The sequence below is a fragment of the Psittacula echo genome (assembly GCF_963264785.1).
Source record: "Psittacula echo genome assembly, chromosome: 2".
Classification (NCBI taxonomy): domain Eukaryota; kingdom Metazoa; phylum Chordata; class Aves; order Psittaciformes; family Psittacidae; genus Psittacula; species Psittacula echo.
In genome coordinates, this window is record NC_137737.1 from 36,540,730 (window position 1) to 36,684,908 (window position 144,179).

At 39.3% G+C, this 144,179-nt stretch overlaps 5 protein-coding genes across 7 annotated transcripts; all 5 read right to left on the reverse strand.

Moving 5' to 3' along the window:
• Nucleotides 1–775: 775 nt before the first annotated feature.
• CLDN12 (claudin 12) lies at nt 776–9,801 on the reverse strand. Of its 3 annotated transcripts, none has more exons than XM_080611569.1 (3): nt 9,602–9,801; nt 3,851–3,918; nt 776–1,822 (listed from the first exon to the last, which is right to left on the reverse strand). In XM_080611569.1, the coding sequence occupies exon 3, from the start codon at nt 1,798–1,800 to the stop codon at nt 1,063–1,065; it is 738 nt and encodes a 245-aa protein (XP_080467695.1). In that variant the 5' UTR covers nt 1,801–1,822; nt 3,851–3,918; nt 9,602–9,801; the 3' UTR covers nt 776–1,062. The 3 variants fall into 3 exon arrangements, with proteins under 3 accessions (XP_080467695.1, XP_080467693.1, XP_080467694.1); XM_080611567.1 differs by lacking the exon at nt 9,602–9,801 and adding an exon at nt 6,930–7,003; XM_080611568.1 differs by lacking the exon at nt 9,602–9,801 and adding an exon at nt 6,428–6,909 and having other exon boundaries at nt 3,851–4,596.
• GTPBP10 (GTP binding protein 10) lies at nt 8,638–20,399 on the reverse strand (the record flags this gene model as incomplete). Its single annotated transcript, XM_080611566.1, has 10 exons — nt 20,173–20,399; nt 19,449–19,642; nt 19,281–19,372; nt 18,046–18,190; nt 15,346–15,419; nt 14,313–14,365; nt 11,243–11,350; nt 10,657–10,734; nt 9,602–9,725; nt 8,638–8,855 (listed from the first exon to the last, which is right to left on the reverse strand). Exons 1-10 carry the CDS (start codon nt 20,203–20,205, stop codon nt 8,638–8,640), a joined length of 1,119 nt encoding a protein of 372 aa, XP_080467692.1. The 5' UTR covers nt 20,206–20,399.
• A 16,351-nt stretch (nt 20,400–36,750) lies between these two features.
• Nucleotides 36,751–65,311, reverse strand: CFAP69 (cilia and flagella associated protein 69; the record flags this gene model as incomplete). The annotated part of the gene is made up of 23 exons (XM_080611565.1): nt 36,751–36,885; nt 38,604–38,708; nt 40,368–40,454; nt 41,420–41,614; nt 42,575–42,651; nt 44,866–45,003; nt 45,614–45,806; nt 46,756–46,837; nt 47,929–48,047; nt 48,516–48,634; nt 50,748–50,912; nt 51,782–51,998; nt 52,462–52,583; nt 52,666–52,714; nt 55,185–55,308; nt 56,327–56,504; nt 56,629–56,778; nt 58,658–58,756; nt 60,200–60,276; nt 62,224–62,333; nt 63,389–63,454; nt 64,802–64,864; nt 65,141–65,311. The coding sequence occupies 23 exons, from the start codon at nt 65,309–65,311 to the stop codon at nt 36,751–36,753; spliced, it is 2,841 nt and encodes a 946-aa protein (XP_080467691.1).
• An 8,012-nt stretch (nt 65,312–73,323) lies between these two features.
• STEAP2 (STEAP2 metalloreductase) lies at nt 73,324–84,472 on the reverse strand (the record flags this gene model as incomplete). Its single annotated transcript, XM_080639628.1, has 4 exons — nt 83,942–84,472; nt 81,874–82,401; nt 80,073–80,237; nt 73,324–73,608 (listed from the first exon to the last, which is right to left on the reverse strand). The coding sequence occupies exons 1-4, from the start codon at nt 84,431–84,433 to the stop codon at nt 73,324–73,326; spliced, it is 1,470 nt and encodes a 489-aa protein (XP_080495754.1). The 5' UTR covers nt 84,434–84,472.
• A 19,956-nt stretch (nt 84,473–104,428) lies between these two features.
• STEAP1 (STEAP family member 1) lies at nt 104,429–110,477 on the reverse strand (the record flags this gene model as incomplete). The annotated part of the gene is made up of 4 exons (XM_080609579.1): nt 110,092–110,477; nt 108,097–108,609; nt 106,474–106,638; nt 104,429–104,686 (listed from the first exon to the last, which is right to left on the reverse strand). The coding sequence occupies exons 1-4, from the start codon at nt 110,182–110,184 to the stop codon at nt 104,429–104,431; spliced, it is 1,029 nt and encodes a 342-aa protein (XP_080465705.1). The 5' UTR covers nt 110,185–110,477.
• Between the last annotated feature and the right edge of the window lie 33,702 nt (nt 110,478–144,179).

Below are 144,179 nucleotides of genomic sequence, written 5' to 3' on the forward strand. Positions count from 1 at the left end.
ATTAAAAAAAAATAATTCTAGATTTAAAAATCTCTCCCCAGGGTTATAATCCCCCTCCTAGAGAGATGTTGTTACAGCTTGTGTACAGTGTTCCAAAAGAATCTTTCATAGCCTTCAGAATTCTTCATGGTTTTCCTAATCCATTTTGCAGTAAGTGACATTTCTCTCCAGAACTAATACTTTAAAGCCTACTTGAAAATCCATCTTTAAGATGACCTTCAAATAAAATATTCAAGCTTCTAAACACAATTTTTAAAATACAGGTGGTTTTTGTTTTAATCACAAAATAGATCCAGTGAATTTGCTAACTCAGTAAAAACGACTAGAAATAAAAATCACAAAAAAGTTTCTAGCCTCCAGCAATTCACAAAAATGCTTTACAGTACAGAACAACATTATTACTTAAAATCAGTTTTTTGCCTTCTGATAGCTACTTCGAAAATAACGGGTAATTTGACACTAATTCCATTACAGAAGTTTGTAAGCAGGTAGCTTTTTGCGTCTGCAGTGGAAAACAGACTGCTACAGAATTGGATTAGTCTGCCAAATACCCTTTTCATACACTACATCTTAAAATACGTGTGTCTAGATGAACATGAAAATCTGAACTCCTTGCACCCAATTCCACTGCCTGCAATTGGATAATGCAGGGGTGCAAGGGTCCACCTATGTAGCTCTTATAATGGGACCAGAATCTAATAGTAGCTTATCAAATAGCAAAGAGGTTCAAACCTGCTCTGACCTCAGTAATCAGAAAGATGAACGGGTGCTATGGTTAGTGTAATGTCCCAGGAGTAGCAGCAATTTTGTCTGTAGTGAGCTCAGAGTAAAAAAAAAAAATACAAAAACAAAAAAAACCCAACAAAACAAAACAAAACAAAACAAAAAAGTTGGTCAGGAAGTAACACACGAGAACAGCAAGAGGCTTGCTAAACTCATGGCACCTTTGGAAATCTGACCTTACAAATGATTATGCTCAGCACAAGGCAGCAGAGAGAATCAAGCCTGCAATTTTCATGGTCTGAATGAGCACAAGAGCTTGGCTTCCAAGAGTTTGTCTTCTTAAGTTGCATGTGTCACAACAGGAACGTCAATTTCCATGGCAGAGAGGCGAGAGCGTGCAGAATACGGCTGGGAGGCATAGCTGTGCATGCTAGGGGCATGGGAATAGAGGGGCTGCCAAAAAGGAGAAGGTAGACTTTTACATGCACAGTACCACAGAAACAGCATAATGGAAGTGAAAAACAGACCACCAGCACTGGCAATGGCAATAAACACAGAGATGTCAAAGCTAAAGATAGGCTCGTATTTTCTGTTCAGATAGTTGTTATAAAAAATGACCCAGATTGATGGAGTGAGACAAATGGCACATGCAAGCAGGAACAAGAGGCCAGCCACGAGGTGGCAGCCTGCACTGTTCACAAGGCATTTGGCCAGTTTGACGTTTGGCACAGTCGATACAAAGGCTGTGTTACACATGCCAATCAAGCACAGAAACAGAGCCGAGACAGCAGTTAACATGCTCAGTGGAAGGGCAAACTGAAGAACACGCAAATCCAGTTGATCGACAGCAGTGTACCACTGTGGGTCATATATCACACAGTCTCTGCTCCCATCAAAGCGAGCGCACTTAATCCAAAGTCCAGTGTAAACTGTCACGTTCCTCTCATTCTTGTTGAATGTGCACAGTCTCATTTGCCTCCAGTTTGGAAGAAGAACTGCTGCAAGGAGTCCAGCTACTGAGGCGGTGCCGCTGAGGAAGGCCAGGACGGTCGCTGCATGCACATCCCGGCAGCCCATGCTTGCCCACAGAAGTCGTTTCCTGCAACGAAGAAGAGGGAAAAAAAAGTCAGTAGGTCAAAGTTTACAGACACAGGACTAACACTGACTCATCCCAGGTTAATAAACTTGTATGGCAGCTAGTAGGCAGTTAACTCTCTGGCATGTTCTTTGCCTTACACGCTTATGTGGAGGTAGCACTACCAAGTTCATGCTTTAACGAAACACCAGATTCTTTCACGGACTGTTAGGACTGCTCAGATGACAGACTCCTAAATTCACTGTGATCAAAATCCAAAAGGAGCACTTGAACATGTAATTCTACACAGCCTTTCATCTTGCGTCACTGTGCGGACTTCTACAGAGTTCAGGTAGAGAAAGTGAATCCCTGACTGTGATTTAAGTTCACCTCTCTTCAACTGGCAGCTCCCCCTTTAGCCCAGATATAATTTCAGAATAGGACTTCTAAGTCCTACATTAAAAAGGAATTGCTTAAACCCAACACAGTTAGACTGGACAAGGAATGGATATGTACACAGTTATACACATTATATACAGAGCAAATTGTTGATGAGAGCTGCAAAGTAGCAGAGAAGACCCTGCTGATTAACATACTATGACTTTTTCAAAAGCAATTAACAGTTCTTCCATACTACGTCTGCCTCTCAAAACCAGCTGTCCAAGGATGCAAGCAATTCTGGAAAGGAGATGGCTTTTCAAGGGTCACATTTTCCTCTTCAAAACAAGTGTTCAAGAATACTACTTCCTTTTCAATATAACCCCTATCTGTGTACCCAGTATAGTCTCTTACCTGGAGGGATATCAAGAAACAGTCTCAATGATAGATCTTTTAAAAAGACTCAATCTGAGTAATCCCCTCCTCTGGGTGCTTGAGATACTTTAAAGAAGCCTAATCCATAACAGGCACAGAGCATCAACCCCAGAATGTACTTGAAGCAAGACACTAAAAATTATAGTACCTAAAAATGAGAGTACCTTGAATATTTTCACTGAGTGCCGCTCGGTCATAAACTCCTACTGAAATTTCTTCAAAATCATTACAATGCATTGTGCTTATTTGTCTAAAGTCACAAAACAATTCTTTAGGTACCAGAAGCTCTACCTAACACGTACACAAATACCTGAACATCTGTATCTCAGAAAGGTTGCAGACATGGTTGCCACCATACAGAACTACAATCTGCTCCCTTACTCTCCTTCTACACCTGCAAACATCAAATGCCCAGGGAACTTCTCAGATGAGGAATTTCCAAGTATACTGGAAGCAGCTGGAATAAGCACAGGAGTGACCATTTCCAGAAACCCACGGTTTGTGCAAATTCATTTGCAAAGGTAGATTATGAAAATCCAGGTAGAGTTACTGCAGGGTGGGCATAAAGAGATGCGAGGTTCATCCACATTATCTAATACAAGAGGGTGGACAAAAAAAAGGGGGTATTTTCTTTCCTTCTACGACACCAAGGTACACTTATGGCAAGGACTATAGTGCCAGGACTTCAGACAGCATGGAGAAATTTGTATTTTTCCATTACCTCTGCTGTACCTGTTACCCAGACAGAAGACTTTAGTCTCTATTTCATCCTATGGTTGCCAAGCGTGTTTAGACCACCCTGCATACTTCATTTTTGGCAGACGCACCAGGAATGCAAGATTTTGGCTGGGCTTTGCTGGTTTTTTTTTTGGGTTTGGTTGGTTGAGGGTTTCTTTTTGTTGTTGTTGGTTGTTTTGTTTGTTTTTTGTTTTGTTGGGGGTTTTTTTGTGTTTTTTGTTTGTTTTGTTTTGTTTTTTTTTTTTAATAAAGTTAAAGAGTCCTTAGTGCTTCTCTTGGCTTAGGAAAGACATAGAAAATATCTCATTTTCCCATTAGAGGTATGAAGGGAAAGTGAATTTGTAGGTAAGTTATCCATGATCACTCCATCTGAGGGAATGCTGTTGCATGTTGCAAAGCTGCTAGCTTTATAGCTGTAATTACACCTTCAGTTACGGGTCCCTGATTGAGTCAGTAACAAAACAGATGTTGCCTTAATTAAGACTGGTCCAGTGTACTTACCAACAATGTGTTCAAATCAAGAGAAACCTTAGCAACTTCTAGAAGTAGGAAGAAAGGTGTTACTGGATCTAAGAAATAGAACAAGGAGAGTGTCAGCATCATATTAGTTTCATGCATTTGTTTCAAGCAACAGTGTTTACATTGTAATTCAGAAATAAGGAATCTCAGATATGCTCACATTAGGCTGACATCAGCACCTTTCTATGATTTCCTCTTATTTAAAAAACAAAGCTCAAACTACTTTTTTTTTTTTTCCCCCCTTTCCCCAGGAGCATGTTCTCTTTCTATCTACTCATCTCTGTTTCATGGAACAGATAAGAGGGGTGCAAACAGCTCCCTTTCTCAAGGGTATTCCAAGACACGAAGGTTTTCAGATTCTCCATTTTATGTTTCTAACAAAATAAACCCTCAAACACATCAAGTCACATAAAATTATTATTTCAGATGTTAGGTTCCAGGCTGCACTTAAAGGGCAGGGAGAAGGGGATGCAATTATATTTAATGAGAAAGAACAAAACACAGACTCTGAACTGTTTATATACTTGTGGTTCTCTATTCCTTCCGGCTTCTACACAAAGGAAGTACCGACGATGCCTTTTCAGTGCTGTCCAGCTTTCCCAGAGGAAGATAAAGGATCTTTTTTTTGTGGAGTCTTTACACCCATATGAGATCCACAACACTGAGTCCCAAGAGCAATTATGCAGGTCATAATGGGAAAATGGCTTTTCTGCTGGATGATGTCAGACCTACAAGGATGTCATTATGTGAGTCTGTTGTACTAACATGTACAAGGACACTGAATTTCTTTTAAATAACTTATATCAAACCCTGAAATAATCTAACATTTATATATGTGTAGTCTCCTGGAGTGCAACATCAAAGAATTTCTTTTATCAAACCATCTAGGCAAGAGAGAGACCTGACAGCACACACTCATGCAAGCCATATCTTTCATTAAATGAGAAAGTGAATTTCCAAGTCTGGAGTCCTCCAATATGAATGCTATCACATGTAAGACACAGAAATGCAGACAAAAATTAAGCATTTCCACTACCATCTTAATCTGCCAAGACTGCTATGAGTAAACACAGCAATCTGGGGACACTAACTATGCAAGGCTGCAGAGGTCAGCAGCAACACTCTCAACTGCATTTAGAGAAGTAGCAGAGCTGAGTTGCTTGTATTTTTTTAAGTTTGGGTCTCAAAAAAGTATTACTCCACAGCTCGGAGCAGCTCTTTTTATTCACTAGTATTTCTCAGTAATTTCAAGTGTTCTGTGCATTTAGTAGCAACCAAAGCTAAGATAAACATGCAGATCTCCCTCTGCAGGGTCACACCCCAAAAGACCAGCCAGTGCTCAGTAACAAGCATAATCAAGTAGAAAATTAGTACTGGCAAACAAACGTGTCAGAAATGGAGCCTTGCCCATCCCAAGAATCCCTCCCATTAAATGATGAAAACCTGTGGCCACCAGCTGTTGTAACAAACAGATACAGAGCAGGTATGGAATATTCTACAACATCTAACTCTGAAAGTCCTCCATTTCTATAGACATGGGAGTTTCTTTTATCTTCCTCTACCCGTTTAAGTCCATCTGACTTTATTCTCTATCACACACACACACAGTATGTTAGAGATTGGAAGGGACCTCAAAAGATCACCTAGTCCAATCCCCCTGCCAGAGCAGGAACACCTAAATAAGGTTACACAGGAATGTGTCCAGGCGGGTTTTGAATGTCTCCAGAGAAGGAGACTCCACAACCTCCCTGGGCAGCCTGTTCCAGTGTTCTGTCACCCTCACTGAGAAGAAGTTTCTTCTCAAGTTTAAGTGGAACCTCTTGTGTTCCAGTTTGTACCCATTACCCCTTGTCCTATCATTGTTTGCCACTGAGAAGAGCCTGGCTCCATCCTCGTGACACTCCCCCTTTATATATTTATATACACTAATAAGGTCACCCCTCAGTCTCCTCTTCTCCAAAGATCCATATCTTATTATAATTAATATCTAATTAATATCTAATCATTATCACTGATGGTATTGCACAGGTAAGGACCTCAGCTGCTTCTGAACCAGCTGTCCAAGGGAAGAAAGCACACTTTGGCTAGGGCAGATGAAACCCTGTCTTGTCTTGGATTCTAGACACAAGCTTTTTATATCCCAAGGATCTTACAGCTTTAATATTCAAGGCTTTCGTATCCTATCCACCAACGTTACCGATCCTCATACCACTTCAGGGACAGATTTTGCCACAGCTCCTATTTTAAATATCTACGCTGCTGTAACAAGAGATGCTTGCTGAAGCTGGTTAAAACCTGGTAGATTATTAACTGCTCACAAGCTAAAAAAATTAAGCAAAGAAGGAAAAAAAAAAAAAAAGGCCTTTACTAAAGACATAATTCAGTGATGAGTAAGGCCAGCTCTGCTCCCTTGCATAGCCCTAAGAAGACCACTGCTGTTCTGTAAAGCTCTGCAGGAGAGAGATCACAGCAAGAACAATCTATAAACAAACACATTCTCTACCTATCCACAACAGTGTTACCAGTTTAAAAAATCATCATGAATTTTATATAACTGACCGCCTGCAACTGGAGACCAACAGCTATCCTGTTTCAAGATAACTGGAAGTTAACTGGTACAGAATCAGTGCCACCAGTCATGTTTTCTTCTGGAAATCCATCATACAGCTCCAAGTCCAACAAAACTCCTATTAAATCCAGATGCACAGGATTAGAATTAGCATTCCTAGTTAACACATTAGCGTTTTCCAGCATGACTTGTAGCACGGGTTCCAGCTGATTTGGGAAAAACAGATGACGACAGCCAAGGCCGAAAACACACACCTCCCCCTCCGAGAGGTTCCGCCGCTTCCCTGCCTGCCCGGCAAAAGCCAACCACCACCAGGTCTCCGTGCTCCCGACCTGTCGCACTGCCAACCAGGACGAAACACTGAATACACCACCATCGCCGCCGCCGGCCTACCGACAGCGAAGCCCCGGCAACAGCTGCCTACCGGCCGGATCATCAGCCCCTTTACGGCCCGGCAGCCGCCGCCACCCCCATGCCCGCTCCGGCGCTTACCTTCCTGTCAGGGCACGGGGCCACACAGCGAAGGCACCATCGCCGCGACGCTGCCCGACCTGAGCCCGCCGGAGCAGCCTCTCCCCTCGGGAGGCCGCGGCGGACGGTGGGTTTAGTACAGCACCGCCGCAGCGCCAGCCTCTCCGACCGCACTGCAACTCCCAGCGTGCCCCGCTGGGCGGTAATCGGTGCGCGGGGCTACTCCTGCAGGAGGCGTGCTCCGCTCCCAGATGTTGCGGTGCGCACGGGGTCCGCGACTGGGGAAGGCGGTGCTGTAAACACGTTCCTTACGTACGGCGGCTGCGCGGTTAACGTTCGAGGAACCGGCGGCTGCTGCCCAAAGCAGCTGTGTATGCGGGAGGACGGCGGGGCACCGGCCTGGCCGTGGTGGATGCGGAGCGCCTGCGTTTGCTGCTTCTTTCCTTTACTTATTAAACTGCGTTTACCTTAACCCACAAATTACCGTACACCTTACCTATTTATTCATCACAACTCTTCATGCACAGCTTAAATAAAGCGAAGGTTGTTCTCATCACAATCCTTTCTCCCCCTCATTTATGTGTGAGATTAGGCCAGTGTTCAAGAAATCTGACAAAAAAACCCATGTTATTTTCAACAATGAAATAAATGGAGTACCAAAAATTGTCTGCAGCCCAGGCTTTACTCTGGTGAAAATATGCTAGCCCCACACACAGTAAAATGAGAGGAAAATAGGAATAAGAACCAGTACTAAATAATAGAACTGGATTATGATAAATCACACCTTCCTTCCTGGTGACTGCTTTAACAAAATTTAGAGAAGCAGGGTTTGGTAAGTGCACTCACAAAACCAAACCAAACCAAGTTGAGAAGCCGTTGATGCATTCAGTCTTACGTTGCTTTGCAACCAATTTAATATCACTGAAGTAGAAAACATCCCATACAATAAAGAACTTGTTTGGTTTCTTTTTTATTCTTTTTTTCCAAAAATAAAATGCGTGCCTGCTTGTTACACAAAAGCTGGAACATAAACTATGCCCCAGCTGTTGAAAAGCAGTTATCATTTCCTTCACTAAAAAGTAACATGTACCCACAACTCCATAAAAGGAAGAAATCCCAAATGAAAGCATGGCAATTTGGAATCAGGATTTATATCCTCAGGAGTACTACAGCAGGCACTGACAGCTGTGAAATAAAACCCCAACATTACACATCAGCTTTGTTTTTTTGTGCCTGTACAAGTCACTTCCTTGCTGCCATTTGTGTTTCCTTTAAATCTTTAAAAATAACACCCCCCCCCCCATCTGATGCCTGTTGAAGTAGCAGAACTGGTTCACATTAGAAGTACTACAACCTGGAAACGTGTTCCACCAGAAATTGCCCCTGGCGTTCCAAAACATGGAGTGGTTGAACTTGGTCCTTTGCTACCTCTGTGAGTTACATTCCTTCCATTCATCTCATTTGGCAAAAAACACCCCAGAGATCACCAGTTGTCAAGCAGTACTTTGAGTTACACGTACTTTGATCTTTACTCTGTTGAGTCGGTAGTCAAGGTAAATCACAAAACCCCATTTTTTTCCCCACTGTGCTCTACCCAAGTGCCAAAAGACATTGAGCCAATGCGGGGGAGCGAGCAGAGAAGCAGACAGTGGTGGCAAAGGGAACAAAAATTAAATGGGTTCATACATATAGGGAAAATACTAAAATGTGTTGGATCCAGCCACAAATACTATCTTCTATTCAGCTGTTCTTCTGAAGTCTGTAAAAGTAGTAGTTTCTTTTTCCGATATTCTTCATTCTCTTGCTCTGCTTCCTCACCTATGGACTTTCTTATACACGCTTTTAATTCCTCAATTCCTTCTCCAGTATGTGTAGATATAGGAATTATATCTTTGAATTCAAGTGTATTTGTGGGAATCATTTCTTCTTCTAGTAAGTGTAAGTAGTCTGAAAAATCATATCGGAGGAGTTAGTACAATCTCCAAACAGTGTATCACTACAAAGCCCATAGAAGTGCATTGCATTTACAAAATGAGCTTTAACAAATTTCAGTAAACATAATTGTAATTAATATAGAAGTTATTATTTGCTTCATCTTTAAAAAAAATAGCTAAAGCCTTAGAAGACAAGCACTAACACAACAGTTAAACCATACTTACGCTCTCATGAGAAGATTCTACACCTTCCTTTAAGGTGAGTACAAAGAAATACCAAGTTGCAGGATTTGGAAGATGGACGGTTTTAAGCTTTCCTGGTTCTTATACACTCAAGGGAAGAAAGGCACCCCAAGGTAATAGCAAAATTGAGGTAAACATATATAGGCCTGTCCAGTATTTTCACGTGTTTTGGCCAGAGCATTGTATATACATCAGTGTCCATAAGGGGACCTTCAACAGAGGTCTTCAATATATGGACCTTCAGCATACCTAGACTGGAAATTTACTCTTCCCTATCATAGTTAGGAAAGATCTTCTAGGATATCTCTATTTATTACAGTACTATCCCAACAGCAAAGGCAGCACTAAAAATGCATATAAACAGAGCTCTAAATGCAGGAAATGGTTTTAAAAACATATATTCAAATAATAAATTTAATAGCTGACTTCAGTTTCAAACAACTCCTTGCCAGTGAAGTTACCCCTGATGGAATTTTATTCTGACTTGTTGAACGCAGTCATTGGAAGTTAATTTACCTTGAGGATTCTGTAGTTGCTTCATCAGTTCATTCAAGTTATCCTTTGCACAAGGTAAATCCATCTTATTAATGGCAAGAAGTGCAGGCTTTGTTAGCAGTTCCTCTTTGTACAGTTCCAGTTCCTCGAAAGATAAGTAAATTTGCCTTAATAAGTATGTGTAGGTTAACAAGTGCTACTTCAATTTTATATCAGTCTTTCATGCCTAGGCAGCTGTGAAGGTACTCAAGGTGGACGTACTAAAGCAACCTGTCAGAAGAAAATAATATTCAGTGACTTCTTGTTCAAACACTGGTATTTCAGGTAAACAGGCTGGCTGATTCTGAAACAGCCTCCAATAAAAAGAATGAGGTTTGGGTTTGTTTTTCTGATAGCCAAAAACACAAAATCAATTTCAGAAAAAGTTCAGATCTATAAAACATGCAAGGAAATTCTTTGGAGAGTTTTCTGATTCTTAAGGACTTAAGTGGACTATGGTTAACATCAGAAATAAATGAGTATGCTGTGAGTAAACTAAAAATAAACAGCAATAGCTGAAATTCAGAAGATTCATCATCTTAAGTTGTGTAGCTAGAGAGAAAACAGCTGCTAAACCTGAAATTACATAAAATGCTTTATTTTAATCAGAAGCAATGGCAAGAGATGGAAATACTGAATATCTGCACAGCTGGGGCCTGATGTCTCATCTCCATTAGGCTGTGCAGCAAGGGCACCAAGGCAGGGATTTAACTATACCCATGTATTTCTATTTCCTAAAATGCATCCAGACTGGGGAACTGAACATGATGTGTCTTTTCACCTTGGCTGTAAGAAATATCCCATATGCTGCACGCATTAATGAAGGACCAGTTCTGTCCAACATAAAATAGGGCAGTTTCACCTTGACAGTTAAAAATAAAGATGTCATCATTTTGAAGAAGTCTAAGCTTGTTTGCTGGCCTTATATTATAAATCCAGAATACATGCTAACATTTTGAAAGTTCTTGATCAAAACTGAGCCTCTTTCTTGCCTCCACACGTAACCACAACTGTCAGCTAAGAAGATGAGAACTTACCTTTGTTAGAAGCAGTATAGTTTCAAAGGCTGTTCTGAACTGAGTCTTAACAGACAGCTGAAACCCAGAAATATCAACCTGAAAAAGTGACACAAAAACAAGCTTTGTGGTATGAAGTTATGCTACAGTATCAAGGTACTCTCCATCAACTAATTTGCAGTACAATGTCCATGTACATGCCCTCATTCTTGGGGAATAACAGAGGGCAACTATACACCAAAGTAACACTACAAACACTGGAAGCATGAACTAGTTGGTTTTGAGAAAAGGTTTGATTTTTAAACCTCTTCTTTATGGGATCTTACAGCAAAAAAAGAAGAATAATAAAAATCATCCCATGCTTTAATTATACTTGGAACAATTCACTGCTCTAAATTAACTGGCTAAATTCTAAATTGTATTTAAGGACTTAATTTACCATCAGTTGTTTGAGCATTCCATTCTGAAAACCGTACTGCAGCTACATTTATCATAAACATGCAAATTACAAACTACTTCCTAAATTCCAACTACACTGCAATAAACATGCATTTTATTTACTGCACTGCCTTTGATTTCAGTAAGATGTAAATTTTATTTCACTTACAACTAAGAGAAGCTGTTTGGTTCTTTCTACATGTTTGAGAAATTTGTGGCCCATCCCTCTGTTTGCATGTGCACCTTCAATCAGTCCTGGGAGATCAGCTACCAAGATCTAGGGAAACAAGTTTCAAACAAAATATATCCAAGACGCAAAAATGGTTATTTTAAACCATCAACATCTATTATCATTTTATATAAACAAAAGAAGCCAGACAAGGAATGTCAGGAATATCTTTTTTGAGAGACTCCTTTTACAAGTATGTGTATTCCTTGGAATTGGGATTGGATCAGTTCTCCAGCAGTTCCATTAGTATATCAGCTTCCAACCAAAGCCAGCAGAGACTGTCCAGATGGAAAGGTATTTTGACATTTTCTGTGCTGGTTGAGAGGGTTGTACACAGTTGTAAAGGAGAGCTGAGACAGACTGAAAAAAAGCAGTATACTAAAGCCCCAAATATCTACTCAGTAACTCACAGAAAGCTAAGACAGTGAAGCAAAGAAGAACAAAAGTAGAGTCATCAAATCTATCCAATACCCATTTAGACAGCCACTGGATTCAATTGAACAATACCGTAAGCCAGCAAACAAAATTTCCAGTGTGCTACCTATGGCAGAATGGTGTTTTCCTCTATGAGTGAGTTACACTCCCACTTGTGTTACACTAACTTTTAACTATTATGCATTTCCTAAATACTTGAAGCCTTCCTTCAGAATTTTCCATGAAAATGAGACATGAGATACAGCTGGATGAACTACAGGCTTGTAACTAGAAACAGGGAGAGAATAACTGGAGAGCTAGAACAGAAACATCCACTTCCTGGTGTGATGGGTTTGGGTGCTGTAGCCCCATCAAAAGCAGCTTTTCCCTCAACTTCAGTTCTCTTTCAAAGAATATTTTTTATGGAGCTCATAAAAAGCCCTTCATATTCTCTCAAAACAGCACTTGGTTCAGATATTCTGGTAGATGATGAAAATGGTTCTGCTAGTTTCCATGATCTGGTATTAAGATCTGAATCCAGACTCTTACTCAGATCCTCTGAGCTAACTTTGTGCCTCTCCAAGCAGCAATGACACACAGCACCAGGTAACTTGCATGTCATTTCTTCTTCAAAATGTACTAAGATAAAATAAGCAAATTGCTACCTATTTCCTTAAAAAACCCACCCATGTTCTGAATTAAAAGAAGGATATAATGAGCCATTCTCCCTTGAATGCTCCAGAACAGTCACCTCAATTACTGCTCTTAATTACGCTGTTTTGTTTTCAGCAGTTGCAATACTGAGAGCTGAAGTACTTCCTCTTACCCACAAATGTTCTCTGTAATCACAAATCACTAGTTCCCTTGAATTTAGAAAAGATTTTTTTTGTCCATATAGCTCCAATATAGCACCCACATTCTAGTATAAAAAGCATGAACTGCAGAAACAGCCAACAGTAAGGGTCATTCTGTAAGAGACAACAAACTGCAGGAAAGAAAGCCAGGAGTGCAAGTAATTCTGCTGGAGAAAGATAAACCAGTAAAGAGCAAGAGGTCCCGATTCATGGCAGGTAGGTAGTTTTTCAAAAAGAAAATAAACAATCCAGCTATTTGCAGCCAGGCTTTCTAGGACAAGCTACCCTAAACCAGCAGATAAAATGGACATACAAAAAATTTCCCTTAGATGTGTGCATCTCTGCAGGGAACCTGACAAACAAGACTTACTTCCTTTAATACACAGCTTTGTAAAAGGATGTTTAATGAAGGTTTCAAATATCAGCTACTGAACCCCCCTAACATTATTGCTTCTGAAAATGAAAAGAGGAGTTTTCTGTCTTCTAACATCTGAGAAGTATGTTTTTCTGGTTAACTCATCTGAAAACCTTTTATGCATTTGTCTTTAATCTTGCAAATGATATGTCCAGTACTGCATATATCATACCCTTCAAAGACAAAATAAAAGCACTTCAAAGAACATTCAAGCTTGAGGAATGAAAATGTTTGCTGTAACCTTAACGTGAACTTGTGGTCCAAAATCTATTAGTAAGAGTCTCATTTTGCACTGGTTTTCCCACAAGTGGATACTGTAGAAAGGATGCCAGGCACCACAGAGTTACCTGAAAAAGCTGGGTGGAATTTGGGTTCACAAAAATTAAAGTGGTTGGCAGTAGCTCCACCAGAGCTATAACAAAAGGAACTGGACCCAGCTACGTTACCTCTTAGGTTGTGTACTATTCTGGCTGTTCGGGCTGTCATCACTTCATATTATTTTATGTTTTTTATTAAAAACCAGAAAAATGGACAAATAACCCCCAAAATGCCCCATGCCCCTCCCCCCAAAAAAAAACCAAAAAACAAACCAAACAGACAAACAAAACCAAAAAATAAACCCCACAAACCAAACCAAAGAAACGAACAAACAAACCCAAAACAAAAACCAACACACCAAGCCCAGGAGAAACCAAAACCCAAATGGAAGTTAGATCAGCCAGCCTGGAAAGCCAAAACAGTAAGTTATGGTAACTGAGTTATATTTGCTAAATTCCCTGTCATTCACTACTGCAGATCTGCAGCTATTGGACAAATATGCCACTGTTTAAAATCCATTCTTAAAATTACTTATTCATTCCAGAGCTTTCTCTACAGCCAACTTGTGTAAAATCTGCCTCTTCTAAATAAAAATAACAGGTTAGTCTCAGAAACACTGACTTTTTTTAAAGTCCTGAACAAGAGTTAGAACATAGCAATCTCAGTTCCACATACAAGTTCACAACTCTAAGGTTATAAAAGCAGGATTAGAACCACAGAAAGGAGACAAGGGAAAATAAGAAGCCATTTTCCAAAGTGACCTGAAGTTAACTCAACCTCATATTACATATCAGCATTTGGCTTTAAAGCTCTCTTATTATTATTTCATAAAAATAGCACTTTCTCCACAACTCTCATTAAGTGCATGTAATTGCATTTTATATGCATATAGATACACATACGAAAAAAACCTACAGGCTTCCCTTTTCTTTCTGAAATTATGTTAAGCAACATAACTAAACATTATACACAACTTTAATGAACAACCAGAATGAAATTTCATACCAACCTGCTTATAATCCGCATACATGATCTTTCCTAGTTGAGGCTGTATTGTTGTAACTATGACAAGGGAAAAAGAGAAGGGGAAGAAAACGAAACTATTTTTTACATTTTAAAAGATGTTCATGTTACAAAACATTTAAATGTTGTGGGACTTATTTAAATTAAACAAATAGTAGCAGAAAATAACCAAGGCAAATGGAGTTTTAAAAATGACTGGAAAAGGAATAAAGAAAAGCAAACCAAGAGATAACAAAATTAAGACCACCCAAAAACCAGTGGCTAGCCAAGTCTTGGCACGCTTTCAGTTCTGCCTGTCATCCCAAAAAAGGGATGATGGAAGGAAGTCTCAGACACAAAAATTATTAACTAAACTATGGAAAAGCTTCCAAAGAGGAAAAAAAAAAAATTAACAAAAGGCAAAGTGAAACAGGACTCTTCAAGCTGAGTTAAAATATGAAAAGGCTGCACTGAATCAGGAGTGGTGCAAGATCAGTAGACATTATTTGTATTTGTACTCTTGCTTTTTAATTTAAAAATGATCAGACAACTAAACCTGATTTACTGATAGAAAAACAGCAAAAAGATTTCTGTCCATTTTTCAGTGAAGAGATTCAAAACCAAAATCTTACTTCGCTGGAAGAACAGGTGGTAGTGAATTCCAAACCATACAAGATGTTTGTGTAAAGAATTTGGTGGTGCATGTTTAGTAGACAAAGGACATTACACAGCATGGAGTCTCAGACACAATTAAATGGGCTGAGACTAAAATAAATGTTAAATAGACCCTGCATGAACTTCAGCATAGGCTGAAGCACTATGAGGGCATACACATAAAAACCTGAGGTTGTTAAAGGAACTGGACACTGAAACAGCAAGTCTCTTTTTGGAGTATTTCTCATAACTAAAAATGCGTAACATATTTAACAAGCAACATGGTTATCCCTTAGTCTTTATTATAAACCTGCAAACCAAGTCAGAGAAAAGACCTTTTGCTCTCATGAAATCTTACTGCTCTAAAAATAAGTGTGTGAACTTACATGCATAATTTGCAATCTCAGGTTTGGCATGAGAAACCTTACTTAACAAGGATGATTTCCCCGCATTTGGAAACCTACAAGGAAAATCAGGATTTATACACTGAATAAACAAATATGTGGTTCCTTTATATTTTATTACCAAATACACTATATTACCTTAGCCAAACTCAATGCTATCAACTAATTTTTGCAGACTCAGTTACTCTTAAAAAAAAAATAAATTAAAAAATCACACCCCAAAAAATCACCCTCCCCCCCAAAAGCCACCCACAAAAACTACCACCCACAAAAACCAGAACAAAACTGAGATCATTACTATTTTTTAAAAATCAAATCTGAGTATTTTTTCTAAATCCAATAATGCTTCCCATGGATGCAAGCAAGAGAGATATGCAAATACATGTGTAATCAGATGAAAACACAGCATAAACATCCAGGTCTACTTGAATTCAGTCTTCGCCTGCTATAGCTGATTTTGTAAAGTACATTTATATTCTAAGCACCTGCAGCAAATGCATCTTATCAGTTGGATTTAGTCTTTTGGTATACAAATCATAGTTAATTAAACAGTCTACAATTTAAGCACCAATGATATCTATGTCACAGTTTTGCCAATGTAGCAAAGCAGTTGTAAACTCTGCAAGAGGGAGGCTTCGTATACATATAGACTGAATGCACAGTTTATGTATGTTTTCAAGGCAACAGAGTTGTATGAGGGATCCTGAAATTAGGACTAACCAGCTTTGTTTCCAGGTAAGCAAAAAATAATACAGGTGAAGCCCTAGGAGCTGGTATGTGCAGATTTGATTGTTGGAATATTTTCTCTTTACAAAGGACAGCTATACAAAAACATTCTCTAAAGGGTATGGTAGCTTGTACAAAAGCTTCTTCACAGAATACATCTACCCATTTCTGTAAGGTTTTAACAGAAACCTAAGTTAAAACTAAAATTGTAAGATATGCTTATCCTAAAGATTAATCTTATTTTAAAGATTTAAGGATTGTAAAAGACACAATAGCCTTGATTCATGCCAAACTTGAAGCTTATGCTGACAACAAAGGATAGACTATAGTGCTTATTCATAGCATCTGTTCTATACAGAAGATCACACAAGACTTATGTTCTGGTCTAATTTACAGAGTTATTCAGCACCATGTTTCATTGCAACAGTGATCAAAGAAAACTTGTGTCCACAGGTAACTGAACATTGATCACAAGATAAAAAAGCATGCGCCACACAGAAAACCATATACTCTCCACTTGATTACACACAGAATCAAGACCTGTTAACAGGGACAACTAATAAGCACATGAGCAAATGGAAAACAAGACTAGCACTGCATTAAGTGGCACTATAAAGGGGTTGTGTAAAAGGCTTTCTTAAAAAAGAAAGACACATCATAACTCTTCTTGTCACATGAAAATTATCAAGAGTAGTTTTAATGTGCTCTGATGTTGAAAGGTATCTTAAAGACATTCCGGAAGGTTACTCTGGTCATATCCTCAAGTGACTATTTTGTTTCCACTAAGGCACAATATGCTCTTTGAAGTGTATGCTGTAACCTACACTACACATTACAACCTGTACCCAAACCTGATGGGTCTTTCCCATCAGTAATGTTTTTTACCTGATTTAATAGCAAACCACTTCCAAATCTCCTAAAGTAAAAATAACAAGCACAAAGAGATCAAAGTACAACCATTAACTATCGGAGGCTGATTCATACTCTCAACAAGAAAATATGCTCCTCTAATTAACTGTGATTTTTTTACCCATTTTAAAGGGATACTGTCAGCTAAAATACAAGCCAAAAGGCAAGATTAAAGTGCCAGTGCTGTAAAACTCCTGTATTTTCATATACTCTAAAACAAGAAAAAAAAAAATCTATTATGTAATGATGGATGACAACTTCACAATTATGTAACTTTAGATAAATCTGATATTAATAGAATTATTTCTAGTAAGAAAAAAAAAGCCATGCTGTCTTCAAGTCTCCCTTCTTTAACGGTATATACCAACTAGACTATTTCTACCTCAAACTCCTTGTTCTTTTACATCTCTGGTGGTTTTTATTAGTAAGTACCATGGGGCGGGTGGAGGCTGGCAGTAGTAGATGCTGAGTACAACTTAAATACAATACTTACAACACTACTTTTATAACTGCAGTTTGTTGAAAGCTTTCTCCAAACAAAAACATATTTATCTGCAATGTTATAAAGTAGTAACATTGAAATGCAAGTCCTACTGTTCTTGTTCTTACTTCCTTCCAAGCTGTTTATTTGGGAGAGTAGGGCACATCACCTTTGAAACTCTCTTTAAAACTACTACTGAAAGTATCCACTTATGCCAGTACCATCAAGTCAAAGATGCAATATGGATAGTGTTCTTGGCTCTGTTTTACACCTGCTACTTACTTCATAAATATTAGTTAATACTATTTTAATAATCACCATCATTGCCAAATTTGATTAATGATATATTACCCTGATTTCACGAAGCCCTTCACAAACAAAAGCATAACCAGTACTTTCCAAATTTTAAAATTAATTTTAATATGTTTAAGCTCTGATTCTTGCAAACTGCAAGTTATTTAAGTGGCAATGTCAATGTACAGTAGCACTCATCCTCCAAACCCTCAAATTCCTTTGAAATTTACTACTTTATTTTCTAGTATCAGTTCTCAAACTAAAGTACTTACCCAACTAAGCCAACATCTGCTATAAGTTTCAAATCAAGACGAACAATTCGCCTCTGACCTTTGCAAGGCACAAAGTTTGTGGCCAAAGAGCCTCCAAGACCTCCACGTGCTGCCAAGAATCTCTCTCCTGCTGCATTAAGCTCTCCTGAAAATAAGTTCACCAGTGAAAAAGCACAGCCCCCCGCAGTAGTTCAGTTTTGACTTTACACTTAAATCTATCTTCAACGAAGAGACAACTTTCTGTGCACTTCCTTGCAAGAGCTGTGCACTTAGGGTCATGGTATTTTTCTTTCTTTGGAAACAAATGAAATCAATCACACCCCAGTTTTGCCTTCTGTCATACAGTTAGTCACTTCAAGAAAAGTGCTAAGTACAGGCAGGCAAAGTATGGCAAAGATGGTAGTTCTGAAGCCTCCAATACTTGAATTCAAGAATGCGAGGAAAAATCTACATTGATAGAGATGAAGCTACAGAAAACTCTTCAGAGGTTCCATATTCTTTGATTAAGATGCAGGCTGTATATCTCCCTTAGGGTTAGAATAATTATAAGATAAAATGCAACATTTGAGTATATAATTCAGGGATACCTTCAGATGCTGACATGCCTACATCATAAACTTGTTCTTTTTTGTTCTTGACAAACATCAAATTTTGTTCCAAATCGAAATAATCTGTGACTTTAGTTTCAACAGTATGAGGACAAAAACTCTGAGAAACTGCAAAGAAAACACTGAGGTCTCTTCCAAGAGCACTGTATTGAGAGATCTTCCTAGTTACTATCAAGCACCACTCTAAAAGAGTGAAAAGCAGGTGTTACAGATAACCTGAAGAGTTGACTCCAATGATCATTATCTTTTAACAAGTGTCATAGTTCAGTAGTTATAGGGTCACTTACCTGAGTTCATGGACACCCAATTTAAGTAAGGTCATTAATGATTCTGTGGAGAATCAGTATGGCTTCCAGCCTTTAACACTTGTTTGCAAGAGCAATTTTCTTTCTGCTGCATATAGTGATACAAACTAACTCCTGCTAATTTCTGGAAGGGCTCTTTTCCAACGATTTCTACAGTGGGGTTTTTTGGGGTTTTTTTGTCAACTCTTTGTCTGAAAGAAAATACACTTGTATTTTGGGAGATGTGTAACCTTAAAGATCCTAGTGTCAGAAGTCTGCTAAATGCCATCAATAAACATGACAGTATCTACTGGATAAACGAAAACAGAGCAAAAGTTCTTACCAATCTGCTTGCCATCATCACAGAGAACTGAAATCCCCAGAGGCACATGAACTTCACAGTCTTCCCCTTTTTCACCTTTTAGTGCTTTAACACTGGGAGAAATTGAACCAGGCTTAGTAACTGCTTTCTGGAAAAAATGTATACAACTTCCATCGAACAGACCCTTACCTGCTGTTGGCTCCTGTTCCAGCTACAAATCGCTTCAGAGGGTATTTCTCCCTAACGCTCTTCAAGGTAATCCTTTCCCGGGCAACGAACCAGACATCACCACCTCTTCCTCCTTCCCCACCCAAGCGAGGATAACCCATGCCACCAGTTCCTCCTCTCACATAGAGCCGTAAATCATCGATGAAGTTGCCATACTAAAAAGACCAAGTTTTATATCAGTATTGAGTTCTGTTTACATTTTGTTGTTGTAGAAATGCGTGTAAAACTGCTTCAGTATAACTTCGGTGGCAATAATTAAAGCTCAGAAAGCAGACACGTTAACCCTCAGTAATGTCTTTTAATAACCGAACTGTTTGACGTATCTTCTCCGGCAGCGGTACCTCACGACCCTCCCGCCCGCCCTGCAGCGCCCTAGGCAGCGAGCACGGAGCCAAGTGTGGGACCCTGCCGGAACCTCACTCCTCCTCAGCACGGCACGTACAGGCCTCCCGCGAGGTGCTGTGCCCGCAAAACGCCGACCCGCGGGCTAGACTGGGGAAGGGAAATGAGCAATCGGCCGGGACGTGCCCACGGGGCGACACGCCAGCCCGCAGCGGACAGGCCGCGGGGCCCGCAGCTGGACCGCGGCTTCCCACCAGCCCTTCAAGCCACCCGAGCACTGCCTGCGCGGGGCTGCTCGCACGCAGGCCCCATCCCCACCGCTCCGCGGGCCGGCCGCACTGACCTTCCGCAACACCGCCGCCCCGCCCCGCACCATAGCCGGAGCTACCGCCTCAGCCCGGGCCCGACCAGCGGTGGGAGATCAGGGACACGCAGGGGCAGAAGCAGCGCACCCTGAAGCGCAGGGCGAGAGCAAACCCCAGCCCCAAGCTCCAGGGGGCGAGTCAAGAGGGAAAGCCCAGGGTCTTGGCTGCCAGGCGAGCAGCGCGTACGGAAACGAACAACCTCCCAACTCCCGTCCTGCCACAGGGGAGGCGGAGCCACCTCTCGCACGACTGCGCATGGGCGGTGCGGCTGCCGGTGGTTTGGAGCTGCTTGGTATGGTCCAGCCGAGGTCTGGAGTGGTTTCTGGACTGTGAAGGGCCAGGCTTAGTTTGGTGTAACAAGTGTGTTTCTCGTTGCTCGCTTCGGTCGTCCCTGCCCCACAGAGCATTTCAGGCCAAGAGGTCCCGAGGCGATTCTGGCCGAGGTGCGGACAGGGGTGCCAGAGGGAAAGGCAAGGCCCCAGCTGCAGGAGCTGTGTGTTTTCGGGCAAGATGAGCACCTTCAGTGTTTGCTGTTGGCTTTGCCCGTGCATCCGGCCCCATTGCAGCGTGTTGGTCATATTGCTGGTGTGCTCTCCCTCAAAAAACTCGACGTGGCATTCAAACAGTGCTAGTTTTCAGGATGAGGATGACCGGTTTATGGCTTTGATAAGGCTTATAGCACATGTCATAAATGGTGACAAATGAGAAATTAATTTATACATGATTGGGTTTAAACTTAAATGGGAGATTTAGGTTGCATATAAAGAAGAAATTCTTTACTGTGAGGGTAGTGAGGCACTGGAACAGGCTGGCTGAGGAAGCTGTGGCTGCTCCATCCCTGGCAGTGTTCAAGGCCAGGCAGGACAGAGCCTTGCGTGACATGGTCTAGTGTGAGGTGTCCCTGCCCATGGCAGGGGGGTTGGAACTAGATGATCTTAGGATCCTTTCCAACCCAAACAATTCTACAGTGCTGTGATTGCATGATTCTAAATCATGACATTAGTGAGGTCAGAAGGGTAAAATTGGTGAAAAAAACCCCTCAGTTCTTTAGCAAGTCTTTTATTTTGTGCATAAGTATTTTCCACACAGTATGCACATATTTTCAGTGATTTTTTTTTTTAAGTGCAAATCCTCATGAAGAAGTAAATACTGTGTGCCTTCTTACAGCCTTTGCACAAGGTCATACATTCTCAGTTGCAGCTACCTGAGGAGAATCAATACCATTTACAGTCATTTAATACTAAAAATAAGTTTAGCAGCAGATTTTATCTATAGCATAATAATAAAACCCCCACAACTGAGAAAACAGTGATGTGCCATCTACATGCTGAACAGCACAACAGAATGTTTAAGCATTATCCAGGCTATATCACAACATGGGAGTGATGAACAGTGCCATTCTAAGTATATAAATTTGGTTTTGTGAGGTTTTTGTTTCTTATTGTTTCGTGGCCTAGGACACCAGATTTGGAAAGTAGATTTACAAAATATATGCAAAATAGTGGTTACATAGTTAAATTCTTCTGTGTATTATTGTTTGGTCTTTGTTGTAATTTTGCTTCATTTTGTACACTGTAAAAGTTAGGCCAATACTTACATTTTAAAACCCCATCTATAACAGTTCTACATAGTCATTAGTTAATTACTTAGTTAATACCCTAATGGTTAATTAGGGTAAAGGAGCTTCAATTTGCTAGAATTTTAGACATAAATGAGGAAAAAATATTTTAAAAACAAATCAAGGAAGAATGAATAAAAAAGCAATATTCCTAATCCTGTGCATTTCAGGTCACCCTTGCTTCTCTCTCTGAATTAAAAAAGCAAACTGTTCATTTTGCAACTGGGATATTCAGAAGAAGGTAGAGAAGAAGCACAGCTGTCATTCAGAATGGTTATTCCTGATGGCTTTTGATGATCTTGATGAATGAATAAAATAGTAACATACTTAAATTGAATACAATTTTACAAGACAGTACAGTATGAAATGTGTGTGAGGGGGTTTGTCTTGAAGTGTCATATTCCATGGGAGTTTTTAGTAGTATTTTTAGGAAGACTTAGTCCTCCTTATGAATCTGTTCTTCCCACCCACATGTACAGAAAAAATACATTCAAAAGTATGTCACTCTGTTTACTATTACTGACCAGCTTTTTCTGCTGTTCCATTTTATTTTTGCCATCAATTATGTGTCCTGTTTCAGCTGAAAATACTTCCAGTTTCTTCTGACTGGCCATGCTTGTATCGTACTCATATGGAATTTTTAGATATTTTTCAGTGATACAAATGGGAGAGCAGAAGATGTGGCTATTGTCTAGAGAGCCTAAGTTAAATCACCTGAATTCAAAGTATGCCTTTCTTCACTGCCAGTTTCACCTGGTGGAGAAAGGTGAGATGGATCATGTGAATGGCAGAACAGAAATTCCTACAACAACAAAAAATGCAACACTGGTGTCATGCTTTCAGATAAAAGGGACTGCATCTGCATTCTGAAACAGGTGATAGGTAAAATCTAGCAGCAAGTGTTTTGAGGAGGCCTGTTAAGAATGTTATGACTGGATAATGGCAACCGGGGGTCTGGTGTTGTGCTTGAAGCATTTAACTGAAGGGTCTTCACTGAGAATCATGTTGGCTGAGATTCTTACCCTCTCACCGTGGTGATAAGAGGTGTCTCACCTCCCAGAGAACAAGCCATGTCACAAATGGCTCTTTCTTTCCCTGTCTTTCTCTACAAAGCCTTTGAAGTTAGGTGGGCTGAGCTTGAACTGTAATTGCTTATCTTTGAAAAGAGGAAAAGTGACCCCAAAGCCCGGTCTCAATCTTAGGAAAACTCAATCTGTCATTAATACCCTATAGAGAAAGCGTTTGATATGGTATTAACTGTGAAGGAATGAGAATGTGAGGGTTAGGAGAGAAATTGTCAAGCGAGATAGCCACAAATAGGGTTGAAAAGGAAGATGTCAGGCTTAAAGGATTGGGATTAGGATGGTTTTATTTGCTACTTTTTGTAGGAGTCTCGATAAAATCAGTAAGAACATACTGATGAAATCTGGTAGCAATATATATTTAGGAATCAGTATAAGTACAGAGGGTATCCCAGATGATATATTTCATTTCAAGTCGGGAAGTATTAATGCCATTGTTTAAAGCCCTGGTGAAATCTTATTTTTGTACTGTGAAAACTTCTAAGTAATTGTTCTGTATCTGAGCTAAGGTTGAGCAGCAAGAGAGGTAGAGGGAGGTTAGGCCCATCACTGGAGAGCTTGAGAGCCTTTTGTACAAACCAATTTTAGGATGGCTCAGCTTATTTACTTCAGTAAAACAAAAGCATGAGAGGAGATATGAGTGCTCTTAATTGATACACCAGGGAAGTAAACATGAAGGATGAAAACCATTTCATTTGCAGGCCTATATTGACACAAGAACAAACAGACATGTACTGTTCATTAATAAATATATCAGGAAATCAGAAGAATGTTTCAGTCACTACAGCAATCAAGTTCTGAAACAGCTTTTCCTCGGAATTGGTGGGAGGAAAATATACCTGGTTTTAATATGGCACTTGATAAATTTATGAGGCAATTGTATAACAGAGCTTTCTGTAGTGGCAGGGAACTAGGCCCTGTCATGCAGGAGGACCTTTCTGTTCCGTGTTACCATGCCAATTCATAGCACAAATAGCAGAACATTTTGTCCAAAGTTACGGTTCATAACAGACTTGTCAGTCTGGTTGTGCTGCTGTGACCTCAGTAAAGCATAAGATGTCAGCATTATATAGAACAGAAGAGCAAAAAGGGGATAAACAAAAGAACTTTTAAGTGAGATGGAGAAAGTGCAGGGAAGTTGCAGATGGCAAGAAGATCATAGGCAAAGTTCTGCATGGATCAAGTCATAGGTTCTGAGCTCTCCTTGGATACCCATACAAGTATACATCAAATTACCCTGTTTTCATGCTTTGTACCACTTTTAGGGTGTGTACTGTTTGAATTTCGTACTGTAGAATCATTACGACTGTTGAGAGCCGCTGGGTCTGTAGCTTATGGAATATGCAAAGCCTTATGTTCAGTGTGCAGAATTTCCTCAACACACAGCAGGAGGTCAGGTTCAACAACAGCTTAATGCGTAGATGGTCCAGAGTTGCCAGCAGAGCTACTAACTGATATTAATTCAACTCGTAATCAATCTGCAACTCAACCTCGAAGAAGAGAAATAAAGAAAAACTGGTCTCCTATGTATCTTGTGAACTGAAGGTGTTAAATGCATTGTCATAACACTAGATTAATTTAATCACTGAGGAAGCTTATGCCAACAGGCTCAAACCAGCACGTAAGTAAGTAACATTTCACTTGAAATGTGCCATTTTTTTTATTTTCTGGAACCTTTTATATGAGTAAGTACATGATCACACATACACAATGCAAAAACTTGCTGAAACTGAATCGTTTAAAACTCTGAGGATGTTTAGATGGTTTATTTTCTAAATACTTTGCTTCAGAAATGTGTCTGGCCACCTGAAGAGACTGACTGTTTTGCCAGGACAGCACGCTGATTCTGTCATCTTGTTCTTTTGCTCTGCGTTGGCAGCTTAATCAGCAGTGGGTGTGCTGTACTTGAACTTAAGTAACAGGGCTGCAAGCACTTCACTGTCAAGCCTGACCCAGAACATCACGATGTGATGCTTTACTTGAGATGCTGCTAATCAGTGATGCGGAGGGTGAGTCAATTCTTCATCTTCAGTGAATCCTGTTTACGCAAGAATGTGCAGATGTGTAGTCACAGAGATATCTATACTTCAGTTATACAAAAGGCTGATAGCATTTTAAAGATCTCTGGCTGAGTTCTATGCAGTCAATGCCCATCCTGACTTCCATGCTAAATAATGCTTCAGTTCCCACTCTTTCTGTTCTTAGTGTGTACTTCACATACTTGTGTGTGATTGCTTGAAAATCACAAGGGTACTGCTTCATCAAATCACAGTTTTACCACTCTGTCTCACTTCTCTTATGATACAACTCAGTAAATGCTGTGTTGTTATCAGCTCTGACAAGAAGCTGTAAAACCTCATCCTGCAACAGTTTTAAAGCTTCCAGCATATTTTTTCTTTTGAAATTCATATTTATGTGTGTTTTTCTCAGTCTAGAGAAGAAGCAACTTCGGTGGAGGTATTTTAAAAATAAGCTGAAATATTTCAGCAGCATGGCTTTGTTTTGAATTGGAGTTGAAATAATTAAAAAATGGAAGTCAGGTTTTTTGCCCTGCCTGTCTGAACATGTGCACAATGGCTTGTTGCAATGGTAGGAAGCTGGCACAAAGGTTTTTGTAATTGGAAGAAATAACTACACCAACAAATTCCAAGGTCCAGATTTCTACAACCCGCTGATGTATTACTTTCACGGTTTTATAAGAGGTTTAGCTAATGGCAAGGATATGGTCTTCAGTACAACGAAGTGCCACTAGATGGAGGCACCTCAACTGCAATAATAAAATAACTTGAAGAGCAACGGGTCAAAACTCATGCTATAGAAGAACTATTGATGTTGGAAGAATTTTGAGGGAAACATTTTATTTTGCCTAAGTTTGGTTATCAGTTAACTAAAAATCCCAGAAATAGCCACTTTTGTTTTTAATCTCATAAAACTTACTGTGTGAAAAGGCTGTGCTGAGGCTGTGGGTTGATACATGATGTACACTGCTGGATCTTTGGCGTTCTTTGTGAACCCCTGTAGAATGGAGAACAAAGTACATTTTTTCTCTAAATCCCATTTATATTTAGTCAATACCTGAGAAAAAAATCTGCTTTCTCAAGTATGTGGACAGGGTTTCTGTTTTGTTTTTCATCTACAACCCAAGCTTTTACATAGCTCTACAGTATGTTAGATTTTATGAAGATGGTCATAGATTGACTTTCCTTGACCCTGTTCTGAAATAGAAACTGTATTAACAGTACTTACCTAATAAACTTGATCAGTGCCTTCTTCATAGTGCTTCCATCTTACAAAATTAATCTAACATCCTGCAGGATTATTAGTTGCAAATAATTTTAATCTCTGACATATTAAATTCATGGATTCATCCTTGCTCCAAATGGCATCCTCCTATAGGTGAGCAACCTGGTCTAGTGGAAGGTGTCCCTGCCCGTGGCAGGGGCGTTGGAACTAGATGATTTTTAAGGTCCCTTCCAACCCAAACCATTCTGTGATTCTGTGATTCCTCAGTGCTTGACTGACAAAGATGCACAGTAGCATAAAGGAAAATGAAATCTGAAAGTCATCCTTCGGAACAGTTTTCAGTTTGGGAGGTGAAGTTTTAGATATTATCAAAGAATTTTCACAAAAATATATTCTGAAGAGAACATTGTTGCTGAAGCAGCGCTTAAAAAGGGAATTTTTCATTTGAAGGGATTTTCTTGAGAAAAATCTGTTCCTTTAGGGTTTTGATTTCTGTAGTTGTGTTCTGGGAATACCTCTTTTTAAGATTATAAATGGTGAATTTATTAACTAGATTAGGAAAAGCAAGAGGAGTGTGATAAAAATAAATCTGTCAGATGAAGAAAAGGGATTGAGGCAACCATCAGAGGCTGTTGGAGTGGAATGAAATCACTGTTTGCACCAGTGTCCTGTGCTACTACACCTACATCCTTTAACTGGGAATGAAGTGACAAGAGGAGTTGATGCAGTGACCAAGCAGCTGTGCAACTACCTTCTTCTTTACATGCCTTTAAATGCCTCTGCAATGTTGGCTGTTTCATTGTGAGATTGGTCATGCTAATAAATTCAATGGTGCATAAAGCAAACAAAAAGACGAGAAGCTTTTCTTAACTTGAAAACTTGCTGAAAGCTATTTTGATTAATGATATGAAGGAGCTTTCTTAAAGGTAGGTTCCTTGTCCAGCTTTCCTAGCACCTTAATCTCCTTGGTTGTGAAAGCTGCTTTAGAATTTCAAGGAGTAATTACATCTAGTACAGCGTTAACTCCGTTCAATGATAGAAGAGCTCAGAAATAAGCTATTCCAGTCTTCCAGATGTTTTCCTCTCTATAGCCATGTAGGTTCCAATCAGGCTTTTTTTTTAAAAAAAACAAGATTTTGAAACAGTGTGTGCATGGTTTAGCTGGAAAGGCTTCCAGAAGGTAGGCAGTAGTTCTGAATGTTGTTATTTCAAAGCAGGTTTTTATTTGCCTTTAGTACTGTACTGTATTCATGATAGAAGTTTTTGCATTTCCACTTGAAAGAACAGTCTGTTCCTGTCATGTTGTGCTCCACTAAAGCATGTTGTGAAACCCTAACAGCCCCCATTCCACTGCGTGTTTGTCAGATGTTGTCATCAGCCATGCCTTCCTTTAGAGACAGGAGGTTCTCTGGGACTGGGACTCTTACTGGCTTTATGTGCTTAAGTGCTTCAGGTAGACATCACCATTCTGGGTACATTGTGGGTTTTTTTAATATATGGTAGTGTACTGCACAGAAAAATAAATTGCAGTCCTCATTGTTGGGTGACACTTGAAGAAGGGAGCAGATGCAGTAAGGTCACATCAGCTCTCTCCTGCTGTAGAGCTATTATTTCAAGCAGCATCTCATACAGAAGAGCTACCTATGTTAAACTATGCGCCATACACAAACTATACACACTCTCTTGAAGAGAGCTGTTGGTTTTGTGCATAGGTTCGGTGGGGTTTGATTTCTACATGGACCCAGTGTTGCAGAGTTTTTCTGTTGTGTGCCGGATACAGCATTTAATTATACTTTGATCGGTAGCCTTTGGAAATTTCATGTCTTTTCTTTAAAGAGAAGGAGTGAAGCTGTGGGGGATCCCAAGTTGTGCCAGTGAACCTCTGATCAGCCTTTACAAAGTCATTATTTCTGTGAAGCGGTCACTAGACCAATGACATTCACTTATATATAAGTATCACTGTGGTACCACTGGCACTGGGTCACAGGAATTCTCAGCCTTCTTTTTGGCAGGAGCCATTTCCAGCCCACGATAGGTAAGGAGAAAGTAAACCAGCTTTCTTCCATAATATGCAATAGGAAAAGGGCTGGTAGATCCTTTACGCACTGGTTCTCAGGTTATGAACCTCTTCCGTTGCACAGTGGTAGGCTGCACTGAGGCACCAGCAAAGTGGAGGACTTGAGTGTTTTGGATACAATCCTTTAGTGCAGAAGTGGGCACAGAAATCCTGAAACATTTCTGAGGCATGGTCAATAGCATTGCCATCTTTATAACTGATTTTGTTGCATATTCCCAGCTGTAGGAATTTGTGACATAAAGAGGCAGGTACATATGTTTACATACGTGTTATAATGACATTGGACCACAGCAGGTTAGGAAGAAGCACAGAATTTCATTGTATTTGCAGAAATGCATAAATTTTAATAATTTTGGCTGCTGATGGTTTTACTGTGACAGCCTTTGAATACACTCTAATGCCTTTGAAGGTGAAAGACCGATGACCTTCCTCGAAAGCAATAGCTTCCCTGAAGAGAAACCCAACAAGCATGTATGCAGTGTAGAAGGAGTTCTCTCAAAAATAGCCTGCATTTCAATATATGGCCTGATTTTCCTTAGTGGTCTAAGAGGTGATTTGAAGTACATGTAGAGAAATCTAAGCTTTAATTATGTAATACAATGTAGCTGTAATAATCTTCATCCTTGGAGAATTCAATTTTGGGCAACCTGTCTTGAATTAGGCACAACAGATACCTAGAACAGGGTCCAGAAATCCAGCCCACTGAGTGTGGAGTTGCAAGGACTGAGGAAGAAGCAGAATTGCAAACTTTCTGAAAGAAGTTTGCCCTTAGGAGCAGACTGCGCTAGCAGCTCATCTTCCATCAAAGAATCTCAAGGCCTTCTACAAATTTTAATGCTCTGGTCTCTCTGACACTGTTATCTGTTAAAATGGTCTTTTTAACCTCATTTTACTAGCAGGATATAGAAGTTATTTTATATAGTGTACTGGGTCTGGCTGTGTTAAAATACAGACACATGAGAAGTACATACTAGCTGGAACAAGAATCTCCATCTCTTTACTTTTGGTCTTCAGTATCTAATGAGACATTATAACTGGTGTATCATAAGAACATGTATGGAAGAAATAATTAGAAAGCTAAGTCAGTTCCTTCATAAACTTCTGTCAGAGGAAGTGGAGCTCTTCTATATGTGAGTCTGGTTCCTTAGAACAGGAAATAACTGGCCAGAAACAAAACAAGAGAAAAGAAGTCTTTAGCCACTGGCACACAGCTGGGCTGCTGCTGGCTGGAATATGAGGGATGTGAACCCTGGTGCTGGTGCCAGCCTCTGGAGGTGATGTTGTCAAGTGCAAATAAAATGGCACTGAAAACCTCCTTGGCAATCAAGTTAGAGGAGAGTTTAAAAAATAATGTGAAATTGATCTCAAGTCAGGAGGTTTCTATGAGAAGGGACCTGGAACAGTGGGTGTACACGGTGCCTATGGATTCTGAGATGTACGTTCATTTTCCAGTATTTTGAAATGTTGTCTTTGATGGGTACATGTTCTGGTGCGCAGACAGGATTGTGGATGGAAACCCGGGTTTATAAAATGGGGAGAGCATTCATGTCACTGACTTGGAGAAAGATTTGCTCTCCCCTGTATTTTCCTCCCTCTGACAGCGCTCTGCCTCTCCGCTTACCACAGACACCCTCCCACCCAGCCAGAGGCAGTCTCTCAGGTCAGGCCCCAGCCCAGGCTCCGCTGACACTCGGTGCCTGCTGCAGAAAGAGGTGGGGCTGCCACAGCCACAGCTGCCTCCTGCCTTTCCCACTGACCTGAGTTCATGCTGCTGCTGCTGCTCTGCCAGCGGCTGAGGCTTCCCTGTGCAGTGTAATCCCTGCACCCTCGGAGCATTCAGCAGCTGCCGGGCACTTGCAGCCCTCTCATGATTTTCTCTTTTTTTCTCCAAGGGGCTGACTATCGTGGTTTCAAGGCTACTGTTTTCCGTCTCATCACAGGAACACAGTAAGTATAACTTCTACTGTGGTTCTTTAGTTATTGCCTTTGTGAAACTCATCTGACTTGTACTGCATAGTAGGAGTTACTAGTTCAAAGTCTCTGTGAGGCTTGTTATGGTCTCTGCTCCTGATTGAGGTATTCAAATGGACCTTTGGCATTTTAGTTTTTAGCTGGATTAAAACATCAAAACCTGAAACATGAAATCAAACCAGCTCAATATATTGGCAGCTTCCTGGCTGCCGTTTTCCTGCTTTGTAGGTAAATTGCTAGAGTGTCCTTCCTCTGCCTAGTGAAGTGGAAATGAGAAGCATTTCTGTCCCTGCTTGTTTGCTGGAGCAAGTTTTCTAACAACCCAGGGAATAGAAACTTCAATGCATTTCATAAGCTCTGGGGATGCTGAGGCAGGTGATCCTGCAGCCTGCTGAAGTGTAGCTAGCAAGTGAAGTTTTCGAAAGGAGTTAGGTTGGGGGGTATCCGTCTGTCTCATTTCCTAAAGTCCTGAAGGTGAGATAGAGAAGTAAATGAGTTTATGGACCTCAGATGGCTGCAGCACTATACTGGCATATTCAAACTGATGATCTAAGCTTAGGATTTTAAGGGAAGGAGTCTTGAGCTCAGGAAGCAGTTCTGATATAGGTTACAATCACTTCAAACTTTCAGCTTCAGATTTTCATGTTCTAAACAGCATTCACAATTTCTAGGTGTTAATCTAGCTCCAGCATTAGGGTTCCTTGAATGTATTTAATCTGTGATTTGGAAAGAAGTATTTTCCTGTATAAATGCATAAATCATCTCTTGGGGTATCCTTGAAAGTTGTGTGAGAATGAACTACATATGAGCAGAATCACTGTGATTTTATACTTTTTTTCAGGTATCTTATTGGACAATGGAATTTGTATGGAAACAAAGGTGGTATCTTCAGCTGGGCTGTATATTGATGCTGAATTTGGTTTACGCCAATCTAGACTATCAAAAAGAAATTCCTCCAAGCCTGGGTCAGATTGACCATGAGTGCTGGGAGGTCTCATCCCATGGGCTGGTGGAAATGAAGAAACTCAAGGTAGCAGATACGGTCATTGGTCTCTGGGACTTCATGATGTTCCTAAAGGAATCCCCTAAGCCCAAGCACAATGAACTCTTTAATGAGTTAGCCCAGAACTTCTGGGATATGTATGTAGACTGTGTGCTCTCAAGATCCCATGGAATGGGCAGAAGACAATTAGCTTCTCCCAAATACTCTTCCGCATACTCACATAGAACTTTAGAAGGTAACTATAGGATATAGTGTGTTAGTCTGTTACATGCTAACATTAAACTGAAACACTTCCATCTTTGTCCTTGAATGTTTAGATAACTCAATGTAGTCATTTCCAGTTTTCTGTCTCTACTTCTGTCAAAAGTCTTTGCATCTTTCAATGGTAGTTACTCTAACAGTACAGGAGCCAAAATTAGTTAGGGTACTAAATTTCTGTATTTAACAAAATGTAAAAATTGTCAGGTGTGCATGTGGTATTGTGTGGAAATGGATGCTGAATGCTGTCATTGTGTGAATATAAATGGCATTACAGTACTAAAAGTTTCCTGGTGTTTGAACTTTAGGCTCAACTATGGGGAATCATCCTTCTGTAAGAAGGGAAGCTCAAACACCTGACTGCTTGAACCCTGTTCTTCCCGTTAAAATTATTGATACATAATATGATCTCATGGTCATTGTGAATCATCAGTGACAAATTCTGGTCATCATGATCTGAGATGAGTATGAACTGAAATCACGTAGAGTTACTACGTGATTAGTTAGTAGGTCTTACTAACCAATCCTAGATCTGCTGGATCCCTTTGTCCTTTGCAGTGGACTTTCTTCAGATGTTTTAGGTTTCCAGACTGAACATAGAATCATAGAATGGTTTGGGTTGGAAAGGACCTTCAGATCACCTAGTTCCAACTCCCCTGCCATGGGCAGGGACTCCTCACACTAGACCATGTCACCTGATGCTCTGTCCAACCTGGCCTTGAACACTGCCAGGGATGGAGCATTTACGACTTCTTTGGGTAACCCATTCCAGTGCCTCACCACCCTTATAGTGAAGAACTTCTTTCTTATATCTAAGCTGAACTTCACCTGTGTGAGTTTGAACCCATTTCCCCTTGTCCTATCACTACTATCCCTGATGTGAAGAGTCCCCCTCTGGCATCCTTGTAGGCCCCCTTCAGATACCACGCAGCCTTCTCTTCTGCAGACTGAATAGCCCCAATTTTCTTAGCCTGTCTTGATACATGGAGATAATTTAATTCTAGCATTCCTAGAAATTTGCTTAGAAAATAATGACTTTTCTTTCATAATCTTGCAGGGTCTGCTTTCACCAACCCATTTTAGTCAAAATAAAGATACCTCAGCAAGGCAACATCAAAATGAAGGAGCACAAAAGCATGGCATGTACCCGAGATGCTTAGACAAGTCCACTGGCATGGTTCAACCTTCTTTTTTTCCTTTTCTTTGTATAAAGCACTTAATCACTGCTAAACTGATAAGCATGTGAACTCCCACATTGTCACTTTTGCTTTCCTGTCTTGCAGTCTGTCAAGGTTGCCTTTATCCCACTGCATGTCTGAATGCTTTTGTGTTTTGAGTTAAGACTGTTGTTGTCTCAGGTAAGCTTGTATGTCTGAACCAGTGTCGTATTTTTGAAGAGGCTCATCTTTTCCAGTAATTCTCTTTTTTTAAAGTTAATTTGGGTGGAAGCCCAATATATTTTTATACTTTAAGTAATGGAGAAAATGTCAACAAACATTTTATACAGTGTCTTGCACATAAAATTAACTTCAAGAACTGCAAAAAAGTGTGACATCAAGCTAAAGGGAAGGATTATGCTTATTGTAATGTCCTGTGCAGTCTTAACTTTGTAATTTATCACTGCTTAATCTAGGCTATGGATTAATTAAAGTATTTTTCTATGCAGCAAGGTCTGAATAGTAGTAATTTTCTTGTCTAATAACATGTTATTTGCAAAGCCATTGCTACATTACATTAAGAACAATATTTTACACAAGTCTGCTCTTTATCTACACATTTATACAGGTAAATAAAGTGATACAGTCCATCCCTGTCACAGCAGGCAACATCACAGTTAAGAAGAGACCCATGCATTCAGTGGTTTGAAAGAGAGATTAGGCTTGACTGTGTCTCCCTGTATAAGAAACAGTCCAGCATGGGTAAAATAATTCAGGGAGATTAACCATGGAGTTAATCCATTTGTCCTGAGCACAGAAAGCCTGAGAACAAATGGGAACACTCAGAGATGCAGACTGTGCTCTGCTTTACTCCTTGGGCAATGCAGCTTGTTCAGTTCCTGTTGTGTTCTAGCCTTTTATGAGATCCCAACTGGATTTAATTATTGTAGGAAACAGTACTTACACAGTAACAACATATAAACCTTCATAAGTAACAAGAAATCCATCCCAGGTATGCCTAGCTCATATATAGCTTGTACAATGTCCAACAAATCTCACTGATTTTGTAAACACTGATTTAGGTAAACACAGTATCGAACTGCATCTTGTAAATTCGATCCCCTACAGTATTCCGGAGAGGACACAAAAATAGTGAGAAATTGCTCTTACCCATGAATATCACTGTAAGTTCCTGATACAAAAAGTATTTTAAATACATCTTTTCTCTTGAGCAAATAGAAGGAGTCATGATACACCCAAACCTAGCAGTTTCAGGAACTGATAGATTGTGATGAGCAGCTATTTGAGAGCCATTGTCTAATATGTTTCAATAACACCCACTTTATAAAGCTGTGTACTGTGTTGCATTTCCATCAAATAAAGTGTTTTAACTGTCACAAATCAGATAAATAAATTCCCCTTTTTTCACACCTACAGATAAGTTTATTCATCACCAACAGAAGTGTAGAACTATAGTGACATTTTAAAGGTAATGTTTCCTATATTAGTGATCTTTTAGTTGAGTGCCAGACCAAGGTATCCTGTGCAGTTTTAACGGCTCCATCCTTCCTCAGATTGTAAGTCTTTGTTTTAATTAGTTTTCTATAGAATACAGAGGTGTTCAGCATCTACCATGGTTGGCTCCAGAATGCTTAACAATCTCTTGCTACGGACGCCCTGCAGTGTCTGCCAAGGGGGCAGGTGACTGAACAACAGGAACACAGCACCAGGAGCAGCAGCAGCAGCACAACAAATTCCAGGTGGACTCACTCTTTTGATTATGACAGAACCATGCTGCCAGCTGGCTGCCCCTAGGGTGTCTACAGAAGGGATTAACAGTGAATAGGGTGATCTCCGCCTCCACTAGTACTCTGCACTCCCTTGCTTTCCACCCCTGAGTAGGAACAGCAAGCCCAGTTTTCTTGGGTTCCTCTGCTGACAGCCAGACCACAGACCGTGGCTGGCTGGCAAAACCAGATGCTGTCTATGCCGCTGGGAAGGCTTGTGTTAGTATTCATTTATCAAGTGTGAATTTAAGCATTTCGTGAAATTCTGTCCCCTTCTTTCTCTAGTCCTTGATAGAGTTAACAAGAGCATTTGCTGGTACTTGCTTGCACTGTACTGTAGCAGAAGCACAATACAGTTGGAGGAGGAGTGCTGTGGGGTGCACTTTGTGCCTGATTTGAAGTTTTAACATAAGCATAAAAATAAACTGATTTCCAGTTAAAAGATCTCTTATATCTATACCTTGGCTATACCGTATTGCTGTAGCTTTTGTACAGAAATTGGAAGCATTTACAGGAGTCCTGTATGGTTTTTTGGAAGAAATGGGCCTTTGCTTTGCTGCCAGTAGTAATGAGTCACCCCCACATCCATGTATGTGCAAGGGTGTAAAAAAACCTCTAAATATCACAGTCTTTTTCTCCTAGGCAAATATGTATTGCTCAGTTTTAATTGTGAAAAGACAATGGAGTGCACTTTTGTGGCCCCAGTGTGTAGATATATTTTGCCATTCTCTAAAACAGTAATACAGCAGCACAGCTCCTGAAGAGCTGTTGGAGAAACATAAACTGAGCAAGACTACTTGACACAGAGGACTTTAGTTAGATAATCTCTATATACCTTAGCTTACCTTTCTTGCAGGCAGGCCAGAAATACACATGCAGAGTTATTTAATAAAACATACTTAAACATTATGCAGATAATTTGGGGGGAAAAAGGTCATCATGGAAACAGATTATACTTAGAAATTATCAGTTAGCAAAGGGCCAGCATAAAAATTAAATTAAAATAACATAGGTTAATGTGATTTCTCTAGCTTTAAGTACTAGATGACTATCTTACTCTACAATGTACTGTTTAACAGACCTGCCCATAAGAAAATGCTTCTGATCTTTGCAAACTGCACCTGTGGAGTGAGTAAGTACCATTTCATATGGCTGGTTTGGTTTATTTCATTATTTTATTCAGGTTCATCTTTCTATAGAATTTAAGTAGCGAATTTCGAAACAAAAATCACTGCCTTTATATTTAATGGCGGTACTGGTATGTCTTGTTACATGGACAAACAGATTTTCAAGAAACCCTTCATACACACACCCACCCCATGGCTCTTTCAGGAAGTGAAAAAGGGAGTTGGGTACTAAGTTCTACCCATTTAGCTCAAATTTGTTTTCATTTTTCAAGCTGGGATTTAACAAAGTGAAGGTTCATACTTTCATGAAACATTGCTTACAGGCAAAAATCACAGACTGTGCCAGAGCTTGTATGTCATGGAACCCCTTGCAATGTCACATATCACTGTCTAGCAACTGGTTTTAAAATGAGGTAATAGCCTCAGGGAATCTTCTCTATTGTAATATAGCGATTTTTGGCTTTGCCCAAGCTAGGAAAAGAGACAATAGCTTAGAAACTGAGTCATGTACAAAAAGGTCTGCTCTCAAGTTTGTGTTGGTATTCTAGAAGTGGAAGACAAAGAGTTCCTGTTGGATACAATAGGGGCAATAACCCAAGAAGTAATTAGAATAGTAAGATCAATTCAAGAGCTGTGAGAAATCCCTGAGGAGCAGGACACTTCAGCATGTCTCCAACAGGCTTGGAGAAACTTGGCACAAACAAGCTTTTTAGGGAGTCTTTAGATGGAAACTGAGAGAACATAAGTCAGAAGTCCTCATGCTAAAGAAGGCAGTTCAAGAAACAAAATGGACTGGGACAAAACTCACATGGGTATGGGATCCAGGAAAATGAGGAACTGAATGTGTTTATGTGAAAGGTCATTGCCCTGCTCGATGGAAGAGATACTTAAACTGCAATGTGTGGAATGAGTCAACAAGAGATGGAAAACTAAATAGTGGACCTACTGATAGTGGATCACGGTAACCTGACACTAACACACAACATTTTTAGACTCAGCCTACCTTAGTACCATACCGTACAGGGTACTTTATTAATAAATCATCCCCATGTTTATATTAGTTAAGGCAAAATACAGTCTTGCTCTCAAGATGCTCTATGCAATTCACCAAAGCATTACAAACAGATTTTATCTTGTATCTAAAATACACATACAGTTAACTATAATAAAAGCACTGTTCAGAACACTATCTATTCCACAGGTACCAAATCTTTCTAGACCAAGTCTAGTGTTTTAATGCTTTTGATCTTTCTTTAAGGCTTCTTCAGAAAGAGGCAGCTTTCTAAGAGCAAGTTCTGTGACATTCAGTGGCCTTCCAGTTAACTGAGGAGGTGTACTTTTGACAGTTACTAAGTGACCAGGTCCAATCTGAAAAACAAAATACATTACATGACAGTCACATTAGTATTTAAAATGAGAGTTAAATCATGAACTGTCTTTCAAAAACATTATTCATCTGGTGGAGATGCATGCTGAGGTTTCTGAGGTCTATTCAAGCTATCCCTTATGTGAAATTAACAAATTGTTCCCATCAGTACAAAGGAAAGGACAGAGTGGTTTTTCACCAGGTACCTTTATGTACTCTGCTGTTCTGCCTTCACGTCTGATCTTATGAAAAGGAAGAGCAAATCAAGCCTTTATTACAACAGAAGTTTGTTGTGCAGTGTTGTTTGGATTTGTATATAATATGAGCCAGTTTTTGTCCTCAGCATTTCATTATACATTAATACTTCAAAGAAAAAAAAGGAACAAGCCCTATTTCTCTCAGAATGCAATTGCTTATAACTACTCCTCCAGGAAAACTTGAAGACTGAAAGGGACATACTACTGTCTGTATTGGATAAGTATATTCAGTATAAGGAATACATATTTTTATATATATGTGTATATATATATAAATCCCAGAAACACCTCTATCTTCTAAGCATAACCTACTAAAACAAACAATGCAACTCTTCAAGTGCTTGTGGCTCACATGTTTTGATTAGTTGATCTTGACTGGTCTGCAACAACCATCTTGGCCTAATTTTTGTCTCTCCCTAGGAAGGGTATTTAGCAGACAGGAGGGAAGAAGATTGTTCCAAGAAAAAATTGCCAGCCATATCTGTTATTTTATTTCTTCTAAGCAATGTACCCAAGCAGATAATTTGATAAAAATCCTAGTCCAGCACTTTGAGACCATCCCCTGGCTTCCTATTAAGCACTTCCTTTCTTCATCACATCAAACATGATCTGCTTCTTTTCCTTTTCAGGATGCATTCACCTTAGTTGTCATTACAGAGAGCCAATTACAGTTGTCATGCCAGAGAGCCCATGATAGTGGAATCTCCTGCCTTTGTGCAAGTTTTAAATCAACACCTCATGTTTTTATTTCTTTGCTTCTCCTCTCATGTAAAAGTAACTTATAAGCAATCAAGAAGCTATCCCTCCCCTAAAATCCTCCTTAGCTGTGATGCTTACACAGAAATCATCCAGGTAACTCAAAAGCAGTTACTGACTGGAGTGGAGATTCTCCCACATCTTACCCCAGGTTGTCAAAAATCAACATCTAAATATGCTGTTACACCCAAATACGATCCTAACAATGGCTTTTATTTTCTTACACTTCAATGAACTGATAGAAATGAGGGGGAAAAAAATCTTTTCTGCAGATGCAAGGAGTTGGCTTAGCTGCAGGCAGTGAGGAACACGTTTACTGACAAACGACACCTCTACTGATGTATTAGAGATCGGGCAGATTTACCCAACAATTAATGAAGAAAGGCTTGACCTCAGCAAGGTTTTTGGGAAAGGCTGTCCCTCAAGAGGTACATGTCAAGCAGCATAGCACCATCTTCCCCAAACTTCTCATGAGGAATTTGTAGATCTGAATCTCATTCTGACCAACTACCTGTTGTCTGAGGATGTATCAGAAAGGGAAGTTGTGCTTTGCAGGAGGTACAGACCCTTTCTGACATATTTGGAGCTTGTCAGCATAAGCATTATTAAAGAAAGAGTAAGCCGCAGCACATATACAGACAAAACAAACCCCAAAGCACTTATACATCAATGAAAATAAAATAAAATAAAATTGGGGATTACTTAACTGTTGTACCGAGGCCTTTAATATCAGTAGAATAGACTGCTTCATTTTGAGTCTTCAGCTTAGGTCTGGAAGCCTCTATTGATTTTTCCTGAAGCCTTTTTGCTTTCTAAAGATAGTCAGAAAAACCATAAAATTGCTTTAATCCAAATGAATTGTGTCATTTGCATTTGTTAGAAAATATACAAATAAAACAACAAAATAAATGAGATGATAATTCTATTGGCCTTTAATTGTAGGTACCCTCCCTCTGGTTTGTGAATCTCTCTTGTACTGGGCACATGAAAACAGAATAAATGAACATGACTTTGCAAGTGTGAGAAAGGAATAATCACTTGCTGTGACCTCTGGGCTATAATCTTTCTAATGTAGCCATATGTGCTGTTAGCCTTCATCACCGCAAGAGCACGCTGTTGCCTCATGTTCAGCTTGTCATCGCATACCTAGTACACGTCCACATAGCCAGTTAGTTCCCAGGCTGTACCAGTGCATGACAACCATAATACATCCCAGTGCATGACTTCACATTTCTTTTCATAAACTTCATGAACTTTTGGTCAGCCCAGCCCTACAGCTTGTCAAGGTCCTTCTGAATAGCAGCCCTGCCTCCCAGCATATGGAATGCATCCTCCAGCTCAGAGCCCTGCATGAATGCCATGAGGATGCAAGCTGATCCAATATTCAAGTCATTAATGAAAATGCTAAATAGTATCGACAGTATAATTGACTCTCTGGAATATCACTCAAAACTGACTGCTAGTTAAACTTTAATTATTAACCACTGTTCTTTGAGCCCTTCAGTCCAGACAGTGTTTTATCCAATTTATAGTCCATGTGTATGCAGTCCATTCCTTATATCCCCATTTTGGCTAGAAGGAGGATACACAAGATTGAGCTGAAAGTCTTGCTAAAGCCAACAGAAGTAATATCCATCTTTTTCCTTCTCCAGAGCAAAACATTTTATCACAAAAGGCAACCATGTTGTCAAGGCGTGATTTTTCCCTGGTAAATCCATGACAGCCATTACTAATAACCTTCTTGTCCCTTGCATACCTAAATCAGCTTCCCAGGGACTCAGTCAGAACTAATCAGTTCTCCGAATCCTTTTTCTGGCCCTTTATAAATTTCTAATTCTAGCATAGATCTTTCTTTACTGCAGTCCGGGCAGGTGCTTGCACATGAAGAAAATTGTTCTCTTTTGCACTTGGAAATGAAGGAAAATTAAATTTAGCTGCCAAAGCATTTCTTTTAAGTCTGATTTAATTCATTCTCCAACTTAGTCTGATTGCCTAACAAGGGTTCTAATAGTTTTTATGTTCTTTTTGAAAAGAACAAATAGTGCTAAAAGAAACTCCTTTCATCATAAAGTATTTCCCGTCTTGAAAGATGTTTGCTGGACTAAGAATAGGGAATGAAGTATTAGAAAAATTAAAGAAAGGTAAGAATGACCACGGTTTTAGTTTCAACAGTTTCAGGACAAATATATGTACATATACACCCCCCACCCCCCACCCCCCCACAATTACAAGTGCATAAACAATGTTGATATCCCCTTTGTGATGGCAATCAGAAGAGCAGAAGAATCAAAGATTGCATAGCTTTGCCAGTACATCTTATGGTTCATTCTTCTATGTTTGTGTGAGTATAAAATTTACTCTAACTTCTACTTGAATATCCTCATAATTCATTAAGAAATGTGTCTGGAACTTCAAAATTATTATAACTATACTGTGAATGTATGTTTTGCTCCATCACTTATATTTCTTACCTTCAGTGCCTCATAGTTGGATGTCCGAGTCAAGAAATTTTCCCAAGATTTATTTAGCATTTCTCTCTGCTTATGGATAGCTTTGATCTGTAACATAAATGAGATTTACAAGATGCAACACAATCCCCTTCTCACAAGCTTTTCTGAATTCTTTGAGCTGTTTGAATATCATGTTCACCTATGCCCCTTTGGCTACCTTAGCTCATCCCTCTCGCCTGAGATTGGATGATAATGTTGTAGTAATGTACTTGTCCTTTGAAAACTTCACTTATGTACTGCCTTTATAAAAACAAAGGCTTACCTTCCCTGTGCAAACTAATTTCCCCTTTTCCAACAGAGATATTAGAAGAGCCCCCGCTCTTTCAGGAATACTTCCTGTATATTCTCACTTTCAAATGCTGAATAACAGAGATGGAATCACTTCTGGTGATGGAAGTGCAGACACCATAATGCATGACAATCCTCAAAAACATTAACATGAAATTTTAGACAACTGGACCAACTGAACTTACTTATCAGAAAGCAGGAGAGGATGAGCAAAAATGCCAAATGCTTGCCTTAAAACCAAACCTGGAAAATGTCTGTTCCTTCTCACACTTAGCATGCCAGGAAGTACAAAGGCCTGCTTTCTAAAGTAGTGAAACTCTGTGACTATTCAACCAAGGGATCACGTAACAAAGGCTTATGTTTCATTTTAAGAATCAGATGTGGTTGTAATAGATACTTTAAATCATTATCTGGTACAGATGAACACACGTGCAACTCTATAGTAGCATAATGGTCATTTCTCATCATACTGTTGCTGATGCATCACGGATGATACTGCTTCATTTTTTCATGTTATTCTCTAAATAGTGGCAAAATTATACAAATTGGGAGAACTGAGTTTAATCTAATTTAAAGTTAAAATTTTGCTGCTGAGACAGATTAAAATGTCTTCAATCAGTGTACAGATCTGGGATTTTACACAACATTGTGTAATAACAACATTTCATATAAATTGACAAAAAAGCTTACATGGCCTTTACTTGTTTAAATACTCCTTGTCTTACTTTTTTATATGTTTTTTGTTCTTCTTGTATTTCTTGTTGGTGTTGACTTTCAAGCACTTCAGTCTGCAAAGCGGCAACCATTCTTCCAATATCTTCTGATACGTCTGAAAGAACTTTCAAGGCTTCCTCATCTGATGCAATAGGCTTGAATTCTTCTTTTAGTTCTGCACAAATTTCACTCCAAACTTCTCCAACCTGTATGTGCAACGCACCACAGTAGTTGCTATTTATACCTTTTTTTTCAGTTCCAGTTAGACTTCAGTAATGCTACACCTAATTCATTTATGATAACCCTCCCTAAGCCTTCCCAAGCCCAAACTTGACTCCACAGAGGAGTAACAGGAATGCTGACAACTACAGAAACTCAGAAGAAATACATATAGCTACAAGATATCACATTACGAGAGTGAAGTATTTTGTCTTGCTGGCTAGTTCTTAAAATCTCAAATTACACACATGATCAGATCAAACTGCAATGTGAGACAGAAACCAAAGCTGGAATTATCAACTAAAGATTAAGTCTTGCTAGTTCCTGAACACTTCAAGATCTCACATACTTCATTTCTAAGGAGAAACTGGCATAAACTGAAGGATCTTTTGAACAGGATGGCTCCCACAAAGCTCATTATCCTGTTCTTTTTTCCTATAGGCACATCATTCTTAACTTTTGACAGTATGGATGGATACTGCATGTGGGGACAAAGATGGGAAAGTACAGAAAAACCTTTATGAGAATGTGTATTTAAAGTAATTTTTAATAGTAAGCCACCACTCCCCTAAACTGACTTTACTGACAAAGAGGCAGTCCTACTCTCCAGGCCTTCCCTAATTTCTTACTTCTATTCTGGTGCATTCCTGTTTCTTGAGTTGGTAAACAGTTAAATCTATTTTTCTCAGAGTTATTTTTAAGTAATGTTGGTTTCTAGTCTTATTTTCTATGCACTCACAAACATTTGTAACAGTACAGAGTCTGAGGAGTGCTGCAATGACGGAGGTAGGGTTGTTTCTTTGGATGGTAAATACTGGCTTACTATGAAACTATAGGCAACTTGTGACACAGCTTTTGAAGGGCTATTTGTTTGTTGTATCCTCACATATACTTGCTATTTTTGCAAACACAGACACAATAGTAAGATCTTCTAACACAATACTCACTTTGAAGTCAATATAATGCTGTATGATAGCAAGTGTGACACGGTCCTTAGCCGATAAGCCAGGTAAATTTTCAAAACCTAAAAGAAAATGGATCATGTCGGTGTTAACAGCATCCTGAAATTATCTTAAAATGTAACGTTCTAGTAAAAAAGACACCGTGTTATTTGTCATATAATCACATACAAAATCTTCATCACATATACCAGTCACTCTTAAAATCCTGAGCAGGCTTTTAGTGATAAACCCTCTGTTTTCTCCTTAATAAATTCTCTCTATACTAACTCTTTACTTATGAGTGGCTCCAGTAACCTTCCAATCGCTTGGAAAGCCAGGATTTGCTATGCTTTTGTGGAAAGGGTTTGATCTTTCCTTAAAGCAGACAGTTGAGTCCACAGGTCAGTTTCTAAAGAAGCAATTCAGCACAGTTTGCTTTAGCTGTGAAGCAGCCAAAAGGAGAATCATATTACAGGATGTCCAGTATTTTGTTTCAAAGCTGTGTAATGGGAGTGTCCTCCATCTCAAAGACTTGAGCCTTGAGCATAATCCTTGAGTATGAGTCCATCTTTTAAAAAACACATTTACAATATATGTAAAAGAATAAGGTAGAGGGGTATGGTTGTTGAGACTATATCTTTCTCTTTTTTTGCATGATGAATGTTAATTATATTTGATGGTAAAAAACCGAACCATATCTGTCAAATCTCATTCTAGACCCCATCATACCATCTGTGTGGTAACTGGGAATGTAGGATCTATCTATTAGACTATAATCACATCATTTTTGAAGTTAAGAAATATCATAAACACAGACCAATTCATGCTGTTTTTCCTGATCACCATGTTAAAGGCTGTTATGGAGCATCACTACAGTAAGAGGAAGATGCTTTGAAAAGACTATAAAAATATTTCCATTTCTTTTATTATCCACTCTCATGTCATTTCAGTACTTCACAGGAGACATACGACTAACACGAGGTATGTATGAACACAGGAGGAAGCTGTAAGAAAATCTCATGTCTTTTTGCTTTAATAAAGAATTTAGCTGTGATCCAACATTTAACATAATTAACATAATAAAAATTTGTAAGAACCTGGGTTACAACAGAGGAAGAACTAGCTATAGTTTATTAGAGAAACTAAGGATGTTTTCAACACAGTTGGCTCTCTAGGTTACCGAGGGAACTGGCTGAAGCAATCTCAGAACAATTACTGATCATCTTTGAATCTGTGGAGGATGGACAGGAAAAAACAAACATAATACCTATTTCTAAAAGAGGGGAAGGACAAGCCACAGAATATTAGGTCAGTTCAGTTCACAAAAAAAGACTGAAACAAATGATTAAGCAAATAGTGTTTATGCAGCTAAATGTAACAGTGAAAACATTTATATCCAACATGAATTAGTAAAAACTGAGATCTAGCTTTTTTCTATAGCCAGATAAGAGATCTTATGGATATGCAAGATTTTATTGTGTATCTTGACTTCAGGTTAGGTTTTTAGACAAGGGTGTAATGTGTATTATTCAGTGTACAAAGAGCACAGAATTAGTAGCGACTGTGGCATTTTGAATGAAAAGATTAAAATGCAAATTAATTTTGCCAATCCAAAAAATGATCTAAACCTACAAAATTTAATCCAGTAAGGACAAATAAAAAGTTCTAAATGTAAGAATAGTCATATGTGCAAATCCAGGATGGTAGTTGACTGTACAAGATCCTAAGTCAAATAAGCAAACAATATGCTACAATGAATACAGCATTGTTATATTAATGTCAGAATGTTTATTTAAAAGATGAGTAATGCAGCTCTATGTGGCAGTGAGGCTTCTGGATTACTGTGTTCAGTTTTGGGACACTAGAGATCAAAAGAATGTGAATCAATTGGAAAGACTCAAGAAAAAAACCCAAAACAGTGCAAAAAATTAGAGGTCATGCTAGAAAATGGGATCGGTGAGTAACATCTCAATCTAAGGAAATAAAATTAAATGTAAAAGTGTTATGTGAAAGAGATATTGTGTGTGGGAACGCAAATTACATAAAATTTCAAGCAAATTTTAGGTTTAATTCTAGGAAAACTCCTCCTAATGGTAGGGACAGCAAAGTACTGGGGAAGTCTTAAAATCCTCAAGAACTGGGACTTTTAAGAACAGGATGAGCAAACATCAATGGAGTGTTAATGATGCTTCTCCTAGTTTCCTTTGACTTTTTTTATAGTGACTTTATTGATTTCCAGTGAACAAATTCAATTTAATGACAAATATGACATTGAAAATGCAATTCACTTGTCTTACCTAGCTTGCACAATAATGAATAAAGTTTTGCCAGTATGTTTTCTGAAATTTCCATGATGGCAAAGCTGGGACAGTTGGCAGGCAAGGGAATGACCTCTTGCTGTTTCTGGAAGCTGCTAGTAATAGGTCTCTTCATGTCTAATAATTTCAAAACACAAAACCAGAGGAGAAGAATGAAGCTATTCCCAAAGCTATTAAAGAAAATGTTATCTATGTAATGAAGTATGAGGATCTTTTGCAGGCAGCTATGGACATACTCTTTTGTGTGATTTCTCCTCCAAAAGATAGTTCAATCTTACTTTGTGGGCACTATGTAAATAATTTTGATAGTCTGGACATGAATTTGAACATAATTTGGGAAATACGAATTAGCATGACTAAAGTTCTGCAAGAACATAGCACTGGCCTTACTTCTTTTTATAACATATAACAAAATACAATGCCTTTTGTGGAAAAAATTCAGTAGTTTAACTGCCCATTATTAGAAAAGCTGTTCGGGAGCTTTTCATGGCTCATGACAAAGCAACCGTGGTTCTGTTATTACCTGGTTCATTCCCAGCTGATGTAGAAAATGTCATCTAGTGGCCAGGCTCTAGGAGGTATTTTGTATTTGGGAAGAACTACAGCATAGAGCTATAAATATTATAATTTACTTTCATCAGAATTCGGACTACAAAATGAAATACCATCTTTGTTTTACTTCTTTCGTTGGAACTGCTCAGAGTTTCACATGCATCATAAAACTTACCAACAATCCTTCCATAGTGATCACGTTTGATTCCTAGATCCAACTCTTCCTGTCTCCATAATTGTATTAGAAGGCTAGCTGCTGTTTGATCTTTCTCCCCTCGCCAAGTACTGATGTGTGAAGTGGTTTTAGGGTTGTCACAAAATTCAACCAAGATTCCAAGGATTATATTGCACAGGTTCTTTTGCTTTACCTTGGTGAAGGGAAAAGGAAAAAAATGTTTTATACTGTTCAAAACACAGTGATGTCTACCTTCAAAAATAGAGAAATTGTATAATGTGATCAAGTAACTGCAAGCTTTTCATCACAGCTGTTTGCACAAAATTGCTGGATAAACTTGTAAATCTGTCAAGTTTCTGGAATCCTGCCATGTAAAGTTCCATAAATCAAAGAACATTAGGAGAATAATGTAGGATCATGTAAGATGTGCATACCTGTGTGTAAATGCCTCCAGGCTCTATTGCTGGAGAATTTACTACTACCAAGATTTATTTTTATAAGAAATAGACGCTGAAGGCAGTGGCTGAGCTGTACCACACGGCACCTGTTCTATTCTGTGGCCAGAACTTTTACCAGCAGCTGAGAGTAGGGAAGGGTCTACAGCCTTGCACTTCGAGGGTATCAGAGACAAGGCAGTACAGCTAGTGAGAATGAGGAGGGAATGAAACAAGGAAGGTGCATGCTGATTTTGTAAGAGGTGAAATGCCTGTGCTAGCATTATGTCCAAGACCTATACAGACAAGATACATGTACAAAGTAACCTTAAACATCAAAACTTTTAAAGCCTTCAAGTATATACTAACTCTGCTCTTACTAACTTCAATATGAAGTAAGAAGTGAGGTGCTTTTCGAAACAGAGATGTCATCCAAAGTAAGAGCATAGCTTTTCTTTTTAAAAAGAGTAAATTCTTGTTAAATTTAAAGCCTCCTCTGCCAAATTCTTATTTACTTGGAAAATCCATGCAATCATTTCTAGGGAGTTATCCTGGTGTATGATCACCTTCCTATCTCACAGAATTACATGTATTGATCTTTTTGTTAGTATTATAATCATCTTAGGAGATACTGTAACAAAATAATGCAACTTTCCATGTTGTTTTACTACTCTTCCATTCTGTAAAAACAATAATTAAAATACTTACTGCCAACAAATCCAGAAGGAGAAAAATGCCCTGTTTTTCAAGAAAATAATCCTCTGCAATGTAACATCCAAGGACACAGGACCTTAAACAGAAATAATTTCATTGTGTAGAAACATTTTTATACTTTAGAATATTTTACAAACATCAAATCTGCTTTACAGAATTGCACAAATTCATTTGCTATGCAATACGCTTCATATCTTCAGGGAGTCAAAAAATCATGTTTCACATGCCTTTTCATTTACACCATGTAACTAAACATACCCTACTTGACTGCTCTTTCTTCTCTTGCAGGTGGCACATCTTCCTTGTAGCAGACCAAGAAATTTGGCAGGCTGACAATGAATTGGATTAGAATATGGATTTGAACTAAAACTAACTCAGTAAAAGAGGCTAAAATTTAGCTAGATCATGTCCCTGATCTGGCTTACTGCAAGACTGTGTGAATTTTCTGCCAGCAGAATCAAGGGGCGAGACAAGCAAGACTGGTTTGTTTTTTTTTTTTTGGCAACAGTATTTGCTTCTCCCAGCTTAAAATGATCATAAAACCAGCATTCATGTTACTACTGCTTCATTCTCTTATTTCCTCAATTATGGTCATTAACAGAGAAACAAGAGATCTCCTGCATTGGTATTTTCTGCCAGGCAAACATACCTTTTGGCTTTCAATGTATTTATCAACCTCTGTCTTACAGCAAATTAACTTTTGGTTATCCTCCTGTGTATTGACATTCTCTGATAGCAACTTTTAAAATATTTCTAGCCCCATAGAGCAAGTTTACAACCACTTCTTATGCTTATGCAGTTTTTAGCTAATAATGGTCTATTCCTGCCTTCTGTTTACTTCTCTGAAGTTATTTACAGACTCCAACCATACACCTCTTTTAGAAAGCCTTAGGTGATTCCACATTTCAGGAGGTCACGCTGTGTGGGGAGTTAAGACTGCTGTGTAGGGAGTTAGGTTGTCATATTGATCCCCTGTTTAATAGAAGAGAATATATGCATAATATCCTCTTTTTTTTTTTTTTAATCATTTTTATTGAATGAAGGAATTTTATACTTTGCAAATAGAAGAAAAGCCTATATGTGCAGGGAAAACCCATAGTACTGCAGACCTAAAAATACATGACTTGTCATTTTTAAGAGTTACTGCTGCCAAAATACTTTACCAACCACAAGTAGTCGAGTGCACTTAAGAGGAGAAAATTGTGGCCTAATCCACTACATAATTTCTTTGGATCCATCTGAATGAATGGGATAAGTATATCCACTCCTTCATAGCTGAAGAGTTCCTGTTGAAACGTTAATTAAAGCAACATGTTTCTTAAATGATATTTACTAAATAGCTACATATAAGAAAATATAAAGGAAATTGAAAAAATGAAATATTTATATCATAATAAATTCACTGCACTTGCAAGAGCAAGATAAATCCCTTACAATATACATGAGAAAAAGAGATTTTCAGTTTTTCTGAACTGCTAATCTCATTTGTTAACACTTTCATATATTAATTTCCAAATTATGTAAATTAGCAATTAAATAGGTGAGACACTTCCTAGTGGATTTCTGAGTGATTTTGAATCTTAACTGTCACTGTCACAATACCCGATTATCAAACCTGACTGGTTAGCAATAAAGTGCCATTGACATCTGCTTTTGAATAATTAATAATAATAATAATAGAAACACTATACTTCAAATTAAAATATACCCTGCTTTAATATTTTCTTCACAGTGTGAGGCAGAAAGATACATACCTTTCTGAGGAGATCATTTTTACAGACAGCAGACAAAATAAATAATATATCAGCTTGGATTTCCAGTAGAACGGCATCTTCTTTCTCTTTAGATTTGTTTACTGCATACTTTAGGATGTCTGTAGGTGAATATATTTTATACATGTGAATGTCCTATACACAAGCTAGAATTCTACAACAGCTTCTGACAAGGAATTAAAAATCAAATTTACACCAAGGAATTTTTAAAGGAATCTACTTATGCGGTTCAGTTTTCTCTCCTGTGTTTTGTACTAGCTTACAGAAGTGCAGCACTCTGATGCTGTAGTTTCATGGGCTTTACTCTTGGTGACAGAGTAAATGATAGTAGACAATAGTAGCTTGCAGAGACTTCTTTGTGATGCCCCGTGTATTGTGCCATTGCAATGAGTTCAGGGAACTGAACTGGATTAGGTAACTTACAAAAAGGCGATGAACTTACTGATTTGCGCTACTGTACAGCCTCACTAACATTTGCACTAACAGTGGAAATGTGGGAGACCTAAAACACCACCACTGTTGAAAAAATCAGCCTTGGAACCACTATGTGAAAGAGGTCATTCAAACAAAGAAGTCCTCCAAATTAAGAAGAGTTACTTAAATCTAATACATAAGGAATAGAGTTAATTTTGCTTTCACTAAAATCTGTCTTCACTGGAGTTCAACTTTCAACTGAGGATATAAAATCTGTTATTTCTAGGCTTTCTATCAGAACATACTCCTTGAATTCCAAAGGATCTTACCTGTTTTGTTTCTTTCAATACAACTCTTTCAGAGTATTGGAAACTTACTTATTATTGTAAGAAGAGAACTTAAACCTGTTTGTATTGGAACTTAAAGCCAAATTTAACAATAGGTATGTGTTACTGAACAAGAAAATGGTCTAAATTTGAAGGAGCAATGGTTAAGCAGTTTTATTCTGCTTTTATTCACTCATAATGTTATTCATATAAAAGTATATTATTAATTTTCTTCTATTTAAAGAAGAGTTATGGAAAGTGACACCATTCCCTCAGCAATTTGCCAATGACACTAAGCTATGTGGGTTGATCAACATACTGGAGGGAAGGGATGGGATCCAGAGGGACCTTGACGTGATTTAGAGGTGGGACAATGCCGACCTTATGAAGCTCAACAAAGCAAAGTGCAAGGTCCTACATCTGGGTCGGGGCAATCCATGCACAGCTACAGGTTGGGCAGAGAAGAGATTCAGGGCAGCCCTGTGAAGAAGGACTTGGGGGTGTTGATCAATGGGAAAAGTAACATGAGCTGGGTTCAGTGTGCGCTCACAGCCCAGAAACAAACCATATCCTGGGCTGCATCAAAAGGAGCGTGACCAGCAGCTTGAGGGAGGTGATCCTGCCCTTCTGCTCTACTTGGAGTACTGTGTACAGTTCTGGTGTTCTCAATATAAGAAGGACATGGATCTGTTGGAGCAAGTCCAGAGGAGGGCCATGAGGATGATCAGGGGGCTGGAGCACCTCCCGTATGAAGACAGGCTGAGAAAGTTGGGACTGTTCAGCCTGGAGAAGAGACGTCTGCATGGAGACATCATAGCAGCCTTCCAGTATCTGAAGGGGGCCTACAAGGATGCCAGAGGGGGACTCTTCATTAGGGACTGTAGTGATAGGACAAGGGGCAACAGGTTCAAACTTAAACAGGGGCAGTTCAGGTTAGATATAAGAAGGAAGTTCTTTACTATGGAGGTGGTGAGGCACTGGAACAGGTTGCCCAATGAAGTGGTGAATACTCCATCCCTGGCAGTGTTCAAGGCCAGGCTGAACAGGGCCTTGGGCAACATGGTTTGGTGTGGGACATCCCTGCTCATGGAAGAGGGGTTGGAACTAGATGATCCTTTCCAATCCAAACCCGTCTATGATTCTAGGATTCTATAATAGACTTAGATAGAACAAGACTCATAGCTGGAGTTTCTAGGAACTATCACAATGAAAATAAGATGTAACAAATGTGGTATAATGAAGGGAGAAGGGGCAGCTTTCACTCTGAAATTAAGCACCTAGGTTTTTACAGCTGTCTGTTTTGTTTAATTCATTCAATTATGTGGGTTAAGGTGTAACAAAATTCAAAATCCAGTCAGAGATTTTTAAGTTTTTCAGCAGTCAGAGCAGTAACACATAAAACCAGAACCATGAACATTCTTAGCGTTAACAGAAATGTCCTAATATAAGTACAGCAATAAAAATTGTGCTTTACCCAGTAGCTGGCTAATTGCTCCCTGGTCACACAAATTAAGGTTCACAGCATCATCGTAAAGCGCCACAACAGATCTCAGCACTCTCAGGCTGTAGCGCATTTGTGCAAGTTTGTTGCCACGACCACTTGTTCCATGGAAACTGTTACCTTGACCAAAGAAAGCATCTGTGGAGCAATTGCAATACATACTTTGTTTTATTCTTTTGGCAGACAGTGTGTGTTCAGAAAAAATAATGTGCTCAGAAACAAAAACCCAACCCAAACCCCACCTTATTAGTGTAAGCTAAAACCAAACAAAACCCCTTCATGTTAGAAAGGCTTCTTGTTCAAAACTACCTAGTAATAAGCCTTTTTGTACAAAGCTACACTTCTTAAATTTGTAAGAAAAGTATGACTTGGATGAGCATTTAAAATTATTAGAATTTTTTTTAACCTTACTAGGTTAATGAGCAGTCTACAAAACTGAAAAAATCTTTTCTAGCATGACACACAATATCAACCTTTTGATGTCTCTTAGACCCAAATGAAAAATTCTTTCTAGAAAAACATATTACATTTTATAAAGGAAACTATCCATCCCCAGAAAACCAGGCAATGAAATTAGGTGCAGTTGGTTGTCTTTTTGTTTAGCCCATACTCTTAGCTGATGGCCCCAAGCCAGCTTTAGCCTGTGAACTATCTCACTTTGTACAGCTCTCCAATTTGAGTTAATGCGTCCTGCCTCATGGCAAGAACTACTGGTTGGACTTGTTGCCACAATAACTGTATCTGACGAGCTTAAAACACAGGCAGTAGAGATATGTGGCTGCCCACACGTGAAGGAATGCCAGTATGGTGGTACACAGGGAAGAGGGCACTGGCTCACCCTTTGTTTTTTTTTTTCTTAAGAAAGATTACTTTCCTAAGTGACCTATTGAAAAAGAATCATTCTGACTTCATGAGTTTTGCATTTTTCCTTCCTGTCAAAGAAAGTAAGCTCAGTTGAGTTTTGTTTTGAGGTTACTGTGGATGAAAAGTCATAAGCATGTACTTACCTTGGCCTATACACCATTCTAGAAACACAAGGAGAAGAGTATTCGCTTGGCAGGACAAATATTCATCTATTAACAAGGGAGCCACAGAAGCTAAAATAGCAATTGCATGAAGCTGTAATTCTTCATACTGAGCAGCAGACCATTCATAAAATCCAAGCTTTTGATTTGGTTTTACATAATAAAGCAAAGCTGGCATAACATCATTTTCACTGAGAAGCTGCAGAGTCAAGACAAAGAGAGACAGGTTACAGGTTTCACATGCAAGTAAGAACAATCTAAAGCAATGAGTCAACTTTATCATTGTTCACTAAGAAAATTATTTTTTATTGAGAAAGCATGTCATGAAGGCTACAAGTACAGACAAGCTCTGTTTATATTTGGTAGCATTCCCACAGACTGTGGTTTGTTAAACATGATTATGTTCTTCACATATATTTCAATAATGCTTGGCAGTCACTTGTCAGCTAATTTTCCTGGTCTAGGTTTGTAGCTTTTCTAAAATGAAAACTCTATGCTTCTTTCAAACAGCAAGACTTGTTCCAAAGCTGTGTATAAATACTTGACTTGGAGAACAGGAGATTTCAGTCTACTGCACTATAATATTCCTGTGATTATTTTGAATTCTATTTTTTTTTGTTGTTGTTTTTGCTTGCTATATCTTCTGTTCTGTTACAACTTACCTGCACAGCACGTGGGTCTTTAGATAAGACTCCTATTACGTGAAATAGCAATTTCTTCATCTCGAAGTCCTCATAACAGCGGATAAGTTTAAGACCTTTCACCAAGGGATTGGGAATTTTAACTATGAAGAAAATTGTAGATAGGTTACAAAAAACACGATTAAAAGTAAAAATAGTGTACTTATACAGTACAAAATCTCTTACCTTCAGTAAATGTTGCGAGTGCTATTAACAGCTTTGCAAATCCACTTTCCTATAGGTATTCAAAAAAAATACATTAATTAAATTCAATTGCAGTGAAATTAAGACTTATGATTTAATTTTAGGGTTTTTTTGTTTGTTTGTTTGTTTGTTTTTTTCCTTTTTCCCAGAACAGAGTTTAATATATCCTATAGCAGAATAAAGAGAATTTGATCAAGAAGATAAACCATTTGGACATTTTACAATACTAACTGCAGTCCTAAGGGTACAATTAGTGAAATTTTTGTCTCATTCAGTACAAGTCTGAACTTCAATCTATGGGGAAATCCCAAAAACGTTTATTCACTACTATATACCACGCAAGAAGACCATGTTCTCACTACTGTTAGAGTTGTGGTTTTCAAAACGTATTCATGCATGTGTAAGTTTGTACAAAAGGATCATCAGTACATACAATTTTGTGACTTCAGTTGTGCATGCACTTACATTCAACTGCAGTGCGTTTACAAGTAAGCACATGAAAACTGCATGTATGAACAACATGCACTTACAAATGTGACTTATAAGAAATTAAAAAAAATAACATCTTGGAATTCACAGCTCCTAGAAAGCTAACAGGACAATTATGTCAGATATAACTATGGATAGGGCCAAGGCCAATTAGTGTTTATGCAGCACAGTTTAGGCAACTGAGCTTTGTTTCTGAGGTGATTAGAAGCCATGGTTACTGGTACATTATTCTTCTTGAGCAACAGAATACATTAGCTTGGCCTCAGTACTCTGGCAAAGCCAACACAGAGCCTTCCACCAGCTCCCAAGAGGAGCAGAGCTCACAGAACACCCCACAGAATCAAGTGGTTCTACTAGTTTTGCAGCAGCTGGGCTCAGATTTGTTCAGCCTAGTTCTGGAGGTCAGCACACACACAATTTGAACAATCAGAAAATTTTAAAGAAAATATTGAAGTACACAACTATATTGCCTATTAGGTTTTGTCTCTGTGGTATCTGTATTATCTGTACAAAGCCATTGCAAAGTGGTTAAATAAAAAAACAACATCAGAACTTCTTAATGTTTTCTCCTTGCTGATTAATGCAGTACTAAATTGCAATGGAAACAGTAAGCAATCACCAAACAGACAGTTTTGTTCTAACACAGAGATAATAACTAATACCATTATAAGCTTTATTTTACATATAATTTTCAATTTACTTGTGGTGAGAAAATTATTTTCCTTTTCAAACGCTCACATTCCTGTGCTGATTTCTGAATTATGTGAAATGGAAGACTGATTTTCTCAAGTTGCTTAGATAAGAAGAAAAAAAGAGAACATTCTGCTGATAATTTCTCTGGTATTATCTACAAGGCAGGATTCAACAGTAATGTTAATGTTTCTGTCTACCTACTGCTTATACCCAGTACCTTGTAAAATCTCTAGGGAGGCTGAGAATACAGAATCTAAAGTACGATATTTTCATTTTTTCCTTGCATTGAAACTATTTTTCTTCCCTGTAGTATAAGGCATTAAAAATATGTGTCTTGGTTATTTATCTTGTAGGAAAAAGACATGTTTCTACAGCCAGATAAACAATTTGAATCTTTTAGACATCAAGTATGTTGCTGTGATGATATAACAGACATTCCATAATGGTTAGTAATAAAATGGAAAACTTGAATGAAAAATCTGTAATCTTCATTAGAGACAATAAAATCTATTTAGTAACACAGCCATTGGGAACCTTTGACTGAAGTTGAGGGATTAATTCCTTGAAAGCAATCCATTCCTAAATAGTGAAAAGATCTAGAGGAATTTGATTGCTTATTTATTCCATACATATGTCATACTGTCATTAAAATTCTAAATCTCAATTGTAAAACAAGAGAGTAGAAGAGTATTAACATCCATAAAAAGTTAACTTCTCTGTAGGCTCCTCTTAAATATTCTGGAATATTACAGAAGAACAAAGTCACCTACTTGTTAGGCAAGCAACCCTAGTGTATTCTGGACTACAATTATATGACATAGTCTTAAAAAGAATTTTTGTGCCTCTTATTAACTGGATCTAAGTTGTTATTTTCTCAACATCTTATTTAAAGCTTCTGAGCAAACCTTCTTGTTCCTGGTTATGAGGCACAGATACTTCAGCTGAATTTGAGCCATCTGAATATAGCCTGTACTCCTACATTTTCAAACAACAAATGAGATTTAATGCAAAACTCATTGTAACAGAATGGCACATCTGAGAAGCTGTACAAGAATACAAGAGTTAACGTTAAGTTTTGCACATAAATAATGTTAGTGTAATTTTCTAGGTATTAAATAAGGTTGCTGCTAGTACTCCAGGCCAGTGATCTGCAGATTTGAGGTCTCTCTGAGATAGAGGGAACGGCAGAAAGAAAAAGGGTAATCTGAGAAAGAGAAAAGCACTGGAGACAGAGTAGAACCCTAATGCGGAAAAATACTTGATTATATAATAGTAAAAGAGAAGTTATCAGTCTCTGGAATATATCTATAAATACTTACAATCATAGGTGCTGCAGGATTTTCAGCTAGTAACGTGGCAAACACCAAGAGGTCATTCCGTAGCTGACGATCACAATGCCGGAAACCATGCATAAGTAGGTCTTCAAATACTTCTTTCAAAGTACTTAAAAGAAAGTGAAATGCATTTTACCTTTTCTTTTCATATTCTATATTTAGACAGCTCTAGGTATATGAATTCTCATTCAGCATCATACTTGTCAAAGCCTTAGGGTTTAAGTGCAAGAGAAATAACTTAAAACATGATTATGAATGGATTCTTATGTATACCACTTGACATCCATTTTAAGCATATACACAAGATGCACGTATTATAAATTGCACACTATGCACACAGTAACACACTGTCTATGTTATAATTTACTCAAGCATGGAACTGGATGTTCTTGAATTATTATTGAGAAGAAATGGTCTAATCCTAAGTAGTTAAAATAGTGTAACTCACTAAGGGAAAGCCTGTTATTCATTCCAGCGGATTATCTAGAATTAAGCCTTGTATATCATAGCACAGAATTTTCTGCTAAGTTTATAACACAAGCATTTCTACAGTGCATGGCCTACTGAGTCTAATGTGTAAGTTTGAAAATGGTGCAATTAACTTTTTCATCACACAAAGCAATTGATAGGGCTCTACCTCCTACGCTATGCAGCAGAGCACCTTGATCTTCCTCTTGCCCTGTGGCAGAATCAAATGATAGTGGATTGCTGAGTTGATGAAATAAAGAGAGGCTTGACAATGAAATAGTTTTGATGTAGACTGTATGTGCTTTTAGCTGGACCCCAGCCACTGAGTTTGTAAACTACCTGGCAGGCTCCTCTTGGATCATACATCATTTTCTGGCATTTCACAGGCCACAGTGCTGTCTAACATGCTGAAATAGAAACAGGTACCTGAGGGGTCTAAATCATGGGCTGCTTGTCTATGAGGTCTGAATCAGCACTGCTTCCACTTCGGAGAATCAGACGTGTTAATACTGAAAACTTAATGAGGATTTAATGAGAGCCCTCCATTCTCTGTTTGTATTTTCTCTCGATTCATTTCAAACAAAATGCTACACAATAGCAAGGCTTTAGATGTCTCCAAAATCACAATATTAATTAATAAAATGCTTCCCTGTACTTACTGTACACATTCCAAGCTACTGAGCTGATTACAGACTTCTTCTTTTGAGGTATTTTCTACCAGGTTCCATAGGATTTCTGAGGAGAGGAACGCCAGCTGCCCTGAGTGATCATCACCATTTAGATACAAACAGAGTCTGCTGGCTGCTCGGGCCTTCAGCATAAGCCTGCAATTTGCTCCTAAAATTATGAAAATACAAATAAGTAATTCCCTGTAGATCAGTAAGTGTTTTAGGCATGTTCAGAGAACAAATGATCTAAGTTCAGAGGTAATGAGATTGCTGAAAGAACACTTTGTACTAACCAGAGCTGGACAGATGCTGGAGAGCTTTAAGTACCCACAACTTCTCAATAAGTTGACTTTCAACTACTGCTAGTGACAAAACGAGAGTTTCTGCTAATCCTCCTAATTCAGCCATCTGAATTTTATAGTTTGCACTTGTTGGCTGGCAACCTGCACATACAATAGCTTTAGTTAAAATGCAGAAAATATTCAAAAATTTGTTTACTTCATAAAACATTTGTCCTATTCATCCCTTCTCAAGAAAGGATTAATAACCAAGTATCATAGTTCCTTAGTCCTAAAATAATTTGAAAAAAACCCCAAACTAATAAACAATAAGAGCTGCTTTTCTTATATCTGCATATTAACAGTGCCTAAAGCATATCCAACACTCACCTTCAAAAAGACTAAAATGCTATACAAATAAATTAATTGTTTCCTAGAATTTACAGACTGAAAGAACAAGCAGGGTTATAGACAGGTAAAAAACCTTCTTTGGGTCATGCAATAAATTGTTGGTGCAGGACTTAATTCTCTTCTGTAGCCTATTCACTAGCTAATTAATGCTTTCTATAATTGTATTACTTATAATACGTGAATCCAACCTTTGATTTATAAGCTTGACTTTCTAATATGTACCTGATTTTACTTTTGTCATTGCATATACAAATCTATATTTCATTACTGAATTAGTAGGGAAGGAGAAGCACTGAGAAAAGAAATTTTGTGTATATATTCTAACTCATGAAAGTAAAGTTTCTTTTAGATTTCTAAAAATATACACATCAAATTATATGAAATGCAGGACTGATAAATGCAGATAATGCACATGATGAAACAAATTTTAAATAAGCATAAACTCTGATAGGCTGTAAGTTCATATTACTTTATAGGTAAAAGAACTCTGAAGATCAGACTCTGTCAAGATTTATATATATGCTTAGAGATGAAGATTTTCACTTAAAAAATTAGACTGAACTACATTCTTCATTTTTGTGATAACATCTTATTTCCTAAATCTGAAGGACAGTAACAAAATCTGTCAATAATTAACATTCACTTATCTCAATGGAAGTATTTACAAACATACAACCAACTGCACTCATAGCTGCTTTTAGGATTTGAGTCTTGTTTGTAAGGTAAACCCAGATTTATACACTTTCCTATTTCTAGTCTCCTATGAGGGCTGTTGCAGCTGCAGCTTCTTCAGGCCCCCTAATAAATTAAAGCTAGCAAGAGGGCACAGGAACTAGTGCCACACTGTAGGAGCACAGCAAGGGAGCATAGCATCCAACATACTCCTGCATGGGATCCTCACTGTGACAATGGTCATCTGCTATAAATCTAGTGCTGTCTTGCAGCATGTGATATTGTGGCCCTCCAGGAGGGGATCCATGACTAACTTTGCGTGATAACAGCCTCTGACACCATCACAAGGGTCAAAGGAATAAGCAGTAGGGGATTCTGATGGCAGTTTGCATGCCTATCCTTAGTACCATAGGGTCATGCTTGAGCTCATACGCAGGCATCATCAGCCTCTTTCTGCAGAGACAAGTCAAACATCTATTCAAAGCCTATATTCGAATGTGTCCATATAATATGAACTCAATCACATTTAGATGGACTCAGATCTATCCCTCAAAAGCAACACAAGTGAAACCAGAGCTGCTTCTCTCCAGCCTATGTACACAAAGTTGAAAATTACATTTCCCTTCTTATAATTCTGATGCCAATTATTATTTCTTCCTCCATTGTCCACATTTCAGAGAACATGTGAAAACTTCACGTTTTCTGGATACTATATATTCCTAATCCCCTAAGTGTAATAAATAATTCCTTGTACATTGATGAACTAATTTCAGATTTTGAGTATGCATTTCTATAAAAGTGCTAACTGCATGTTTGCCAGTGCTGTATATTTAATGCATGAGATACAGTAACTATAGTTACAAAGAAAAATGAATCCACAGTTAATTAAAAGAGCCATTTCAAAGTAGCTGGGATCACATACACTTCATTTCCTGTGGCACTTGAAAATACTGTGCTTTACCTGAAACTAGTTTTCTTGGTGGCTCCGTATTATAAAAGCTAATAACACACTTACAGATTTGTATTCTAACTTCAGAGCTTGGCACCCTCATCAAATAACCTGTCAGAAACAGAAAAAAAAAAAAAAGTAATTTACAAAGTTTATAATTGTTTTAGAAAGTAATCTTAACACTTCTATTTACAGTATTTAGTGTTTCTTTTGGTCATACCCCTACAAATCTGTCATTTTGTGCAAAGTTTGATTATAAAATACCCAAGGGACAGGAACTCCTACACCAAAGGGGACAAAGGGATCTTGGAGGAGTAGCATCAGGTTAATCAAAAAGTGACCTCCTCTGCTTTACGGCTACAGACCCTTATAAGAAACTGGATGTTATTCCAGAAGTTGTGGAATTCAGAAGAAAGCTACCACACTAGGCTGTTGTCATCATTACAGCGTCAGAAGCTCTTCTTCTAGCAGACATAATGTGACATAAAGGGAGCACAGAAAGAGATCCTTTTCCACAAGATACATAGAATTCCATTGAAAGCTACCAGCTATCCATGCCTAACATGGATAACACAAACAATCTTTTAGATTTGAGAGTCTTTTTGGACACTGTACCCTCAAGAAAACCTGAAACTATCTGAACTACCTGAAACAACCTTGTGAAACCAGGAGGCCATTCTGCTATCTACTTGGACCTGTGAAAATAGACTTCGAAAAATATTTTTTTTCTCCCCCATTTCAAGGATATATATATTTTATTTTCATGTCTGAAAGGCTGACTGTGCTACCTCGTTGCCATTTAAATCTTACCACTAAATGAGCTGATATCACTCCTGCTCAATTCTAAATCCTTTTTGACCCACAGCGCTTGCAGTATTTTCTTTGAAAATCATAAATATGACATGCAAAGTTGTAAAAAGATGGTACTGACAGGTCCAGTGACATTAAGACATGCCTTTCACACCTTTTCCTCAATAGCTCTCTTAAAATAGATTTCTGAAGAATATGACTCAGATGCAGCAGGAGGCTGAAGTCAAGAACTGCTACTCCTAGTAAGGCACGGTGCTAAATTGACTTCTGTTTTGCCTTTGTAGATGATAGGCCTTGGGCTTTTGGGTTTTGAGGGTTTGAGCTAGGAATCAGGTGTTACTGTTTCTCACTTGTTTCTTCCATTTGGTTTCAAAGAAGCAGGAAGGATACATATTCCCCTTATGCTAGGCTTCAGTGTTTGTAGTAATATACCAATTTCTTAGAGCAAAATGAAATAAAACATATTATAGACAGGTTTAATTCTTCAGATGGACTGATAAAGTTATCTCACATAGCTTCTGACACTGGCAAATAGGTAATACTGCTAGCTAATCTGCATTTTACCTGCACAGCAAAATAAGAATGGTTTCTAATACTAAAAAGCACAGAGGTCTGAATGGATAATTGAAATAAATTACTTACATTTACTATGGAAATTAAAGAAATTAAAATTGTGCTAAGAATACGGTTAATTTTATTATAGCATAATAATTATTTTGTTGTGGCATATCAGTTTACACTCACCCAGTTGTGCAATGAATTTTGAAACCACTGTGGAATAGGTTATTTCATCGGAAGATTTCTTTTTTTGAAACGGTAACCTGCAAAATGGAATTTAAAAATATTACAACTACGCTTAAAACACTATAGACGAACACTTTAATCAAGTCACCAGAATAGCTCAGTAGCTTTCCTTCTCCTCCTTGGCATTTTTTGCAAATAAAGGGCAGTTTTCCAAGGACAAATACATTCCTTGCAATGCTAATTCTACACTGAAAGTTCCAGTTCTAAAATCTGGCAATTACTAGTACACGTTCATGATACTATTTTCATAATTCATATTCGATGCAGTAAGAAATACTGAAAAAAAAACCCCACCCCAAAACCAAATGTCATTTAAATGTAGAAGATTAAATCCTGGAATCTATGCACTATCTAGGCTATTGCAGAGACAAACTAAGCATAGGTATGTGCAGAGGTAGAAGAAAAAGGATCCTATCCCTGAGCAAGATCTCTTGAAATGGATAAAAATAAAACTAATAAACTGACTCCAAATAGCCAAAAGACAAATTTATTTTTCAAAACACAATATTAAGAAATATTCAATAACATTTACAAAATACTTAGTTATGACATAAACATGTAAGTGTTAAAAATACTCTAAGAGTAAACATTACAATGTTATGTTAAGGTCTCTGCAGCTCATAGTGCAGAAGCAGCTTTCCGGTAGGCTTACCTCTGTAAACACAGCCAGAGAAAAAGCAAGCAGAAAGCAAATAATGGAATAAATGGAGGAGGGGGAAGAAACAGACATTGAAAAAGAAGTGGGAAGAAGACAGGTAAACAGAAGCCGTTATGAAAGAGTGGAAAATTTTACTACAGGAGTCCTACTATCTGAAAGAAAATTTGAAGTAATAGCCCCTTCCTCTAGTTATAGGCTTCTCTTTGCCATATGAAGTAGTAGTGAAAGTGGTGGAATTTCCACAGTACAGAAATTAAAGCAAAACCCAAGGGTGCAGTTTTCCACAATACATTCATCACAGACAGCACAATTATTGCTGAACTGCTTTAAGAAATGAAAAGTCTTACTCACAACTACATTTTATCAACTTTATACACTCATTCTCAGTTTTGTCATGCTTGTGCCAAACACGGAAGATGAAACTTCGTGATGCAGTTTCTCATTTTCCACTGTGTGGCAGCAAAAGAAAGCAGTACAACCGATGGTGCTCAGAGAACTAAAAGATTCAGCTGAGAAATTCTATCCTTATTAAGTCTTAACAGCTGAGAGGAAATTATGTAAAAACCTATTTGAATAGCTAGTTTACTATGCAACTCCTTTCTGTGATTTTTCTCTTCCTTTTTCTCTCCAATTTTAATTAAATACAGGAGTAACTGTAGTTACAAGCCTTCCATAAGTAACTATTAAATTACTGAGGAGGAAAAAACTACTGACAAGTGCAGGTAACACCTACAAATAAAGTACATCATGACAATGAAGATGCCTGAAAGTTCATGTAGTATGTTTTTAAAGTAATTACAAATCCCAAATGCTCCTATTTTGGTTCTTTCTCTTATGCAATGGCTTGTCGTTTTGTAAAGCCTTTAATACCTTCAGGTACTAAGCTGTCTTTGTGACACCTCATGTTCTAAAGACCTAAAGAGTTTGTTTCAAACTGCAAAGCATACTTCAGCAGGACTTAGCTGCTGAAATCTTCAGAGACCAGAAGTCCCAGAACAATTTACTCAGTCACCCTGGGCAATCTTGCTTCCAAGCAAGCTGGGGCCAATTAAAATATAGTTTTGAATGATGTAATAGGTGGTTCCACAGATACTGAACTGCTAAAATTGGTCCCTCCTTTATGCTAACAGAAACTGGATTTGAGAAAATCACAGTTCATAGAAAAGAAGGGTAATGTAACAGATGCCTTGCAGATACAGATGCGTTGTGAATGGTTGCTGTATGCATAACTCAGTTGCTTTAGAAAATGTATGAACATGTTAAGAAGCAATGTTTAAAACTCTAAAATGAGGGCTGAAGTACTTACCCACATAATTTAATAAGTTCACATAAAGGCTTGGTGAAAGCTTCTTGTTCATTCATTTTTTCTGCACACAGGTTAAGAATTTCCGTTATTTGTGCTAAATCTTTAAGGGGCTTTTAATTTAAAGTAAAGGAAATCAGGTTGTTTGCAGTGCTATGAATCAGAAGAAAAAGCTGAACACTGTATTCATCATACTTCAGAAACACAACCGAGAAAAAGCAAGGCCAATACATTCAAAGTTAGATGTAAAATAAAGCATATGACCCAACACTTAGGCTTTTTAAAGCAGCCTTACTTCTACAACTCTTGCAAAACTGATTTTGCTTTCTTATCAGCTGAACTCACTGGAATTTTGGTACTGAATATTTAAAAATACAGGATGAAAAATTTTTACATCACAGTATCAGATTTACCTATCTAAATTCTGAGACATCCTTGAGGTATTTAAATTCTTTCCTAATCTAGTCCCAGGTGACTAACTAAGGTTTGACAATCTGGACTCAAACACATACTGAGATTATCAAATTTAAGGTAGAGGTAGAGGCACAAGATCAAATCTGAACAGGTCACTGAGACCAAGAAATTACTACAAATCCACTGACTCATGGAAACTGCCTGTAAGTACTTAGACACAACTTGATTGTGAAGTAATGCGATAGTTTAAATCTCTGTGGCAATTAGCTGAATTGTATGAAATTAATTGCATTTTTCCATATGCCCATGCCCTCTCTAGTACTTCTGATTACTGGAAGACATTCAATTTGTACTCTAAATATGAAAAGAATTTCAGATAAAGTAGTCTGACTTTAATTTAAAAAGTCTCCTTCACTGGAAGTCATTGCTATTTTATCTGTTGCTTCTTAAGTAAGTGACAATTATTATGCTTGTCTAGGCTGAGTTGAAAGTACACTAATTACATTTTGAGCACTTTCAACCACTGTAAAGGTGAGATCCCTCTACTGAATTTTGTAGCAAATGAATCTAACATCCAAGAATCTTGCTAACCTGCCAGCCTTGGCTATGTGTACACAAGAAGGCCAATGATGAGAATGTGTGTGTTCTCCATGTGGAAGCACAGCACATGATAAAACACTTTGCTGAAAAGTCAAGAGTATTAACATACATAAAACACCATGAATTCAGAGTGCTACAATGCCAAAAAGGATACAAGCCCATTTTCAAAACACTTGGCTACCTTCTTGAGACTTTTCAGCTGCTCTTTTTCCAAACCTTTCTTAAGTAAAAGAATGGAAAACAGGTTTTAGTTGCAGTTTGCCTTAGCACATTAAATGATTATGTTTATCCCCTTTTAAGTTTAAATGAAAGTGGAAATCAGATTAAAAAAATCACAAGACACAAGGAAATTCTGAAAGTGCTTTGCAGCAGGATTAGCTCCTTGATCAAGCCTCATTTCTAAATACAGAGTCTACGCTCTTGTAAATGCAGAAACTTTTGAAAACCCTATCTTTAGCTGAAATGTGTGGGCTCTTTCTCTTAAATTCTTTGGGATTCTGTGAAAGACACCTAATAAAACCAAAGCTATGTCACACATGACACTGATGTGTAAAAATGCAGCTCTAAGTGGCTTAGAGTAGAGCTCTGACACCACTAGGAAATAGTCTGCAAATTCAAAGTTGAAAACAACTGAAGCAAGGATATGTCAGGGTGTGTCAGTGATACACAGCATTCATTCCAGCTCTTCTGAGCACCTCCACGCTGGGCAAAAGCACTGCACCTTGAGGCAGACCAGAAAGTTGTTTCAGGAATGTACAAGCCCAGAATCCTAAGGGCATTTTATCATATACTTTCTAAAGAAGCAGTAAACAACATCATCCAGCACATTTTTCTTCAGTCTCTCAGTTTATACCATCAGCTCTGTATACGGGGGGAGGGACGGGAGACACAAACTACTTCTCTGTGGACATCAACTTTAAATGTGGTATGTTTAATCAAGTGCTTGTTTTAAGAGTATAAATTATTAGGGGTTTAGACCAAAAGTAACTAATAGCTTAGTGAATTTAGTCTGCCAAATCTTCTTGTAGTCTGTGGAAGTCCATGAGATGCTAATCTGTGCACCTAAATGCTCATATCTGTTTTTCAACACTGAAATTTGTATATCTCTTCTTCCTTTAAAATCATCTCCCTGGAGATATGTCGGCAGTTAACTTGAGCAATTACATAAATTCCTGACATACTTTCAGTAACTGTACTCTGCATGCATTTCTGTTTCTCAGCTGTAGGTTTCAGCACTCTAAAACTCCAAGATAAGCTATGAATTTTGCCTGTTTGAGGCCCTACTGGGTTATATATGTAGAGATATATAGATAATCTTTATATATACAGAAAAAACATCACTGATACCATTCTTTATTACAGTGACCATCTTTAGAAGAAGTGTTCAAATGCCAGACCATTCAGCTTCACTCTCTGTGGCTCCAGTCACATCTGACTAGAGTCAGTCACATCTGGCTGCGGTGCCATCTGCTTTATTTGGGGTGGGTACTAAAGTAATGTATGAAACATTTTTCTAAGCCTCATTACTACCTGTGAACTGAAATAATTAAGTATTAGGCTTACTTACTGAGTTCGAATCTTCGAGTAGTTTAATGATGCGATTCAAATCCACTGATCTTAGCTGTGTATCCTGGAAAAGTCACACTTTTAACCTTTATTTTTTAATAGGCTGTGCTTTAAAAGTGCTTAAACCTTAAAATGTAAGAGTGCCGCTCTGAACCAACATGAATCTACCTACGGGCGGCTAAATCCAGGCTGTGTGCGGAGCACAACCCGGGGCTTGTTCTCAGCCCGACGTAGCGGCCAAACCAAACCAAGCCAGGCCAGGCCATAACAGCGCCTCGCGGCCGGCGGTGACAAGCAGGCTGAGGGACTGAAGGTGACTCCCGGCCGCGGGGGCACTCACCTGGATGGCGCCGAGGTCCGCGCCGGCGTCCAAGGCGTTCCTGTGCCGCTCCCTGGCGCCACAAGAGGGGCCAAGGGCCGGCGACAGCCCCGGGGAGCGGGCTGGGGAGCGGGCCGGGGAGAGAGAGGGCGCCCGTGAGGCGGGGGGCTCGGTCACGGCTAGGGTGGCCATGGTGCCGATATCACGCTGCCACCCGACCGCCCGCCGCGGCGGCAGCAGCGGTGCGGCCTCACGCCGTTGCCATGGGAGCGGGCGGTGCCACCTCCCTGCATCGGAGCCCAGGCCCGCTGCGGCCTTGCGTGTGCCCGGCGCCGCGGAGCTGCCGGGCTGCGGGGCGGCGGGCAGCATGTGGCCCGCTGTGCTTCGCGAGCCTCCCGCTTCTCCCCGGCCTGCAGCCCCCAGTCCTGCCCCTCCTGCCCTCATTCCGGTGCTCCATCTCTACGTCTCGCCAATAGTATACTCATCTGTTGTTACACCCTCCTCCACACTGCCAGCAATGCCATTTCGTGGCCTGTTACAAAGTGCTTGCACAGCGAGAAAATAATTTCCCAGTCCTGTGCAGAGCAGAGGCTGGGCTTTTCCCGCTTGCTGAGGAGCTGTAAGGGAGAGGCTGGTTGATCTGTAACTTCTGATCATGAATAAATGCACAGTGAGAGACCACCATAACAAACGCTGGTGCAGATGGGATAGCCCTGTCTCAGGTGGCCTGTGGGGAGCAAGGGGAGAGGAATCTTTTCTCTGCATAGACTGATACAAAACAGATGACTAATGCCTGGAAAGTAATAAAGGCAGGGACAGAAGCATCAGGGGATTTGGATATATTTTACTTGCTCACAGTTTTCACCCCTAGGTTTGCTACTGCATCTCTCAGCTAAAAACAACAGCTGCTCTTGTGAGGATACATGTACACCTGATGGTCACATTCTGAAATACCATCTCCAGGGAGCGTGGCTGAGCCCATCAACACCAAATTGGCTGGGGAACACCAGGCCCTGTGCTGGGTTAATGCCCAAAGAAGAGCTGGTCACCCAGAAGTGGCTGCAGCAAAAGGTGACACCTCACCATGTGCTTACTTCAGCTGCCCTTCGCAAAATGCCTCGGACAAGTTACACATATGCAGCTTTGGATATTCACAAATCCCAAGTCTTTGACTGATATCAACCCCAGTTTTCATTAACAAATAATTAACTCCTGTGATTCCAAAGAAACATTTAAATATGCAAAAAAATTTATTAAATCCTTAGGATAGCTGTTTGAATCTCCAGACAGCTTTTATGGGAAAAGAAGTAACTGGTAACAGAAACAAGAAAGAAACCTTTATGGCTCCAACTATAACCAACACAGTTTTTATTTTCATTCCTCCCAGCTTGAATGCTACACCCCCCCACACTTCATATATACCTTCTTCAGAAATAAGATGTGTATCATGTTTAGTACTCACATACGCTATACAGTTCTCCTTCCATCACAGGGAAAATGTACGAGAGCACACATACCCATCCATGCTCTACATTTTGTACAAGTTCATCCTGTATACAACTCCAGAATGGCAGCAAAAATATAGCCTACCATAGAATGGGACTCTAATATGGAAAATGCAGTGACCACTTTGACAGCCATAATGCATTGAGTTGTATTGGTAGGAACACAGGTCACACAATGGCAGGACATGTAGGACATGACATTACAGTGCATTCACCTAACATGCCAATGCCGCTGCCAGTGTGGTGTTTGATGCTTTTCAGCCATCCATGTAGACACATCTCTCCATTCCAGTAAGCATTTTACTAGCCCTTCCACATTCTACTTAAACATTTGTTTCTGTGAACATTCTCAGTCGCTGTCTTGTATCTGGGCCTACACTGAATGGAACAAGATTTTCTATTAGGCTTTTGATATGAATTGTAATGACAGTGCTTACAGGTCTGCAAGCATCACTGAACAAACTGGATTGTGGTCTTTTTTGCTTTGTGCCCAGATACTTACTGAAGTCATATATATTAAGAAAAAAAAACAAAACAAAATCCAAATGCTAAAATTTTCTTTTATTGTGGTTTAAGTGGTTTTAAGTTCTGTTGCTTGTGTTTTGAATGACAAATGTATAGACAACATAGCTAAATTGGGCAATCTAGTCTGTAAATTATAAGCTTAGGTCACATGCCATTTGTTGGCTGACTGTTCCAAAGATCATATTGCAAAGCTCCATTTGCTCACTGTGCACCTTCTTCATATATGAAGCTTTTAAAAGTGGGTTGAAAGCTACACTGTGCAAATTTGACTACAGGGATTCTGCTGCCCTTGGCAAATGGCAAATATCCAACCCCAAAAACCTGCAATCTACTGTGAAAATATTTACTTAACAGTTTTCAACCCCAAACAGGCTTATATTGTATTTTTATTGCATCTACCTCTTGTGTTGGTAACAAATAACATTCAGGACATCAAGGCTATAGTATCTTACTTCTGAGGGTATTAATTCACAAATATTAAATGCTAAGTCTCAGAAATGCTAAGGAAAGTGTTTACAAAGTAGACAATGTAGAGAGAATTTCTGTTTCGGCTGAGGACTAACTCGGTGTGAAGAGACATTTCAGCAAACTCTATTCCTGAGGTAAGGATAAAATTTCATAAAACTACAGGACTCTGTGTGTGTAACACAGCTGTACATTAGAAGGTGGCTCCGTATCTAAGTCTGCCATTAATCTCCTGCTGACTTTGCTGAGTGAATTATTTCCTTTAGTGTCTTACAAGTTAGGTTGCAAGCTTTTGAAGGACTGTTATTCAGTAGAGGATTCATCTTCCATGTGCTGCAGTGGGGGTCTTCAGCCCTAGTCAAGTGATGCCCTTTCCTTGGCTGTATGAACCTGTAACCTTCCAAAGTCATCTACAGTTTAACAATATGACACTGAGCTCTTTATAGTACAGAAATCAGAGTCTTTCTAAGAATCCATCTGTTGATTCCTTGTCTTCTTTTTCATTCTCATATCTTTTTTTGGTCAGTAGGAAATGGAAGAAGAAGGGGGAGGTGGGAGGGGCATGGGAACAGCAGAATGCAGAACTATCCTGCCAGACCTCTTGTGTTTGATATCCACAGAAAAAAGAAGACCTTTGAAGTGGCTGGCAGTGGACTCAACCTTAAACCTGTAAAGTTAACAGAGTTTCCAACATCTGGATTTACCAGCCTATACTATTAACAGGTCACTGAGTGGTATGGTTTTGAGGGGGGCTTTCATACTGATCTTTATTAATGTGAGGAAATGCAGTAAGTCACGGTAGACAGAACTTACAGTTTTATACAGTACAAGGTACAGCTGGACAAAGGTGTAAGTTTTGGGCTCCAGTTGCTAGCACGGCATCAACACTCAGTAAAACAAGCACTGTGATACACAGAAAATGGGTGAGATTTAAAAAAAAAAAAATAAAAAGAAGGGAAGAAAAGGCAGATTTCAAGGACCAAAACATTACTGTTATGTCAGGCATGGCACTAATAGACAGCAAATATTCTGAATTTTAAAAGTACCTGAATTCCATCTGGGAATCTGGGAAGGCTTTGTAACAATGTGAAAGCAATATGAATCCTGCCAGCTTCACTGACTCATGCATCTTGACTTGTCTGAACTCAGAACAGTTTATGCTGCTGACCTTTAGTTAAGCAGGATTTTACCTCTCATGTACTGTTTTCCTCTTTCTTATGTTGGCATAAGCCTCTCTGGAAAAAAGGGATATATTCCCAAATGAAGGATTGCCAAGTGGTTCACCTGTTTTTCTCATTTAAACAGTAGTGCTTTCTCACGTATTCAACCATACAGGAAAAGTATCTCCACTTGGCAAACTTACTTGTGCCTAGCAGTCTCACTTTTGCCAGACTTTTTGTTTGTTGAATGAGTGGGCTGAATATATTCTGACAGTAGTGTAGTGTTTACTCTCTGTTCTAAAAACATGGAGAATACCTCACAGTAGGATATGGGATATGGCTTTCCAGGGTGTCCATGTGAAATATCTGTTATCCAGTCATTGCAAAAGAAACAAATTGCCCTTCAGATTTTTTTTTTTAATGAACTCACATTCAAGTTCTACCTCTCAGAGAAAATGTTGATCACAGCACACATGCATTATAAAGAAACACAAGCTAAAATTTATTATGCATAAGCACAGAAGAAAAAGCCAAATACCTGACACTGATTTTTTATTGATTTTTGTGTAAAACACATTCTATGGAAAAATAGATAAGAGCATCACTAATAATTTATAATAGCCCTGTTCAGAGACAGCACAAATTGCCAAACACAGCTACAAAGAGAATATTGCACATGGGAGACATCCTATGCTCACTGCAAGACACTGCCAGCAAGGCATCAGAAACAATACATAATTATAGAGATCATTGTTCAAGTCAGTTCGATGTGCCACTTATTTCAAAGGCTGTAATCTAATTAATTCAAGCAGTATCATATAATGATACAATATCAGTACTGCAACATTAATCATTACATTGACGGAAAGTACTACAGGATGAACAACCAAGAAATCAAAAACTTGTGTTAGGAGATGCACTGTCTGAAAGGAACTATGAATATGCATTCACTACCACTGCATATATGAAAATACTATACTGAAAAACTTGACCTATCTAATCTTTATGCACCTGATAGATTTAACTTTCAGAGGAAACCTGCAGAGAGGAAAGCTGTTTCCTAACTATATTCATACGTGTGAAATTTTATAGCCACTTGGGAACTCACTGGCTCATATTAATAATTTCCCTTAGTGCTAGTTGGGCAGCATGTATAGCTAATAACATATAGACACAAACAGACAGACGCTATTTTATAGATAAGTAACACCAAATGAAAGTACAAATGTACTCGTTCTTGTTGGCACATCATATAACGGACAATGTTGGAACAAAAAGTTAGATGTGGCACCAATTCACAGTAATCATTACCACAAGCTACACAGGCAAAGAACTTGCAAAACAATTACAAAATAATTAATATCTAAATAATTCAAGCACATGGGTACTTAATTAACTTGTATATGGTTGCCACAGTTAAAAATTTCAAGGTAAAATTAAACACACATATGGAATCTGTAATAGAACTGTATTTTAGACAATGTAAGAAAGGATACATTAATATCCAGAGAAAAAATAACCTGTTGCTAAATATATACAGATCTCTATTTTCTAAGATTATGTATAGTTCTGTATTACATATTAAGCACTATTTTTTGTTTACTGAACTGTAATGAAATTAAGTTTATTTCATTATTCATTTTTCATTAGGCAGTAAGCAATTTATATAAAGCTACACAAAAATAGCAGTCTATTCCTCAAAATATGTATTTATTCTCCTAAGTAACTAAGAAGACATGTAAATTAATTTAGTTGTTTATATTCAGGCAATCAAAAATAAACTTTAAGCCTCAGGTCTTTTTCCAGTGAGAAGGCCGAATGCGAGTTCTATAGAAATAAATAAAGATTCCTTACGTGACTAAACATATGCATGATATGATACATAATGTGTAGTAAACTTGTGAGAGTAATTTTACTTTCAGACTTAACAGTGTCTTGTTAGAGTGACTTGATCCTTATAGACTACAAAATATTAAATCACAAGTCAACTTGTTATTCCAGTTAGCAGTAAATAGATGCCCTAGCAGGAAACCATGTCTTATTGTAGCACAAATATTTCACAAAATGTCTTTATATATTTGAGCTAAAAATATAATCTATTTATTAATACTTCAATATTTCGACCTTTCAAGTAACTTATAAAATCAAAACACATTTTTAATTTTCTACACACACGGTTTGGAAAAAAGGACCAACACATAATTATCCTTTCCAGACACCTTTGGCAGCTCAAAATTTAACAGTTTAAACACTCATGAAGAAACTTAATGATGAAATAACTTTTTGCATAGGCTAGAGGGCCAATACATTTCTGTATATACTGTCAGTGGTTGCATTACAGTACAATATATATTGGCTTTGACAGGAATTTTTAATTACTTAGTTCTGTGACATTATCGCTATTGCATCAAATCAATTAGGTAACTGTAGGGAACAGCGGTGTTTATTGCCTATTGTACAGAAGTGTAGAGTTACTACAAAATAATAGCAGCATATTTAATTTTAAAACGTCATCAGATTCTCAACAGCAATGGTTTCTGCCTTTAATTTGTTCAGTAGTATGAAATTCTGCTCGTAGTTATACCATCCCATTCTAGTGATTTTAATCAGGTTTTGGGCACAGGACTGGGCTAGATTGCAGCATGGTATTTATCCCATTTCAATTCTCCATGACTTTGTGTATTCTGAGATTTTTAAAATTAACCTTATTTAAAGAATTGAAGCACAAATGCATAAGCTATATGTGGTTTCCCTTTGCAATAATGGAATAGGAAACAGGTCAGGAAATTCAGTTACATATAATTCTGCAAGCCTTTCAAGAAATGTACAGCCTTCTGTATTGGAATGGCAAAATACAGGCAAAACAAGTTAGAAGTTTTAATTGTCTCTTGCCTCTTGATTTGCAGCAATTCCAGAATACACACAGACTTAATGTGTAAGTTTTGGGAATATGAATACTACAATGAAAATAAAATTTTTGTAGATTTTTTTGAATTCAGAACAGCATGATCTCTTTAGATTTAGGTTGGTGTAACCATGGACAAAGTTTGAATCTCGATTCTTGTTCTGTGGAGCTGTTGGTTTCATTACAGAGATAGTGAGATTTACAGGACTAGTGATTTTTAAGGAGAAATTCAAGTTTAAGTACTGTATATTTCTGATGTATCCTACTGATGACAAATTCTTGCAAAGTAATAAATAATACGTGAAGGTCCAGCTAAGAAAGTCAGAGATCATCAGAGATCCTAGACAGTGCAAATATAGATAAGAAAAATATCATTTCATACAAGTAAAAAAAAATAGGACCAAATCCACATTCTGATTCACTGAAATAGAGGTTTTGCTAATGAAGCAGAGGCAGCCTGAAAGCATTAGTTGAGTTTGGCTATTTTGTTAGAGGAGAGTAGAACCTGACAAAGCAGTAGTAATAAGTAATTGTGAACGTTCTTTTGAATCTCACAGGAAATGCATATGACAAATTTTAGAGATAAATTCGTTTTTAAGTATAAGAATAATAATTCGTTTCTCAAAAATTCAGGCATATCCCAGAGACACTTGTAAAAGTAAGGCTTTCATATAAAAATAGAAGATTGAATTTGCACAAAAAGATATTAAGAATTTGAGACAGACTCTGGGAAATTCATATGTAATAACTGAAACTGCAGTGTAAAAACATATAGAACATGAATATTGTGATACTTCCCTGTTGTACCAACATATTGGAAGTTTCACATTGAAAATGGATTTTTATTGTTGCAGATTTCTCAGCTTTCTTTTTAACATTTTAAAATATTTCCTGATATTTTGAAATAATTCTAAAATAAAAAAATTAGTTGCTTGCACACATACCTGCATGTCTTTCTATATAACACAATTTTGAATTTTCATTATATGATGTATGGAAATAAACAGATGCCAAAGGTCTAAAATCTATGCAATACTTTGGAAAAAACAATCCTGTTAGTACAATACTATTCACTTATAAGATGTACAATTACACCATAATTGAAAGTGGTTTTGCATATTCAACTTGTGAAATGGTGTAAAACCACACACAAATAGATATATACTGTACATGTGCAATACATCATTAAAAATTAATTTGTTTCAAAACCTGATTATTTCCTAAATTATTAACTTTATTAGTCTATATTCTGAACTCACTAACCCAGGAGTGTGATTTTAATAAAATAAACACTGCCCAGAAAATGTGGCATTAATAAATAGCGCTCTGACAAATATGCTCTAAGTCAAATATCTGGAAAGCATGGTTATAATAAAATACTGTTGTGATAAGACTGTGCAAAGGAATATTAAAAATTCTGATTTCATAATAATCTGGCCTCTGTAACTCAAAACAAAAACACTTTTGTAGTAATCTGAAGTAGTAGTCTTCTAGTTACAGATTTCTCATAATTTGGTTGAGAGCTTGTACTGTACACCAAGCAAGTCCACAATGACTTTACTCCTACTTTAACTCAACTCCTACAAATACAAGTTTATGACGAAAAAACCTCCAAACCCAAACATCTACAACAGTGCCAACACATCACATCACAGTTATCCTTTCTGGAGAGAGATGTGGAGCAGACCCACTTACTTCTTCTATAACATGGCTTTTCTCCCATCCTCTTCGAATTCTCCTCAGTTTCCTACTTACACAAGGCAAAAGTGAAATGATCTTACCTAGAATTACAACGGAAGGCAGAACAAGGGCAAGAACAAAATTTGGTGGTGTATAAAATCTGTAATATTCTCCTTCAAAAGCTCTTTTCCATCCGTAAATCAGTACATGGAAAGTACTTATGAGCAGAGCGACGTATCCAAGCGTAGACTTTGATAAAAAAGAAAACAGGGGAAAAAGAAGAGATAATGGTACTTGGTCCTGACAGCTCTAACCCATTATTTTAACCCTTATATTAGACATTGTGTTAAAATCTCTTACCTATACGCTATTTTAAATGGGTAGTGTTTGGTTTAAAGTTATCATTCTGAAAACTATGGGTTGAACTGAACACTGATTTACAATGTGTCTCTGCTAGCATTTGTAGGCCTTAATCAAAGTTGAAACGAATATGTTTGCCCAAATTCTAAGTAGTGAAAGTCAACCTCAGGATATGTATGTGAATAAGGAACAATGCCAGTGAAGTTACTGGAACTACAGTTTCCCATTTCTTAACTGTGAGGGTAGATCACTTCCAAGATTTGTGATTCTTGAACAATGCAATTCTCCTGAAGGAAATCTGAGCCTAACACTCCAGATTTTTATCACTGAGGGGTGCAGTTCGCTTCTTTCTAGCAATGGCCTACATCTATTTGCCTGAAGTTAACGTAAACTGTCCTCACCTCTTGCCATCAGCTGTTGCCTGGTTGATGGGAATACCTGGACTGCCCGACTTGGGCATATGGCACAACAAAATGATGCAGTTAGTTTGTCATAAACAGGTAGTGCCTGATGGAATGTGAATTAGAAGGTTCCCAGAGCACCTTACAGAGGACCTCTTATATAAATCCAGAGCATGCCACAGACGGCAGTGTTAATAGGGGTCATTTGCCATTTCTATGAATGTGCCCTTTTAAGAATCCTGTAGCTGTGCTGTTCTGCAGACTCAAGTTAAATGTATTAACCTTGACTTTTCCAAACCATGATAAAAAAACCAACAACAGACTACTATGCTTTGAATTCTGATAGTGATCAAATGAAGAAAACCTCTTTTTGGCCAAAACTGTGTAATGACTAACTTGGTTGGAAAGCACTTGTAGAAAATTACAGAAACAGAATGAATATTAAGAAAGGTAACTGGCTATCAAGGTTTGGTTTCATTCCAGCAGAGAGGCAAATTAAAATTCATCCTAAGGGTCTATTATAGTCAGTGAAAGAATTAATTCTTTCTACTTCAAGAAGAACCAGTTTCTAGGAAGAGACGAATGCCTGAGCTAATACTACTTGCAAAGATTCACGGATGTAATGGTACGAAAAAGAAAATACTTTTGTTGATTTTTAGAGGTTGGCACCATGTTTTGTTTTCAACTTGCCAATACTCATGCACTTTTTTGCCAATGCTTTCAAAGCTATGTTGTATGTCTTAAGTATGCTGCAACCTTTTTTTGAAAAGAAAAATCTGCTCCCAAAATGTCCTATAAGAAACAGAACAGACAACCACTTGTAGATATAAAAATTACATATGCAGTATCTATACAGAACTTATGCTAAGAAATTTGGATAGCAAACAACACTATAAAACCTGATGTTTGAATATGTTATTGCAGGTTTTTGCTGGTATTACTGTCCTGAATTCATTGTTGTTGTATCACTGCCAGCAGGGAAGAAGGCACAACTGAATCACATCCCTCCCTTCTTTGTCAGGCTTACTGGTGAGAACTATACCAATTCTTGAAAAAGAAACTGGACGTAAATGTTATACAGACTCTTCCCAAAATAATAAAAAAATGAAATAAAAAATGCTTGTTTAATTTCCATATGCAAACTACAGTTTTAAGACATCTATATAGTCTTTCCATCTAATGGTCAAAATGGAAGCTAAGAGTTACATCAGTACATTTTGAACTAACATTACAAGGAAAAGAAAAATATACAATGCACCCCTATTAAGTTCATTTTTTTCCTTGTGGAAGGTTGCCATATGCTCCTTTGAAGTGTTGATAGAGCACGTACTAGTATGTACTGGACCATTTGAACTGCTCATCTAAAAATATGACAACAAAGACATTCCTATAGGAGCTTCTGCCAGCTACTGATGGTATTTTCTTCTACCAGGCCGTTAACTGCTGTATTTCTGTGCTGTACCTTTTGACAGTAATAACACCGCTTAGCTAAAAAGAGGATGTCCTCCACACAACTTAGCATTCTGAAGTATTTCATTTGTTTAGTCAGGGCAGATCGGCACTAGAAAATTCCATTAAGAACATTTATCCCAGTGTGCAGCTACTGACAATGAGTTTTCCAGAAATACAAGCAATTCTGCTTTTGTTTGCTACTTACGTAAAATGCCACTGCAGAAGGCTGCATCAGTACAAAACTTTGTTATAAAGACTTGATTTTTCTGTACCTGCAAATGTTCAAACGCTACAGCAATGTCTGTACAGGGTGGCCAGGACCGGACACAGGATGCTGACTTATCTAAGAGCAGAGGACTTCTGAAAGCAGCTAGAAGGGATACTTTTCCTTCACTGGTAAATTTACATTGATGAGTGAGTAGCAATAGCAGTTTTAAGTCATGGGAACCCTCTGTCTAAGCTCTAGGAGTAATGCTGGGAAAAGGGGAAGAGCATCTTTGGTTGCTTTGATTCTCTATTTCCCATAATACTGTGTTTTCTGCAAGCTAATTAGATTAGCACGTTTCCTGTGTACTTCCCTATCTTTTAGCTTAAAAGTTAGAGAAAAACATAGAGGAAAAGATGCAGGAGGAAAATCCTAAAATGTTACCAAGAAGATGTACATATACAGAGACACAATCTGCTGTAGGACAAATCTGCTTCAGGAATTTCTACCTCAATGGTCGAGTAGTTCCAAGCAATTTATATATACAAAAAGTATTTTCTAAAGCCTACATTATGCAAGGTATACTTCAGATTCCTCCAGTAACAGGATATTGCTAAACTTACCAACAGGCTGCAGCAATTCTGACTGGAATTTTACCCATACAATTGCTAAATACTCAGGCCTCATCCTTCTTTACTCTTCGGGAAAAGTATCCTATTGTTGTGGGAGAACCAAGGCAGGACAGCCCTTCCTCCATGTGTGTGCACAAGAAAAGTTTTAATGATACTTTTAATTAATAAAGGAAAGTTTTAGTCTCCAAAGAACTGTAGGGTTGTGCTAGCAGACAAAAGGAATGTCTACAAAAACATCAGCTTCCTACTATGCAAATGGCAGATTTGCACTGATTTTTGCTAAGAAATCTAAAGCTTAGCTTTCAAAGCCAGTTTGCTCTGCCCATCGCCACTTTGAGTGATGTGCTTTGGCCTTGAACTGTTAGACTGGAAAACAAAAGCAGTGGTTAGTTATGCTTGCATTATATAATTACAGTTTAACTTCAACTTCCTTCAGAAGACTGAAGCACGGGGTGCAGCACTGCTTGCAACAATGTTCTCCATTTCCATGTAGTTCATGTGAACGTTCAAGGACTGCTTTTAATGAATGTCTTTTTCTGTTTGCAGTGTGTTAGTTTAGGCTTGTTATTCTGCTTGCTTTGACAAAATATGAACTCTTTTTTATTTCTTGCCCATGTCTACCTTTGTTCCTTATCCAAATATGTTTAGAAAAGAAAGAGTACTTCAGCGGTGTTTAAGAAAACTGATGCATTACTTTATCATCCCCAGCTTCTTCCCCACGTCTTTGTTCAGAAAGCTCCAATTGCAGGTCATGTTAAGATGCGTGAAAAGTTTCATGTGAAATTTATATCACGTAGGGTCACCTACTCAGCAAACTCTTCATCACTGTCTCATTCTGTGGCTTCTTCATTTGGATGTCACGAGTGTTTCTTTCTGAATTGTGATGAAGTAATTAGATACTCGTTTTGTACAGTGGTCAGCTCTGTACTCCAGCCACTCCAAGTTTTCTGCTGGTCTCTTAGCTCCTGGTAGGGCTGACACAGTAACTTTCTTTTGCATCACTATTCAACTTTCTCACATCTCCGTTTACATTCATACTCTGAGGGAATGAGTGGAGCCTACACTGCTTCTCCTCTCAAAGTCCTTTTCCCATAATTAAGGTATTTTTCGGCACTGACAACCGTGTTGTGAAACTAGGCTACGTAAGATGAAGGCATCTCCAAAACAATTGGGGATATCAAAGACACCAGTGGTTTTTGGGCAAAAACATTCACAGCTGGGGTTTCTTTATGGTATTAGGCAGACTGTGGTAGAGACCTGCTTGAACTACTGTAGGTAGGGGAGATGCTGCTCAGGGCTTGTACTACTGGAACAAGGCTAGAAAACTGTTTGTACTGTATGTGTTAATAATCTGTTAATCCTAAACTCAGATTTTCTTAGTAGGACTCAAGACTGAGTATGTTGTAGCAGTAAAACTCTTTAGAAGAGGTCAGACCCTTATTTTGATGAGACTGCATTTACCAAGATGAGCAAGAAATAGCATGTTGTTCTCAGTGGGAAGTGCTAAGGGGATAAACTGTCTTAAGTGGGCTGACTGTCTGATGCCTCATCTGTCAGACGCAAGGCAAGTTCAGCAATTACTCTAGCAAATCATCTGAGATTCAGGACTAAAGCTAGAGATACATTGTTCTTCCCAGCACTGAGATGGTGGACTAACAGTTCAATTGTTTGAAATGAAGGAAATTAAGTTAAAATTCACTTCATCATATTGCACTTCAGTAAAGAAAAATATAAAAGGCGTTAAGCATTATGATGTTTTATCTGTTCTTGCATACTGGGTACAATGAAGCTTGTGCAGAAATGGAGCCTCCTTTTACTTTAGTAAGGGATCACTGAAAGTCTGTTTTCTGACTGAATAAAGCAAGAGGACTTTTTTGAAGGGCAAGTAACTAAATAAAGAACAACGTACATCCTGAGAAGTAATTAATGACAAAGTAAAATATATTTGCTGGTCATTAACTGTTAGTAGTTCAGTATTTTTTGTGAGAAAAAATTGGAAATGATCATAATTAATTACCAATACCAGTTCTTTTCAGTATGTATCAACTGTAACCTCTAGAGCAAACAACTTGGTCCAAATCAAATTCCTGAAACAGATGATTGATTTAAGTTCATAACTATTTAAATTTGGAACTATTTTGACTTTGTTTACAGTGGAAATAACTGCAGTAAATCTGACACAATAAAAATGCCACTGTAGACACATCACGATGCGATTATTGTGTGGGTTTTGACTCAGACATGCAAGCTGGAAATTTGAAAATCTGAGTAAGGAAAAATAAGACACAACTGCTGGGTTTGTGGCTGGAAGTTATTATTGTTTAAAGGCATCACTTCACTCCCAAGTGAATACATGTTTTTGCTTTTGCACTGATTTACATCATCCAACAGCAGTACTATTGTTTCCTTCCACAGAGAACTTTGGATGGCAGGGATGTTGCAACAATAAAAAAATGGGTATTGACCCCCTCTGAAGGCTCAAAAACATGGGCATGAATAAACAGTTCTATCAGGGGAACTCCAATTTGAAAAATTTTTCAGCCAACTTTTTGTACACCTACTCAGAGTGTTCCACCAACAGAAACCCTAGGGGAAGGGAAGACATTACAGACAGAAGATTTCTGACAGGTACAGCCAAAGAAGCATTCCTCATCACTCCCTTTAAAATGTATATTATGAAGCACAACCCAAGTCCTGAACAGTTAAGTCAGTACTTGCATTCTGAAGGTTGGAATTTGTACAGTGACAGGTCTAAGAATTAGGTACTATTATTACAGTGACTGTGTTGAAAAAAAGTTAATCAGAAAAGAGACAGTTAAGATTAGAGTACTGTCTCCAAAGTCAGAGAACAAAACAACAAAACCCAAAACTGTGTGTATACACTTGCGAAATCTATCACAAGACTGAATTCTAATAAAATTATTTATCACAAGTCTGAATCCTAGTAAAATTTCTTATCATTGACTGCTACCTAAAACTAATGGCAATTTTGTTTGGAAGCAAACATTAGGCTGTTTTTTAAAGCCTGTATTTGTCAGTATTTTGGGCTGATCAGGTCTGCATGCTGTAGGTATTTATCTAAGGAAGGAGGGTGGCAGAAGACATGCCAAGACCTGGAAAAGCCTCTGTTTTAATAAACAAAGCTAGCAGGTATTTTCAGCTAATAGGAATAACACAGTTGAGAGCTGTATTAATTTGCACACAGTGGAAGGGAAGCAAAATTGAATGGCTGTCAGAGGCCTGTGCAATAAAAATCCTGCAGGACAAATTAAATCTTCAATTTTAACAGTTGTGTGCATCTACATATAGTAGCATCTCATCAAGATCATTGCCTTTAGTGAGTTTGGCCAAATTTATCTAATTTGAATTCATCAAGAAATTGTAACAAGGGAAAAGGAATAGATTAATGCTCATTTGGTCTTAGCTATGTGATTATTTAAGACCAAGAAGTGTGAAATGCAAATTCCCATTCTAATACTCATGAAATGCTTTATTACTTTCATGGTAATATATCTGCTGAGTAAGGATATGTTGTTTTTATTAACTTACCAGAGAGAAGGGAAAAATAAGCTCTCATCATGTTGCAAAGTGCTTTTGTTCATCATCATATCATCAAGGAATTCTTGTTAACAACAAAATCCCCTTATTTAAAAAGTAACCCACCTGAATGAAACTGAACTCCCTCCAGTTTAAGGCACTGTTTACTGAAGGGATGGAAGTTACTGCCAACAAAGCAAGCAATCCAAGACTCATTATTCCAAAGGAGATATACATTTCAATTCGCCACACTTCTTCCTCATTCCAAGAATTTTCAACATTTGCATGAACCTGATGAAAGAGCAGAAAGGAAGCACTTTATTCTAGAAAATATTAAAAATATCACAGAAGTTATTTTGCTGAGTAAAAGTCTACAGTCACAGGACAACTATAAAATGGGGTCAAATATTTTAGAGGTTTCCTCATGTCTTGGAGAAAAACAACTATTCCCTTGCCACCTGTATTGGCTCTTGTTAGATTAGATTAAGAATATGTTAAACATGGAAGCTTAAATGAGTTGTTAAAAGAAAATTTAACATTATATACTATTTATAACAAGTATGTTATAAAACCAGATAAATCTGTGTATTGCTATATGCTATAGAAAAGTAACTGTGTTCTTCAGACCCTGGAAACTTAAATTCTGTAACATAAATTGGGTGAACCAGCAATTTGTTTTTAGTTTGTAGCATTTAGAAATAGTTTAGCATCATTTCCTGGCTTTGCTTCAGCTCCCTACGCTAAGTCAAAGTTACCTTGCCTATTTCACTGCTGACATCAGATACATCCAAGATTGTTCTCACTGGAGAGCTTTAACAGAAAAAAAGAAATAACTCAGGTCCTTAACAATTGAGAGGCTTGGATATTTAACCAGCTTTCCACTTTCAGGTGAACTATTGTAATACGGCATGGCTTTAAAGAGGCTGACCAAGAGTATTAGAAAGTAAGAATTTTACAATATTATTAAACCCAAGATAATTTCTTAGTAAAAGTATCAGTGGGTCCTTTACTAATACTAAGTGTGAACAATTACAGTTTCTTGCTGCTTTTTAATAGTTTTGCTCTTCCTGCCTTTCTCTTCAGTTCAGTTTTTCATGATACCCCTTTTAGAATTTGTGGACCCAAACCCTGCTAATTTGTTCCATTTGATTTGATTTCCTTAGTTTGCTTTTCTATCGGTTCCATCACATCTCTATTTCCTGCAGATTTTATGTGCTGAATGACAATGTTGTTTTTCTGGCAATGCTGCTTTTCTGCTACTTTAGAAGTGACAATAAGCTACCTCAGTGACAAACAGGACATCAGACCCTTTTCTAAAGGATAACAGATTTATCAGAGATTGTTTCAGGGTTATGCAAGAGCAATTGCTCCTGAGAACTGTGAGTCAATCTCTATTGCCTGTAATAGATGATGTTCACATATTTTTTAATGAATATTTTTACCAGTGGTCCAAAAATGTTACAAAGTAACAGCATTTTTATTTTGTAAACACCAATGTATCTGTAAACATTATTACATTATCTACCCTTATACTTTTCACACTTGTAAATGCATTTATGATATACATACTTCCCCCATATGTTATGTATACCTAGAGAGAAATGTACCTCAGAAGTTTGCTGCTGTTGCTCTTATCCTGTCTATCCTACATTCTCCTTGTGTACATTACTATCAGGGGTTTAAGTAGGACACATCCTTGATTCCTGCTACCACACAAACTTGACTGTAACTTGATGCACGAGGTGAGCACAATGTGTAAGTTTCTTTTAGTCTCCTGTCTTATTTGACACTAGCTATGCATAAGATAACCCATAACATTCACCACTGAAAACAGTGGAACAGGTTAAGAAAACAAGCGTATTGTATTCATGAGCCATACGTATACAACCAAGGCATTTTTGGCTCACTGAACTAAAGTTTGTCTTACCTGTTGGTATGCCATATTGAGGAACAAGTATCGCTCCGATCTCCTCATAGGTAAGCAGAGGCTGTATGCCACATGCACTGTTGCAAAGAAAAAACTGAGCAGTCCAAGCTGCTTTCGACACTGGAGCCAGTTGTCCAGCCAAAGTGGAAATCGCCTATACTTAGTACCATAGTAAAGCTGATAAGCAGCTGCAATAAGTCCTGGTAAATACACTAGAGAAAGTAAAGTGATAGCAACAATTGGTAGAGTCTTGTTCACAATCTCAATGGGGATCTTGTAAAAGTCACTCTGCTGATTTTTCACGTATGGATGGATTACATCTCTGACGAAGGAATAGATGAAGAAAAATGTTGCCAGGCTAATGGCAATCAGTACAGGCCCCTTCCACAGTGTGAACAGTTGCAGAGGTAAGTTTTCAATCTCTCGTGAAGATGACAATGCCCCCAAATCAATAGGAATAAAACTGAGCTGGCGGGCAAGCTCAATAACTTGATGGCGAGCCTGAACATTGTTACTGCATATATAGACCTGTTGGGAAAGTCAAGTGAATCATCTGTAGTCAGAGAGAGACTCAAAGGGAAAAACCCACCCAAACCACAAAAAAAACCTTAAGGGCCTCCAGGTCAAGAGAACAGCACTACTGCTGAATTGTACGCTGCTGTCTCAGTTTGTATCACCAAGAGAGAATGAAACTACATACAAACCCAGCTAAAGTGAAACTATGCACACTAATTTAGCAACAAAGTAACCAAAATGAAATCGGCTTCTTCTTGACTGCAGGATGCCCTGATAATCAGTAAATTGAACCCCACTCCCCACTTCCCACAAGATGTCTACAGGACTGTACTGAACTTGAAACAATGGCTACAAGCATTTCAGAAGATCACGAGTATTTCAAAAACACCGGAATCTTGAATAATGACTCCAGAATAGCTGTCCTGTAAACAGAATGCAGAAAACTCTGTATTCTCTCCATGTATAACAATTTTAGCTTAATTTCATAGAAATGCACTGCTCCAAAGTAAAGGTCCTTTAAAATTTACAGTGGGGCATAGTTTGCCCAACACTGTTTGCTGACCATCTGCTTTAGAGCAAACGTGATCCCTTTTGACAGAATTACTTATAATGCAGTGCTATTCTGAAAGGGGACAAAAACAATATAATGAGGATATTTTTTAAATTATGCTAATTATGTATCAATTGCATTCCTTTTAAAATCTACCTGAAGTGCCAGAAAACTCAATTTAGCCCCCAGCAGTCATGTTATACCAGCCATTTCTCATGTGTTTCTCAGAGTCCAAAAAGCCATGAAGTGCTGGGTTCTTGCGTAGACTTAAATCCTTTCTATCACATCAGCAAAGCATGAAAAACATCAAGGTGCCTTTTCTATATGCAGGATGGATTTGGGGAACATACTGGGAAGGAATTTGAACATGATGTTCCCAAGTAGTCCTGGATCAAATGAATGATCACTTAGAAACATATGTGCCTCCTTCTGCTTCCCCATATTTATGATCTTGGGACATTCTAAAAGCTAGATAAATTCTTTCATTCACTTTGCCGTTACGCTGAGCAAGTGCATTTTTAGAACAGCTGACTCCCAAGCCCTTTGATCAGGACCTCAGATTTCTGGGCATCTCTTTCAATAGCTCATGCCATGTAAATCAATATTGAAATTAAAATACTCTGGGGAAGGCTGCTTCTATCGCTGTACAGAGCATAAGGACAAAAATTAATATATTTCCTACAGAAGACACTAAGACCCAACTCTTCTCCTCTGTCCATAGTCATCTGAAGGTCAACTACCTAGTTTAAGCTACTATCCACATTTCCTCTGCAATAAACAGGTATCCCAGGAAACAATTTGGACCACTTACTCTATGTATCTTACAGTGGAATGAACTAGACTCTGAAAGTTTTAGTAGCCAATAAAAGCTAAACTAAAGGCCCAGAATTTCAGGCATGCTATGTCAAGCAGGATGAAACCCATGAATTCTGGCTGCTTCCATTCAGTTCCTGTCATTTCCATCTTATAAAGAAGTTACATTAATACAAATATAACATTTACCTGTCTGCTGGCATCCTTTGGTCCTAACTGCAGTGACCAAGCTGAAACGACATTGAACCCTTTGACAACCAGGGAATCTGGGAAAAGTGATGCCAAATACTCTGCATTGGAGTCCGGATATTGATCTATTCTTGTATTATTGCTGACATCAATCAGAATTTTACCAGCGAGTAAATGTTTGAGGTCCCACAAAGAGGCGTAATGTTCTCTGTGTATGGCTACAAAAATGATGTTTGTTTTTGCTACTGCATCTTCATGGTGAGTGACATCAACCACATGGGGAAAGAACTCAGCAGCAAGTTTAGGATTTCTGCTTCCTACAACTATGTGGTACCCGCATCTGATAAGTCTAATTGTCAACGACTTCGCGAAGTCTCCGCTTCCAATGATGCCTATTGTGATCTTACGGGCATCCTTGATGCCATTGGCAACATTTGGTAGAAAAGTTTCATTGAGGTTCTTAGGACTTCCCATCATAGAGATTGATTCCATACTTCCAAGACACCACACTTACAATGATTTCTTCTGAGAAAAAAACAAACAAAACAAAACAAGCAACAAAAGGAAAAATTTAGCATAATACAATTTTATGAGACATCAGAATCCATAAACATCTCTGTGAGCAAAATCTGTGGTTCTAAGTTTCATGTTTTATTTTCTCCTTAATAAAGTATATGCAAATAAATTTTGTAAAAGGAGAAACATAAAATACTTCAGGCACTTCAATAATACAGAAGTAAATTACAATTTTTCCATCTTCTATTCCTATCTGCCACTGGAATACTGGATCACAAGATAACCCTGTGCTCCTGAAACTAATGGTCAATGGGATAATAAGATACATGTAAAGAATCCTGGATAATCATGAAAAATATTAGAAGATAGAGATAGCTGGCCTGTGGACACTGAGTTCAGGGAAGCTGAACTCCATTAAAATCTTATGCAGGTTATTATTGTGGTATCCTATATTGGCCAGGATGGAACGGATGCAAAAATCTCAAACCTGCAAATGTCATTGTACCACCATGACAGACATCCATCTGACATACCTGTCAGCCTAGGAGATGGGCTGCCCACAAGTATCCATTGGCAAAGACAACTTGCCAATTTCAATTGCCTTGAAATTTGTAAAGTCCTATTCATGAGATCACCAATGACACTGCTAGGTCAGACTTCTAGGTCTGGCTATGGATGCATAAGAATTAACTGTAGGTGCAAAGGTAAGGATTCAAAGCTGGAGGTCAAAAATGAAAATAGAATTTTCCAACTAAGCAGAGAAGATAAACCCGAAGACAAACACATGGGAAAGCATTCCGTGAAGAGCTAAAGGCAGGAAGAGAGAGAGATTTCACGCAATAATAAAAAAGAAGAGAGTTTTAGGACTGAAATTCAGTGCAGTAAGGGAGGCTTTGAAGAACAGATGCTAAGGCTCACAGAAAATTAAAAGAAATACTGCTATAGCTTTGGAGAGCAGAGTTCACAGAACTGCAGTATAGCTGTAACGAAGACAGACATAAAAACCCCAGCAAAACATTCCCCAGGAGGGAAGTTTTCACCTGAAACCACAGTTAAGACCTAAGTGGTTCTGCACTGTAGAACAGGAATGAGTTCTGAAAATGAAGGAAGCAATGAGGAATGGCAGGCTAAGAAGAAAAGAGAAATCATGAGGTTACTTTCTTGGGAGCTATTCCAGACCACATGCAAAAGAGGAGCTGAATGAACCTTTTCATAAGCCACCATGGATTAAGCATGAACAGGGGACTTTATGCAGCCATCAGCTAGGAATACAGAATGTGTGGTGAACAACCTTCCACAATTCAAAGTAGCTTTGCGTTTCAGAAGTTGGAGGAAGCTACTTAGAAGAACGGGCGCTTTTCATTTTACCTTTGACTAGAAAGGAAGAACTCACTGGAACTGGACTGAGACTCTACATATGGAAAGCAATAGTGACAGTGACCACAAAACCACTATTCTAAGAAAAGATTCTGACAGTGAATCTTTCTGGCAGAAGCAGACCACACAGATTTTCATGCATGCACTGAAAAAACATTGATTTCTTTCTTATCACGTGACCTGAAATGTATCTAACACATGACCAAACTACCAGTGTTTCCTGAACCATGATGAGTTCACATCTAGGAACATAATAAGAATAGCTGTATTTTGATCACATAAGAGATATACATCAACTAGATATGACAGAACACGCATGCTTCCACCACATGACTACAGAGGCCCACTTTAGCTCATGCCATGTGATGTGAAGGTGCGGCAAAACTTTGAGATAGAAAGGGAACCACCATGAAGAAATGGGCTACCAGTGCCCTTTAACCATACTGCAGTCTACTTCCAGTTTTTCTCCAAAAGATCCTTTGGAGAGTGGGCATCAAGATTTGAACATGTGGAATTGCTCTGGTGACTGGTTCTCACAGAACCAATCATGACAAAGTTTCTCACTGTGCATTCTAAGGAAAGTAGAGTGTGAGGAACAGAATAACAGACTTCATAAAAAAAACTCAGGGGATAGGCGGACATGACTTTGGCAAGTAATTTAAGAGATGGAAGGGATCAAAGAGCTGGCAGGTGCTGAAAGGGACTATATTAAATGCACAATAACAATTTCAGTATCACAGTATCACAGTATGCTAGAGGTTGGAAGGGACCTCAAAAGATCATCTAGTCCAATCCCCCTGCCAGAGCAGAAACACCTAGATGAGGTTACACAGGAATGTGTCCAGGCGGGTTTTGAATGTCTCCAGAGAAGGAGACTCCACAACCCCCTTGGGCAGCCTGTTCCAGTGTTCCGTCACCCTCAATGAGAAGAAGTTTCTTCTCAAGTTTAAGTGGAACCTCTTGTGTTCCAGTTTGTACCCATTACCCCTTGTCCTATCATTTAGAGGACAGAAAGCATATAAGACTGTTTTAACTGCATTGGAAGAGCTTTAATAACCTAAAAAAAAAAAAAACCACAAAAAAAATAAAAAAAAAATTAGAAGGTGGGTATGTGCATGGCTAAGTAACAGTATAAAGAGACAGTGGTATCATGTAGGGATAAAATCAGAACAGCAACAGAACAGAAATGAATTATAAATAGTGAATGACATGAAAGGCAACAAGTAAAGGTTCCATAATACAATAAAAGACAGGAGGCAAGGTTTATAACTTCACAGGAAAAGGAACAAATTATAGGTGACACAAAGTAGGACAAAGTGTTAAATGTCATCTTTATTTCAACCCTCAGCAGAAAGGTTAACTGTGAATAGATATTTACTGAAATTCCATTTACAGGGAGACAGAAGGTGAGGTCAAAGTGGGAAAAGGTAAGTTAAGAGTAAAGGTTAAAGGTAAGATAAATATTTTCAAGTCAGCAGATCCTTATGAAATGCTTAAATGCTTAAAATGACGATTGAAGTGACATCTTGAGAACTCAAGAGAGAGCAAGAGAGACAGACTAGCATGTACCTTGAAAAGAGGGGAGGGGAACTGAGGAAAGCAAAAAGTTGTTAGCCTAACTTCAGCCTCTGGAAAAAATTTGCATCAAGTTACTGAGCAAGCAATTTGTAAATAGATGAGAAGCAGATGATAAGAACTAGCTAAGGTGGGTTATTCAGTAGCAGACTGCAACAAACCCTTTTTTATTCTTTTACAAAATACCTGGCTTCACAGACGCAAAACAGAGTAGTAGTGACATAAATTTGACATCTGCCCTTAGATAAGCTAAGAAAACACTACAGAACTATGTCAGCCAGAAGGTGACACAGATGGGAAAACCAGCTCTTGGAAAAACAACTACTGGAGAAGAAGCCTGAACGCATGCAAACCCGGGCAGTCACTGAACCTGCGAGCACCCGCTCTGGCGTCAGTTTACGGGGCGCGGACTGAGGCGAGGCGCTGGCCGGGCGCAGGCCGGTCTCCCCCCGGCAGGCTGGCGGGTGGCAGCGCGGTGCGGGTGTCTATCCCTGAGGAACTCGACGGGGCCCAGGTCCTGGCCAGCATCTCCAGCTGCAATGACAACATCACCCATAACAAGAGCCGCGACCCCACCGCCCGGCCGCTCGCCGTCCCGCCTCCTCCGTAACCCCGGGCAGAGCCGGGGCAGCGCGGCCAGGCCCGGCCGCCGCGGGGCGGGGACAGCCCGGCTCCGCATCACCGCTACGCACCCGGCTGCCCCTCACGGCTGATGGGGGGCGGCCGCACCCAGCCCCGCTGCCCGACCCACTAGGGTCGGGGGCTGCCAACACCGCCAGGCCCGCCAGAGCCCGCTCGGAGACAGGGACAGCTGCGGCGGGAGTCCAACGCCACAGCGATGGGCAGCGGGGAAAACCTGCGGAGAGACGGTGCACACGGCCGGCCCGCGGGGGCGCCCAGCGGGGATGGAGCCCCTCCTGCCCCGGCCCCAGAGCCGCTCACCTCCACCCGCCCGCCTGGAGGACCAGCGCCGTCACTTCTCCGCCTCAGACTCCTGCCCGCAGTGGCTGGCTGGCTGGCGGGCGGGCGGGCGGGCAGGAAGGCGGTGCCTCTCCTACCGCTGCGACCCGCCCCCTGCGGCCGCTCCTACGCCGCTGCCAGGCAAGCACCAGCGCGCTGCCGCTGGGGCTTGAGGCGGCGGTGGGGTGGCGGTCCTGGGGGTCTGCTGCATGTGGGGAAAGAGGGAAGGCGCGGCCGGGCCCGCGCTGCCCTTGAGCTCGGCACCCAGTCACTGCCCTCCCGCCACAACTCCCTCAAGCCTGCGCAGCACCCCCAGATTCGGGGTCCCGCTGACCCAGCGTTGAGACCTCGTCTGTCCCCAGGCGAGCTCACGGCCTCGAGTGCAAAACGCAGCTCTCCTCCTGGGCCCCTGCCCTCATCGGCTGCTCCGGTCCAGGTGTGTTTTTCAGCGGGAGCTCTCCTCAGGCTGATTTTCCTTGTTCTGTCCTGGCAGAAGTGCGATGCTGGCCCGCAACCAGTACCCACTGCAGGGCCAGGGATGGGGAATCATAGTCATGGAATCACAGAATGGTTTGGATTGGAGGCGACCTTCAAAAGTTATCCAGTCCAACCCCTCTGCAATGTGCAGGGACATCTGTTGCCCAGAACCACATCCAGCCTGGCCTTGAATGCCTCCAGGGATGATGCATCCACCACCTCTCTAGGCCAGTGTTTCACCACTGTCAGCATAAAAAAGAAATTAATTCCTGGTGGGTATTGGATGTGCCTGCAGCCCAGGCTGGCTTGCTCTGGTGTAGGTAGCAATCAGGTGGCTCCCCGGTACTCTGTGTACTTGTTATACAAAATTGTCATTATAACAAGTGTTATACAAAATGAGAGAACATACAGGGTTCAGCCACAGAAACACAAAGCTAAAGTCCAAGATCTGAATTCTGTGTTGCTTGGCCAAGGAAATTTCCAGCTGAAGATGAATGGAGCGTTTTCCTGAAAAAGTGTAGCTTCTGATTTACCAAATAAATTCCATCTTTCCTTAAGCTGTGCTGTATATATAACAATTTGTAACCCTCATCCCTTTGTGTTTTACACATTTAAAACTGACCAACATGCATAATAATGTATGTCTCTCATGCTGCAGCAAAAAACTAATATGTGCACAGATGTTTGAAAGCAGCCTTATGATTGCAGTGATACACTGAACATACCTGTTTTGATCTTTTGTGTGTTCATGCTGGCTTGTTTCTGTAGTGCTTTAACTGAGGACTTCAGCAGAATAAAACATATAATTAATTCAAACATTTTTTTCAATACAAAATCATGAACAAGCGTACCATAGAATTTGAAAAGAGAGCTGAGCTGAGAAACTTTTCCTTTGTAGTTCAGAGGGCATTTCCCCCCAATTATTAAATAAGTCATTTTCCTGACATTGAAAACATGTATTTCTACAGTATTTTTAAATTTGGTAAACAGATGCGCAGAAAACCTGTTGACTGATTTCCCAAACTGCATTTTCACTCCCAGACAGTGAGAACAGGGTTGATACTCCATAGAAGCCAGTGGAAAGGTGAGTCCATTGACACACTACTTAGAACTGAATTGGCCCTTTCCATGGTGAGAACTATTTCAGCCCTCCAGTTCCTTGTTCTAATGTTCTTCTTTTCTTTGCTGTTGATTCAAAAACCATCATCCTAGTCTTGTTTTTCTGTAGTCAGTACAATTACAGTAATATGAACTCAAAAATTTTAGTCCAACCAACAAATGTATCAAAAGAAAAAAGCAGAATGTTCTTTTTTCTCTTATTTTTGGCTGATTCTCTTTACATACGACATTATACAACTCTTGTAGCCATAAAAGCTTTATATTAAAATAGGCATATTTAGTTATGAAACTAACTTATGCACCTCAAATGATAGTGCATCATGCATAATCAGAGTAGTCACAATCCTGTAATTCTTAATTTATTTGAATTATAGCCTTAATAAGACAGCTGTAAACCTGATTGTTTGTGATTGCTTTTTTGTGGGATTTTTTTACATTATTACTCCAGCATAAGGTCTTGATCAGAAGACTTAGACCTTTAGGAGATGATGCATTAGAAAATACGTGCGGACTTTTTAACAGGGAGATGGCTTTTTTCTCACACAGATAGTATACGGTTATTGACCCTTGAATTCTGTTACTTGTTTCTTGATTCTTGTGCAGCTGTTTACCATGTGAAACCATCACAGGTTCTTTCTTCTAGCCAGCGCTATGTAGGGTGTGCCAGCTCTGCCCCTGGTCCTTCATGTCTAACCCACTTGGTTTCCCACAGATGTCATTCAGTGTCATTTCTCACATACATTGTTCATTTCTTCTCCAGCTGTTTCTTCTCTCACTCTGTGCAAACCTACCTAGCTTTAGCCTTTGTGCATAGGGATAAATGAGGAAAGTTTCGAGTCATGATCATTCTAGCTCACATGGTATCCAGTTCACGCCCATAAATTCTAAGTGATGTCTTCAAAAGGAACACAAAGCCTGTCTTACCAGGTCAAGACGTTTTTATGTGTATTGCAGCGAGAAAGCAGACGCAGTAGGAGTGGATTGATCAGCTGCAGCAGATTGGTTTTGCAGCATGCCTTGGATGTGAGATCCAAGCTTAAACTACAGAATTGTTGACAAAGTGGTTTGGATTCCAGCTGCACAAGACGCGGTTTAAATCTTCAGACTCACATAGGAAATAACACACCAGTAGGGACACATTAATTAGCACATCTTCTGTGGGAGCCTTCCAGACTGCAGACACTGTGGGGTGAGGTTACAATCAAAATCAGCTTCAATTTATAGCTTAATTTTATGCTTTCCATGAGACTTTTAGTCCATCATTTGCAGTGAAACTGCCTGGGCAATGACCCAAGCGCATAATGAACCCCCCATTTCCTCAGCAGCCACCCAAATCCAGTGCAGAACACTGAATCCTGAGCCCGATGCACCAGGGCATTGCTTCTCTAGTGCGAGCAGTGTATTTTGTAGCTGGCAATCCTGATGCTCGCGTAGAAGGCGAGACGTCTGTTTGTAATACAGTACTTGAGTAGCTCACTTGAGGTAAGGAACATTGTAGGAAGGACCCCTTGGAATGCTCGAGAGAGGGCTTTGCTCTGGCTGCTGGAAACCCCTTGGCTCAAGTTCCTGCTGGGAAGGGATTGCAGTATGCACCTTCCACAGCTTGGCCAACTATGCTAAATGCAAAGTTCCCCAGCGTGGCTTCCCTTCCTCATATTTTACAGGTAACATGTAGGGTCCGTTTGAGAATCAAAAGGTCCTTTGTGGTGCTAAGAGGCATGGTTTAGTGGTGGACTTGGCCGTGCTGGGTTAACGGTTGGATCTGATAATCCTAAGGGTCTTTTCCAACCTAAACAATGCTATGATCCTATTTACCAGCCTGTTGAACAGACACCACTAACTTGATATCTAGTACCTTTAAACTTGAGCCTATGTTTTCCTTTGAACTTTTCTTTCTTTTTTTTTTTTTTTTTCTTTTTTGCAGTTTGAATATCCTCTTTTGAAACTGGGGCTGAAACAACTACAGCCTCCCTTCCACTGCTGTGTAACTGACCCATTCAAGCAGGAGAAATATGAAGAGTTCCCTGTTTTGCATGGCGTTTAGCATGACAGCAAGCATATGAACAAACATTTTGTATACTTAAACCTTCTGCAAACTTGGACCATGTCTCTTTAGTGAGAGGATAAAACCAGTACAGCTCTCTAAAATTATAGACAGAGATCTACGGGCAACATAATTCTCAGATATCCCGTTAAAGGGCTATCTTAAACAATCTGTTAAAGAAAGGATATTATTTTCTCTTAGCAGGTGTTTTTCTTTCTTTAGCAGAGTAATTTGCAAAAGTCTTTAGCAAAGGGCAGCATTATTATTTCTTCCTTTGAAGGATGGAACATAACAAAGGAGTTTCCAATTGGCAAATGGAAACAGATATTCTGGTTCTTCCTCTTGGCAAGGTGAAAGCAGAGCCCTGGGGATTTCCCTGTTGCAAGAGAGTGAAAACAAACACACAAAAATTTGCTTCCCATCAGGGCAACAAACCCAAATACAATTGTTTCTGGCATACTACCCTCAGCACAGCTAATTTCGTAACTTAGCAGAAAAATACAGTATTTCCCAGCCAGGAACATTCAGGCTAATTCTTTCTTATGGCAGCCTGCAATTACACTAAAAATAAAACTTATACCTCTTACCCATTCTTTATAAGGACAAAATGGATCTGAGACATTTAGAGAATTGAAATTTATTTTTACTTTGGGTTTTTTTTTTAAACAAATTATAGTTTTGTTCTTTGTTTCTTTCTGATTTTTTAATTAATCTGATATCATTGTTTACTTGAAAATATGTTGCTTTTTTAATAAAGACAATCTGAAAAAAAAAGCCCTCAAACCCACAAAAAAAGTAACCACTAACTAAACAAAGAACAAAAATGAATGGTAAATACCTCAACTAAAATCTCTTCCCTTCTTGTAGTCTTTGGATTTCATCTATTTGTGACGTTCCCTTTTTACTAACTGTCCAGGTATCACTACTTCTTTCAGACCTTGTACGATCTGAATTTCAGGAAAGAAAGGACAAACTGAAATAGATAAATAAAAGCATTTAGATATTCTTTTGAGGAGAAGTGAGAAGGAGAGGAGAGGGGAAGGGGGGGGGGGAAGGAGAGAGGGAGGGGGAGAAGGGAAGGATAGAAAAGGAGAGATGAAAGGAGAAAGGAGAGGAGAAAATAGGAAAGAAAAAATGAAAGGAAAAAAGGAAAAAAAAAGACAGAATGAAAGAAAAAAGGAAAGCCTTTATATAGAGCACATTTAATAAGCCATTACTGAGAAATCCTAGCAAGTCATGTGAAACAAGACAAGGTATCTCCTTCTTCCTAAGAACGATTACAAATTAAGGGCAATTCATCCAACATGGAGGACCTCCACAAAAAACCCCAAACCCCAAAGCAACCAAAAGTAGAGGAGATCCACGCTTACAACTCAATTTCTGTGGCAATCTAAGTAGTAAAACAGTGAGGATTGTTTCTGCTTTTATAATCTAGCAGATTAAATTTATTCACCAGAAGAAGCTGAAGGAAGGAAACCTCTCCTAGATTTTTCTGACTATGGTTTTCCATAGTTATTGTTGAAGGCCAGTTAAGAGGTTTTAGGACCTTTGTTCTTGGCTTTGTATGGAGGATGAGGTGATGTATGACCTTTCCATTTCTCCCTATAACTCTGAAACGTTTGCTTTGTGGTATAGATTATACAAGGTCAGAATTTTTCTTCATGGTTTGTGGCTGCTCAACTTAAAAGGCATCTACAAAGCGAGACACTAGCTTCTAAAAGTGTGATCTTATGCCTGCAAGAATTGTTGGATGCAAAACCAGGGGAAAATAGATTATTTTTGTAATGAAAACTAAATCCAGAGCAAAACTTTCAGTCAGTTGACCTATTGACAAAAAATAGACCTATGTCCTTCCTGGTGAAGAATGGATATTACAAAACTTAAAGACAATAATGCTTGCCTGAATACTAAAGTAGCTGAGGGAAGCATAGACTAGATTGTGGTTTGATCATCATTTGACAGCCTAAGACAGGTGTGTTCGTTTTACTAACAGGACTTTAGCTCTTTGAGTTCAAATTGCCTTCACAAAGCTGCAGGCTACAGTTTTTTCTTGAGAGGAGAAGCAAAATGTGTAATACATAGCATCATGGTTGTGAAAATGTAGAAATATATCATTTAACATGTAAAATATTTGTAACCTTTTTATTAGATGTTCATTGCCATAGGTTAGGTCTTCAGCTAGTTTATTCTGAACATTTTGTTTCACTGAATGGGACTGTGCCAGCTGTGTAAAATATTCCCTGACAAATAAAAATGAAACCGTGGTAATTCAAGATCAACTTAGCACGTAAGAGGAAAATCTGTATCTTTATAGAATAATGAAATACCAATTCTGTTCTCAGTTCTGTGAAGATTAATGTAGTTAATACTACAGAAATGAACTGAGGCCAGTGAGTTGCTACAAAGCCCGAGAGTTAAGCAGTTCTTTTCAAGATCAAGGCAATAGCTTTTTCTTCAGGATTTAAGTTGGCATTCCCAGCACATTTGTTTTCCAGTCATAGAACATGGAGGAGCATATCAGTCTGACAGATATTTCCTCTTGAAATATAGGAACACCCTACTTGGTTAGACCAATAGTCTATCTAACCAATTAGTATATTTTCAAGAGCAGCAAACCAAAATGCTGTTTAAGGAGAGTGTGCAAGCCTGGCTGCTGTACTTTGTCCTCTCCTCCCAAATCCATGTTTTTCTTAGTGATGTCATAGGGTACATGTCTGCAAGGTCCTTTTAGTGTTGTTTTAGGGGCTGTTGTTTCTGAATTTGTCTAACTCCCTTTTGAACATGCTCATACTGTTTGCCTCCCTAGCCCTCTGTGGCAGCAGGCTCCAGAGGTTCTCTGCCCACTGCATAAAGACACACTTTCTTAATTGGTTGTAAACTGATCTTCAACAAGTTTCATTGAATGCTCTCTAGTCCTGGTAATGCGCTGGGCACCATTCTGTGACTATCTGACTGCATCTAATAGAGGCAACAGATAGATGCGGTAGCTTTGTCACAGAGGCAAATGGGCACAACAGTTAGTACAGAAGGGCACAAGGAGGTCACTTCGTCCCCAGTCCTAGCAGTGTATGTACGCTCCCTATGATGTGGTTACGGCACACTACAGAGCTTGTTCCCTGGTAGCTGTTGAAGTTGCTATGTCAACTGTGTTAGAGGCTTCTACCCAGACAGACCTTCTGAGAGCAGATATAGCTCTGCAGGTCCCAGGTTGCAGGAAGTGCGTAGTGGTTCTCTGTGAAGCTGGTGTTGACAGTCATCTCTTCTGCAGGAGGTGTGTTGTTGTTGAGCTATGTTGCCAGGTCGGAGAGTTAAAAGACGAAGTAAGCATGCTGTGTAGCATTCATAAAGGTGAGCAAGAGATAGATAGGATACTCTCAGAGACCCTACAGTCTTACCCCACTATGGTAGAGATGCAGGTGGGGTCTGTGCCACGTCAGTCAGTAAGTCAAAAATCTGTAGGAGATGAACGCTGGAAACTGGTCACTCTCTGTAGCAGAAGAAAGGCTCCTGCTCCTCCTGAAGACTTGCAATTGAAGAACAGGTTTAGTGCCTTCCAGGCTGAAGCGGAACCAAGGAAGTGCCTGTTGGATATGACTGTAAGGTATCTTCTTGCACTCTTCCTGGGAAATTGACACACTTGAATACCTCTCTGAAGTGTTTATATATCAATGCATGTAGTATGGGAAACAAAGAGGAAGAATTAGAGATCAATGTGCAGCTGCTGGGCTTTGATCTCATTGCAGTTACATGGACATGGTGGGACAGGATGCATGACTGGCATGTTGTCATGAATGGATACAAGCTTTTTAGGAAAGACAGGCCACGAAGGTGAAGTGGAAGAGTTGACCTTCATGTGGACAGAACACCTAGAATGCCTGGAGTTCTGTCTTTGGGTGGATGATGTGACCGAGTCAAGAGCTTATGGGTCAGGATTAAAGGGCAGACCAGCAAGGGTGACACTATTGTGAATGTTTGCTATCAACCACCTGATCAGGAGGGTGAAGTAGATGAAGCCTTTTACAGACAGGTGAAAGCAGCCTTACCCCCCCCTTCCATCTTGTGAAGTTGTTTCAGGCTGTCAGTTTCCTCCTACTTCATTTACCCACCCTCACCTCATTCTAGTAGCTAAGTGTATTTCATTCCCTATTATGCTGTATTTTCCTCTTCCTCACCACTGCCATTCCCCACCATCAATTTTCCCTTATTCTTTTAGCAACTCAGTGTCAGAAACAAGTAAGAACTCTATTATATGGAACAGTTTTCAGAGAGGAACTTAGAATAACTTTAGCAAGCACAGGATGTTAAAACAGGGCTGAATGAAGTTGGGCCGTTGGTGAGGAGCAGATTCTGTGGCTCAGCTGCTGCGTTGTGATATGGTGTGCTCCAGTCCAGGCTCTGGTAATGAAATGGCAATAAAATTTAACGCTATTCCTTTGAAAAGGCTGTCTTGACGGAGGGTACACAGCAGAATAGAGTACATCCCAAACACTGGAGAAGGTGAACAATTTATTGGCAATTGTGTCAAGGAGAACACAGACCTGACGTATTTATGTGACTACAGGGGGCAAACCTGACTCTGAATAGAGATGTAAAAGTGCTGTTGGTTTCACTGGGAATTTTGCCTCTGCAAAAACTAAATGGTGAGGATTAAAAATTTGCAGTAGAATAGTGGTATCAGAACAAGGATAAACCTGAAGTTATTAGGAATTACTTTTCTGAGTATAGTCTCATGCACCATCTAAATCTGGTTTCAGACGGTTCCTTATCTTGCATAAGTAACATTTTAGAGTGGCTTATCTTCATTGTGTCTTACATAAACATTTTCCTTCATTTAGCACAACATATTGTACACTTTACCAGGAAGTAAAGCAGCCATGTCTGCTCCACTATAAGCACAATCTATTTGAACATAACTCGGTTTAGGTTTAGATTGTTAGGAAAAGTGGAGTAATATCTATGACTCATGTCTCCCCAGCTTCAGAAACAGTATGTTCTTCATTCATACTAAAATCGTAGGGCTACATCTCAGAGAATAATTCCACCAAGTCACAGAACCACTTATAACTTGCTGGTATTCATAAATATCAGTGGAATTTGAACAGATTTCCCCAGAAATGCCTCAAATGGTATTTCAGGGATAGAGAAATGGTTGCAACTTAATCGGTTCTGCAGGCCAAACTCGGCACACACCTGGGCTCTTTGTATTTGTTCAATTCCCCAGCTCGATGTGGATAACCCCCTCAAACCCTCTCTTTCAAGGATTCACTTTATATTTTTCACACTCTTTACAATCTGTCATTCACTTGTCCTTCATTTTACTTATCAACCCAGCGTTGCATTAATCTCATTCAGTATCCCCCACCTACTTATTTTTCCCCTTTTTCCACTGGGCTTCTTTACCCTTTCTCTTGTAAAAAAATCTGAGTGCTTGCAATGTCTCTTTTCCTCTTTGTCCAAGATCTCGAATTGTTCTCTTTCTTTATGATTCCATGTTAATCCCTCTTTGCATAGGTTCACAGACCCAGACTTCCTCTGCCCAGAATACCCCTTTGTCTTTCATTTTTGGGGAATAAATAATTTAGGATGTTCATATCCTTATAAATGTACTTAGTCAAATTAGAAGGCATAAGAGAAAGTTATCATCATTTCAATTATGAGTGCCGTCAATTGTAAAGAGTGCTGAACTGTTGCAGAGATGCTTAAGGTGCCTTGCAAGTGGCTTGTTTTTTTCCTATTCCAGCTTCTTGTTGGTGTTTTTTTTGTTGTTTGTTTTTTTTTTTTTTTGTTTTGGCTTTTTTGTTTGTTTGGTTGGTTGGTTTGTTTTGTTTTTAAGGATTTTAGGTTAGAATACATACAATATTTTTGAATGAATGAGATGCACTGTTCAAAAGTTATTCTTGTATATGCACAGGTACAGGTGGACAGGCAAGAGGAAAATGCCATTCAGTTTTACACATGAATCACAGGACTGGAAAAAATGGCAGAGTAAAAAATAGGGATGTGTTATGTGGCCATTCCTTAAATACAGCAGTAAGTAATTTTTCAGCATTTCAAGTAATGGAGACATTCACATGGAAAATTCTTTTTAAGTAGAGTACATCCAGCAAAACAGTGTAAGCATATATATGAAGACTGCACATAACTGCAAAGTACAAGATTGACTGTCCAGTTCAAAAAACAACACACTTGCCTCACTTCTTTTTTAATAATGAGCCTGAAAGATGAAATTTAAGGATCAGATACTTCCATCAGTAACAGTGGCAGTATTCTACCAGTCCCACAGGGACTAAACATTTTTATCCAAGGACATATTTATCTTGGTAATATACTTTTGAGGAAATATACATAAAAAGAAAAAACAAAGAAAGACAAACAAACTATAACTTCTGTTGCATCATCTTTACTGGTAGTAGCTGTGGTTCATAGAATTTGGTTTGCTGACTGGTTTTATATATTTTGATTTGAAAATCTCTCAAAACTTATTATGCATTCTTAATAAATTAGCCTCACCACCTCCATTCAAATGTTACATTCAAGCTACAGAAGAGTTCAGTGATGCAAAATTTGAACTCTGGTACAGCTGAATTTAATGAGATTCTTTTAAGGAGCCCAAGGTCTCACCAAAAGGAATTATTTTGCCATCAGCAGCTGTAACATGCTGATGGAGTCAAGGAATCCTGGCACTACTGAAAAAAATTAGTGGCAACAGTCAGCCATTGCCAGACACTTTGTCGTGGTTTAAGCCCAGGCCTTAAATTAGAACCACACAGTCTACTTCCGCCCCCCGGCCCCTTTCTTCCCCCCGCTCCTGGAGGGACGGGGAGGAGAATCAAAAGAATGCAACTCCCACGGGTTGAGATAAGAAAAGTTTAGTAACACAAATCACTACTGCTACCACCAATTATAATAATGATAAAGGAAACAACAAGGGAAGAGAATACAACACCTCACCACCTGCCAACCGGTACTAATACCTCGCCCCCCACCCAGCAGTGTGCCCGCTCTTCGGGGGTAACTCTCAGTTACATCCTGGGCATGACGTGCTGTGGTATGGAATACCTCTTTGGCTAGTTTGGGTCAGGTGTCCTGTCCCTGCTTCCTCCCAGCTTCCCTTCCTCCCTGGCGGAGCATGAGACTCACAAAGTCCTTGGTCAGACCAAACATCGGTGTTGTCAGCTCTGTTCCCAGGCCGAAAGTCAAAACCACAGCACTGCACCAGCTACTAAGAAGGAGAAAAAATGACTGCTACTGCTAAACCAGGACAGTATTCACCCCTTATTCTATACCATTCACGTCATGCTCAGATCACACATTTTCAATATACCATCACTCTCATCTCAGTGCACTCTTATCTTAGTGCACGGGCCAATCCCTATAAAGTTGCTGAGTCCATTCGGTCCATGATATCGGGCTCCATCTCCTGTAACAGTCTTTCAGAGCAGGAGAGGCTGTGTGCAGTGTTCACACTCGTGAATAACCTGGGCGATAGTGTCCATTGCTAAGTCCACCCCTCGGTCATGTGTCCATCTCTATGTTGCATCTCTGCCCTGATGGCCTGAAGTGTCACGGGCCCACTAGGCTCAAAATAATTCACCCCCCTCTTCAGCAGTTTCTGCAACTTGTCGCTGGGGACTCCACACAGCTGCCTTCCATCTCCTATGCTTCCAAAGCACTGGAGGGGCCCAGTGGACTAGATACTTGCCCATGCTGTCCTACACACCCTGACACTCATGGCTGTCCAACCTTGGGGAAAACCTCTCGGTCCCCCTGTATTGTCTAAACCCAGACAAGACCCAAACCTGACTCTGCTTAACTTTTGAGATCAGACAAAATGGCGGTGGGTAAGACACATTCCATATGTGTGCCAACATGGTGATCCCCATCACAATCAGCAGGCAGGTCCCAAGGGTACCCAAAGGCCATTCAAAACCTTCAGAACCCTCAAATGATGCTGCTCTATTTGTCATTGGGGCTGGTGTAGCTGCTGTGCTTGCCGGCTCTCTCACCACCAGCTTCTCTAAGTTCAGATCTTCCTTCTCTGCCTTGATGGGAAATGCTGCGTGGTCTCCTGTGCCCTCCACTTGCCCTGGGTGCCTGAGGCTGGACCCAGCTGAGGCTCCCAAAGATGGTATCTTGCTCTCCGCATCCTTTGGGGGCTCAGGCTCGCGGGGCTTGGCGGGCTGCTGCTGGGGGATACTCTCGGCCGCCGCGGGGCTGGGCTCGGCCGTGGGGCTCGGCTCCTCCACCACCTCCTCCCGCTGCTCGGCAGCCGCCTCCTTCCCGGCCTCCGGCCCCGCTCCCGCCGCCGCTTGGTCCCCGGGGCCCCTCTCCCGGGCTGCTTCGGCCGCCGCCGGCTCCTAGGGCTGCTCTCCCTCAGCTCCCTGCAGCCTCACAAAGACGGAGGCGAGGACGAGGGCCAGGACAGTGAAGAGCAGCAGGACGGGCAGGTACAAGTCCACGGCCATGTCCATCCCGCCCTGCTGCCGGAGCCCCCCCGTATTGCAAGCCATTACCATAAAATACAATGAAACAAGAACCTTAGCCCAAGGCCCACACTTGATAAACACTAACACAGCAAATACCGGCTCTAAGTAAGCTACAGCATACTGAAACTGTGAGATCAAGAAAAACAACTTTGAGAGCCAATATATCAACATTGTGCCTCTGTCAGATCTGTTGTTATCTCAACCCTTCGTGCCCCACGTTGGGCGCCAAAAAGAACTGTTGTGGTTTAAGCCCAGGCCGTAAATTAGAACCATGCAGTCTACTTCCCCCCCCCGGCCCCTTTCTTCCCCCCACTCCTGGAGGGACGGGGAGGAGAATCAAAAGAATGCAACTCCCACGGGTTGAGATAAGAAAAGTTTAGTAACACAAATCACTACTGCTACCACCAATTATAATAATGACAAAGGAAACAACAAGGGAAGAGAATACAACACCTCACCACCTGCCAACCGGTACTAATACCTCGCCCCCCACCCAGCAGTGTGCCCGCTCTTCGGGGGTAACTCTCAGTTACATCCTGGGCATGATGTGCTGTGGTATGGAATACCTCTTTGGCTAGTTTGGGTCAGGTGTCCTGTCCCTGCTTCCTCCCAGCTTCCCCTCCTCCCTGGCGGAGCATGAGACTCTCACAAAGTCCTTGGTCAGACTCTGTTCCCAGGCCGAAAGTCAAAACCACGGTGCTGCACCAGCTACTAAGAAGGAGAAAAAATGACTGCTACTGCTAAACCAGGACACACTTACACTGACTACAGCAGACTACATTCTCCAGGGGTGGATTCAGCATGTTTTCAAGAATCTGTTTTTGTTTTGTTGTTCTAAGTTATTAATTTAATGTCATTTTAAGAAAATCAGCTTAAATGAAATTAGTCTGAATTTCAAAAATGGTTAACATAACCTTTCATGTTATCAAGGGACACCAATAGAAACTAGGGATGTAGCAGAAAAGAAGGAATATGTGAGATTATCATCTCTACAGATGAAGCCATACAGTGCACAGTCATGTAGAGGTCAATCAGTTTTGTATGTTTTTCAGTTACAATTTCTAGAACACATTTTTGCCTACTGATTCATGGAAAACTAAGGACATGACAAATAAGTGAAGCAATGAAACATTCTTTCTACTGAAACAGGATGAAATAGCTGAAATTTTGAATTTCAGGAGCACTTGCAACCATTCCTTTTCTTGTCCTGCTGGCATGTGTGCACGCCTGTCAGGTGAATCAGACCAGTGCGTGGATCTGGCTCAATCATTCTTTTCTTTGCATTCATTTTCAACTGGATTCAATTCCCTTGCCTGATGAACTTCACAGCTTTAAAAACTTGCAGAACTGAGAGAACAGAGAAGAGTGGCCAAAGGGAGGGACTGTTTACAGTAAATGCTGCTGTCAATAGGAATTTGCAATAAGCCATCGCCAGCACAGCCCTGGCTGTAGCTTCCTGGGCACTGATTGTTGTTACCACTTCTCAGGAATAGTATTCTAGAATCTGGCTACCCAGGTAAACTTGTCATAAAATTCCTCAAGTTCCTTCAATAATTTATAAGTGTATCCTAGGGTTTAAATTTTGTATCTCTGCTGTAAATACATCAGAGACATGTAACAACTGAAGTCCTTTGCTGGCTTTGTACAGGCATTGCAAAACATTGAACTATTTTGCTGTCTACATGCATATGCATATCAATTTGCCTTGATTTTATTTTACACATGCCATATGAATAGCTTTGAATGGCTTCTTCCAAGGATTGTCTTCATTCTCCCCTTTCCAGTTACCAAGGGTCAAATTCTGCTCTTTGTGCCACATGCTTTGTTAGACCTGAGGCTGTTCATATTTCTTTGTGTCAAACGAGTGGCTTCTCTGACCAGCTGTAAATAATTAGTCCAACTATTTGACCAGAATTTAACAAAGCTGGAGATTGAATTTAATTCTCCAGCTTTTCTAAGTAAGGAAGCAGTAGGGTTGTTTTGGGAGAGCACTATTTAATAGAATTTAGTACATATTTTGATAAAACCAAACACCATTCTTTTCAATGGATGTATACAGGAGTTGCTTGGAATACTTACAGTCTCAGCTTTGTCCTAAGTAGTAAGTTTGAGCACACTCTATGAGTAGCTAGTGGACAATGCAGAAGACAAAGGGATTATCATTGCACTTGCCTCAGCATGTTCCACTAAAAAAATGATTTTATTATTTTCATATGACTTCTGACATCAAAGTGCAGGTAATATTCTGAATAAACCTTTGGCAAACATTATTCTTCATCTCTCATATGACTTCTAAAATATTTATTTTATTTCTACAAATGTAAATTCTAGTGCATTGACAACCACACTTTTCCTGTTCTGTTAGAAATTTCTTAGATTCACATTGCAGACTAGCTTCCTGTGTTTTACAGAGTGTTTGCTTCCTTCATGCATTACTGATTTGATACACAATGCCATTCATTTCAGTCTATACAGGCCACCATGTCCCAAGTTATTTTCACAGTAGTGCATTAAGTGCAAATAACATAGCCAACTTTTAAGTTGAATGGAGTTATAACCAGGAAAATACAAAATGTGGTACCCCTGTAGCTACTTAATTTGGCTGCTATTTAGGCTCGGTGTACCAAGTCCGCAAATGTACAACCGAATCATTAGCTGCAGAATCATTAGCACCATATATTACGTATTTTTTTTACACATACATTGTTTTCTTGTTTGTTTTATTACTAGAGCCATTACCAATTACAATTCATCATTCAGATGATCCCAGCAACAGGTGGCATCATCAGTCCATGTCCTAGCCAACTCATTCAGGGAGAGTGGTAGAAATGTTCCTGATGCTGGGTGAAAATATTAACTACTGCATAACATATTTAAAAATAGATACTAAGAAATGAATTATTCATTTAAAACTTTCAGCCGGACCTGTGCAACATAAGGAAAGTGAGGTTTAAATAGTTTATGTGAAAATTCTTGTAAAAGCAAATGCATTCAGAAGCCACTTTACATGAAAATCTCACCAAATCAATGTCAAAATTAAAATGTCTATTTTTAATGTTTTTCTTCCAGTCACACAATTGTGCTGTCCCTAGAGTAAACAGTAAAACACATTTACCTGACGTGAGTTATCCCACTGGAATAATTTGTGCAAATAAAGCTTAGCACATGTCAAGTACTGGAGGCTTAGGTCAAAGGCATGGAAAATTTCCAGCATCAGAAACAAAAGGACATGTTCATGGAATAAAAAATGGGAAATGTTTTATGGTTTTAAGAAAACAGACACACCTAGTTTTTAGACTCAGATCTCCATCTTTTTTCAGACTGTGCCCAAGCCTCAGGAGAGATTTAATTTGTAAAGTTCCCTGCAATTCTGCTTGCCCAATTGCCTGAATTCAAGGCGTGTCGGGAATACACCACTTCTGTCTGGTTCATGTGCCAAGGTCCCCAATCTGCAGAATGAAACACAGGATGCAGTCAATAAGGGGGAATGGGATGATAAATACTCTAGTTGTTGTCCCATTGTAATCTGGAGATTTAACAAAGGAGCAAACAAACACGGCTGGGGGAAGCATTCCTGCATTTTGTGGTGTAATTATTTATTGACTTTCTGTGGTCATCTGTAACAATGCTTTATGATTGCTTTTGCCTTTTAAAGAATTAGGATTGAGACAATGAAGACCTTGGATTTTACAAGGAGTGAGTCAGAAGAAATAAATGATCAGATACCATAACAATGAATAGAGTGTAAAATGAACGTTTCCACTTTTTGTCTTAGAAAAAGTTCAAACTGCATCAAGTATTCCATACTCCTGAAGTTGAAATGAAAAGTGAGAAAGAAACGTCTATGGAAAATGTGACAACAGAGCTTGCAGGTCAACATTTCATGGCCTTGAGCAGATTTTCATACATAGAAAGGAAATGTCCATATTTAAGCTACAGTCTGGAAGTTACACTGGTTTGATTGGTTTGTGTGTTATCTTCCCAACCACATCTGATCTTCTTTATCTTTTTCTTAAAACATGGCAGGAGTAGTATGCATTTGCAAAGCAGAACTACAATAGGAAGAAAAACTGCTACCATAAATGAAGGTGGTGTATACCAAATAAATTGATTTACATCAACCCACTTATTCCAAGCAAACACCAGTGTGTGAACAGTACACAGCAGCAGAGCTAAATATCCCATCTTGCTCTGAAAAGAGAGAGAAAATAGTAAGCTGTTTTTTCCAACTTTGCAAAAAAAGTACTTTGTTAAGCAAACATGGAAATCAGGAGGGGCCTCAACCAACACACATAAGTCAAAGAAAAGAGACTGTTGGCTTTAAACTAAAATTTAAGAACTATAATTCAAGAATCCAACTATACCCCTCTATGCCACTATAAGAGAAAACAGATGGGGTACATATTTCATGCACTGCTATGATACTTAGCTAAAACACAGGAGAGATTACAGATTACAGGCTATTTCTGAAAAAGGGTTACTTCTCAATATCTCAATTTGTAGATGTCAACTGTATCCCAAATTACTTCATTTCTTTGATAAATTATTGTGAGTAAAGCAGATTTATAAGTGGTTTAATTGATTATTTGCAAAGAAAAATTTTAAGGTAAATTAATATCAGAAACTCTAGTAAGTCTAGTACTGTGACAAAAGCCAATGCACAACTACAGGAAACTGAAGTCTTTCATTCCATTATAGTGAAAAATTTGGCTTAGGATGTCTATGAAATACAGGAGTACAGGATTTTTTATGCTAGAGTTACTAGTAATTTTGAGATTCTTGCTGCATAAGACTCTTGATATTGTTGGAAAAATGGAATTACCCATCAGTGAAGACAAACACTGCCTTTCCAACTGCTAAATCTACAGAATCTGATTTTCAAGTATAAGTTTATTTGTTTATAAAACAAATCTAATATAGTAGTATTACTCTTCTGGGTTTCTTCACCATATTACTTTAGTTCTGAAAGCAGTCATGCATCCAGAGACTCTCTCCTAGATCTGTCCATATATATTCTCTGTAGAGCTGAAAACTTTCTTTACAAATTATGTACTTCACAGAGTGGGCAGAATCTCAGATCAGTAATCGCTGGAAGGTGTGTTATTTCAGAGCTACTTTTCAAATTCAGATCAAATTTTCAAACGTCAGGTAATTATTAAGTTATTGAATTTTAAGATTTTGGTGTTCAGGGACTTAATTCAACACTTGCTTAACTTTAGTGTGATCATACTGATGCCAGCAGAACCACCCCTTACTATTACTGTGTATGATACAGGATAACTAAAAGCAAACGAGATACTTAGGTGAACAAAACAAGCACGTCTGTAGCAAACTAAGGACTGGCTGCATTTGATTATGTATCTGTTCTAGGATGTCTCCTTTTCAGGATATACCTTTTGGAGGGGGTTATGAAGCTAATGGAAAATCTTTGCATATATTATTGAGCAGAAGTCTTCCTGTGGACTTTCTAGTCACCTGGTACTGCTCAGACAGTAAAGAATTGCCAAAGTAGCTCCAAGGGAGCAACAAGCATTTCTCCTTATGCACTGTGTTATGTAGGAACGGCATTGGCTGGTTCAATACCACCTACTTCCAATTCAGCAGGACATAGGGCATTCCTGAAACATAAGATACTCAGAAGGTGACATAAGTGCCTTCAGCACCAGACGTCTTTGACCTAAGAATGTGTCCTGAAGGGACAACTGCTGCTTGTCACGAAGTCAGAGGAGCAAAGAAGTGGTTTGGAGTTGTCTTTCTTCCCATTTTATACCCTGAACCTGACAGTCTTTTCTCCTGACAAAGTAACAGATGAAATAAACATTTCTTGCAAAGCAACTGACAGAGTACGAAACAAACTCTTAGGCTGGTTTCTCCAACTTCTCTGTGTCTGATATTTCTAACTCCTAATGGTCTTAGCTGATAACATGCAGTCCTACAAGGGAGGACTAATGACATGCAATAATGACATTTATGCATACCTGAATGTAGTGGAATTCTCTCCAGGTCAAAGAGTGACTAACAGATGGAATTGATGTTATTGCCAACAAGGCCAGCAAAGCAAGTCCCAGAATTCCTAGAGACACATAAATCTCCATTCTCCAAACATCATGTTCAATCCAGGCATTTTCTTTTTTTTGTTTTACCTGCCAAACAAACACCATATTTAACATGAAAGACGGCATACTCTGCCGTTTGTGTGAAATATACCTATTTTCACCATAGTATTCAGGAAATAAGCCAACAAACACAGTATTTTTGTTTGCTTGAATGTTTCTGAATGTAACTGCTATTTAATTCTGATGACAGAGTCTCCACTGTGGTTATGGGTAAAGCAAAGTTGGACTTTAAATCAGAAGAATTTAGACTTCATCAGCGTCTTGGCCTAGGAGAGACTGGTTCTGAGGCCTGTTAGCCTGCCTTCACAGCAGGAGAAATCTTACTCTTTGACAAAAAAATTCTGTCTATTGCTAAATACCCTATCTGAGAGCTTATAACAACAGGAAATATATTAATAGCACTATTTTAGGGAACTAATTCAGCAGGCATTCTTAATGATGGTATCCTGCCAAGATAGTTGTTTAGCTCTATTTGTTTAAAAACAACTTAACAACTTGGTACGTTCAACTTCACTGAATACAACAGTTGGTATGGATGAAAAGGTTGTGATTTTAATAAACTGATGTGAAAGCTTCTCTTATTTATGATGACTTGCAACAGCCCTTTGATGCTGCTGGTGCTCACCATGGTGTAATATGCCCCAAATATGATAATTTCTGCATCTTGAAGACTAGAATCTCAATGAAATTTCTGGCAATCCATTCAAATCAGATTACCAGTAAGGCTGATTTCAGTTTTCAACAGGTTTTACTGTTCCAACTGTTCACAGAATTCGTAAGTAGCTGCTAACATCATACTATGCCTTTAAATAAAACTCTAGATTAGACTTCGGGGGTAATAAAATGTACATGTGCAGTCTATACCTTATATTTGAATAGTCCTTGTACTCACAGAGGATCTTGGAGAGCTTTCCAAGCCAATTATTGTCTATGGCTCAGAAGTATGATTGAAATTCTACCTTTTAACAGGTTAGTGTGCATCATCCCAATTGTAGAGCCATCAGTGTTCACAAAATTAGTTTGCGGCAAATACAGATTATTATGATTTAGCTCAGCCCTCCTTCATTGCTGGCTAATTCATGTTAGAAAGAAGACGTCTAAAAATAGTGCGCGCTTGGTTTTTGTAGATAGATTCCACCTGGGCAGAGAAGGTTAATCCACACTGATAGTGTGCCAAAGACTTACATGTTCCTGTGAGGCAGGTATAATTATGTGCATTTTGCAGAGCTAAAAAATCCCAAATGAAGAAAATGACTTATTTAATACACACTGGCAAAGCTGTATTGACTCTTGACTCTCTATTACATGCTTTAACAACTAGGTCCTGCTCCATTCCTTAACAGTGCTCTATAGGGATCTGCTTCAAAATCAACAGAAGGCAGTGAAAACGTCTTTCCCCCCATCCAGATTTGCTTAAATAATCAAACCAAGGATTTTCTGAATACAGCTTTTTTCTGAATAATTCTGTCTGCATACCCGTCATACCTGCTGGAATGCCCAGTTCAGCAGCTTGTATCTGTATGATCTTCTCATTGGATAGCATAGGCTATAGCAGGCGTGCATTGTAGCGAAGAAGAAACTGAGAAGTCCAAATTGCTTTCTTGATAACATCCATCTATCCAGCCACTGAGGAAACCTTTTATACTTGGTGCCAAAGTACAACTGGAAACCAGCAGCTAATATTCCTGGTAAATATACTAGTGCTAAAAGAGTAATTGAAACCACTGGTAAAACTTTGTTTATGACAAGGATCGGAATTTTATAGAAAACATTTTCCTTTTTGGTTATAAAAGGATATATGACATCTCTCATAGAAGTGTAAATAAATGTTAATAATGAGAGCACGGATGCTATCTTCATTGGTAAGTGCCACTTGGGGAACAGATCCTGCTTGCAGTGTCCTTCTGAAGAGTGTTCAAACTCACTAAAATGGTGTGTTCGATGTAAATTAAAAAGTGCAGCTGCTTCTGATGGATTGGTGACTTGCATATCCACATTCTGGAAAGGACAGAAAGGAAATACCAAGTGAGTTTAAGAGAAGGTTGAAACTTCACTAATGGCAGTATTTGCCATTGTAGCTTTTATGCTGTACTGCACTGAAACCATATACAAAACATACACACTATTATAAACAAGGTAGTTTGAAAACATAGCATTTTAAACATAGTCAGTAGTTAACCCAGGCACTTTTAACATAGATTTCTCATTCTTCATTCATTATCTGTGGCCATTTCAAAACAGATTTTAATTTTCAGGAAGTTAGCTACACCACAAGGGAAGATGGATTACATTATGTGAAGCATCATTACAGCTTCTTATGATATGAGCTACAGATTTCAAATGTCAAATTTCAGCTACAGACTTAATGATGTAGCCCAAATAATATGAAAATCACAGCATCCAGAGTCAAGACATTAAAATATTTTACTCAGTCACTGCTATTTTCATGACATTTAATTGGGGAATACAGATGTAAATAGAAATATTTGGGATCCAGCATATTAGGCAAGCTGCACATTGGTCAACCCTAGCATCAAGTCCTGTGGTCTTCTTCCTCTCCTTCACAAAGTCTTCTTAACTTTTATAAAACCTTCTGAAACTGAGTCACTTCAGTTTAAAAAGTTGATTTTTCTGCTGCCAAATAGGCATGCCTTGATTCTAGTCTCACAGATCTTGGCAGAATTATCACAGACTTCAGAAGGGGCTAAACTAGTACAAAATTTTGGAGTAATACTATAAACTGTATTACATGGTGATAAATGATTCATGGAAGATTAAATATTCATGGAAGAGGTATATGACCACATACAAAATGAAAACACGTGTATCGACAGCAGGACATTGCACTTGATGCATCAGAGAGCTGACCAGAGGTGGAGAACTGATAACATTAGGTAATAAACAGGTAAGTCCTTTAATATTCTTGTGAAATATAAAGTAAAACTGAACTAATGATGCAATGGCACAGCTTTAGAATGGCTAATGTAGCAGATGTCCAGACCTCCAGAAGTGAAACGGCGCAGTCCGTTTTGAGAAAGACAAATAGTAGCTTGGAAGCTGTAAATTAGCATCCTGCTAAGACACAAGAGATCTTCCTATCTCAGCAACATTATCTGCCTTTATGCTCAAGAATCAGATATCATACTGAACCTGATCAAGGGGTCAATTCAAACAAGTTACTACTTGTAAATAAGGTAAGGCTAGGTAGGTGTGAGTCTTGTGTTCATCTTTGGAGAAACACAGGTGTTTTGTTTTAACAGAAAGGTAAAAAATGTGCACTGCTATCTTGTAAAAATCCCAGTTGGAGATGAGGCAGCCTCGATGGACAAAATCACATGAAAGACTGCAATATTCTGGGTGACATTTGAGCTGCTTTGTTTATAGAACTTCATCTGTTTTCGCAGCTTTTTAAACTTTTACCCAGGTTTTTATTTCTTTTTACTTTTTTATTTATTTACTATTTTTTTACAGAAACATTACCGAATTGCCAAAGTTTCCTGCATTTCTTCTCGGCATGATGTTCTGACTTGCATTCTGATCAATGGCATGTTTATCACTTTCCTTCTTCTCCATTATGGAAATTCCCTGCAAAGCAAACACAGAATGTAAAATAGGTTTTGAAAAGCCCTGAACTTGAACTTTGAGGCCTATTTTCCCTCCAAATGTTTTCTTCTCTCTCCTCCACCCACAGATACTGGAGAAGATATGATAATCTAGGGAAAGTCTGTCTTCTGAAAAGGTAACAGAAAAGCTTGCTTGTTTTTTTCAGTAAAGCAGAGACTGAGAGGGTATGAATCAACAGAACAAAATCACCGATGAAAAATAATAGTTAAGCTAAATGCCCATGTCACCAGTGGAGTGAAGGCATTAACTCAGGCTGAAAGCTTTTAAATGATAGCAAATAAGTGTGAAACAGCTTATGGAAATAACATGTAAAATGTTATGAAGATGGATTTTTGGTAAGTTCATGAGACTTGTTGATCCAAGAAGCCCATGCAAATGTGTTGTTCCTAATGTTTTTTAGGTTTTAGGATTGGTATACCTGACAGTCACTCGGTGGCTTTAAAGGTATATTCTTCCTTCGAGACTGTCAGGAAATTCCAGCTGGAGCTTTGCTCATGGTGTTTCAAGGTATACTGGCAGTACTCATCACCCACAAGTACCAGCAGAAATGGTTCTAAGCTATTGAGGATTACAAGAAATCAGAAGGCAGGGAAAAAAAAAAAAAAAGGAGGAAGATTAGATAAACTGAAGGATGTTTCTGAAAATCCATCCTAGGATAGCAGGAAAGACAATATCTTGAAGGCTGTAAAGTAACAACAAGAACTGCAAGGACCCTGCATCAGGGTCCCATGTGTGCATCCCACTGTTGTACACTGCAGGAGAAGTGCTAGCACCACACCACTGGAAGCTTTGGGTGCTGTACTACAGCCTGATTTTCTGTGGCTACCTTTAAAACAGTGATGAAGCAGCTCTTCCATGTACCTTCACACTGAACAGCTGAATTACTAGATATGAAACTGTTTTCCTAACAACTCATTCTTTTATATTCATAAACCTTTTGGGAAATTGTATGGACAAATCAGACTTTGACAGTTGACCTTTTCTTCCTGTGTCTAGTTCTTCAGTGGATAAGTCCTACAGCCTTGTACTATCTGCTGTGAAGGTTTGCTTTCTGCCAGGCCACCAGAAGCCAAAGTATTCTTTTCCTAAGTATTTAACTTTAGATTTTTCTTTCCTGCTAGCAAGTTCTCCCTTTGGGTATAACCTTTCAGCCAAGTGCTGCAGAGTAGGGTCAACAAGAGCTTCTGTCTGAAGGTCAGGCTATTAACCCTTCCCTACACCAGCTAATGGATGTTTTGTGTATCCTGCACACAGAAAGCATGGGCTGATGAAGGCACATTTCTATTTTTCCCTGCTATTCCTATGGCTAGTCCCAGTGATTTCACTTTTTTTTCAGGGTATCAGATATCTTCATAAAACTGCAGCTTATGCAGTCCCATGATTAGTTAAGAATTTCAACTTCTGTATGTTTCAATATACTGTATTTCTACCTGTTACAATGGCAATGCCAACAGAACTCAATATAACGTACCTACCTGGAAAAAACCAGCAACAAATAAGGTGAGCTCCAGATCTACTTTTAAAAGAACTCATTATATGAAGAGCAGTCATACTCTTTACTCTTTTTGGGGCCTACTTTCCGATTTTCGCAGTTTAATGTTTTTTTAATAAAAGGACATAAAGTTACAAACTGAACTTTTTATTCTTTTAGATAATGAGACTGACTTCTTAAAATTGTTAAAACAGTTTGTGGCTTGGATCTTTTCTGCTGTTTCATTTTTATTTTGTTTTTTTTTTTTTTTTTTCTGAATTGATCTCCACTGAGCTTTCAATTGTTAATATCCCCAGTCTATGTGAGCTTACACGGTGATACCAGTCACTTCAATAACTTTCCTCTTCTGACCACCACACTGTCTTGGGGGTCCAAAAGCATATTTAAATTGGGAAGCTCTGTGTGGAAGAGCTTGACTCACTTGATTCTCATGTGCTATTCCTAATTTCGAAAATTTAGAAAATTTAGAAATGAAGAGCCCAGTAATGGTTTCCAGGCAAAGGTTTGTATTGATGAAGATGTACCATGATGAGAAACAAAATATGCATGAGCTGGAATGCCAGCTGCTGATCCTAAATGCTGATTTATTGGTTATTTTGGGAAACAATGTTTAACACCATGTTAAATACAGCATTAATGGTTTACGCAGCAGAAGACAAAATGGAAAAAAAAAAAAGAAGAAAGTGTATGTAAATGAATGCATGTGCTCATCCACGGAAATGCAGGCTACAGGCATGCGACTGCATGCAAGGAATCATAGGTGCCAAATGATAACAGTTCCCTTGGCTTCTGATACCAGTTTTAACACAAAATTATTTCTTGAGTAGGCCCAGTAACAAAGCACAGTAATAGCCTTGGAAACTCCTAAATACAACGCACTTACAATTCCACTATTCATTGTCCTATGAATTGTCAGAAAGGAATCATCTACAGCATGCATCTTTTTGGAATACCACTGAAGAAAGAAATTTAGGAGTCCTGTGGGACACAAAAACTCGTAATTTATAGCCCTACCTAAGTCATAACTGTTACAAAAGACAACGGTTGCAGTAATGTCCATTCGCAGTGCACACCCCTTCTGCTCTGGGAGGCAGCTGAGGATGGGAATAAAGGATATCCAGCTGCAGGAAGCCAATTTCCCAACACTGTTGAGTACGCTACTGCATTTTATACCAAGAAAACAGGCTCTTTATAAGGCTGAACCAACAAGTACCCATACTGTGCAGACGTTACCCCGAGAAAATCTCATTCGAAGTCAATGAGAGGTTTTCCCTAGTACGGAGTTTCAGGGCTGGCTCCCTGAAAAAAGTCAAATGGGCAAATAGGCTATGATAACGTGGATAAGGTGCTGGCAGAGGCACGGGACAGCGCCCACATCTCTCTCCTTTGGCACTATTTGAACATGACAAGGTGGAAGCGTTAGGGATAGCTGCCTCGCTCCTGCAGTGCCCGCCGCACCGCGGAGGACGGTGTAAGCACTCAGAGAAGGAGAAAATAACTTTCCCTTAACTTACTCTTCAGGAATTCTGCTGAGCTCTGTGGAAAACCTAATGAAAGGCCGGGGGGGGGGTGGGGGGGTGGGAGCAGGAGCGCGTCGCTCACCGGTCCTCCTCGGTCACAGCCGCCGGGGCAGGGCCCGGTGGGTTGCTAGCCCGAAGCCCGGCGCTGAGAGTCGCTCCATAGAGGAGCCCTAGCCACCCGGAGGGACTCGTCCTGTCCCGACAGCTGCGGATCGGGTGGGGCCCCACGCCGGAACCCGGCCACGCGGGCGCGCTTGGACGCCTCCTCGGAGGCTCCGCCAACGGCCGCTCCCCCGTTTCCCCTTGCGCCGGGATTCACGCACCTCGTCCCGCAGCCTCTTCTCCCTGCCGGAGGCTCAAGTCCCCCCCGCTGGGGCCGGCGGCGACGTCGGGCTCTGGCTCGGCTCGGGAGGGGGCCAGCCTCTGGCGGCGGCGGCGAGGCCGCCGGTGCCCGGCTGCGGCGCGCCTCTGTCGGGGAAGGCGGGCTCAGGTCAGCGGCGGAGCGGCTGCCGGACTCTGAGGAGGGGAGCAGAGCTAAGGGCCTGGCCGCAGCCTGCACCTCCCCTCCCGGCCCCGCCTTCCGCGCCCATCCCGCTCCCCTCCTCTGCGGCGGGGTGCGCGCCGGAGTCCCGTCTTGTGTCCCGAGCTGCGGCAGCGGTGGGCATAGTGGGGCGCGGAGCGGCGGTGCCGGAGGGGAGACCCCGAGGTGCCTGGGCGGCCGCCCCAAGAACAGCGCCGCCGTAGGTCTGCTTGGGCCTCGGCTGGACAAAGGGCGCATTCACCTGCGCCCTCTCCGCCCCGCAGGAGGTGGGGAAGGAGGAGGTGAAGGAAGAAGAGGAGCTGAGATCCTCTGCCTCCCCGGGCGCTCCCTTGTTTCCTTAGCTTCCCTCCCGCCAGCAGCCCTGCTCCCGCTGCCGGGGCGCAGGCACAAAGTCTCGGAGGGTGCTGTAGCACCTCAGGGCACTGGCGCTGCCCTCGCCGCGCAGGCTTCCGCGAAAAGCGGCCCTTCGGGTCCCTGCCTGGGAAACCTTCTCCTCGCCTTCCGGTTCGTTTCCTGTTCCCTGCCGGTTCTTCCAAACTTGCCACTGTCCCAGCCTGACAGAATACTGCATTAAGTCCTGCTTCTAATACGAGCAGTCCGCACTTTATTATTCCCTTCCCTCCCCCCCCCCCCCCGCAATACCATGATCTGGTGCCGTTTTTCTATGCTGGCGATTCTGAAAAGGCAGCTGTCTCCTGAAAGTTTAGTCACACAATAGAATGACCTATCATTATATATCTTGTGGAAGCTCTGGTTTAGTGGCTATTTTGATGTTTGGTGTCTTACTGACGCTGCAGAAAACACGGCCAGTACGCCTGAAATGTTTTTATTTCCTCAGGCAGGACTCACTGTGTTTTCCTGGGGATGTCTTCACAGAAATGATGCCAAGTTCCATCTCTTTGTATCTTAGAAATATATTTTTTCCTCCTTCTCAGTAGATGTTAAGTGGACGTACATTTCAGCTGAATGCTACATCTGACAGAGCAGAGGAGATTGACTTAAAAGGAATAAAAGAATAATTCTGTCGTGTTAAAACAAACCCTTAACTTTTATTTATTTTTTTTACAGTTACCTTCATTAACGTACTTGCCTGCGCTTTGCATTAAGGCTGTTTCCCACGTGCTTTCCATTAGTTACTTTATTTTTGCAAGGGATGCTGACATCTGTATGCTCTCACTTCGTGAAAGCTGTTTTTCTTCTCTGCTCCTTTTTTGCACCTTCGGTTTGTGCTTTTCCCCAGTTCCCAGCAGGGAGCATCAGAGGGCGACGCCTGGCGGTGGGAGCGCTGGGGAGGAGGCCGCCTGCAGCAAGGTGCGCGGTAGTGTGTCGCCCTACACACTGGCTAAATGGGAATTTGTAGTCCAAAGGGCTAAGAGAATTGTCTTATTCGAAGTGACACCCCATGGTAAAGGTCTCCTCAGAAGTCCTGGTGTAGGTTAGTGTTATGGGGATTACATTTCTATCCCAAAAGGTGGCTCAGGATGCTGAGAGATTTCAGCATCTAGATATCCTGTCCTAAGCCTAGAATACCCTTAAGATATCCTTAGCCTTTTCATAAAGCACACAAGAGCTAAGCTCCTGCATAAACATTCTGAGAAGACGAAGTGAAAAGCCAGCCAAAGTGAACCTGGCTATTAAATAAGTACCTAGTATGCTGCTCTGCACAGATGCTCCTAGGAATCTCTGGACAAGCAATCCCCTTCCTAGTCTCTGCCTCCTGAGGGCTATTAGGTGCCTGTCTGTGAATAAAATGGAAAGCTCATTTGCTGAGGCTGCTGACAAAATGGAAGAAGTTTCAAATGCTAGGGAAAAACTTTCCTTTCATGGCTACCCTAAGGCATGACTTCCAGGTCATTCAGAGTACTGCCAGTTCATTCAAAGTACTACCTGTATTAGAGTGGTACTGGAAGGCTAAGTGCATGGCTGTTCTCCTGCAGACTGTTAATCTGCATCATACTGCTGCGTGCTGACAGCTTTGAACTGGTATTTATGCCAAGTGCAGTGCAAGAAGTGTGAGACTTAAAGTAGGAAACACCACAGGAATCAGGAGTTGATTCAAAATGAAATGATTTTTCTTGGCACACGCAGAATGGGCATGATCTTGCTGGCAAAAATTTAAAGCTGTGCAGGTTTGGCTAGCTCCAAACATTTAGAGTGTCAGTATTTTTTAACTGTTGCAGGAGCTGGGTGAGAAAAAGTAATAGTTCTGTGGCTGCTGAAGTGTGACAGAGTATTTTCCAGAGATTGAAAACACTGTGATGACTCTGTCTTAGCCCATCTGTGTTTTAGTCCTTCTTCATTCTGGACAGATGTTGACAAAGGATGTGAGGGAATGGTAGATTGCATTTTTTGGAGGAAAAAAAATATCGTGTCATTGACAAGATTTCCTGACAGTTTGTATACCTTGAGAACATGTTCACCACAGTTTATATGGGGAGAAGTCTGTGGGCAGAGCGATTTGTCTGCTTCTGCAACCGCTTTTTAGACTAGGAGCTCTGAGGAGGACAACTTGCCAAATGGCTGGGAAAGTGATGCAATCTTCCAGTAACACATGGGCCTACGTATAGTCATACTAAGACTTAATCTCCCTGTGAACTTGTTGAGTAAGCTAAGTGCAACTATTACGGTCAGCAAGATGACTCTGGCATGACCCTGGGTGACTCAGAAATGATGCTGCATAAGAAAAAGTGGTGTGGAGGGGTGGAAACCATTCCCTGTAATTTAAACAAGTGCAAATGGGCTTGCTTCTGCTGAGTTGAAACAGTGAAACAGTGGCTAGGTTTCCAGGATGGTCCTGGAGGGGGTTCAGCAGTGGGTTACCAGGATGGTGAAGGGCTTACAGGATGTGCTCCCTGAGGACAGACAGTGAAGAGCTGGGTTTGCTTAGTCTGGGGAAGAGCAGACTCACGGGTGATGTAGTAGCAACCCTCAAACCTTTGAAGAGAAAGTACAAAATCAGTAGTGCCAGGGACTACTACCATGAGAACAGCCAGAGATCACAAAGTGCAGCTTGAAGGTTCACACTGGGTATTAGGAAAATAGTTCTTCACTGTGAGAATAGTGAAAATTCAGAGGGATTGTGGAATCATCAAAATTTTCAAAATGTAACTGTACAGAGTGGTGGCTGACTTCACAGAATCACTGAACTGTTGAGGTTGGTGGGGAACTCTGGAGGTCACCTAGTACACCCTCTCCACTTCCTTGTCCCAAAGCATTGTTAATAGAGCAGGTTGCTTAGGGCATTATCCCATTGAGTTTTGAATATCTCAAGGGACTGAGGCTCCACAACGTTTCTGAGCGACTTATTCCAGTATTTGACCACTACCACAATAAGCTTTTTTTAAAAACTATTATTTTTTTATTATGTTTAAATGGAAATTCTTATTTTTAAATGGAATTTCATATATTTCAATTTGTGCCCATTGCTTCTTGTCCCTTTCTTTGGGCTCCATTCAGAAGAGTTTGGCTCCAACTTCTTTACTCCTGTTCTCCCTCAGATATTTATATGAGTTGTCAAGACCCTCCCTGAGCTTTCTCGCCTCCGGCCTGAATAGTCTCAGCCCTCTCAGACTCTACTTGTAGGGGAAATGTTCTGGTCCCTTAATCATCTTTGTGGTGACCTACACTGAAGTAACCTCAGTACATCTGTGTCTTGCTTTTGCTGGGGAACCCAGAACTGACCACAGCACTGCAGATGAGTCTCAAAGGGGCTGAAAAGGCAAAGAATCACCTGCCTTGACAAGCTGGTGATGTTCTTCCTAATGCAGTCTAGGGCTTGATCTGGTACTGGCAAGGGTCTTGCTTTGAGTGGGACAGTGGACACAAAATTTAACTGCATTAATGTTTTCGGCTATGAAGTTGTGTGAAATGTCAACAAGAAGACTCTTGCTCAAAATTCCAAACCTCAGCAATCTGTGAAAAGGAATAATAAAAAAAATGCATTACAAAGAACCTGGAAAATGAAATAATTTGAAAGTTCATGTCAAAATGAAATAAAATTTAACCTGATTTTGAAAATTGCGGCATAAGAAACAGAAATCTTTGCTCTTATATAGGAGGGAGATGAATTGGGAATGAAGGTAGTAAGTTCCCTCTGTTCATACTGTGAGTGGAAGTTGTAGATGCATCTGGCAGGGAATGCTTGTTCCTAGTGGGCTAAGGCCATCTGAGAACAGGGACATCAGACAACATATTTGGTTTACTGTCATTTTATAAGCTTTTTTCCAAGGGACTATGATAGAAAGAGATCAGATAAGCAGACAACTGCAGTATCCCCTGCTGAATGAATGTGAAGTAATGAACCAGCTGTTCTTAGTGAGTAACATCATTAAAGTCAAACAAATTTCTTACTTGGCCTGGATTTATCACACAAATTCTGATTCAAAGAAGTGGCTTTCAAACTACTTGAAATACTAGAATTCCTCTGGAGGATTTAAATCATCAGTGCCAAGTTATGAGAAGCATATGAAGAGAAATACTGTGAAAAATCCCAGGGGCTCAGAATTGTTTGAGAGGGCTGTTCAATCCAGTCCAACACGTAAGAAACAAAATTATGTACTACGTCTTGAATTATGAGAAATCAATAGAACCACATGACACGCAAATAAATTTTTAACAGTGGTACTTTTAGACACTGTTGAAAGTACAAGTAAAGACACATAACTGCTTCAGTTAAAGTTCAATTAAATGAGTTGAAAAACAACTCAAGGTAGGGGAGAATAGCAGTATTTTATTTTTATTGTAAAAGAAATTACATTCTGGATTTCAAGTATATAATTTATAGACAAGTAGAGTAAGCACTTCCCTTCCTAGTTTGCAGAACTTCTCCAGAATTCCTTTCTGAAAACACATGTTGTTTTTTGTAAGCAAAAGAAAAGAATTTGTTTGATATTTAAGAACACAATTTGTTTGAATAAGGCATAGTGATATTCTTTGTGTATAATCACATACTCTTAAAGTAATGCTTACCTTTCTCATTCTCTTTGTCACCTTTGTTTATGTAACATCTAAAATTGTACTGTTATCCATTGAAGCAGTTATAGTACTTCTCTGATTGTTGTGTTTTGATAATTTCATGATTTTACTACACACATGTCTCTGGATTAATTATAAAGTAATTTATATACAGATTAATAAAAAAGCTGCAACCTTTTGAGACTCTAAAATCTAAGGATACAGGGGAAAGAATGAATTCACAGGGGAGGGGTTACTGAGCAAAGACAGAATACTGGGCATGCAGGTGGGCATTTGACCTGCTCCAGTTCAAGAGCTCTTTTACATTTGCCTCTGCTTTTTATTTTTACAAGGAGCAATTTTGCTTATGTCTAATTATGTAATGGAGAATCCAGTGGTATATTTTCTGCTGTGGTGTATTTTGGTATTCATTACCTCTAATTGTTGAAAAAGTTTTGGGTTTTTTTTTACAATATTTCTACAAAAATAATTTGAAATTAACATGGTTTGGAACATACCCTATGAAAAACATGTAGTGTGGCTTCCTGCCTGTAGCTATGTCTTTTTGATGGATTTTGTGGTTTAGGAATGGCATTCTAATAGTGTCATTTTATTTTCCACTGAAGACTTATAAAAGCATGTTGTGAGACCACAAAATTGTCAAAATGTTGCAGGATCCCTCCCACAGCCATGTTCTTTCATAGGCCTTCTACTTCAGGAATTTCTCAGAAAACCTTTCTGCTTCCAGCACCATACTTCTGAATTCTTATAGTTAGTAAGGAATTTTTTTGACACTATACCTTGCATTTATGTCATCAGTTTTTTGCCTATTACCATAATGCCTACAAACCATAGTCTATAATGTGAGATATTATGCAAACACAAACTACAAATACTGTCACTTTCACTGCAGGCTACAATGTAGGTTTCACATTTGAAACAAGAGGAGAGAGGTGATGGAAGCACAGAGGGAAGAAGCAGAGCTGAACACAGTTTTAGGAATGTAATGAGATGGTGGTGGTTAGGATGCCAGGCTGTGGTGACAACTCTTCAGTGTGATGACAACAGTTCCAGCTGCTAGATGCCATTGTAATGACAACAGTTTCCAATTTTAAAGAGGGATTTGAAGGAAGGAGAGGAGTTAGCTTTGTAAAAACTTATAAGTAATTTCGTGGTTACCAATATGTCTTTGAGAAGTGAGCAGATATGAGAAATTACTGAAATGCTTACTTAAAAAAATGCTAAGTTGATCAGACAGTTGTTAGAAATTTGGTACAATCTAAACTAATGTGGAACAGAACCTGCTTATACATTTGGAATTACTTAAATAATTTAAACATTATTAACAATTAAACTAATACCATAATTAAATAAAACAGTAAATGCCTCAAAGTTTCCTGCCATCAGATTTTAGGTAACTTTTTGTTTACGTGGAACTACCATATTAATACATTTATTATGGTTGACTGGTTAAGGGGATTGTTGCTCATATGTGAAGACCGACAATACAATTACGCATGTCTTCAATATGGAAATAATTGTGCTAATTAGAGCCTGTTAAGCTGGATCTTTTGCCAGATTTGGTATTACTTTCAAACAATTTAAGTGCTAGTCTTTATATTTTATATTGACTACAAGTTCTTAGAGCAAGAGTATTTTTAAATCCTGACAGTTTTATTACTTATAAAGAAAAAATCTTTTGTCCAAAACTACATACTGGAATTCTAGCTTAAGATTCTGACTGTTCAAAAAGTGCTATCCATGGTTAAAACTGAAATATTTCTGTCATCTGGAAGTGCTGCTCACACTGTGTGACTGTGTACACACTTCATACTGCAAACAACAATAGATAGTTGAAGTTAATTGTCAGAAATAATCCAAGAGCTGATATCTTTGTTTAGACTTCTTGCTGCTGCCCTGAACACTGGTCACTGTTCTACTCTCGAAGCAGAGCAGGGATGCTAGTAAGAACTGGAGCAGGAAATGAGGCAGGACAGGGACAGAGACAAGGAGCTCAGGCAGAACAGGAACAGGAGGTTCTAGCATGCTGCAAGCTCCAGAGAAAAACTGTAAGCTTTCATCTAACAGCCACTGAGTCAGAAATGAGCTTTGTAGTAGGCACAGAAACTGGGGTGAGTGTTTGAAACAGTGGTTTGTGCTACCATTCAGAGTCACTTCAAGAAGCTGGAGAAACAGGCAAACAGGAACCTCATGAAGTTCGAATGAAGTCCTGCACCTGGGAAGCAATAAACCCTTACAGCAATGCAGGCTAGTGGCCAACTAAAGAAGTTTGGCAGAAAAGCCTTTGGAGATCCTGGTGGACACTGAATGAACATGAGCATCCTTGCAATGAAGGCCACCAATCTCTTATGCTGCAGCTTCTGGTAAGCAGAGCATTGCCAGTGGGTCAAGGGAGGTTACCCTTCTATTGTACTTGGCACTCCACGTCCAGTGCTATGTACAGTCTTGGGCTCCTGTCGTGGTTTAAGCCCCAGCTGTAAATTAGAACCACGCAGTCTACTTCCCCCCCACCCCCCCAGAGGGATGGGGAGGAGAATCGAAAGAATGTAACTCCCACGGGTTGAGATAAGAACAGTCCAGTAACTAAGGTATAACACAAATCACTGCTGCTGCCACCAATAATAATAATGATAAAGGAAATAACAAGGGAAGAGAATACGATACCGCCCGCCGGAAAAGAGAGCCCGACAGAAAAGAGGACGTGCCCTTCTGGGTAGCTCCCAGTTACCTCCCTGGGCATGACGTGCTGTGGTATGGAATACCTCTTTGGCTAGTTTGGGTCAGGTGTCCTGTCCCCGCTTCCTCCTGGCTTCCCCTCCTCCCTGGCAGAGCATGAGACTCACAAAGTCCTTGGTCAGTCTAAACATCAGTGTTATCAGCTCCGTTCCCAGGCTGAAAGTCAAAAACACAGTGCTGCAACAGCTACTAAGAAGGAGAAAAAATGACTGCTGCTGCTGAACCCAGGACAGCTCCTCAGCATAAGTGAGACATGGACATATTTGAATGAGTCCAGCAAAGGGTAACAAAGATGATTAAAGGATTGAAACTTCTGACATAAGAGAAGGTGGACTGCTTAGCTTGGAGAAATGAAAGCATGGGGGCATATTAATCTATATGTATAAATACTTGATGGGAGGGAGTAAAGAAGCCAGACTTTTCTCTGGTAATAGGCATAAACTGAAATAAAGGAAATTTCATTTAAACATAAGAAAAATAATCCTGATTGTCTGTGATTAAGAAGGTACTTTGATTGTAAAAAGGCTTTGAAATCAATCTCCACAGTCATATGTAACCTTAATGACTGTGGATGGTTTTAGGAACTGGACTTGAGAGTGCACTAATTGAATATGAAGGTTGAATGATGGGCACAAGAGCTTGAAGAGATCTTGAAATCCATATCATAAGAAGTGTACTTAGAAATCTCCTTTAAGGTAATTTTTTGTTTGATTTTTGCCCTTACTTGAAGTTTAGAGTCTGTGTTTCTGCTGCTTTGCTACTCTCTTTGGCACACTTGTTTTACTAGAGTTGTTGACCTAAGGTGACTTACCATTAGTGGCACTCTGAGAACTCTGCCTCTGCCAATTCTGCTTGAGATCTCAGTGACAATGGAGCAGGGAGAGTGTAGTGAAAGCAGACAGACATTGACATGGGTTTAATCAGTGCAGGCTACCAGATGAAAGCTTGGCTATACCTTCCACAAAGAGATGAGAATCAAGACAGAAGATCTTCAAACTACTTAGATAGTAGAAAATTTTCAAATGACTCCCATCTGTTTTCATAAACAGTATCAGAAGATAAAGCAGTGTAAGAAACACACTCTGAGCATCCATAAAGAGCAGCAAAGCTAAGAAAACTAGTTTTTCTTAAAATGATCTATTATTATAGTTACCTGATTGCCAATACAGATCTGTAACAATCCTGGCTTTGGCATAAACTATAATGTGATTCTTTTTTTTGCTAATCTGCATCAGCTGACGTTGCCTTGACTTCCTTAGTCAACAGTTTATGAAAAAAACCCAGAAACTTCAAAGACAGAATCTATACTTTTCAATGTTATTAGGTTATCTACAAGGGATTGAATGCTGCTATGCATCCTTTGCTCTCACTTAAGAGATCCCTTATGTTTACAAGCACTTTCTTATTGCCTAAAACAACTGTCTGGAGCTTTGTGAATGCCATTCTTCAGAGCATCTACCTGACTTTTAGACATTGTAGTGGTAGGCTAATATGTTTAAGGATGCCTTAGCATCCTTGTGGAACTTGCCTAAATGACTGCTATAGAAGTTTTTAATGAATATTGTTTAACAAATTGGTTTGGTAAACCGTAATTTTTTTATCTTTGTAAGAAGATACTCCTTTTGATTGACTTATATCTGAATAGCTCCCGGTTCTACCAACTGCCACCTCTTGTAAATTTAGAGCTTTCAGCAAAACAGAAATCCTGACAACCTGTCCTGATACACACTCCCAAAACACAACTTAGAAGTGAAAGTTAGAACAAAGTAATTTCAAAAGCTGTAATTTACGTGTAAACCACAGTATTCTCTGTGGTTTATAGTCTAAAGTGTTACTTAAGTTTTTAGACTCACAAGGACTATTTTATGCTGACAGAAATTGAAAATCTTTATATTCTTCACTTACCCTGACTAACTCAAAATATGTGTTTCTATGCTATCTAAAAGTCACTGGTATAAAAGTAATTGAAGGATTTGATTACCTTTAAGAAAGGTGCTCACAAAGACAGAAAAATTAATGGTAGAATTTTATCCAATTTTGGTTTTATTCATGCTGAACTCATTCCTACTGTTATTGCTTCAGCGGTGAAGAAAAAAAACACCTAAATGCTGCCTTTGTATGTTTTTGCACAGTTAATTTGTATAAAACATTGTATAAAACATATCTATTTGTAATTCTAGAAAAAAATGACAGGTCAGTCTTTTTTATAATGCCTTTGAAAGGAAGAGAGGTGCAATACATTTAACAGTTCAGTAGAGCCAAATAAAATGGCGATGAAATAAATTCTATTGGTAATACATTAATTTGAAATACAAATTTACACAGAACATGGAGATGTCACAAGGATTTTCATAAATGAATCAAATTGTGTAGCAGTATAAAATATGTATGCATACAATTATAATGAAGAAAAATATAGAAATTATGTAACAGAAAAAGAAATACTGTTTCCTCATGCACATATTTCTTCCTGCTCCAAAATGCAATTTTATTATGGAGTCAGAAATATTAAATGAAACTCGTGTTTGTTATAGAGTAGTGCGTGTGATTCAGAATAAATGGAGCTGCACTGGAGCAGAGAAAGAAGTTGGTTTGGATTTAAAATTAAATCAGTAATTTGAAAATGATTGGTAGGGATGCCTAATTCTAATGCTGTGGACTCGATCCAGCATCACATCTACTTGACTAATTAGTGCTGTGTTATGCTACTTTTGCTGGAATTGTTTCTTATTTAGCATCACAACAGAACATGGCTTATCCCTATAGAGTATCCTCTGTGGAATTTCTTCAGTAAATTCATAGAATCAGAATAGTTAGGGTTGGAAAAGACCTTAAGATCATCTAGTTCCAACCCCCCTGCCATGGGCAGGGACACCCCACACTAAACCATGTTATCCAAGGTTCTGTCCAACCTGGCCTTAAACACAGCCAGGGATGGAGCATTCACAACCTCCCTGGGCAACCCATTCCAGTGCCTCACCACCCTCTCAGTAAAGAACTTCCTCCTTATATCCAATCTAAACTTCCCCTATTTAAGTTTTAAACCATTACCCTTTGTCCTATCACTACAGTCCCTAACGAATAGTCCCTCCCCGGCATCCTTATAGGCCCCCTTCAGATACTGGAAGGCTGCTATGAGTTCTCCACGCAGCCTTCTCTTCTCCAGGCTGAACAGCCCCAACTTTTTCACCCTATCTTCATATGGGAGGTGCTCCAGCCCCCTGATCATCCTTGTGGCCCTCCTCTGGACTTGTTCCAACAGTTCCATGTCCTTTTTATGTTGAGGAAACCAGAACTGCACACAATACTCCAAGTGAGGTCTCACCAGAGCAGAGTAGAGAGACAGGATCACCTCCTTCAACCTGCTGGTCATGCTCCTTTTGATGCAGCCCAGGATACGGTTGGCTTTCTGGGCTGCGAGCGCACACTGAAGCTGGCTCATGTTCATTTTCTCATTGACCAACACCCCCAAGTCCTTCTTTGCAGGGCTGCTCTGAATCTCTTCTCTGCCCAACCTGTAGCTGTGCCTGGGATTGCTCTGACCCAGGTGTAGAACCTTGCACTTGGCATGGTTAAACTTCATCAAGTTGGCATCAGCCCACCTCACAAGCATGTTGAGGTCCCTCTGGATGGCATCCCTTCCCTCCAGCATCTCAACTGAACCACACAGCTTGGTGTCATCCGCAAATTTGCTGAGGGCGCACTCAATCCCACTGTCCATGTCACCGACAAAGACATTGAACAAGACCGATCCCAACACCGATCCCTGAGGGACACCACTCATTACTGATCTCCAGCTGGACATTGAGCCGTTGACCACAACTCTTTTTGCAGCCATCCAGCCAGTTCTTTATCCACTGAGTGATCCACCCATCAAATTGATGTCTCTCCAGTTTAGAGACAAGGATGTCATGTGGGACAGTGTTGAACGCTTTGCACAAGTCCAGGTAGATGACATCAACTGCTCTACCTGTGTCCATCAGTTCTGTAGCCCCATCGTAGAAGGCCACCAAATTGGTCAGGCAGGATTTCCCCTTAGTGAAGCCATGCTGGCTGTCACCAACCACCTCCTTGTTTTTCATGTGCCTTAGAATTTCTTCCAGGAGAGTCTGCTCCAAGATTTTGCCAGGCACAGAGGTGAGACTGACGGGCCTGTAATTCCCTGGGTCATCCATTTTCCCCTTCTTGGAAATTCTTGCTGCTGCTGTGGTCCTTTAGATTGTGTGTAAAAGTATTCTTAGTTTTACTTTCAGCCATAGCTGGCATCACTTTATAGCATAATCCACAGAGGGAATGTTAATATGCTACCAAGCCCCTTTTTTTTTGCTGCTAGAAAGGCTTTTGAGTTTTGATGGTATGCGCAAATGGCAAAATTCTCATGAGAAATAGCATCTCCCCTTAATGTCATTCTGACCACATCATTTTAATTCACAAATCCTGAACATTTTAGTGTCTATTACTGCCACAACAGTGTTGAAACAGTGTGCGTGCTCATACGCGTGTTTACATAAGCAGCCATTCACATGTACTCCTCCCCCAAGTCTATCTAGCTATCTGTCTGAAACACATAAAGTTAGATTTTGACTTTGTTTAAAAAAATAACAACTGCTTCCTGTATGATTTCTTTCCTCATCCCATCTGTTGCCTTTTCCACACATGGCCAGCTGTTTCCATGTGACAGAAGACTTTTCAGAAGACTCTATTTCTGGAAAACAGCTTCTACATATCCCTCCCCATCCTCCACCCACCTTCTGTGGCCTGAAGAGTAAAACTTAAGTAGGTTTTTTTCTTTTCATTTCTTTTTTTTTTTTTTTTTTTTTTTTTTTTTTTGACTAACAAAAAACCGAACAAGCTGTTTCCATTGTCCTATTTCATCTGGTTTATTTTATCTGGGGGAAACTGAAACTTGGATGTGAGTGACATCATTTTGGAAAAAATTGCACAAAGTCTAACTCTAACAGATAAAGGAATGCTTTGGATGAGAAAAAAAAAAAACCAAACCAATACCAGTGTTGTGTCTATCTAGTTTGCGTTCTCAGGCAAGTTGGTTTTTTCTTCACTATTACTAAATTATCTACAAAGCCAGAACATACCTACATCCTGACCCTTCAACTTGCAGTAGCCATGCTTTCAGATAAAGTGATTTTAAAAGTCAGTGGTCCCTGCTTCCCAGGTGCTGGCTGTGTTGGAGTATGCTCCCTTTCTTGAGAGGGCTGCCTTCTGATGGAATGGAGGGGCTGTCTCACTATTTCACCAATTCATTGCACTCTGAAATAGTACCTAGTACTTGTAGGGGTGAAAGTGTGATTGAAAAATCTGGAGGTTAAGGACAGATATTTTTCCATGGACTTCCACAGACATTGTATCTGGTTCTTTGAAAACACTTACACCAAAAGCTCCAAAGTGAAGGCAGTGTTAGACTTAATGCTTGCTTTCCTTTGAAGGTGAAGACTAGAGGAGAATGTAGCTGTGATTCCCATGGTGAACATGCACGGCGCCTGGCTAACAGTCAACAAAGGCACCTGAGATATAAGGCTGGAGTGTTTTGGCTTCCTGTGTAACTTGTGGTTTTTGTTAAGCTGCAATATCTTGCATCTACTGTGCACTAAGAACAGACATATATAATGTTACCATAACTCAGTTGATGTTTAATAACTTGTTAAGTTGCTGTCACATTTTAACAAGACTCTAAGTTACTTGTATATAGTCTTTCTACAGCTTGACAAATTTCTCTACCATGTATTCCTTCATCTTACCCAGTCTTAGAGCGAAGGAGTATCCCTGCCCAGGGGGTTCTGGGTTCTTACTGATTTCAATTCACTTGAAGACTTTGTGGCTGCCAGAAAGTAGTAATGGTCCTTCCTGACTGTGTAATATTTTGTTTAATGAATGAAGAATTAGGCCCTCAATGAATGAGCAGGCACATTTCTAGGTCTTGATCTCAGTTGGTCTCAGCATGTGATAGAATCTTGTAAGTTACTCTCTTTTGTGGAGATAAAGATTAAAATAATTTTCAACTCTCTTACACAAACCTTTTTTCTGATTTATTAGAATGCAAAATAGCTTCACTTGGAAGCAAATTTTCTGTTATGTCTCTGGAGGATCGTGGATGACTTTGGTGGTGGCTGTGCAAAAAGACTGTTAGGGATTAGTAATGTCTAATTCTCTGCCACTGTGCAGCATGTATTAGAACAGCCTGAAAAGTATTTAAAGTAATACCAGTAAGAGCTGGTCTCTTATGAAATATTCATAGGGTGGAAATAACAGGGTGGGTGGTGATAGCCATTCCTCCTTTCAGCCTTTCTCTGCCTCCTTCTGCAGAGTCTACAGGAAGTAAGGGGAGAGAACTGACTGCCAGCTTTATGCCTTGCTGAAGACCATTGCAGGTTACTTGAGGAATCAACAAATGTAATGATATTGCTCATTTTCTTTGCAATAATGAATACTTTGATCATGAATAAGCACTTTACCATATGTCTGTATACAGTAAAGTCTTCTCCAGTTGCATTTTAAGTTCTGTTGCTGTGTAAACTTTACATTAATATAGTGGTAATAATAACTTATTAAAATGTTATGTGTGCCTTTCAGTGGCCCCAAGCAGCCTTCATCATGAAATAGGATTCTGCTCTGCATTAACATAGAACAAATATGAATTCTAATAATGCTGAAAGAGCAGCTATCAGAAGAAAGCAAGTGTTTAGGGGGAGGCACTGATCTATGTAGAGAAGATAAGTAAACACTAGCTCTGAAGTGAGCATATCCAGAGACAGGTTTATAAATTTGTATTCAATCACAGTACCTCAGGAGGGCTGTGGATCAACAGCAAGTGAACCTTTATGTATCTGAATTCTGGATAAAATAAGTTTGGGCTTTTTCTTATCTGACGTTTTTCTTGTTAATTTTTTTATCTTCTTGTTTTTAAACTTTAAAATGTTGATACTGAGAAGTTATATTTGCATCATCTTGCACACTTTCTTGCTCCGGATATTCTCTCAGGTTTTTGTTTTGGGGTTATGTTTCTTTGTTTTGTTACATTGCTCTTTTTGCATTGCTTTAAAAACAAATAAACCGATAAATAATAATAAAAAAAAATTAAAAAAAAAAAGAGAAAAGCAATAAGAAAAATATTTGACCGAAAGGTGGCAGTGAAGACACGTAAAATACTCCATCCTACATTTGCCGTGTGAACAGTTCAAAAGAAATATCTAATTCGCCTAAGCTTTTAAGAGCATTATTGTTAAAAATGTTACCATTTAGGATGCATATTAATGCAAAAACTCCAAAAGGAGTTTGACTTACTGAAGTAACTTATTGCTTGGTAGAAGTCTGCTATTGACTCTTGAGTGAGCTGTATGTAAGACAGGAAAAGAATGGCTTTGCCTTGATCTAGTCTCCTGCTGCTCAGAGAATAGATCACAGAGGATTCAGATGGCTCTTCCTATTGAGATGGGAACACCTAAGGCATTGCTCATCTGTCATTCCCAGTGCACGCTCTACATGACTAAATAGCCTTTCCCTTGCTCTTCTGATTCTAGCTCTGAGAGTCACTGATGAAACAAAGGGGTAAACCAACTTTTCAGGTCTTCAGACAATGGCAAAATCTTTGTTTTCATGGCTCTGTGTATTTTTCAATGTATTTTCTCCTGAATGTTAGTAAAATACATTATGGAAAGTAGGTGCAACTTATATAATGAAACTTAGCTTCCTTTATCTGTATGTCTGCTTTTCACAACCTGTAACCCACGGATCACTGCTGATCTATAAGGCTTCAAAAGCTTGTCTCAGAAAAAATTAGTATAAAAGCAGCTACCACGTCTCTGGAATATAAACAAGGAAGTAAGCAAATAAAATAGTGGGCCAGAAGAGTAAAAACCATGAATATTCAAGATTTAGTCTGATTTTGATTTGATTAGAAATAGAATCATAGAAAGTTTTGGGTTGGAAAGGACCTAAAAAACCATCTAGTTCCAATCTCCCTGCCATGGGCAGGGACACCTTCCACTACACCAAGTTGCTCAAAGTCCCATACAGCTGGCCTTGAACACTTCCAGGGATGGGGCAGCCTCAACTTCTCTGAGGCAACTTCTAGCGCCTCATCAATCTCATTGTGAAGAATTTCTTCCTAAAATCTGACCTAAATCTAACCTCTATCAGTTTAAAGCCATTCCCTCTTGTCCTGTGACTACATGCCCTTTTTAAAAGACGCTCTCTATATTTCTTGTAGGCACCCTTTGGGTATTGGAAAGCTGCTCTAAGGTTTCCTGTGAGCCTTCTCTTCTCCAGGCTGAACAAGCTTGGAGGAGAGGCGCTCCAACCCTCTGATCATCTTCACGGCCCTTCTTTGGACTTGGTCCAAAAGTCTTGGTCCATGGTCTTCTTATGTTGGGAGACCCAGAGCTGAATGCAGTACTCCAGTAGTGATCTTGTGAGAATGGACCTAATGTCAAGATACTGTGACAGCCCTGTACAAGACAGTACTTATTTATTTATTATTTTCTTTCTTTCTTTTTTTTTTTTTTTTTTTAAGTTATAAAGGTCCTCCATGTGAAAAGAGGTTAAATAACACTCTCAGCCAGTATCCTACTTAATGTGTGATCCAGCCAGTTAAAAAAACTAACAGCTTATGCTCTGGGAAGTTGCTCCACTTTGTGATGGAGGAAACTTTCATGCCATGCAGCCCAGATTTCCTGGGCATCACGTGATACTTGTCAGTGTCAATTAAAAAAAAAATTCTCAAAAGAGATTTAATAGATTTTAAATTAACTGCTACTTTGTAAGCCTGAAATACGGTGGAAGAGAAGCCTACCAGTGCTGCAGTCTTTCAAGATTCTGTGTCCTTAGAAGCCTTTACTGGCCAATGGATAATCTGTGTAGGTTAATCCCAATAAAATTAGAAACAAATTAGCTTGACATTGAGGATGGGAAAATCAATCCTGACTCTATTGAAAGCAATCCTTTAACTTCACATTGGGAATTGGAGAATGCTTTTTCTGTTTCCCCACCTTTCAGTTGATATATTTAAGATCTCTTTTTTGGTTTTTTTCCTCTATTATTTGAGTCAACCAGGGCAAGCCACTGACAGGAGATACACCAGATGTGTGTACTTGAAACACATCTCTTTCTGAACATATAAAATTTCTGATTTTATTAAATGAAGATGCTGCAGAGCTTCTGTGGTTTTGGGTTTCTTGTTCTTCCAAGGATTTACAGCTACAGATTTTTTAGATTAGCTCCATTTGGAATCTCTGTACAGTTTTGATAGCTATTGTAAATGCTTAGTTAACTTGTCCTAATTAAATTCTTTGCAAACTATTGATGAACCCTAAGCAAATGAAATGAAATCAAGGAGATTAAGAAATCAGAAACATATAGTTAAATATTTGCAGAGACTGGCACATGGAAATGACTATTTTTGTTAGGTTCACCTTGAGTGTGACACCTTTTGAGCTATACACTTTGAAGTCTTTTGTGTTAATCAGAGTAAAGGTACCAGTAAAGCATTATTTAATTACTTGGGAGTATTGGAGTATTGGGGTGGCTATGGAAGACAATCCCAGCTGGTTCATAGTCAGTAGTGCTGCTTCCCCATTGGATAGGGATCTGGAAATGCCTGGAGGTGGACTTATCTATGAGATGGCTGTAGCCTCTTTCGTTAGATCTGCTTGAATCAGTGTGGTGCTCCCTTTGTGCTGTGTGGCAGGGCAAAAATTGCAGCACTGTTGATTTGGCTCCTTAGGATGAGACTTTTAATTGTGTATCTATGTCTTGAAATTGCAGAGTTCACTAGCCAGATAGACTCTCAGGAAACCTATGTCCCTCTCAATGGCATTAATTTAAGTCTTTGCCATGCATTGCTATCATCATTACTGAATGTATGAAGGTCTTGTGGTGGAGGTAGGATGTGCTGAGCACACGTCAAGTTGAGGCTGTAAAGAGACTGGTTCTTCCCATCATGAGGAAACTCAGTGCTGCAATGAGCTCCTATTCTTCTGTGGAACTAAGGAAATGCCACTATGTTCTTGACAGCATCTTTGCAGCAAATAGGACTCATGCCAAAACAAGAACAAGTCCCTTTTTAAAATCATAGAATCACCTAGGTTAAAAAGACCTTTCAGATCATCAAGTCCAACTGTTTCCACAGGACTGCCAAGATCACCACTAAGCCATGTTGCTACATGGTTTTTGAACACTTCGAGGGATGGTGATACCACCACTGACCTGGGCAGCCTCTTCCAATGCCTGATCACCCTTCCAGTGAAGAATTTTTTCCTAATATCCAATTTAAACCTCCCTGGCACGGCTTGAGGCTGTTATCTCTGGTCCTGTCACTTGCTACTTGGGAGAAGAGAACAGCCACCTCCCCTTTCCATCCTATCAGGTAGCTGTGGAGATCGTAAGGTCCTCTCTGGGCCTTCCCTTGTCCAAACTAAACAACCCCAGTTCCTTCAGCAGTTCTTCATAAGACTTGTTCTCCAGACCCTTCACCAGCTGGTTTTGTTTGCTTGATGTTTGCTCACAATCTTCCTGTGTTACCTGATCAAGACAGTGGCACCTGTTTCAACTTCTGCTTCCTTTTCTGCCTTCTAAAAATATTTTCTACCTAAAGCATATATAGAAGGCTTTGGTAAGCACTGGGAAATGTATCTGAGTGCTAGGAACTAGCGAAAAAAGAAAGACAAACTACTATGTTTTGGATAACATATGAAATATCATATTCTGTAATTTATTATAAGTTCAAGAAGTGTTTTTAAAATGTCTTTCCTCTTTTGTGTTACAAGCAGTGGTGCAGGGACCTGCTGCCTGCTGGAAGGTAGGCTGCAGATGATGAGCAGTATTTCTAAAAAATATCCCTCATAGTTATAACAGTAAAATAATCATTTGTAAACAATAAAACAACGATCATCTCTTTTCCCACCTGCCAGAGAATAGTGGGATGTAGCGTGTGGGGACTCTTCTCCAGAAATCTTAAGCAGTCTCTTTCAATTTAAAAAAGAAAAAAAAAACCCCAAAAAAACCCAGCAGCATTTGGTTGCACTGCTATTATTCCATATAAACTTGAATTAATTCCTTCACTTTGGATGAGGTCACTGGTGATCTGAAATTCCTCTCTTGGTGTGTATAGAATCATAGAATAGAATCATAGAATGGAATCATAGTATAGTTAGGGTTGGAAAGGACCTTAAGATCGTCTAGTTCCAACCCCCCTGCCATGGGCAGGGACACCTCACACTAAACCATGTCACCCAAAGCTCTGTCCAACCTGGCCTTGAACATTGCCAGGGATGGAGCATTCACAACCTCCCTGGGCAACCCATTCCAGTGCCTCACCACCCTCACAGTAAAGAACTTCTTCCTTATATCCAATCTAAACTTCCCCTATTTAAGTTTTAACCCATTACCCCTTGTCCTGTCACTACAGTCCCTGATGAATAGTCCCTCCCCGGCATCCTTATAGGCCCCCTTCAGATACTGGAAGGCTGCTATGAGGTCTCCACACAGCCTTCTCTTCTCCAGGTTGAACAGCCCCAACTTTCTCAGCCTTTCTCCTTTATACTGGATAAAGAAGTCCAGTAAACTGGAAAGAAATTTATGTGGATACTTACAGGTACATTTTTCACATTAAAATGAAGAGGAAAGGACTTTCTTGTAGTGAAAAAAATAAATCAAACCAGAAAAAGTTATACAGACTGTTTCAGGAAAAGGAAAACAGTCTGTAATGTTTCTAGAGCTACTTCAATTAAAATCTGTGTGTATAAGTTGAAATGTTGAAAAGACATTGGTGCCTTAATTTTAGTGGATTTCTTTGGGAACTAGGTACCCCACTACATATTGCCCTTAATCTTCCTCATGAGAAACATCCCATGTCAAAATTCATAGAATCATAGAATAGTTTGGATTGGAAAGGACCTTAAAGACCCCTTAAAGATCACCTAGTTTCCCCTGCCATGGGCAGGAACACCTTCCATTAGACCAGATTGCTCAAAGCCACATCTAACCTGGCCTTGAACACTTCCACGGATGCAGCAGCCATAACTTTCTCATGCAGCCTGTTCCAGTCTCTCACCACCCTCAAAGTAAAGAATTTCTTCCTGATATCTAATTACTGATTAAAATTACTAATCTAAGCATGGTTCTTTAAGTCGGATGTGGGTGTCCTGATTATCCAAAATATTATGGAATATAGAAGGTCCCATTGGCATTAAAGTAATATTGCACTTTATACTAAGAACTTGGTTTTATCATTTCAGATATGTTTTTCCTTAAAATACATAAAACTTGTGCTGAGGACAAAATTTTCTCTGCTGTCACATGCACAGTATAAGCATCAGTAATGTCAAGAATCAGCACTGGCTGCTGTTATGCTCAGCTGATAAAGTCCATCTGGCCAGCATGCCTGGATTTCTCCTCCGTGAAAGCTGCTGTGCTGAGAGTTGACAAGATGCATGTCTAGATCTAACCATGATAAGGAGCTTGACTATGTGTTAGATTGTGCCTAGGACTTGGAATTTGAAAGGACAGAGAATCTGCAAACTAAATGTGGCTTTTATGAAATAGCTGGAGCCCAGTCAGGGGGTGGTAATGCTATCAGTGTCTGTTAAAGCTTCAAACTGGGACATAGAAAATCTCCTGGTAATGGCTGATTTGAATTACTGTTTGGAAAATGTATTTTGTCTATAACTCTTGTTATGTAAAGGATTGATGACTTAGCTTGTCCTGTTGTGTACAAAACACATTTCTTTTTCAGGTCACCCTCCTTAGCTCATGTTGTTTATTTCCCTCTTAAGGTGTATAGTGAATACTTTCTACTTTCCTCTGCAGACAGAAAAATATCTTCAATTAGATATTTATCTAAAGCCGTTATCAGCTTTAGCTGTGTTTCTTACGCAGTAAAATATACCCAGGCAGTAAACTCAAGCAGGCCTGCCCTGCAGCCCTATCTAATAACAGCAAGAGATGCACATTAAACTCACAGTATGTTCACATTAGTTTCACAGTAACTTTTATACATTATCACAGGACAAAAATAAAATCAGCAGCCAATAATGTTGTAACCAAGAGAAGAGCTTATGGGGGGGAATAAAGAACCATTTAGAACTGCCAATTGCAAACATTTAATGATAACAAGGTGCTTTCATGCAGAGCTTATCTTAGCTGGAACTCTCCTTGCCAACAGGAGCATCTACATTTTTTTCAAAGCATTCCAATTTTATTAACATGCAATACTGCTTCAAACAATTACTAAGCACTTCTGTCCAATATCTTATGTTCCTTCTTATACCCTTTGCAGAAGACTTCATGTCGAGAGCCTAGAGCAGGGTTCACCTTTCTTCCTATTGGAAACTTTTTACTTACACTACGGGAGGTGATGGTAAAGAAAAAGATAAAAAGAATATACAACTTCTAAGTGGGAAGTGATGTGTTCTTTTCAAATGCATTTTATTCAAAGTATAAACCGAGCTCTTGTTAATTGCTAGAATAATATAAACCAAGCTCTTTTAAGTTTTCAGATGGTGTCATTGGTGATTTGTATATCTGAAAATTGCAAAACTGTTGTCATCTGCTGTTTGAGACTGAAACACACTGAATACTACTAATTGTTCATTGCACTAAACAGCCTTTTATGCAATCAGACCATGTTTTTTGTGAGGAAATCAATTTCAAATTAAAGGACTGCACTGGGGAAAGATGTAGTTAAAAGGTTCTACCTAAAAGGAAATTGGAAAACTATGTGAGCACTGTAGTGCTTTATCATGCAGTAGTTCTGAAGAGCTTTTATCACTGCAGTGAACTTCAATACTTCAAAGAAGAACAGCTTTTTGCAGGACACGGGAACTTGCTTTCACAAGTTTAGTTACATTATTTTGTAATTGGCAAGATTGATGTGCTGCTGTTGAGACAGCATTTGGAGTCCATGCAGTGTGCATGAATGACAGTGAGTAGACACAGCACATCTGAGCACTGATAGTTGAGTAATCTTATTTGATGCACATATTATTTAATCGCAGAAATGTATATTTTTTTTAGTGAAGAACAAGTGCATTTTTTGCCAGGAGAGTAAATGCAATTGGTACAAAGAGAACCCTTTATGACATCCTGAGGCCAGGGACTCTGCTTCTTTTATTCAAAAATTCTGTTTCTATGATTCCATGAAAATAGAGCTGACACCACTTTGTGCAAACTAGAACAACCTGAACTCACATTCTTCTACACCTATTCCACCCAGTGCTGAGTCACTTTTTCACCTAGATTCAGTGTTACCCTGCTTTCAGGTAGACATGAGATGTCTCTGCTTCTGTATCAGGTGAAGGTACGAAACTGGGCTAAGTAGTTTGTAAGCCTTTTAGTCAGTTCTCCACAGCTATCTTCTGTCTGAAGATCTCCAATGAGAGTACAATCCTCCCTTGTAGTCAGAAAAAGTGGACTGGTGATGCACAGGCATATGTCAGTGTCCAATACTCATAAGATGATCCCCTCACAAGGTCAGAGATACTGACCTTACCAAGAGTACAAAATACCTCACTCATGTAACCTACCTGATCTTCTGGGTAAAGAAAATATATTGATGATGTGAAAAGACTGGAAAGTCCTTCAGAATGTGTTTTTCAAAGTGTTGGTGCATTTGGGTAAGAAGTATTTATGTATGTGTAAGAAACTGCAGAGTACTGTATGTATGAGAAACTACAAGGTGCTACATAAATACAGGCATATCTGTGTACATGAAAGCAGGAGGCATTTAAGTTTCATGTGTCCTTTAAATTTCCCAAGCATGGCAACCAGTAAGTATTAATGAAAGCTTTTTGCACCACCTCAACTAAATAGAGAAAATGCTCATCTCCTAGGCAAAGAATCACAGAATCACAGAACATTAGGAATTGGAAGGGACCTCAAAAGATCATCTAGTCCAACCCCCTGCCGTAGCAGGAACACCTAGATGAGGTTACACAGGAAGGCGTCCAAGCAAGTTTTGAATGTCTCCAGAGAAGGAGACTCCACAACCTCCCTGGGCAGCCTGTTCCAGTGTTCCGTCACCCTCACTGAGAAGAAGTTTCTTCTCAAGTTTAAGTGGAACCTCTTGTGTTCCAGTTTGTACCCATTACCCCTTGTCCTATCATTGTTTGCTACTGAGAAGAGCCTGGCTCCATCCTCATGACACTCCCCCTTTATATATTTATATACACTAATAAGGTCCCCCCGCAGTCTCCTCTTCTCCAAACTATAGAGACCCAGCTCCCTCAGCCTTTCCTCATAAGGGAGATGCTCCACTCCCTTAATCATCTTAGTCGCCCTGCGCTGGACTCTCTCCAGCAGGTCCCTGTCCTTCTTGAACTGAGGGGCCCAGAACTGGACACAATATTCCAGATGTGGTCTCACCAGGGCAGAGTAGAGGGGAAGGAGGACCTCTCTCGACCTACTGACCACCCCCCTTCTAATACACCCCAGGATGCCATTGGCCTTCTTGGCCACAAGGGCACAGTGCTGGCTCATGGTCATCCTCCTATCCACCAGGACCCCCCAGAAGAGTCATTATTTTAAGTTGTCTCATTGATGGTGTTTTCAATAAATTTTTCAAATGTATTGAGACAAAATTAAAATAAAGACACTGTAAAGACACTTCAGTATCTCAGTCAGTGTCTTCTTTAACTGCCAAGGACCTTTTATTGGATATTATTATAATACTCATTTCAGTGAGGAATTCATTTTTCTTCATATTTAACATGCCTTTTATGTCTAAGCCTGATTTAAATGTCATTTCATACACTACATCACATAAGAAGAGTTTCAAAGGGATGGTAAAGGTATTACTATGTGAAAAATGGTATGCTCTCTTCAGTCTGGTAGATGCTTTTCTTGCAGACAGATTTGCTTGGGGAACTATACAGGAATGTTGAGTCCAACAGTAAGTATTCAGCAAGTTGTTGATAAATGCTTGAAATGTAACAGACTGGTTACAGGTTCTACTGCTGAATAGGTGCTATCCTTATTTGAGTGTAGAAAGCAATGTACTAAATTCCCATATAAATTCCATCATTGGATCTGCCCTGTGACTTTTCTGCCTTAATTTCTCCACATTTCTTTTTCCACAGTGATTTTTTCTTATCCCCTCTTTGCAGAGAAATGTAGGAATGTCTTTAGCCGAACAAGGGCATTCTCTTGCCCATTGGTCCTGTCAGGAATCTTTATCTGCTTGAATCCTTGAAATGTGCCAACTCAAGCTTGTGCTAACAGACATAAATTACATTTTGTTGTGCTACTGTAGCTGTGTGCTAAGGGGATTAATTTCGAGGCAACACATACGATTCTGTCTCTGTGGCTTACAAAATGGGAGGGCAGTTTTCCTTTGCACTGGGTGGGTTGGTAGGGAGGGATATTGATTCAATTTCTTATCTGTGCTCTGCATTTCTTTCCTCCCTGAAGCAATGTGATCCATAGCTTTGGTTACACAGGTCTCTATAGAGAAACATTGACTGGAACCTTCCATATGTGAGTGTTGATCTCAACCTCAGAATGACATAAACTGATAGAAATGTTTGTGAAGTTCAGGACTAGGCCTTATCTATGTGCTGGATCACTTGTCTTTCTTCTGCTTTGAACCTGGTCCCTTTGGTGGAACCCATGGAAAGATACGGTGACTTTTATCTAGGGCTTCCTTTAGTACAGCTGTAAAAAGCATGGCCTGAAATGGGAGCTTTTTCAACACTTGCATGCAAAAGCAGCACAGAAAGATCAGGAGATAACTGATACCTTGCGTATGCTTAGTTGAACTGAGACCGAGCATGATAGGATGGCTCATTCCACCATTGCTGGCTGCTAAGTCTGGGGAGGATTAGGAGTAAACACCTAAGTAGTTTGTTTAATTCATTTAAATGTCAAAGAAACCTAGGCATTCACTAAGACAGTTTCAAGCCCGAGTGCATTTAATTTAATGCTCTGTTATTTTATTAGTGGATCAGACAACTTTCAGCAGCTTGCTTATGTGTCTGCACTTAGTGGTTGTTGTCTTTCTTGATCAATTAGAACTTTCAGAATGGAAATTCTTGTTGTTAGCTTGTGTATTCCTAATTCAAAACTGCACATATTTTTTTTGTTGCATTTTACTTTTCCGGTAGAATATGCACTGTACCTGCAAGAATTGAAATTCCAGAGAAATGTATTGGAGACCACAAAAGCCTTGATCTTTGAACTGCATCCCCTCAAGACCTTCATATAAACTGCTACATAAAAATTGTGATTATTTAATATAAGAAATTATACTTTCCAGTTTTCAAAATTGATTTTTGGATATAAGTTTTTAATTACTCATGCTCTAACTCAACATCTTGAATAAAACACAAGTGTAATCAGGTTAAATACAGACATAACAGACGATCCTAATGAAAAAAAGTTCAGAATATGTTTGCTGAGTTTGCACGGAAGGGTAGCTTTTGTTAAACAAGGTAAGTATATCTCTAAATACGTGTTAATTAGTAGGCCAGTGTTGGCATTTCTGGCAGTCTACTCATGGTTTATTGTGCACAGAAGCCAGAAAAGAGAGTAGAAAAAAGTCTCTTTTTTCTTGCTTTGCCTTGTACTTGGAATGCAAGCAGAGTAAGTTTTGTTCCTAACAAGAAAGTGAATCTGTGCCTGTAGGATTCGTTTGCTGTCTGTGTTTTGGGACTGTGTGCCATGACTGAGCAAATGATTTGGCTTCCTGCTTTCAGTTTCTGCCACTACATGCATGATTATGAAAGACAAAGGGGAATCAGAATTAGCCTATACAAAAGGCTAATAAACCCAGCAACCAGAATGTGGCCCACCTGGAGGGGACTCCGGAGGAAGTATTGTGCCTTTCTTTAAATACGTGGTCTAGGAAGAATGATGATGATGATTCAGAGGCAAGAACAGAAGGCAAATTACTGAAGAGAAGCGACAATGAAAATAGGTTGGTGCAGATGAAAATTATCCCTAAATGGAAGCCTAGAAGAGGACATTTGGGTGTGAAATGTCTTATCTGAGAGCTAACATCAAAACCTGAGGAACGGGGGTACAGATGGGTGGCAGTGCTGATTTATAGACAGAAGGATATGAAAAGCATGATGGAGAGAAGACTGTGCAGAAAAATTTGTACTGGCAGACAAATTCTGAAAAGGGGGTGTATGCAGCAGCCCTAAATGAATACTGGATGAGCATGACTGAATACAGGATATAGAAAGACACTGACTTAGGAGGATGTGGAATTGCTACAGTATCTTGGTTAGAACAGTTAAGTTTAGGATCCAGGGAAGACTATTGAGTAGGAGGGCTGGGATGTATGAAGGGTGGGAGGCAGCCGTAAAGTATGAGTACTCTCATACAGAGTAGGACATCTCTATGTCTAACATGTTATGAATGTTCTCCACAGAACAATAGCAACACACCAGAAATCAGAAGCTTAGCCAAATTGTGTAATTTACACTTTTTATGATGTGTAACATAGGAAGGCTAGTAAAGTCAAGAAAGTGTTAAAACATGTCTTTGCCTTCTGTGACAGAAAGAATATGTTAAAATTGCAACATAAAGGTCTTCTTAAACTGGAAATGGAGAAAGAAAAGGGAGTCATGATTCCAGGAAGTGCTTTGAATATCAAAGGCAAAACCTGAATATTTCATTTGCTTTGAAAGGACACTGATCAAGCTTTGAATGTTCCATTTGCATTAAAAAGGAACAGGAATACACAGTCTAAGAGAAATCATCCAGGATTGGAGGGAATCACCCAGCAGATGGAGTAATTTGATGAATTCTGCACCCTTAGCATTTGCAACAAGAGGTTTTGGGTGATTATTATTTCTTGAGCACCTAAGGAGAAACCATTTTGCTCTTAAAATTTAGGTATGTATTTTTAAACGTATTTACTATTTGCATCCAGTTTGCAAGTTTGTAATTAATTGTGTGAACTTTATAAACTATCTTTTATTGTGCTTTAACCTTCAAAATTCATGTAGTATTACAAGGCAAATCTGGATGAAGCTGCAAATTTTAGGATTTATAATCTCTTTGAAAGTAAAAAGAATTTACATGAAGCAACTATAGTACAGTCAGTCAGTCAACAATCATCCTAAAGGCAGCAGGCCATGGAGACATCTAACAACTAAGTGTGTGGAATGCACCAAGTTCTTTAAAGAATTTTTCATCCCATCTACTTGACCTTAGAACCAATTGGATTGGAGTAGAGTCAAGCTACAGCTACTAAAGTGTCTCTCATCCTCAAATAAGGCTGTTGGGGGATTTGGCCTGTCATCATGGTAAATTAGAGAGTTCAGTCTGCAAGTAGCTTTCAAGTGTTCTTTTGTAACTCCCCTCCCAAACCAAAAGCCTTTAAATCAGTCTCTTTGCATCCATAGAGCACAAACTCAGTGCAGCCTTTGAATTATTTGTGGAGGTCCACATGGATTCAAAATGTTTAGCATTACTTTGTAGATAAGCACAGATTTTGTGAACCTGTTTTTTTTTCAAAAACACAAAAATGTTTAAACTACATAAAGGTAGGATGATATTGGTGAAAATGCCAGTGTTGAGTTAGTGCTATTACAATCAACCCATTGGCTAGAATTAGCCATTGCACTTGCCTGCCTCCACAGATTTTGGTAAACAAAACCAGAATTTACTACAGATTTGGAACAATTAGGAAAGTTGAAGAACCTTCATTACGGTACCTGTGAATGGCACAAATTACTGCTTGATTTACTTGATCTATTGTGACACAAAGGTTCTTGCCAGACCCCTGGGCTTGAAAGCTGAAAACCCTCCAAACCTCTTATTATTCTAATTAGACACATAAATCAGGTCAGATTTATGCAATCTTGGCAAGATGCAGACAACTTATAAAAATAATTGTAATTGTGCTTGAAGGAATGCTTGGTAGTGTTGCTGTTGGACACTGAAAAAAGACAGGGCTGCTTGGGATTCTTTTTTTCACTAAGCCTGGAGGGAAAGGGATTCAATATCTCCTTTAAGAATCAGATTAAATTGTTATACACTAAACCCTCATTAAGGCAAATAATAGAAAATTGGATTTCAGAATCTTTCTCATTAAAAAGGGACAGTCCTTGCTACTCTTCTAGATCCTGCCGACAGTGTTAGTAAGGACAACCTAGGGTGACAGGGCTGTTGTGTTATTTCACACATGCAACAGATGAACAAAAACTGATGAAGACTTGTTTCCAAGCTGGGAAGAGACAGCTGGGACAGCTGACCTCAACTGATTCAAGGGATATTCTATGCCCATGTGATGTCATGCTCAGCGTATAAAGCCAGGATAAGAAGAAGGAATAGGGGGAGTGTTCGGAGTGATGGCGTTTTCTGGTTGTGTCTCCTTACATGTTCTTGTGAACCCCCAGCCTACTTCTTAGTGTGGTGGTGTGAGAAGCAAAAAGACCTTAATGCTGTGTAAGCACTGCTCAGCAAAAAAACACATAGATGAGACCCTCAGTGATATGGCTTAGTGGTGGTCTTGGCAGTCCTGGGATAATGGTTAGACTTGATGATCTTAAAGGTCTTTTCCAACCTACTTGATTCTATGATCCTGTGATTCTGTAAATTATCAATACTGTTTCCAGCAAAAACCCAAAACATAGCCTCATATCAGCTGCTATGAAGAAAATTAACTCTACCCCAACCAAAACCAGCACACTAAATCAATGCCCCTATTACACCAAGCACCAAGAATTGGTTAAATGAAAGTCTTTCCTCTCCGAATCTTTGAGAAAAGAAAGGTGGAAAGAATTGTTTCTATTGAGATTAAGTAAAGGCTCAGGGAGATTCCTACCTCAACAGTAATTTCAGAAAAGCAGGGGTACCCTTACAAATGGGAACTTACCCTTACCTCCTTGTCTGATAGTATTCACTTTCTAAAGAAGTAGTAGTAGCTCATTGATAATAAACCAGGGAATACAATCACAAATGTAATGCCTATATGCTTGTGACCCATTTTTTATAGAGTGGTTCTGGACTTGAATGTTAATTAACCTGCAGTATTCATTGGAACTGCCAGATGAAGGCCAGATGAGTATATCAACATCAGTTTAGACTTCATTCTATGTAGAGAAAGTCTCAAATTAAAAATTGTACAGAAAAGGTTGAGAAAAGACTGACTGCCACACATGTATATCTACACCTCCAGAAATACCTCTCAGTTAGCAACTGAGGCCTGGATTCCACCTATATCTTGAGCTGCCAAGAAGTCTAGCATGTACTGAAATAATACAATATGTTTAGATATATTACTTACATCAGAATTAAAGCCTCAAAATATTTATGCTATTGAAATATCCAAATCCTTTCCTTACTGAAAATGATACTGCATATACGGAGACTGCCTGCTACACAGTGTTAGTTTCCACTGACACTATGAAGTCCTTACAGACATGTATTGTAAAATTATATACATATTTTGACATCAAAATAATTTTATGTATTATAAACTTATATGTATACATGGATTATTTTTACACACACATGTGCACATGCATATGTATACAAAGACATGCATAAAGTTAAAAATGCAATGAGTATTGGGAAGAAACAACTTGCTCACTCAGAATGAAAAAGAATAATGTGATTAAAGGAGCTGTCTATGACCATCATATATATCTCTTTCAGTTTTAATAAAAATAGTATTTTGATGCCTTGGCCACCTCAGGGCCTTATGAAATAAGAAGCAGAAACAACTGACTGATGTTGAAGGTATAGGGGAAGAAATATCATGTAGGGTTTTGTTCATGCCCTGTCTTCCAATGTTCTGGTGTGATATTGGTATAATACATCTTAATGAATGGTGCCTCTATATGGTGTAGAGCAGGCAGTTAATAATTTTTGGTGATCATGGGATGTGACAAAGAATACTGAATGAACAGCAATTGCTAAGGAGTAGCATGTCCTTTTGAATCGGTTAAATGGATTTCATAGTTGGAGAGTTAGACAAGCAACTGGAGCTAAATCCGTGAGTCTCCTTCCATTTTTTTCATTTTCTTCCCCTCTTTTTTGTTCTGCATATTTTTCTCTCTGACTTTAATTACCATATGTTTTTGTTTGTTCTTGTGCCATATTAAGCAGTGTAGAGGGAATACAGGGTTTAATATATGAGCATCCAATCACTGAGAGAATATTTTTGTCTGTTCTCAGATTAAACACTTTTCTCTTGTGTTGACACAATTTGCTGGGTTTGACAAAAAAAAAAAAAAAAAAGATAAAACCAGAAGAAGGTCGAAAATATTTAATAAATAATAAATGGGTACATTGACAACCCTTTGACACAGAGAATAAAATACACAAAGAATCTTTAATGAAAATACAACCCCAGCAGGATGTAAACACAATATTTTTGAAATACATGACAGACACTTTATCCATTAGATTAAAAAAATGCTTCGGTTAACACCCAAGGAATGCAAAAGGTATTTTTTGGCTATCAGGTCCACAAAGTGCTCTATAAATGGAATAGAAATTTAATCTTAATCCCACAAAGTTTGCAAGAGATTTTCCTGGGCCAGCACAGCACTATGCTTTAGGTGGAAATACTGAGAAAGCAGAGGACTTGCTGGTTAGGTCTAACTGGGTATAAGGATTAAAGAAGTCTGAAGTGTCAGAATTTTTAAAACATAAGTTTCTGGAAATTCCATATGTGTAAGTCTTATTCCATTTCAAATATAAATACTTCTTTTCTGTA

Excerpts from the sequence above, each read along its gene's own strand:
- CLDN12 (XM_080611569.1), bottom strand. The coding sequence starts at position 1,800 with ATGGGCTGCCGGGATGTGCATGCAGCGACCGTCCTGGCCTTCCTCAGC.